Source organism: Panthera leo, chromosome B1 (assembly GCF_018350215.1).
Source record: "Panthera leo isolate Ple1 chromosome B1, P.leo_Ple1_pat1.1, whole genome shotgun sequence".
Classification (NCBI taxonomy): Eukaryota; Metazoa; Chordata; class Mammalia; order Carnivora; family Felidae; genus Panthera; species Panthera leo.
In genome coordinates, this window is record NC_056682.1 from 196,783,325 (window position 1) to 196,926,837 (window position 143,513).

Genomic DNA, 143,513 nt, shown 5'->3' on the forward strand with positions numbered 1-143,513 from the left:
TCCCTTTTCATACCCCCCCAAAGACCGACACTCATCATGTAATTAAATCTTCCTTTACTTTTGTGATGAGGGAGTAAAAGGCAGGCTGGGGGCCATGTACAAGCCTCCCAGGTGGGATGTGTGTGATATTCCTCAGGCTCTTCTGGATATCCGAGAACAAAGGAAAGGAAAGAAAAAAAAGAAAAAAAAAGATTGAGTGATAGAGATCACCTTAGTGCAGGATAAGAGTCTCCTTCCGTTTAAGGATATCTTAGTAAACTACAAGAAAAGGGCAATCTTATCAATAGCTTAAGCTTCAGAAACTTCTAGACTCCATTTCCTGGGGCCTGCATATCCTGCCCTCCTGTTCTGTAGGGAACAGAGGCAAGAAGGAAATGGCAGGTAAAATCAAACTTCCTTATAACCTGCAGCCCTTTGACAAAGACTTGAGGCAAATACAGAGTGTATCACTTCTCCAGGAACCCCTTGCCATCCTAATGTCATGCCTTACTAGAGGGAAAGCAACCTCAGTTTGACAATCGCAAGGTCCCTGGTGTCTTCCGAGCCCACTTTATCATATTGAAAGTCCTTCTGGAGGCCTCTCTTTTGCTTTCACCTCCCCCAACTCCATAGTATCTAACCAGTCGCTCTTGATAACCCCGGTGCAGCTCTTTCTGCCCAGGAGTCCCGTCCCCAGTGCTTCAATAAAATCACCTTTTTTTTGCACCAAAGATGTCTTTAAAAACCCTGTCTTGGCCATTAGCTCCGAACTCCCACCACTCACTCTAAAACCTCATCATTTGGAAGAAAAAGGAACATGAAATTAATAAACCCATGAAGATAATTACATCTCTAGACATACTGCTAGAACTTGAATAGGTAGGTCACAGACTTCCAAAATCATGATATCGTGTTGGATGATTTTGCTCTTAAATAATAGAGGGATTTTCTCACTGAAGTCACTCCAATAAAGAAATAGCGATATATATTCCTTATTAGGATCAATTATTTTTTTACCCCCCAAATACCTTGATGTCGTCACTGGTTAAAGTCAAAAGTTCCTGTATTTTTCTCCCCATGATGTGGAAGTGAGTGAGCTGTGTCCCACCTAAGACCTGATTTTATTGCCCAAGTCGGTATGAGGCCTGGAATTTGTCTCATTTTCTAATTTGGAAAGAATCGTAATCCTACTAGGCCAAAGAAGAAAATCATTGATAATTTGGGGAAATGCAAACACTTTTTGTGAGAGGGATTATCTATACTTTAGTGGAGAGCCAAGATGAGCCATTAAAATTCAGTAAGAAAATATTAAAACTTCTATTTCACTTATTTTTAAATTAAAAACATAGGAAGATCACATTTCACTAATGTCGAGGGTATCGATTGACACATGAGTCTTCATTCTGTCTCTCTGACATAATGTGAAAGATAAGGAATTCCATTTTGGAAACAGGTTTTAAATATCTGCGGGATATTTTAATGGAGATGTTAAGTAAAAGGAATGGCAGTCACAAAAGAAGGAGGGCTGGACCCATAAGCCAACAAGGTGCCATAACAGAGAGGGGGTGGATAGGATTGCTTCAGTAACAAAAGAAGGCATTCATGGGAGGGAATCTAATATTTAGACTTTCAGTAGAGGAGAAAGAACAATGGAGGGAAACTGAGGAAGAGGCAAAGGAGTCAAGAATGGCAAGGGAAAGCAATCACATTCCCTGGAGAAAATAGTATTTCAGAAAATAGTAGGCAGAGGGTCAAGAAAGACTGATTAACCACTTGAGTTATTGCTGGAGGGCTTAGTCAAATGAAGACAGAACATGCCTATTGGATTCGGTTATATGTTCTGATGCCATTGGTGACCTCAGCCAGACGGGATCTATCTCTAAAGATCCCACATGCAAAATGCAAGCACATTTATTACTGTTGTTAACAAAAGTTTGTTTTATTTGGGTGTAAGTTGATATACACATGCTCCAAGTATAATGTTTGGGAATTAAAGAAAGACAAAAGGTGACAAAAATGTGTTTTAAATTGATTACCAATAACCCTATCATCTAAAGGTAATTTCTATCATAATGTTGTGTGTCTAACTCCTATGTCTTCTTACTTGGCAGGGTTTTTTTTTTTTTTTTTTAATCTCTTCCGTATAATTGTGATTATATTTTATGCACTGATTTTTCACTTGCTTTTTTTTTTTTTTTTTTTTTTTTTTTTATTTTATTTTTGGGACAGAGAGAGACAGAGCATGAACGGGGGAGGGGCAGAGAGAGAGGGAGTCACAGAATCGGAAACAGGCTCCAGGCTCCGAGCCATCAGCCCAGAGCCCGACGCGGGGCTCGAACTCACAGACCGCGAGATCGTGACCTGGCTGAAGTCGGACGCTTAACCGACTGCGCCACCCAGGCGCCCCTTCACTTGCTTTTTAACACATTTTAAATGCTTTGTAAACATAGCGTACCAGAAAGCATACCATATAGATATTCATCCCATTTAGCTTGTTTCCAATTTGAAGGCTGTTATAAATAAAGCTGAATGAGCATTTTTCTGTAGAAACCTTCCCCCCAGTTATTTCGGATTGTTTTCTCACAGAGGAATAGCCATCAGGTAATTTCTAAATTATATGTTATGAGTACCTTCAAATTCTGAGGAAGGACCTATCTTATTTTTATTTTTTATTTTTATTTTTTTTAGAGAAAGAGCACAAGTGGGAAAGGGGCAGAGGGAGAAGGAGAGAGAATCTTAAATATGCTCCACACACGGGGCTCAATCTCGAGACCTTGCGATCATGACCTGAGCCGAAATCAAGAGTCAGATGCTTAACCAGCTGGGCCACCCAGGCTGCCCAGAATGTTCTACTTTAAATGAACACTGGTGTGCTGTGGGTGAAGAGGAGGATCCCAAGTTGACCCCAAGACAAGATAAACTTTTGGCAGTTTTAATTCAGCAACTTCCATGAACAAAACTTCTAATTTCCTTGTTTATGATTTGGAATATTACTTTTCCATCTCTTCCTCCAAAGGTCTAGAACTTCCCTAATAGCTGAGCAATAGAACATTGCTTCCAGTGTAAGGAAAAGGGTGAGAGAGAAAGAAAAATGGGAAGGGAAGGGAGGAGAGAAGAGGAGAAGAGAAGAGAAGAGAAGAGAAGAGAAGAGAAGAGAAGAGAAGGCAAGGCAAGACAAAAGGCAAGAGAAGAGGAGAGAAGAGAAGGCCATTTGCTGCCATTAATTTCAAGAAAGTCTTTGAGTGTTGTGTAACTTAACTTTTTCTCCATATATTTGCATTGTCAAAAGCTGGACCATTGGCATAGTGGACACATTATCAATCATAGCTTCTCTGATAACCGACCACCCCTGCCTGCTATCTGCAGGCTCCCATTTGGAAAACCTCTATGTGCTAGAGTCCTGGGGAGTAGCTCTGGCCCTTCACTAGAAAAGGAAAAGCAACCACAGCTTTTCTAGTCCTGGCTTGGGTCAACAGGAGGCCGGCAGGTGGATTGGACTTAACAAGTTGACATTTAATGCTAAGGTTTGGATCTTGAGAGAGCAATGCAATCGTATGGGAGCACAGATCATTGTCATTGCCGTGGTGGTCTGAGCAGGCCAGCCCATGCCTGTTTTTGATCTCTGCTGCAGTCCTCGAAGGTCAGCTCTTCCTGGTGATTACCCATCTCCCCGTCTTGTCCTCCCGCCTGTCGTTGTTCAGTGATCCCTTGAAAACCCTTCAATAATCCCTCACCGATGTTAGTACGAGTCAGTCTTCGTTGCTTGTAAGGAAGTCTCTGTTTGAGCCCAACATCGCCAGACCACATGTAGGATTTTGGACTCTGTCTTTAGGACAATAGGAAATCACAAAGTGCCTGGGTGGCTCAGTCAGGTAAGCGTCAACTTCCGCTCAGGTCATGATCTCACGCTTTGTGAGTTCGAGCCCTGTGTCAGGCTCTGTGCTGACAACTCAGAGCCACATGCATCTCGACGCAGTTACAAGGACAGATGAGGACACCAGGGGATCCATTCTCTGCAGCTCCTGTGTAGACTCACACAGCTGTGGCTTGTCCCCTTCACGGGGCCAAAGGTAACGAGTAATTTGATAATAATGTGTCCTTCTGCAGCTCTCAAGTCCTCAATGCCCGTGTCTGACGTGCTACATAGAAAGAAGCCACCCCAGCACAGAGCCACTCTCCCACCTTCCAGAAGACTTTCCGAAGCTTCGCTGATAAGACTCAGCTGCAGGGTGTCCGGATGGCTCCGTCAGTTAAGCATCCGACTTCAGATCGGGTCATGATCTCATGGTTCGTGAGTTCAAGCCCCGTGTCGGGCTCTGACAGCTCGGAGTCTCGAGGCTGCTTCAGATTCTGTGTCCCCCTCTCTCTTGGTTCCTCCTCCCCTCACACTCTGTCTCTCTCTCTCTCTCTCTCTCTCTCTCTAAAAAACAAATAAACATTTATATTTTTTTAATTTTAAAAGATTCAGCTGCAACTCTGGGTAAAAATTAGCCCCGCATCAGGCTCTGCAATGACAGTGTAGATCCTGCTTGGGATTCTCTCTCTCTCCCTCTCTCTCTGCCCCTAATCTGCTCACGCACACGCGCACTCTCTCTCTCCATAAAGAAACTTGAAAAGACAATTAACTTTCCAGGCTCATCCTTCAGAAGTTCTGATTGAGGGGGATGGGGCGGGGGCGGGAACCTGAGAATGATTTTTAACAAGTTCTGTCACGTGATCCTGTCATCACAGAAGTTTGAGAAACATCGCTGTGAATGAAGTCTTTTGCCTGATGTAGGTAGGGAATAGACACCTAGCAGGGATTTTCCCGGTCATCTGCAGTTTCATCCACCAAAGGGGTGGTTTGAAGGCCCAGAGTGGGTGTTATTGATTTTGCACCTGCCAGTGTCTCCCGGAGGTTTTGTGAAGATACACATTGCCGGTTCCACCCCCAGAGTTTCTTTTCCTTGTTTTTTTTTTTTAATGTTTGTTTATTTTTGAGAGAGAGAGAGAAACAGAGGCAAAGACAGAGAGAGTGAGCAGGGGAGGGGCAGAGAGAGGAGGTCAGGAGATCCGAAGCAGGCTCCAGGCTCTGTGTTGACAGCAGAGAGTCCGATGTGGGGCTCGAACTCACCAACCGTGAGATCGTGACCTGAGTCGAAGTTGGACGCTTAACCAACTGAGCCATCCAGGTACTCCCGGAGATTCTTATTCAAAAGGTCTTGGCTGGGATCTGAGAATTTGTACTTCTGAAGAATTCTCGGGGGCTTCTGAGGCTGCTGGTCCTGGACCGCATTTTGAGAACCACTGACATAGAAGGAACACAATGTCCCCAGGTACTCCACATGTCACCAATTCCCCCAAAGCAAACCCCCCTTCCAATCAACGACCCCTCAGAACAGCATAGGGGATCCTCTGTACGGAATTACAAACCCTGAAGCACGAGACCACCTCCCCCACAACATATCAGAAAATCAAATCTGGAATTCTCAGTGTGGTCCTCAAGGAGACCCAGAGATGCAGTCCCAATCCTAACCCTTTTTGGAGTAAAAGCAAAGTGGGAGATGGAAAGGGAGGTGGTTACCTGTATAGAAGTGATGCTTCTAGAGTTCTTCTAGATGCTTCTAGAATCCCAGCCTTGGGACACCCATGGCACAGTTGCAGCAAGGAAACAGAGCCAGGCTGGAGCTTCTAGTGCCACTCTGCCACGTGTCATTCGCTGGTGGGACACAGAGAGTCATGCACCGAGTTAGGACCACAGGACCCGAAGGATGGACCTTCAGGAGGGCTTTGGGTAAATGCCAGCCAATGCGATGTTCTGAGTATTTTTCATGAAATAATTCTCTTAATACACTAACCCAACAAGGAGATACAATGAACCTCACCTTCTACAGATTACGAAGCAGGGGCACAGAAAAGCCAAGTATCCTGGTGGAAGTCACAAGGTGGGCACTCAATGGGGTCGCATTTCAAATCTAGGTCGTTTGACTTCAGAGACCACAGGCTTAAACATATCTCTGTTTCTTCCGAACAGAATACTTATTTCTTCATCGTCAGCAAACTTCAAGTCATTATTTTAGCCACTGGGGTGTGTGTGGCGGGGGGGGGAAGTGAAGAGGAAGGTGACATAAAATAAATAGATACTGAGGCGCCTGGGTGGCTCATAGATTGGGCGTCTGACTTCGGCTCAGGTCATGATCTCGCGGTCCGTGAGTTTGAGCCCCGCGTCAGTCTCTGTGCTGACAGCTCGGAGCCTGGAGCCTGCTTCAGATTCTGTGTCTCCCTCTCTCTCGGCCCTTCCCCTGCTTATGTTCGGTCTCCCTCTCTCTCAAAAATAAATAAACAGAAAAAAAAACTAAGTAGATACTTCCCTCGCCTTGAGAAAGAGTCAAATCTGGTAGGATGGACAGACCCACGCACAGCTAAGTCTGAGACAAGACAGATTAAAAGTGTAGGCATCTACGTTCCATCGATGTTCCATTATGCGCCATGGGGCCGCACGGAGAGAGCTGTGAGGGTGGATGGTAAGTCTAGAGACCCGGTGATCCTTTCATCTAGGTCCTAAGTGGATTGTAAGCAAAAAATAATAATAATAACAACAACAATAATAATAATATTAATAATAAAGTAAAAACCAATCCCTCCCATGTTGACGCCTGCAAGAGGGTACCTTGGAGGAAGAAACAGCTGATTCTGAGGTGCTGACCTCATTTTGCAGATTCTCCTTTGCTTTGCATCCCTCTCTGGTTCCCGCTGTCACCATCCTGCTGGCTTCAGAGGGCAGTAATCTTTTTCAAACACTCTGGCCCAGACCAAAAAAGACCTTTCTATTAACTCCCCACGGTACGGCCGAGGCCAGGCTGGAATTAATAATAATGAAAATCAATAAGCCCTTCACTAAATGCTCAGGCACAGAAACAAGAAAATAAACTGTCCTATAATATCAAAACCCTGTCTAAGAGGGCTGCTCTGTCCACGCAGAAACCCTGGGGGAAGGACATCATGCCTGTGACGCCTGCCCTTCTTAGACCCTGGTTTCCTTGGCTTTGCAAATGCTATTTTCATCCCTGTCTGTTGTCTGGACTCCTCAAAGTCTAGACAAGGAGGTGGAGAATGATCTTCCCTGGATCTGGTGCCCGCCCTCTTAGGTCCAGCCTTCTATGTTCTAACTCATCTTTTCTCCAAGTAATTGGAAGTAATTGACTCTCTCCTTTGGGCTTTTCTTTACGGCCTTTCAAAGAACACCATGGCTACCTTGTCTGAAATCAAGCTCGGATGCTGCTGTTAATTAACTGCATAAATCTGGTCCGGGTACCTAATCTTCCTGGGTGCCTATTTTTCTGTTAGTAAACCTAGGGATGTGAATTAGTGGTTAGCTCAGTCCGATTTCTGATATCCGTGGGCTTGACACAGAGCCCGATGCAGGGCTCGTCTTATATGTTTTGCCTCAGCAGTAATACAGTAAGGAAAATGGCCTGAACCTGAAAAGTCAAGTCTATGAGGAGCGCCCATGTCCCTAAACTCAAAGATCCATTGCTTTCAAAGAACTCGACTGAGTTGAGTAGGACCCGGGCTCCTGGATTCTCTATACCTGCATAGATAGTATGAAAGGTACATTAGGACTAAGGGAATCCAGGGGCCCTTTCAGCCTCTGGCAAGATCAGCCCCAGGTAAAAATAGTGTGGCCAGTACAAAGAAAGGCTGAGTCATCAGCTTCTCCCTCAGGTCTCAGGGTCCCGTCTGTGAACCATCAGAAATGACAAGCACGATTGGACAAGCGCTTTCCCAGGATCTACAAAACAATGCCCTGGGTTATTCGCCAAAGGGCCATTAGCTCATGAAGGGAAGCGATAAAATTTGAGTATAATGATGATGTTGATGATGATGATAAGGCTCAGGCTCAAAGAGGAAAAAGCCCCAGTGGAAAAACAAAACGGCTTGATGTGACCTTATCGACATCACCTCTATTCTGTATTGAGGGCCACACTCTTGGCTAGAGGCTTGTCACCAATAAGGGGCCTGGACCATTGCATGCTTCTACTTTGGCAGAAGGTCTGGGAGATCCAGATCTGGAAGATACAATGGAACCAAGATGGAAATGGCGCCCAAGATTAAAGTCAGGATCAAGACTGGAACCGCTGCTCCAATAGTGAGTTAAAGTTAGGAGATCAGGAAGGCAGGGAGCAAATAGTCAAACCTGGGTATAGGACCAAAGGACGCGAAAGATAGAAGAGGGGAGCTGGGACCATTGAATGAGATGGATGAGCCGAAGGTCATTCTGGGCAAATACTATTAAAAAACTAATCTCTATTTCTGAGTTTGGATGTTAGGTGGCTCTTTACATCCCGGTGGAATAGGACACGGGAATCATGAAAGTCTCTATAAGTCTATCCGACTCACCAAAAAGAGACAATGGGCATGTGTTTTCTGATGCATGGGCTCCCAACTGATTTTGGTTTCTACTACCTAATTGCATGATATACTAGTTACATGTTACTGAGTTACAACTACAAAAAACTTAAACCACGCACATTTATTATAGCTCAGTTTCTGTGGATCGGGAATCCAGTCTCAGCTTTTCTTGGTTCTCTGCTTCAGAGTCTTATCTGAAAGCTGTAATCAGGGTGTTGGCCAGGGTTGCAGCCTCACCCCAAGGTTCAACTGGAGACAAATCCTCTTCTAGGCCCACGCGATCGTTGGAGGCATACTGTTTCTTGCAGGCTATAAGAGAGAGAGGCTCAGTTTCTCGCTATCAGTTAGAAGCTTCCTGGCCATGTCTTTCCCCGCAGGACAGTTCACAATCAGCATGGCTTCCTCATAGCCAGCAAGGGTCTCCTAGCAAGACAACGTTATCTCCTCATGTAATGGAATTGTGTGGATGCAATCACATATATTCCATCACCTTTGCCGTATTCTGCTGGCTTGAAGCAACTTAGAGGACACATCACCCTGAGGCAGAAGGAATTATGCAAAGGCATGCGTACAAGGAAGTGGAGATTATGGGAGCCATCTTGGCATCTGTCGCGCATAAATAGAGCTGCTGGTTTGTGCCGGGTCTCAATGCTACTCTACTGTTCTCCTTGAAAAACTAAACAAAGACACCATAGCGTATGCTGTGGTAGTTAAGGACAGGCTCCTGAACCAGACAGCAGGGCTCACTAGGCATGGCAGAGGTGATGCCCCAACGTGGTTTCTCCTTCCTGTCGGCCAGTAGCTGAATTTCTATCCCTAGGAATAAAGCCTTCCGTTCCCCAAACAGACAGGAACCATGGACCAAATGAAATGAGGCAGAGAACCGAACAAAGAAAGGTGTTAGGATCTATACTGGGGTCCCCAAAACCTACTGCACAAGTCGAGGCCAAGTTTGGCAATAAAGGCGTGTGAATAAAGCTCCAGGGATTTGGTCGACTCAGTGTGAGTCAGCAGTGTGATGCGGCTGCCAAGAACAGCAAAGGCTGTGTTAGACTCAGTGTAATTAGTCCAGATGAAGGATTAGTCCAGAGGAGATGACCCTTCCTCCCTTTGCGCTCCCGTAGCCACACACGGAGTCTGGTGCTAATTCCAGATCCCACATTCTAGGAGGGACCTGGGGAAACTAGTGTCCCTGCAAAGGAGAGTCCCCAGAACGTTAAGGAAGCTGAAACCACTGAAGATAACAACAGGGCTGAGGACTGGGGATATCATCTGCAAAGGCCACCCCTGAAGGGGATAGGAGCGTTGTTTCAAAAGACATGACAAGGTATTAGGGGGTTTTCTATGAGCCCAAGGGATAGAACCAACGTCCATGGTGGACATCCTGGAGGATCAGACGTCTGCTCGGAATTAGAAACATCACCCAATAGGGCACAGCTGCCATAGCATTGGACGGATGCTTATCATTGGAGGTCTCCATTGGGTCATCCGGTTACTCCACAATCACTTATTACTTCCTAGTGACTGCCAAGGACCAAACTATGCAGATGCCCCACAAAGAAAATGCATTCCCTGTCTTCAAGGACTATACCTTGAAGACCAGTAAACAAATAATAATTTCAGTGAAGTAATTTCAATGCAAGACTGAAAGTAACCAACAACTCCCGAGTCTCAGACATTTATTTCTTGGTCATGTCATACGTAGGAGACCACAGCTCACTTCCCGTGGCTCCGTGTGCCTTCTCATTCGGGGACCTGGGACAGAAGAACAAAAGTGCTAGTGGAAACTTGCGATGGCCTTGGAAGCTCCCCCTCAAGCGAGACTCATCGGCGCGCATTGCACCGGCGGCAGCATGTCATTGCTAAGTCTTGCCACAAGGGGCGCTGTGAGTCACAGCAACAGGCAGGTGTGTATTAGGTCCTAGAAGAAAAGGGGAGCGAATAATCAGCAAAAACAGCCTAGTCTCTGGCAGTGTCCCCTGCGTCACCCTGTGGGCGTTGCGAGGACAAGATGTTGTGGAAGACGCAACTCTTTAGAAGGGGGCTTCAAGGAAGAGGGGGATCACTGTTGGCCGCGTGGGACCAACCCCTCTGTCTTTCTAAAATCTCTCCTATGCTCACACTTTTCTATATGGCAAAATCCACCTTAGCGTGAATGTTCATAAATTACTCAGCTCTGGTCTGAGTGAGATGGCTTTCTTGCCCGGGGAGAGAAGTGAAAAAATAAACAAACTTTCCACTCGGGGAGCAACATCTACAGAAATTTAAATGAGGTAAATGAAATTTAACAGTTGAGAAATTACAACGATGGAGAACTAGGTTAATCCAGGGACGAAAGGGAGTGAATCGAGAAAAAAAAAATATTAAGAAGCTGAATTTAATTAAGGGACCTAGAAGGGAGATATTAGTAGCCATTCTCCGTGAGGAATAATAATAAATGAAAGATTGCATGTCTTTTGGGGTTGTAAAGGCCTAAATTATGGTCCTCCTCCCACTTGCCTCCTGAAAAAAAGAATTTATTTAATCTATCTGTGAAAATTTCACAGATGGAGGGAGCAAAGCGGGCCGGTTACCGTGTGTGTATCTGTTTGTGTGTAAGAAATCCCTGCCGCCTTGACCACTGGGAGCAAACAATTCCCAGCGGGGTGGAAGAGAAAAATTGTCCCTTTTTTCCGAAGTGTGTTTGGCGAACCGAGGAAAGGTGGATGAGGCGGGGCCCCGGGCACTTGGCCTAAAATACTTCAGTGCTCACATTGCGTCCTTTAATTTTTAATACATTGTATTTCTGTGTTCGGAGACGTTTTAGTTTTTTTTTTTTTAAACTTCTGGTGCAAAATCATTCCGTTAAAACTTTGGGAATTAACATGTCAAATACCAATTGCAACGTGCAGGGGCTGTGAGATGCTTCTTCGGCAATTTTCAGTTTGAGAACTACCTTGTTCTCCTCAGAGGAAACGCACAATTTTAATGTTTTGAGGTTTGTTTTTGTTTTTTTTTTTAAGTGTGGTGATGGTAATATAATGACAGCAGAATCTCCCTCTAAAGCTACTCTTGGGGCCCTGGGTGGGCACAGCGAAGGGTGAAGGTGGTGAGTTCCAGTCTTTCTGGACACACAAGACAAAGACGATAAATAAAAGTGTCCACCTTGGAAAGAGGCAGATCTGAAACAAAACAAAAGCATTTAGCTGGGGTCTCAGAATTGCAATTTGGGGAGCGGGGATTTCGGTAGCAAGCCAATTTGTGTCCTGCCAGGGAACAAAAGTCAAGGGTTTTTAAAGGCAAAGAGGAACGCCTGTATACATGGTTGACAAAGAATTTTGATTGATGTTGGTGGCAGAAAACTAATCTTGGCTCCATGTAATTGGCCGTTAAGGCTCTCACTCACTAAGTAAAAGGCTATTATTGTGGCAACTTGCAGGGTTTTGTGAAAAGTTCTTGGAATTGCATTTAGGCCCAGTTCAAAAGTTCATGGTTCTACCCAGTGAGAACATGTATAAGGCCCACACTCTGAATGACTTCCCGGCTCCATTTTAAACCCCTTGACATATGTAGCTCTATTTTATTTCAACTTTCACAGAAGGAGGAAGGCCTCTTTGGAGTTCTGTGTTCACAAGCTTCTAGTAGGGAGCTTGGCTAATAACAACAGTACACATTGATTCACTTGTCGTGTGCCACTTATGGCTCTAAAAACTTTCATATGTCTTAACTCATATAATCCTTATAACGCTATCATGGGAGGTAGGTATGATTATCCTTCCCATTTTATAGATAAGAAAATTGAGGTCCAATAACTTGCCCCAAATATATAAAGCTCTTTTGTAAGTCGATAACATAAAGACAAACAACCCAACAGAAAAATGGGCAAAACACATGAACAGGCGCTTCATGAAAGGGGATATCCAAACAGTCATTAAACACAGGAAAATGTGATCGACCTCATTTACCCTCAGAAAAATCCAGATTAAAACCAGAATGACACATTACTACATACTCGATTGAGTGCCTAAAATTAAATAGACTGATGGTACAAAGTCCTGGAGAAGAAGCAGAGCAATGGAAACTCACTTACTCCTTTCTGGTGGAGAAGGAGCCCACTCAGCCTCTTTGGAAAACAGTTTGACCTTCACCACTCAAGTCGGTCATTTGCAAGCCCTGTGATACAGCAATTCTTTGCCCAAGCAGAGCAAATGTAAATATTTGCACCTGTGTGCCAAAACACACGCACCAGAGTGTTCATAGAAGCATGATCTGGGAAAGTCCTAAATTCAAAACAATCCAAATACCATCAATAGTAGGATGACTACGAACATTCAGTATACACATACAACATAATACTATTCAGCGGTAACAATGAACTTCAGCTCCATGAAACGGCATGGGTGAATCTCATAAACAACACTGACCAAAGGACTGAAGCACAGAGGAACGTTGGGTGATTGCATTTAAATAAAGTTCCAAAGACTGCAAAATTAATCTCTAGTTTTAAAAGTCAAGAGAGTGGTGGCCTTGGGGAAGGACAGAGGGAGGGATGATAAGGGAGAGGCACGGGGGTCTTTTGGAGTGACCTCAGTGTTCCTTGCCTTGACCTGAGTGGCAAAGGAAGACCCATCCATATGTTTTAAAGAACCACATCTTTACTTCTGGTTCAAGAATTGGCTTAAAGTGTCACTTGCCCGTCTTCATAATTCATGCACAATCAGATGAGAAGGGTTTTTTTGTTGTTGTTTTTTTTTCCTTTAACAGGTAAATACTAACGTATTACACGCTAATTGATTTTTTTAAAATGAAAGACCTTGCCCCTGCTTGCACCTGTTTCGAAGGAACTGGAAATCCCAATGTACGAGAAATGCTATGCTTAATGTAGTTAAGCATAGAAACTCTAAGTAGGACAAACAGGCCATTTCAACTTCATGTTTTATTTCTCATTATTTACTCAGTGTTAATGCAGGAATTGCCTTTGGGTGGCTGGTGGAATTATTTCTTTGTTTTTGTTTTTTTTCCCTTCTTTTTAGTTTTCTGCAATTTTCCAAATTAGCTTTCATGAACAAGTATGACTTTTCATAAAATAAATACAAAAGTGTCCTTTAAAATATAGCTTACTTGGGGTACTTGGGTGGTTCAGTCGATTAAGCGTCTCACTCGTGACTTTGGCTCCTGTTGTGATATCACGATTGGTTCGTGGGTTTGAGCCCTGTGTTGGGCACCATGCTGACAGTGCAGAACCTGCTTGGAATTCCCTCTCTCTCCCTCTCTCTCTCTCTCTCTCTCGCTTTCCTAAAATAAATAAACAAACAAACACACAAACAAACTTAAAATCAATACGATGTAGCTGACTTAACTCCTGGGTCCTGAGAGGTGGAGGTTTAAAGTGACACAGTCTTCTGTCATGTATCACCCTGTCCCTGCAGCTGTTTCTCTCACCTCCCTTTTGCAGTAAATCCAGTAGAGAACGTTGCCATTTCAAACTCCTCTCTTGAAACCAACCTCATGATCCTGGAACTCCGGCCCAGATCCCACCTCTTTGTGGGGTTTTCCTTCCCTGATCAGCCAGTTGGAAGCAGACAGACCCTTAACGGTCAAGTTACAATGATTTTCTTCCTCTGAGTCCATCATACATTTTGATGGTTGGGATGCATCCCTAGGACCCAGCGGTGTCCGCCCCTTGACTGATGGATTGACTTACTAATCGATAAGTGCCTCGAAACTCAGTTCTGTATTTTGTACTTTCATGATTCTCTATTATAACATGTGATTCGAAAGGTCATGTGAAAGTTCTAGGGGGAAAAGAAATGTTATAAAAAACCACTTAAAGGTGATGTTCCCAAGACCTTAAGATGTAACACATTGCATTGCATTGACTTTAAGATTTTTTTTTTTCCTTTTACATTTTATATTTATGAAATTGGGATTATCTCGTGATTGATGGCATCTTCCTGTTATTGTTGGTTGTGCTGTGGTCATGACCTTGATGTCCCTGCCTGCTCGTTGATGGACCGGCCTCCATGCTTCCAAACTGGCCTCCATGACCTCTGCCTCCTGGAGTCCATGCTTTCCCACGACCTTGACCCCTGGAGTGTGGGCTGGACCTACTGACCTGCATCGGCAAACAGAATGTGACACACGTGGCAGGATGTCGCTTCTGAGGTTAGGTGCCAGAAAGATAATGCCCTCCGTTCCGAGGGCCTTCTTGTGCTCTCTCGCTTTTTCAGAATGAGGAGACCGACTGTCATGTTACAAGCATCCTGGTGGAGGGGTCACGTGGCCAGGAGCTGAGGGAGGTCTCTGGAATAGCCAGTGAGGGCTGGCCCTCAGTCCACCCCCGCCTACAAGGAACCGAGTCCTGCCGACAGCTGAGTAAGTGAGCAGTCCTCCCTCGGGGAGCCTCCACATGGACTCGAGCCCTGACATACACCTCGACTAGAGCCTGAGCTACTCTGAGTGAGGGACAAGACCCAGCTGAGCCACGCCTGGATCCCTGATCCACAGACACCAAGAGATAATACGCGTGTGTTGTTTTAAGGCATTAACGTTGGGGGTAATTTGTAACGTAGCGATATATAATTAATACACCCACTACTTGTGTGACCCTCAGGAAGTTACTCACCATCCCTATATTCATAGGAAAAACAGGGATAGAAAGACTGCATTCAAATCGCTTAGCCCAAAGCTAATGAACAAACGCCATGAGTTTTATTTACCTCTACGTATCTCTTCCTCCATTACCCTGTTTGATCGATTTTCCTCCTTTCGTGCCAGTTAGTCAATGCTACGTTACTTTACAACACACCCTGTTACAAATGTATTGAGATACACTCGCCACCAGACCTGGGCACACTTACCCAGGGCAGAAGAGACAACCCCAGACCAGAGCAGGCCTCTCCCCCACAGGGAGGACCCCAGAACAGCAGCGGAGCCTCAGAGGTCGGGTGCTCCCTCCAAACAGCTTGCTCCCAAGACGAGGAAGGGCGGAGCCCATGAAGCATCTACCCTTATCCTTCCCAAGTTTGCCAGTAAATGGGTCCATCTGTCTCCGGAGGCAGGCAGTGTTCCTGCCAAACAGAGCCGCTTCCAGAAAGAGGTGAATCCATAAAGGCAGGCCGAGTGAACCCGAGGCACCAGAGCTGGGAAGGGCATTCTTAACATCTACCAGGGGATAGCCCGACGCCTTTCTGATTTTCCGCTGCACGAAGACCGTGTCCTGCCCCCTTCTCATGTCCTGTGCTGGCAGAGAGTCAGAGCTATAGAACTTGGTGGTGCTGGAATGATCGCCCGCGGACAGGAGAGCCGAGGTCTGAAGCACCACCAGGAATCGAGGGCCCCAAGGTGAGGAGCTGCAACTCCACACCGGCTCTTATTTTTAAGGGCTGATCTTACGTGGGAGGAGAAAACCAATTACGCTGAGAACTGAGCTTAAAGCTTGGCATTTTATTTTGTCAATTAGTTTACTACATGCAATTATAACAATATCATGAATATTGGATTTAAATACCTTATGGCTGGTTAAATTCCTAGAATGTAAGTACATTCGGAAGGCATGAAGAAGAACCCTGGTCTCTGCTCCTTCACTGGGAGATAAAATATGAAATACACGGGAGTCCTGTTCCTAGTTCTATGAAGTGCACACATGCAGTGAAAAGAGGAAGGGGAGAATTAGACCATGAGACGGAGAGAGAGCATAGAAGGACTTGACTGTGAACCAGTTCTAAACCTACCATTGCTACTTGTGTGACCCTTGGGAAGTTATATAACATCCCTATATTCATACGAGAAACAGGGATAGAAAGAATGCGTTCAAATCGCTTAGCCCAAAGCTAATGAACAAATGCCATCAGTTTTCTTTACCGCTACGTAGCTCTTCCTCCATTATCCTGTTTGATGGATTTTCCTCATTTCGTACAAGTTAACCAAGTTTACATTAACGTGTTGTTACAAATATATGGAGATCTGCTGCCTTGATCATTGAAAATGTGAAGGGCTGTTTTGTTTTGTTTACTTAAGAGTTACGTTGTCTGAGCTTCAAAGCATGCAGTGAAATACTTACCACTACCATCAAGGAGACAAAAAAAATATATTATAAATTTTATTATTATATATAATATTAATATATATGATATATAATATAATATTTTTATTATATATATATATATACATACACATATATATGGCTAGGTCTTGTGTATTATATATTATACATATGTATATATATACATATATATGGCTAGGTCTTGTGAGTCCGTGGTCAACCTTTTCGTAAGAACAGTGTGCCAAAAATCTGGGGAAAGGAACTCTAGGATCTTTCAAGCGACGCTTATCTTTGCCTCTGTTTTAAATCTGGAATCGAAACAAGGCTTAGGGAAGAGAAGGCAACAGGGTCAGTTTTCAGGGACGATAGGGGCCACACTGGAGAGCGTCAGAGGGTGTTCCCAGAGGACAGAGCTGCTAGAAATACGGGCTGCTTCAAGCAGACTCCGTAAGGATGTGAGAGGAAGATAGTCACAGTCCAAATTCTCCTTGGAGCTTTCCGGTGTGCGGAGCACCAGGAGCTCATGAGAATGATCCGACCGAATTGTTATTTTTCTGCTCACGCGTGTCTGTGCGCACCTTCGGGTAAGGGATTCGATTTTATTCTTCTCCACAAACATCCCTACCCCAGGGCTGCGATATGGGATGTACCCAGTACTCAGTAGTTGTTTCAACTCAACCGATGGGGCGGGAGAGAAAGGGAAAGAGCTTTATTTATTTATTTTTTTCCAAGAGTTGAACTCTCCAGTATCCTGGAACAAGGCCTAAAAAGGGAAAACCAGCAAAGACCTGCTCATCAAAGCATCGGTCAGCTTTGGTCCCAGCAAACCTAAAATCCAAGGGAGCGCCACAATTTCCCGCTGCCCCGAAGGCATCCCGGCGCTCAGCAGGGTCTGACAATCTGAACAAGGGGACCCCTCCGGGCCTGCAATATTGTAATTTCTGCAGCACTGATGTGTGTGATTCGGGGCAAAGTTGGACACAGGATCAGAAATAAACGCAGTATGTTGTCTGGAGTTGTTTATCCAACAGGAGTCATAGGAGCCCCAGGTACTTCCAGGGCCTCTCAAAAATGTTGTGTTTTTAAATTTTATTTTTAATGTTTATTTATTTTTGAGCCAGAGGAGACACAGCGTGAGCCGGGGAGGGGCAGAGAGAGAGGGAGACAAAGAATCCGAAGCAGCCTCCAGGCTCCGAGCCGTCAGCTTCGGTGTCGTCAGCTGCAAAATGAGAGGGTCTTGATAGGTGATCTGTAAGCTGCCAATATCCTAAGATACAAGAGGCTTTGTTGAGCACCTAGTATGTGTTCAACACCATGCCAGGTGCTCAGCAAGAAGTAGAGAGTCAAGACCCCACCTCTGTCCTAAGGGAGCAGAAAATCTTATCTCCAGGAGACACAGGACTGACCCCCGACTTCACCGAAACTCACTGGCATCAGTTAAGTTGTAAACTATGTTCTGCAGAAGCGAAGGAAGATAAATCACGTTCTGCAGAAGACAAAGGGAGGAAAATGGAGACAGAAGCAAACGCGCCACGGGTTCAACCAACAATCAGTAATAACACCGGCTGGGATTTTTTTCAAGGCTTTGGGCCAGGTACCGTGCAACACGAATGACAGGACGTATACATTTTGTCCTTGTACCAACCGTCTTAAAAACTGTGATTTCCTCCTACGACAAAAGCAAAGGGACACGGATTTACAGCCATGACATGAGTGGGAGTAATTAGGGCCCCAGAGGTAGAGGTGATTTCTCTGAGGCAGCTACCCTTCCAGTAAGAACTAGACTCCTCGCCCAGTGCTCTCTGTAATTAAATGGTTTGGTTATGTTTGCTTTTGTTAATTCTGTTTGTTTTCATGTGTCATGGAAAAGGGCGGTTGGGAGAAGGGGAGAAGAGGAGAGAGAAAAAGAGAGAGCTTGCTTCTCCTGAAGACGTTCAGGATCCATAGTCCCTCCACCTGCCTGGGTTCAATGTGATTTTATCTATAACTCCAGCCTGTGGGGCTACGTACCCTGTATAGTCTTTCCTCCCATAATGACAGCTTGAATCTTTCAGGTTAATAGCATGAATATTAAGGAGTCCAATGGGATTCTTTATAAGCAGAGGAAATTGGGATCAGGTTAAAAATCCAATTTTAATAAACTTTCCAAGTCCTGATTTAGATGGTGCACTAATGGCTCTTACTGCTGAATCACCCGAAAAGTCAGATGTATTTTTAAAAGGTCCTTGTTGTATGGGAAGCTTGATGGATACTGTCTAATTGTACCTTGTGCGTTCTTGCCTTTATAGAAAAGATCGTGTGTAAAACTGATGAGAACAGATAGGCAAATGCACCATCCAGAAAGCTGGGCAGAGGGGAGGGCATTGGGTGTGAAAGATGATTTTCGCTCATTTGACCGAAACAAAGAGAACATGATTACACTGTGTGAAAATGGTATCCTCAAATAACTCCGCTAATTTGATTGTGCTCAGGTCTAGGATTGTTTCCATTTCTTTTGATTTGCTAATTAGCTGGCATGGTTGGCTCTAGAGAGAGAAAATGAGGGTCATATCCAGAAAACATGTAGGATGGCAATTCCTCCCAACTCACCCCACCCATCACGTACCTCCCCCAACCAGCGTCCAACTCCCAACTTGACGGGCGTCCCTACAAACAATCGACGCATCCATGATTAATGGATTATTTTATGCTTTTCTGAAAGCCAGACTTTTATCCCCTTATGACACCAAATTTATTCTTGGCATGTGTGGTTACAGGGTTGAATTATAACTTTGACCTTTGTGGGACCTAGCCTTCTAAATTAATTAACGAACAATTAAAAGTTAAATTTCATGGGGCGCCTGGGTGGCTCAGTCGGTTAAGCATCCCACTCTTGATTTCGGCTCAGGTCATGATCTCCGGGTTGGGGAGATCGTGCTCAGCCTCAGGCTCCAGGCTGACAGCACGGAACCTGCTTGGGATTCTCTCTCTCTCCCTCTCTCTCTGCCTGGCTCAGGCAAGGTTCTGGGGACAGAACACAGAGTTCTCTGTGGTTCCCATAATGGTCCCCACAACTCAAAGCATTTCTAGTCTAGTGGGGAAGACAAATCTCTACGCAGATATTTTCAATACAATATTTATGTTCTTAAAGCTGAGCTGAGTCCTGGTGATACATAAATGCCTGAATAGGAAACCTAACTCATGCCCAGAAGAGGTCAGACGAGGCTGTTTAAGAGAAATGACAAATGTCTTGGCAGAGACCTAAAGCTAACAAAGAACAAAAAGGCCAATAACACTTTCTTATTTATCTAAACATAAGAACGTGGATCATTTTTAATTCACATTGACTGATTTTTTGTTTAAATGAGAGAAGCTGAAAATTCAGTCTTCAAATTCTTTTTTTTTTTTTTACTGTTTTATTTATTTACGAGAGAGAGAGACAGAGTGCAAGTGGGGGAGGGGCAGAGAGAGAGGGAGACACAGAATCGGAAGCGGGCTCCAGGCTCCGAGCTGTCAGCCCAGAGCCGGGCGCGGGACTCGAGCCCACTTACCACGAGATCATGACCTGAGCCGAAGTCAGAGACACTTAATCCTCAGTCCTCAAATTCTTGTCACTTGCCAGATCTACTTGGAGTTGCTTCCTCCAAGAAGTGAAGCTTCTAGAAGAGACTCGGGGCTGGGGCCTAAAATTCTTGTTCCTTTTTAGGACTTGTAGTGGGGAACTAAGGGGATCAGTGAACCTGCCCTCTGGCTCCCAGGGTGCTAAATGGAATCAGTGGCAGCCTCCCTGGGCATCTTGCAAATGAGAGGTGAGATTCCCAACTATGCACGCAAGCAATTTGAACTCTCAAGGAAAAGAAGTAATCATACCAACACAGAACATCAAAGCTGCCCCCTGTTTTGAAAGAACCCCTGATCTGCGCTTGGCTTTAGCTGCTGGTAGGAGCTAAAGGATGTTGGCAAGAGTTTATCTCAGATGACCGTTTGACCTGTACCAACTCATATATTATTTCACACAGCTTCATAGAATGGCAGGCGGGGGGGGGGGGGGGGGGGGGGGGGGCGGAAGCAGTTCTTTTAAAGCTAATGTAAATTTAAATGCTGAGGCTTTTCAAAGTAGGGCTTTAAAATGACTTAAAAATTCATCTATACATGCGTATATTACCCAAAATACCTATATCAGCATTAGTCTGGCTCAGAGAAATAGCCAGGGTCACAAAAACCCCTAAAAGCTTGTTTTCCAAAACAAGTCTCGGGTCTTGGCTCCCAGATGTTACTGGCTTTATCAGATAGAAAATGCTGGTGGTCATCGCCTCGCTTTCTAAGGGGGCAAATAGGTAACCTTCCTCGAGTAAAGGGGTCCATTTCCCCCGGCAACCGTTCCTTCAATGGGCAAGTATTTCTAAACTAAGTAAAATTAAGGAAAGATTGTTTTTTCAAACTTAAATGACAAAGTCGAATTCTGCCACATCTTTATCTTCCAATATTTACGGGACGGAAGATGTGCTGAAATCTCACTGAGAATTAATTACCTGGAGGTGCATTTGGCGTGTTTCTTTGCGCCTCCCTTCCTGCTTCCCAGCACGTTTGTCTGCCGACCTGTCTCTGAGGGCAGCTTACTTTGGCTCAGGTAAGCGGGGCAGGGAGGCGATCCAGCCTCCGCAAGGGGACCCCAGCCCCACACCCCTCGAAACCGGAACTCCGAAGTTGAACTACTGAGATGCTGGTGGAATTCTCACCCCAAACCTCCAGCTACCGGATCTGGGGAGGGGACAGAGAATCCCTGCTTGATTTCCGAGCAGACGTGTGCAACCCTGGGGTGGCAGCAAAAGCAGAGGTGAATTCTCCGCGCTCTCCCGGGAAATCCGCATCCACTCCCGGACGCGCAACCGAGCCGGCTCCGGGCGCGGATTCCCGCTCCGGCTGGGGCTCCCGGGTCGCCGGCGTCCCGGCCGGGAGGCGGTGCGAGCTCCCGGGGAGGGCCCCCTCCGCCTCCAGGGCGGCGCAAGAAGCGCGGGCGCCTAAGGTGGGTCACCTGCCAGGGAGGAAACTGGGGGTGCAGACGCACCTGGGGGGGGGGCGCCTACCCCGGGGCCGTGCGGAGCTGGAGGGTGCAGAAAAAGGGGGGAGGGAGGCTGGAGTTCGGACCTAGCCTTTCGCAGCGGGGGAGAGGGCGTGGACGGGACGTCCCAGGTTTGCGGCGCAGGCAGCGTCACCCAATCCACAGCCGACCCCACCCTCCGGGCCGCGCGGGTCCCCTCCCTCTGGACTGAAACCCGAGGAGCCGCCGCGCCGCGGGGCCCGATGCACTTGTCCGCTACCGGTCGGCGGGAGGCGAGAACCCGGCGCGGCCGCTCGGAGCGAGCCCGACTCGGGGCAGCACCGGAGCGGGCCGGGCAGCAGTGGGCGCTCGCGATCCTCCTCTGCCCAACGCGCTCTCCCTCAGGGCCCGGCCTCCTCCGTCCCCTCCTCCTGCTCCTGCTCCTCCTCCCGCTCCTCCCCTCCGCGGGACTGATCGCCGAGCCTCCCGCCTGCAAAGTCCCCGGCGCGCCGGCAGCTACCAGCCGCCGTCTCTGCTGGATCTCCGTGGGTGCCTGCGCCCCAGCCGCGTCCGCCTGCCCCGAGGCGCCCCCCTCCCTCCCGGCTCGCTCCGCCGGCCGCCGGTGCTCCGCGGCGCTGCCCATGGCCCAGCCCGAGAGCCGACTTCGGGCGCCGGACCGGCTGGACCGCGGCGCAGCTCAGGTGAGTGCCGCGCGCCTGTGGCGGGGGCCTCCCAGGCTGGGGAGTGGCAAGACGTGGGGCCGTCGGGGTGCCCTCACCGGCGTCCCGGATTAAGGGCGAGAGCAGAGCCCAAGGTGAGTCGAGGCTGGAGCAAGTGGAGTGGATTTGGGGGAACAGGGAAGGAGAGATCCGGGGTTTTCTCATCCTTCTCACCTCCTGCCTTGCCCTCTCAGCTCTGCAAATCCCGAGGGACTTTTTTTTTTTTTTTTTTCCTCTTATGGACAGGTTTTCGGCTTTTTGACTTTGTGGATTGGATCCTCCCCCAGCAGAGCCAGGGGGCTAGTTCCTGCCCAGCGCATCTCCCCGGGACGGCTCGGGGCGGCCGGAGCGCAGCGCGCAGCAAAGCCCGGGTACCACTCTGGCCGGGAACTGGGGCAGGGATCCAGTCAGCAAAAGTCAGTCGGTGGAGAGAGCACCCCGGGTGGGGAAACCTAGGTCTGCCTTGCCTTTGCATTTGGATGGAGTGGAGGAGACACGGGACATCTCCCAAGGGGCGGGGATGTTCCGGCGGAGAGAGATTAAGGCGATGGACCATAGGTAATCTCTTTCCCGAATGCCAGTTCTACACCGTCCTGCTTTTTCATAGTACTTTTCACCGATTTTTTTCTGCTTCTGTTTCTATTTCGAGCACCACCTTGGGTGGTGGCGGCAGATGAGGGTGGGGGGAGGCGGGGCGCCCACCCGCGATGGGAGCGCACAAGACCCCCTCTCGGAACCGGGGGCACAACTAGGCGAGCCTGACATCTCCAGGTGCGCTCTCTGAGCCAGCCGGCGGACTGCGCGCTGCTCCCCCTTCTGGCCCCAGCCTGTCCCGGGAGCCGGAGGGCCGGCTTCCGGAGCCGGGCATAGGATGGAGAAGCGGGCTGGAGCGGGGTTGCAAGGCTCGGGGTGGGGGGTGCGCTTGGCTGCGCGGTTGTTTGCCGGCGCTGTGCGTCTTCCATTTCACCCCCTTCGCTGGCGGGCGTCCCCGCTTCTTCGTGCACCCTGGCCCCTCTCTCGGGAGCTGGGTTGCATCTCTCCTCCGCCCTCCACTGTGCAGGACAAGACGTAGCCTTGCCTCGCTTCGCCTTGCCTTGCGCGCGTCTCGCTCCTCCCCCAGCGTTATCCGCCGGCTATTTTTAGCCACTACTTGCAGGAAGGTGCTTTTGGGGGGATTCTGGGGAGGCGACTCCAAATCCATTCTCTTCGCACTGCGCTCCCAGAAGCGGTACCCTGCTGGCAGGGAGCAGCCGCGAGGAACAGCCAAGTGAGGATGGAGAGTATCCGCTCCTCCTCCCGCAGCCAGAGCTCTCGGAACCCGGGCACCACCGGCTCGGCTGCGCCGCCCGCCGCCCGCCGCCCGCCACCCGCCACGGGAGCCGGTCCCGGGAGGAGTCCCTTGCGTCCGGGCGCCGTCGTTTGGCTGGCTTTCGTGGCTGCAGCCCGGGCGCACGCAGGATCCTTTGGGTCCTAACTCTTGCGTTCTCGCTTTGCAGCCACATCTCACCTAATTTCATTGAAAGGCAATTACCAACTTCCACTCAAGGGTTAATTCCAGGAATTCCGTCTTAAAAAGGGGTGGGGGAGGAAGGGACATAACCTAACTTCTGTCTCCCTGTGTTTAGAAAGCCCATCCTTTGGCGTTTGGAAATACTCTTGTTTTCAGCAAGATTGGGTGCAGCTAGAAAAGCCTGACCTCGTGAAATTCCGGGAGATGGACGCTTCAACTGCAAATCCTCGCGTTATTCTTTGCATTTCCAGGGCTTACATCCTTTTACTTCCATAAGATTGCAGAAGTAACATGTTCAAATGGACCATTGTGTTACATAAGGTTTTCCCCAGAACTAGAAGAGAAGGATCAGCTTCTCAAGGAGCCTTTCTGGGCTCCAGTGGGTCCCTCTAACTCTCAGCCCGTGTTGATGGGGATCTGGGATTCACAACTTCGTGACTAAGCATTCCTAAGTCCTCGCAGTTAATTAGGACAGCAGCATTGAGTGAGGATTGGCCCAAGCTGCCTGGTGTATGGTGCACTGTAGCTTTAAAATGGGAGGTTTGGTTTTTTTTGTTTGGTTTTGTTTTTTTTTTGCTTGGGAAGCTGGTGAGAAAGTGGTACCTTGAACTTGCAAATGGGATTGGGAAAATCCCAGGGCTCGTAGCTCTGTTGTTGGTACCCCTAGTATAAAGCCACAAGTCCTCCAGTCCAAAGCAGTGCTTTGCTCTGTGTAGATGCTTAGGAACCCTTTGCTTGGACTCCCCAATACAGTTGAGGCTTGTGCTTTCGTTGTCAAAAGAAGAAAGTTCCTTACTGGAAAAGCCCCGAGAGAGCTCTTTGAAGGGAAAAGCAATGTGGAAGCTTTTCTTACCTTGAATTACCATCTGATAGTGACCGGAAGGGGCTGGAAGTACGGACGGGCTGATGTAGAATTGCTTGATCCGTGCACACTGCCTTTCCCCTGCCAGGGCATCTACCCAGGGTAACACACACCCACCTTGAGTACTGAGTCGTGAGTCGTGTTCTCTCTGTTGAGCCTAGAGACTGGAGAGAAGAACACTACAATGTATTGATATCCTGTAGGTGATATCCTGTAGGTGAGCCTGTCCCAGGGTCAGGGCTCAGACAGCAGGCTCCGGGGCATGTCTCTAAGCCAGGATCCCTGTTCTGAGAGACAGTCTTGGAGGGGTGAAGACAAAGCTGGAGAGTTGTAATGCTCTAGCTGCTATGTAGCAAATGCAGTAACTTTTCAGTGGGCGTTGGAATAGACCAAGTTGTCCTCCGTGATTTTGGTGTATCTTCTTTGGACTCCACCAATGAACCAGTGCTTCCTACCGAAGCTGCCCTTTTCTAAGTGGGGAGAGTGGTGAGTGTGCTAGTGGGATTTGCAGGCCGCCTCTTGCCCCAGGCCCTAAGCAAATTAGCTTTCCCTCGGAGCCTTGAATTCTTCCTCTGAAAAATAAGAGGCTGAAAGATTTTTTATGAGAAAGTGAGAAAACGTATGTGCAGAGCATTTGGCAATTGTGAAACAAGGGTGAAAAATGTTCAGGGCTACTTACCATGTATTTCCTGCAAATTTCATTTGGTCTGTTTTAATGTTAATTACAGATTGCTGATGTCTGTGTCAATTACATATGCTAAAGGTTAAATGGAGGAGAAATGGGCTGGTATCTCCTTGTGATCACCTAAAATTCGTCAGCACCAGGCCTCCCTGCTCCTCAGAACCGTTGGTCTCTTGTTTTCAGGATCAGAATTAAATTTTTGAGAGTATTTTTTAAGAGTTAACTTAATGGATTTTGTATCTTAACATATGTATGTATGTATGTATATTTCGAGGAAGGGAGCTGAAATTGATTAATCAGAAAAGGAGAAGAGTTGCAGATGAGTGCATCAGTTGGGGCAGAGTAATACATGATCAATTTCAGGACCGGGGCTGGGTCTCCCTTGTCTAAATCTGTCATCAGCATAAAAGCACTGGGTCTCTGTTGCATTGTGGGTGTTCCAGATTTGGCCCCAGGACCTAGCTAAGTGCCTGGTCACTTAATAAATGGCTCAACAAGTAGTTTTGAATGAACGATTGGACGGAATCTCCACAGCAACCCTGTGTTGTGCACAGACAGATGGCATGATTTCTATTTTAGAGATTTGGAATGTGTAGATCAGAAGAAAAGTTAACTGGTTTTCTTGAAGGTACAGAAGATTCCAGATTGGAGTTCGGGTCTGTCTGTTCTCATTCTGTGCCGCTGCACTGATCATATTGCCCCATCCCTCCCATCACCACCTAGGATCCTCCTACCCCACAGTGGACTTTTGCATTTTGGAAGGTGTCCCTGGAGGGACTTTTCAGTGGGAGGTGGGGCGCTCTTTCTCCTTGTCCATCTCTCTGAGCCCTGAACGGAGGCTCGATTGGAGGATCCCACCTGGGACCTGGCATCTTGAGGGACTTGCTAAGGGACGTCAGGACAGCTAAGTGTTCATTTACCACCGTGAGTCATGAATCAAGTGGCGTCAGCAGCAGCGGGAGATTTCAGGATTTCCCAGAGGTGCTGTTCCCATGGCATGACCCTGACATGTTCCCTGGCACCCAGGTTTCCTTCCTTCTCTTTTTCCAAGCCTGGCTTTTTAGCTTCTTAGCTTCTCATCAATTCCTGGAGGTAACCCTTAGTCTTCAAGGAAGCTCCTTTTTCTGAGTTAGCCGGAATTGTAACCAGCTCTTGTGCAGCCTCTCACGATCCGTCTTCAGGCCTGCCTCCGGCATGAAGCTTTCTCAGCTTCCTCTCCCCACAGGGAATTAAGCTCATAGCTTTTTCAGGCCGTTAGAATAATATTTACTGGGCCATAGTTTGTCAATGGTTATGTGGTACCACCAGAGTTCTGGAAAAATGAATACATTATTCTTCCGAAGAATAGCTTGAACATAATGGAAATAGATCCCAGTTGGCATCTTTTCTTTTTTTTTTTTTTTTTTTTTCCTCCATGTTGCCTGCTTTTTGGTAGCTTTCCAGCAGGGGTCGTACATTCAAATGCCTTCCGAGGCCAGGCCAGTACCAGCCTGAGTGAAACAGGCCTTAGCTGGTGCCTGGTTGAGAAGTGTGGGGTTTGGGCACTGGAGCTCAGCCCCACCATCAGGGTGGCCAGGACCTCTGGCCCTGTCCAGCCACATCTGATTTTTTTTTTCCAAGAGCTGTAAGCTCACCATTTTGCAAAGAATCTACTGAGTTTTAAGTACCAGCAGTTGAGTCGATTTTTTAAAAAATAATACCATGTGGGCCAAACAGAGCACTTCTGTAAGTAGACTTTATATCTGTCGCACAGGCCTCCAGTGTATGGCCTCTGGTTTCTGGGGAGAGAGAAGAAATCGGTTGGAATATGAGACTATGTAAAATCAGTTACCCAGAATGTTGAAGCAAAGGTGTTATCGGGCGTGCTGTGTAGACAGCATTCCAGTGAGTTACCCTTCATGTTCAAGGAGCGTTTGCTTGGCGGTTCCTGTTCCCTGTCCTAAGAGGCAGTTACAACGATCACATTTAGACCTTTAACACATGTGTACTGACTTCCAGCCATGGACCGAGGATTGCACTACTCACTGGTGGCACAGGAGGGAATAACACAGGTGGAAATTCTTGACCTTGTACTTACCTTCCAGGGGACAGGACAGATTAAAGCAAGATGGATGATAATCTGTCCTCCTTTGGATAGTGATATGCTAAGGAGAAATCAGGAGAAGGCCATATGAAAAGCCAGAGTGCTAGGCTAATACCTTAGGCCAGGAACCAGGGATCTCAAAGTTCAGTCTCTTGACTCAGTGTAATCAAAGTGAAATGTCATAATCTGACATAAAAGATTGTTGGTGTGGGAGTTTAGACCCTTGATCATATTCTAGGAGTTGCTGTTGCAGGTAAACCCCTGAAAACAGACTGTACTCTTTAAAAAATAATAATAATAATGTTTATTTTTGAGAGAGAGAGAGAGAGAGAGAGAGAGAGCAGGGGAGGGGCAGATAGAGATTGGGAGACACAGAATCCGAAGCAGGCTCCAGGGTCTGAGCTGTCAGCACAGAGCCTGACTTGGGGCCGGAATTTAAGATCGTGACCTGAGCAGAAGTCAGACGCTTAACCAACTGAGCCACCCAGGCGCCCCAGACTATACTGTTAATTTTAATGAAATTGACTATTGAGTCCATTTGTTGCGTGTCTATCGGGTGCCAGACACTGGAGTAAGTGCGGGAATCCATTAATGAACAAAACCCATCAAGGACTAGTCCTCAAGGAAATTGGAGACCAGCGTGGAAGACATTAATAAATGATCACAGAAGAGTAGGTAACTAAAGTGAGCAAGCATTGTGGGACGTCCGCCTTAACTATTGAGGTTTGGCACTTGGAACTCTGGCATTCAGTACCTTTGTAATCAAGCATCTGATCTGTGCTAGCAACCCTTTCTGTCTCTGCTTCTCTGCCTGGTTGAAGCCAGGACCCCACCATCAGTGAAGATTTTTTTGAACCTTTAATTTCTTTACCTAGCAATGACATTTTGTATCCTTCTGAAAGTTCATTTTGTATCACAAAAACGAAGTATGTTAATTTTGTTTAATGTTTATTTTTGAGCGAGAGAGCATGGGCAAGGGAGGGGCAGAGAGAGAAGGGAACAGAGGATGCAGAGAGAGAGCATGAGCCGGGAAGGGAGAGAGAGAAGGGAACAGAAGAAAAGAGGCAGGCTCTGCGCGCTGAACTGAGCCACTCAGGTGCCCCCCAAATGAGGTATTCTAAAAATTGTTTCTATGTGTGAAAGGTACTTGTGCCCTTTGAAACTCTGATACGCACTCTGCCAAATTTACCCTGGGCTTTGATGTTGACTGTAGTGTAGAAGATTAAAAAATAGATCTTACTCTTAAGGAACTTAGAGTGAGTATGGCAGTCAGATCAATTAGCATGTTTTTACACAGGAGGGGTAAATGCATAGTGCTTGGGGCTTTGCCTGGGTCCTTGACACACCTTTCCTGGAGAATACCTCCTTCCAATCAATGTGTTGATTTCTTTCATTGCAGTCCTTTTCTCTCATAGCATGATTTTGTAGCAATAATGTTTATCTGGAGTCATCGTGTTAACTTCTCAGGCTCTCTTGCTTTATTCTGTGACTCCCCATCAGAACATGTGCCCCAGGGGGGCAGACATCTGGCATGCAGGCATGTTTCTCCCACCAGCTCCTAGAACAGTGTTACTGGTTCCAAGTGGTTGCTCAGAAAAGAAACAAGAGGCAACATTTCTTTCCGGGGGAACTAGGGAAGGCTTCTTGGGGAAGAAATATTTAAGGAAAGAGAGAGAGGCATGGGGAGAAAAGCCAAAGAAGGATGATAAAACGGAGTCACCCTTTGTATAGACCCCCAAGCCCTCGTTGAGTCATTTGTCCAAGTTAGGGATTCCTAATGTGGTCAGCCCAGGTGAATAGCGGGTTAACAGGAACCCTTTGCTGAACAGATCTGGGCTGTTCCAAAGCATTCTGGCATGCAAAGAATGAAAAAAAGATTTAAAAAGAATTTAAAAATGGGGAAAAAAAAGAAAATCATGACACTGATAATTCCTTACTTCTATGTAGAGTGATAATACCCATATTCTCCTTTGTTTTTTGTTTTTTGGTTGTTGTTGTTTTTCCTGCACCCAGCCCTTCAAGGGAGCCGGAGAGCCGGAGAGCTCTTAGCATCTTCATTTTTTTTTTTTTTTTTTTTTTTTATTTAAGGAAACTGAGGTCTGGAATTGAGGCAACTTTTCTTAGATCCCCAGAACGAGGGAGGCAGATCCCAGATTTGCAGCCATGATTCCCCACCTGCAGTGAGCAGATGGCCCAAGGTGGAGACTCCTTAAATCCCTGGAGGACCGAGGAGCCCGCATTTTCTTTAAAGGAAGAAATATATTTAGATTTAAAACATTCGCATCTCCTTTTATTTGTCAAGAACTTCCATTTCAGCACTTTCCGAAATGCATTTTGTGTCTTGTTGAATTTCCCCTAGAATTCCTGCCGATTAGGTACACACGCAGTAAGCTGTTTCATGTAAATGTCTCCACTCCTTAGTTTAGGAGAGTCAATCAGAGTCCTGTATCAGCAGTTAAATACAGCGGGAGAAAGGTGATTGCGGATGCAGCTGAAATGAAAAGCATGCTTGCCTTGCTGTGCTCAGAAAAATAAATACTTGAGTGGCGAGGAGTGAGCACGGACTGGGCGTCTCCTTCGGAAAACTTGCTGGCACTTTATTTAAATTATGTCTTACACCAGGTATTTTTTCCCCAGCGTCCAGGATCGGAAGGAGGGAGAAGGTGACAGTGACAGATTTCTGGGGTTCGATTTTGGAGTTACTGTTGTGGTGGAGAGCACGTGGCTTTTGAAGTCACATCTGTTTGAATGGCTGATGTCCCCTCACCGACCGTCATCCTGAGAAATACAGTTTTCTGGGCCTCTGTTTTGTTAACGTTCTAATGAGAATTACAGGAGATTGCCATTAGAAAATGCCTAGCAAAATCTCCAGAAAACATATATTCTTCTTGTGTAGAGTTGCCAGATCTTACAAGTAAAAATATAGGACATCCAGTTAAATTTCAATTTGAGCAACCTGTCATGTTTTGGTACAGGTGTATCCCAGATACTAAGTATTAAAAAAGTATCCATTGTTTTATGAAATATAAATTTGACTGGGAGAACTGTATTTTATTAAGTGTTCCTATTCTCGTGGGGACTGTTCTGAGAGATTATTTTGGTGAAAGTCCTAGAATCCTAAGAAGTTAGAGAGGGGAGAACAGTAATATTGAAGGTGATGTAATCTTGACCTTGGACCGGGGTGTGGTCCAAGGAGAAAAGGAGGGGTTATTTTCTCTGGTGAGCTAAGCAGCGGCTCAATCCAAGGCAAGCTTGTTTGCTCACAGAAGCAAAAGAATTGTGGCTCTAACCAGATCTCTCAGTGCATTTAATAAGTGAGACAGATTCTCTCCCAAGTGGTGACAGCGTGTACCAGATTATTCCCAACAACTTCTGGAAGACGGGGTTTGAACCCCGTGAGGCCACCAGGATACAGTCAAATATTGCACCGAGCACATTCCCGTAGGGCTGGGGTTGCAAAGACAAGGTCCAAACAAGGGCTCCGCTGAGGCCACTGAAGGAAACTTCGGGCTTTGAAAACCCGCACCTGCCACTGCTCCCCCTTCTGCTGAACCCAAAGCTAATAAAACTGTTCCAGGGTCTTCCAGACTCGCTCCTCCCAGCAGATGACCTCAGGTGATAAATTGAGTCAGAAAGCTCCCTGAAGACTGCTGGAGTAGGTTGCTCTGAGGATGGCAGTGAAAATGCTGTGTTTCCATTTTAGGTAATAACCTGGTGGGGAGCGAAATTAACAAGGCTTCCGTTGCACATGGACGTTCCAAAGCAGTTTTATGATTTCCTCAGTAGTGAGATACTGCCCATGGCCAGGTCATTAGTTTCTGTTTCATAGAACATTACTAAGTCTTCATTTAACCTGAGCTGCTCACTAGCAGTGTTTATTTACCTGCAGCGTGCGCCAGAAAATAGGCGAAACAGCACAACAGTTAGCACCCAGGCTTACCCAGCCAGGGATCTAGTTAGAATCCACTTTTCTGCTTCTCAGCCACAAAGCAACAGGTGCTTCTTCGCCGCAGAACAGCAGGAGAGGCCAGTTCCTTCTCATCGCTAAGCCTCCGTCTCCGCATCTGCAAAATGGGCATAATTACAATTGCAGCACAGGATCGCTTAGTGCACATTAAACCAAACAAGCAAGGCAAGCATCCCACAGTGCCTGACTCACAGTTAACGTTACCAAAAAAGATACCATTATTAAGGCGACAGAAGGAAGCGATACAGGCTCTATCTAGAAATGTCAGGGACCAGGACTGATCTCATGCGTCGTTTTCTGGGGAGACTGTCTGAGTCTCTTGCTCTTTGTTTCTCGAGTGTTCATTTATAGAATTTAAACCAACCTTATTATTTCATTTTCCGGGCCAAGGGATTAGAAGCAGCAATGCAGAGAAGGTAAGGAAGGAGATGTGAGGGCAGGAACCGAGTAGAGGAAGGGAACCTGGGTAAGAGGGAGGGGGACAGAAAGGAACTAGAGAAGCAGCCTGGACGGAGAAACCATTAAAAGCAGACAGCAGAGTTTGAAGAACGTGGAAGGCCATGACCTGTTGTAACGGGGGCAGTCTTCGGAAGCCCCGGACTAAATCCCAGTGCTGTCATTTCAGTCAATGCCACCTCCACTCCCTTCCCCGAAGCTTCTCAGGACCCCAACTGAATGTCCATGGCCTTGAGGGAAAGACACACAGCTGTAATGGTGGTCCTGGAAAGAACGGAGAATGGGATATAAAAGGTGAAGCTGGGGCCTCTCTCCAGTTCAGTGACAGCACGAAATCACAGGTACAGACTGAAGACAGGGGGACCCAGTGCTGTCTGGTGGAGGGACCGGCCACGGTCCCCTCGTCGTCTTCCTCTGGCTGCAAGGGAGTTTGTTACTCTTGAGTTGGCTTTAAATCTCCTTTCATTAAATATCAGCCCTTAGTAAAGAGGGTTTCAGGGGGCATCTCTTCTGCCTGATTATTCCCTGTGAAATGGTTACACCTTCCTGGTCTCTAAGCCCCATCTACACACATCATAGGAACCCACCATTTCCATGGGGGATGGACCCATCCTCCTCAGTCTTTCTCAAGGGGAGAGCATCCTTGGGGCCAGGCCAGTCTAGAGTTCATAATGACTCTGGGCACAAAAGGGTACCCTTTGCCCCAGAAAGGAGTATATTATTTGACTTGGGGGAAATGATTTTGTTTTTCCAAACCTTATATATAGTTGCCTTACCTGTTCACTGGGTTTATGCTTCTCATGGACTTTTGAGGTGAGAGTCGCGTTATATGATGCATGTAAAACACCTATTTGAGAGCCTGGTACAGACCAAATGTCTATAATGCAGTACTGAGTGGCCCCGGTTAGCTTTTCTTGTATGGTAAGGCTGATTTTGTTTGAAAAGCAGATCAGGAATGTCCGTAAGGATAGTATTTCACCTTCCAGTCTGCCTCCTCCTTCCAGCTGAACCCCCCCCCCCCCCCAGCTGGTGAGAGGGCCATGATGTTGTCCCCGGGGTGGCCTCTCTCAGTGTTCTGCTCTTACAAAAAGAACAAGGTGGGGGGACTCTCTTCTTTTCATTGGAGAAGGAAATCTTTCTCAAAAGCCTGTGCAGGATTCCCCTATAGGTCCCATTCGCCAAAAACTTGGTCACATGCCACGGGCCAGAATCACAGAAGAGGAAACGGAGGCACACAGACATTTGAAACAGTGGGAGGGTGTCCCACTGGGGCCGGAGCCCATCAACTACGTAACCCTGAATTGGTCCCTGTTGCCTTTGAGCAACTCTTACGCTCATGTTTGTACATTGTAGCCGGGAATTGATCCTGTTCCGCGTCCTGTCTCTTTTATTGCTGTCTTCAGCTGAAACACACATCTTGTATTCTTCTGGTTTCACTTTTATTTGCCTCCCCAGCTCCGTCACTTTTACAGCTATTTGCAATCTGCAGTATTTCTCTATGTTAAGCTCTCCCCCGGACCCAAGCAGACTTCGCAAAAACATAATCGGGTCCCTGCCCTGTCCCCCGATGCAGAACATCCCAAGGAGCCCCATTATTTACAGTATCAGCGTTTCAGTGCAGGACTCTGAAACACAGGGGGAGGTCCGTGCCCGGCCGCCTCGCTTCACGGCGGCATCCCCCTGGGCAAGGTAGTCTCTCCAGAAGTCACATATTGTTCGTGATTTTCAATTATGCGTGTTTATACACTTATTTACTTAATGTTTCATCTGTTTCAGTAGGTGAAACTGTAGGAGGACGGAGGTGTTGTCTAGAGCCCCCAAACCTGGAACCAGCCTGAACCAGTGCCCGGCAGGCAGGTGGCACCTAAGAAATAATGCAGGACCCCAGTACCCTCTGTTTCAGGGTTGTCGGGATTAAATGTGGTGATTCGTACAGGAGGTTTCACGTGCATAGTGGGTGATCAGAGGCTAGCTTTCCCGTTTTGTTTTTTTTATATAGTAAAAGGAATGAAATTCAAGTCCCCGCAGCATGGCGTCCACGTTCCCGTCTTTCAAGCCTCACGCTCGCTGTTTGCTGTTCCTTCCGATGCCTCGTATTCAGACCATAGCACCACCACCCTGCGTTCCCCCAGATAAATCAGGAATGTGGACAAGAATTCTGCCTGTGCAGTCTTGTGCCCAGCTGCCCTCTCCCCATCCTCCCCAGTTATGGGCCATGTCACAGGCTTGTCCTGGATGCCCTCGCCGTCCGCTGCCCCCCCTGCGTGATGAATAAATGTGCGTGTGGTAGCCCCGTGGACACACACGAGGGTTGCACTTTTCCTATTGGGAGGTGGGCGTGGCCGTGTGACTTGCTGTGCACAAGGACAGTGAGGCCAAGTGACGCGTGTCACATCTGGCCCAGAGCTTTGAGAACCGCCCATGCATTGTGCATTTTCTCTTCCCCTCTCGCTTGTGATGTGCACCGTTTGAGACAGCAGGTGTTCTGTCGTTCTAGGTCTCTGGGAGACTTTCGTGAACTGAGGCCTGCCACCAGCCCACTTGGGACGAGCAGCCAAGGGAGGAGGGGCTGCCTGGGGAGGGGGTGTTCGTCTCCCTTACCCTCTCGTGGCCCTGCCTGTGCAGTTGTCCTGGAGTGTGCCTTCCCACACAGGTGACATTAGTGTCATCACTTGCTGTTTCGGCCGCATCCCTCAGGAAACAGCTTCCCTGGAGAGCGGGGCAAACCACCGCTTCTAGAGCTGTGCACCCCCCGCGCCTGGTCCAGGAGATCAATGCAGGATTGCTGAAGAACGTGGGGACCTGCATGGTGAGAAGGGGTGTGGGAGGGTTTCCAGTGGAGTTGAGAAGTGAAAGTGTCATTATTATAAACATATATTTTTTTTAAGCTCACTTATTTTTGAGAGAGAGCGTGAGCGGGAGAGGGGCAGAGAGAAAGGCGGCCAGAGGATCAGAAGCGGGCTCTGCGATGACAGCACAGAGCCCCACGCGGGGCTCCAGCTCACGAACCGTGAAATCATGACCTGAGCTGCAGTCGGACGCTTAAGCGACAGAGCCACCCAGGTGCCCCGAAAGTGCCATTATTATCAATAGAGATATTTCTGTTTCTTGGAGAGGAGGCTGATGTTTGCGTTCAGATTTCTCGAGCTTAGATGGGCAGCTCTCCTTTGTCCCAAGAAGATGTTCCCTGGGTAGAGTCACCTCCACCCAGTGGCCTGTCCTTTGTAGAGCTCCGGTAACAGCTGTGTGCCCACGAGCCTCCCCAGCCTCGCCCAGCCTTGGTCCGGGGACCTCTTTACACTTTCAGTCTTGAGGGGTGGGGCCTGCCTTGCTGGCTGCTGATCCCCGGCGACCCCTTCTCCGAGGCTGATCCCCAGCTACTCCTTCTCCGTTGCTGATCCCCAGCTACCCCTCCTTCACCGTCAATTTCAGCAAAAGTGGCAGAAGGGCTGTAGGTTGGCAGGGAGCCATTCGTGAGGATCCTGGTGACACAGGCCACCGGGCCCCTCTGATTTCCACGACCCCATGTGTTGAGAATTGGCTTCACCTGCTGCCTTTTCTTACTTGAATGGTGCTTTATGGTCCTTCCCTAAAGATGGCACAAAGGCTAATTATCTCATAATGGCTGTCCTTTAAAAACATTAGATTAAGAGCCACTTTAGGCTTTTAATTCTGCTTTTTTCTTGTCATCTGTATCTCTCTGCCTGGCTATCAACACAGCAGAATTTCCTGTTTGCACCCAAGAGTGCTTTTTTCTTATTGCCAACTTTGGGAAGGGTGTGGTTCTCTCATTACTAGTGACAGTTATGTAAGCAGACCTGTTGTTATAAAACCGAAATTGTTGTGATTATCGTTCCTTCGTGCTTCTCTTCAGGCCGATGTCATCAAGCACCGTTGACTGAGCAAATATGATTGTGTAGGAAGGATCCACCTGTCCTGTACAGGTGGGCCAGGGTTGCTGCTGTTGTTGTTGTTGTCCCCTGCAATACCTCATTTAATTCTTCCAAAAAAAATTTTTTTTTGTTGTTCATGTTTATTGGTTTTCGAGAGAGTGAGAGAGACAGAGTGCAAGCAGGGGAGGGGTAGAGAGAGAAGGAGACACAGAATCGGAAGTAGGCTCCAGGCTCCGAGCTGTCAGCACAGAGCCCGACGCGGGGCTGGAACCCATGAGCCACGAGATCATGACCTGATCCAGAGTCGGACCCTTAACCTCCTGAGCCATCCAGGCGCCCCTCTCATTTAATTCTTGTAGCCACTCAAGATGATAAGAAAAGATTTCTGTCTTTGGGTGGGGAAACTGAGGCCCAGAGAGGAAAGTGACTTTTCCACGGGCAAATACCTAAGGCAGGGTCTAAATCCTGGTAGATCTGAACTCCCTTGCTTTGATATTCCCTTTGATCTTCCCTCACCCCTGCATTCATTTCTCTATTTCCTTGTTATTGCTTTACACTGAACCTCAGTTAAAAGCATTGAACTTGAGGGTGTCTGGGTGGCTCAGTCGGTTAAGCATCTGACTCTTGAGTCTGGCTCGGGTCTTGGTCCCAGGGTGGTGAGATCAGGAGATCAAGACCTGTCTCACACTCCGTACTCAGCATGAAACCTGCTTGAGATTCTCTCTCCCTCTCCTCCCTCTGCCCCTCCCCTGTTTGCACTCTCTCTCCCTCTCAAGAAAAAAAAAAAATAAAAGCATTGAACTTGGTTTTTGTCCTCACCAGCCCTCGGAATATTTCTCAGGGGTTTTCCATGAAGCATGTCCCAAACTACCCTCTTCTTGGATGGTTTTTAAGTTGCTAAAATAGTGTCCCTCCCATAGCCTCCCACATCTCATCGGGCTGGAAGTGCTTGTCTCCCTGTCTTGCCCCCTACACAGTGAGCCCCCTTGGGGCTGAGAGGACACATCTTCCCGTGTCCCTGGGCAATGCCAGCGAGAGGACCAGCACGCAGGAGGCCTGGCATCTGTGTCCTGAGTGGATGACCTAGGCTCCTGGGTTGTGTCTGAGGGAAGAAGGAAGATAGTCATGGTAAGAGGCAATCCTCTTGGAATCCGGTTTAGTGACTCAACATTATTCAATGTCTTAGTCTTTATGACTCTCAGCATTTGAAGACAAATGATGGAAAGCCAAACCAGAAATCTCAGCACGATCTTCAAGCCTCATTTAATTTGAACTATTGTTCCTTGTCAAACCTATTCCTTCTCCGGGGTACACTGGATGCTAATGAGCCTGCTGGTTTAAGTTGGGTGCCAGTCTGGAGTCCACAGCCCGGTCTGCATGTTCAGACCAGTTGGTGGGGGAAGTGAAGGTGGTTGTCAAAGTCGAAAGGCAGCGTGGGGTCCGTCAGTTTTGTTGTTTCGATGCCTATCGAGACTCCTGTCGCGGAAGCATCCTATGGGCTAGCAGGTTGCAGGGCCTCAAGGTGTGGGTTGCCTTCATTAATGCGTTAATGGCCTTGAAGGCATGTGAGAGTAGCAGGAAGTCTTGAAAACTCAGTTCCTCATTGGAGCTGTCACACAGGTGCGCACACACACGAACACACAAGCTACACTTCATGTAGTAACGTGCCCTTTCGTCCTCATGGCAATCTGCAGAGTGGGCGCTCTCACCACCCCAACATTTCAGGGGAGGACATGAGGCACACACAGCCACATCACTCGCTGTTGGTCACCCAGTGGGAGTCAGGGATGAGCCAGGACTCAAACCCGCTCTCTGAACCACCAGCCTCCCCCGTCACGATGATCTCTGAATGTCCTCCCCTGATGCCCGGTTGTTTCAAATACTGTAAGACCTAACAAGTAAATACTATATTAAGAGTATAAAATAGAAATCATTTTGGCATCAACGTTCAGAGAGAATCATCCGGGTGGTGATAGATTTAACTTAACGTGTAGTAGGATGTTTCATCTGAAGGTACTGAAACGAGATAACAAGAGATCACAGAGACGGTTGGGTCAAGGGCAGGGTCTAGGTGTTCTGGCTACATTCAGGGGCACTCCGGGAGAGAGAAAATAAGACAGGAACTCCCAGTTTAAGTAAACTCCTTATACAGAACGTAATGCTTCCGTCAGAGGCAGATGAAATACTGGCTCGTTTCGTAGAACCCAAAGCTTCAGAGTAGAGGATTAGTCAACTTGAATAGTGTTTTTCAAGTTGTTTCAAGCGAGGGGTAGAAGGAAATCACGGTCACGTGTGGGAATGTGTGTGGTGGGGGAAAACACTACAAGCTGTTGCTTTAGTCGGTGCCATCACGTGAAGAGCAACACTTTAATTCAGGACAGGAGGAAATACGGCCGGTATAAAATCCAAACCAGCCATGGCCCCCCCCCGCTTTAATGGTCCACATGCCTGCTTCCCCTCAGCTCCTCTCAGGCAGGACCGGCTTCCTCATTGACCCGCTGGTGAGTTTCACGGTGCCTGTCAATGCCAAGTGCTCACTTCAATGTCTGTTTTTAAACGATCGTGTGAAACCAAGAACAGGCACGTTCAAAAGGAAAGATGGACTCTTGGGCCAAACGTGCACGGTAGTTTCCAAGATTTTCCGTTAACCCGCCCCCACCTGGAGCGTGTGAATGGTGCTGCTGGGATTCAGGCTCAGGACCTGATGCTGCCTTCCATTGCCGAGGCTCTTTTCCCCCTCCCCGTCTTTCTAAATCCCTGAGCCTGCCGCCTCTCCGGACCCCACGCCTGCCGGCTGGGGCAGCCTTACCACCGTGTCCCACAGGCTGCACCTCCGAAGCAGCCCCAGTGCAGAAACGGACCCCAGGTCTCCTCCCAGATGGTGCCTGGACATTGGCTGCCTTTTCCGAGGGCTCCTACCGGGCCGTCCCTGCCCTCGTTCCAGGTCAGCGTTGCCTCTGGGCTGTCGTGTAACTGTGGCTGCATCTACGCTCACACTGAATGTGGTGATCACTTCCCTTCCATGCTTGTCTTCTCCTCTGCAGGGTGCTTTGAGGACAGCGGCTAGATTCTTTCTATATCCCCAGTAACTCAGGACAATTTTAGAAACACTGTGGGTGCCTTGCCCAAGTGATCACCTCTGGGCAGAGTCTGGACCTCAGGCATCAGTCTCCGTAGCCTCGCCCATCAGCCTCCCCACCTCCCGACCTTCACCACACTTGACAACTAATATCTGTTTGTGACGTTCATGAAAATCAGGAGACTTCACGGAAATATTCACAGTTGAATCTTGGAAACCTCAAAGATCAGGTCACACGGGTCCTTCCTCTCCAGCATCCAGGGATTTGGCAGCTGCTGCCTCTTTAAGACAGATCACATCCACGGGTGCTGGCTGCAGTCCCCACTGTCCAGCCAGCTTTGCCCCTTGATGTCACCTGTTACCCCAGGAAATACACAGCGGTCCCAGGAAGCCCACTTGTCTTTGCTTTTACCGGTAAGGGCTGTGTGTCAGTGGGCTCGGGCAGCTGTAACTAAGTGCCATACGCGACCCGCTAAAACACCAACAAACGTTTCCACAGTTCTGGCATCTGCCAAGTTCAAGACCATGATGTCCCCAGGCTCAGCCCCTGCGGAGAGCTCTCTTCCTGGCTTGAAGGCTGCGTCCTCACTTGGCAGAGAGACCCCTCCGGTCTCCCTTCTTATCCCGTCACTATCCCCATCTTGGGTCCTTTTCCTTATGACCTCATCGAAACCGCATTCTCTCCCAGAATCCCCACCTCCAAATGCCATCCCATCGTGGCTGAAGGCTTCAACGTGGGGATTTTGAGGGGAGACAGAGACGCCGTCTGTCTACAGGCTGGCTCAAGAAATGAGATAAATCCTCCCTCCGCCTTGCTCGTCTAGGGGAAGGATGTCCTTTGCTGTGCTCATGTGTATTTCAGCAGCAAATTATTCTAACGTTCGCTGCCCCAGCACGAGACAAGCCTCGATTTCCATGTCTCTGGGATCCAGTGGGGTAGGAGTCCGGAGACCTGGATTTCCAATTCAGTTTAGCCCCCTGCGTGCTTGACCTTGGGGTCTGCATGCTCCCCCTACCCTACCAACCCCTTCTGCCGGGATAAGGGTGGGACAGGATGATGGCAGATGGCCCTTTGGCCGCGGACGCCCTGTGTGTCTTTTCTGGGGACATGTTAGGGATTCATGGCTGTCCCCACCTATGGGGCCCAGCCATGCTCGCACCCCCCCCCCCCAATCAGATGGCCCCTGTCGGGAGGTTGGGTCCCCCCTGGCCTGACGCTGCGCACACCCAGGTACACCGAGGAGGCCCGTCTCCCGTCTTCTGTCTGCTAGCACGGCCCCTTTTCCACTCAGCTGCACCGAGTAATAAGAGAGGCCCCGTCCGCCCTCCTGTCACAGAGCTCTGCCGAGCACTGCCTGTGCCAGTGTGTTTCTGCCTCTAATGAAGGATTTATTTAGGTCACTGCTGCCTTCTGTGCACAGCCACGCAGATTAAACATGTTGAGTGTCTCTTCCTCCCTCTTCCCTCCCCGGGGCCTCACCGCTGCACTCACCTGGCTGTTCGGGATCTACCAAGGGGGGCATTTACACCGCACACCCCTTCAGTCACAGAGAGCTGGAGCCTTTCTACCTGCCATTGTCCTTTCTTCCTTGAGCCCCTGCCTGGTTGAGTCACCGCAGTACTTTGGATCATGAACAAATGTGTTTGACTAATTATCATCTCCAGATCCCATTTATACCACACAGCCGCCTTTTTTTTTTTTTTTTTTTTTTTTTTTTTTTTTTTATTTTTAGGGACCAGAATAGCTACCATGATTTGAGGGCTTGCCATGGGCCAGGCAATATGGGAACATTCTCAGCATCCACATAGGGTGTTTGATTTAATCCTTGCAATTACTATATGGAGCCAGTGCCTTCTATCTGAGGCTCCCAAGTTTCAGGGCTGTCTTGGGGGTTTGGAATCACAGAGCAGAGATGTGAGCCGGGGTTTTTGGCTCTGAATCCTCTGTTCATTCCAGCGTGGCCCCTCCACCCTGCTCTACAGATAATTCTACCTCTGTGGCCGGACCGATCCCTCTCTAGTTCGTCTGCCACAGTTGTTAAAATCCCGGTATTAAAAACAAACTGCCCCAACAATAGTAAGAAACAAACACCAGAGGAAAATTGCCCCCCCCCCCCCCAAAGCCAGAGCAATCAGGATCCGAACCTGAATGGGCATGAGCATTTGGAGCTCACAGAGTCCTTGCCATTCTAAGGGCTGAGGGTGGGCAGGCCGGTTTCCCTGGGAGCTGGTTAGAAACACAGACTCTTGGGCCTCTCTTCAGACCCCTTCCATTCGAGTCTGCATTTTGAACTAGATCTCCGGGGGACCGGTGGGCACGTCTGCCTTTGGAAAGCCCTGTGCTAGGCAATTGCAGTGGGGCACCCAGGGCTCCTGGGAAGGATGCTCTACTCACCCCACACCGGCCGCTCCTCACGAAGGTCCTTCCACCCTGATATCTCATCTCGTTTGGAGAAGAACGTTGTGTGGGTTGGCTTCAGACTTCCTACGGGACAGGTTGCATTTGTCAGCCTCATGATACCGTGGAGTTCTCAGAGGCCTAGAAACAACACTATCGTTGAAATCCTCTGGCCCCAAACCCCTTGCCCTCCCTGGCTTGCCCAGATAGCTTCTTCCTTGACTCCTGCAGAATTTTGTGCATTATCCTGGTAGCCTTTTGTAAATATGGAAACTCCCAGCGCTGCTGTGGATGCTAGGAGGCATAGAAAGGCCGGAGGAGGCAGTGTCCGAAAAGTCCTCTTGTGTTTTGGGGGGAGAATGGGGCCAGTGACCCTTCCTTTCCCCAGGTAAATGTGACCCACGGAAACTTATTTACATTATGTGGACTGACCTTGGGTCCTTTCTGCCTTGAACCCTTTCCACCCCACGTGAGGTAGGCCTCTCAGCAATTACCATAAGTAAATCTGAACAAAAGTGAGTGTCAACATTTGTTGAAGAGTGTCATGCTCAGGCAATTTCAAGAAAATAAATATTTATGGAAGTCTTGAGATATCACTGTCCTTTCATAGACTGACAGGCGCAAGCCGAATCTCCTTCCTCTTTCTTGCTTTCCAAGATGATCTGCCAAGGATGGAAATTCGACACCATCGCGACGTGCCCTTAAGGAGTTGGCTTAAAGGTGAAAGTGAAGACGTTGTTGACTCCTAAAGATGAACGAAAAACCTTCGCTGTTGATTGCCCGGAACTTTGGTTGAATGCGGAAATGACAGTTCTGTTGTTCAAACTGTCTTACTGAGGCTTCAGTACATTCCAGAAGATTTTTTTAAAATTTTTAATGTTTTTATTTATTTTTGAGACAGAGAGAGACACAGAGCATGAGCAGGGGAGGGGCAGAGAGAGAGGGAGACACAGAATGGGAAGGAGTCTCCAGGCTCTGAGCTGTCAGCACAGAGCCCAACGCGGGGCTCGAACTCACATACCGTGAGATCATGACCCGAGCTGAAGTCGGACGCTTAACCGACTGAGCCACCCAGGCACCCCAACATTCCAGAAGATTAAATCACTCAGCACTCTCGGATGCTTGTTCTTGTCTGGTAGTAGCATAGATCCCATCCTGTCTACTCTTCTTATGCTCTCCTGTAAGCTCTCCCCTCTGCCCCGAATGCACTCCCCGCTGCCCACGGGGAGACCTCCCAAGTCAAAGGAAAAGAAGCACAACCGGCTTTAGAGACGGCCCACGGAGTGTTAGTTCTCACACCCCCGGCGTCTGTGACCTTGAGAAGGTCTTCTAACCTGAATAGCGTGTTTCCATACGTGTCCTAGGGAGAAAGGCAGGCCACTTGCATTTGTTGAACGCCTCCCCTGTGCTGTATATTTGGCCCGGGTGATTTGATTTCATCATATGGAAGTAGATTGCACCCATTTTGCAGAATGGCATTTTGAGTCCCAGACAGGTAAAGACACTTGAGTTCAGAGAGCTGTAGGCAAACCAGCCCGGATCTGCCCCATTGCAACAGCTCCTTTGCTTTCCCAGTACTGCACGTTACCTTTTCGTTGCTTCAGAGAAGTCAGATAAAATTAGCATAACCACTGCTCAGTTTTGCTGCGAGTATCGGAAGAGATGATTTATACACTGGTGCTCACCACCTGGCACCCAGTGGGCACCAAGTAAGAAATGTCTTCCTTTCCAACCCTTTTGCTAAATCCCGGAAAACACTCGTGGTTGACTGTTCTGAGAATCCCTGTTATCCTAGAGAAGCTTCTGGTCTGTGCCAGATGCACGACTAGTTTCTGTTGAGGGGCTGGGAAGATACAGGGCAGACAGAGGGCTTGCGGGCAGCACTATTTCCGACGCGTTAAACTTACCTCTCGTGGAATATTCTCGTTATTCCACTTTATCCACAGATACGTGGCAGTGGTGGGAGTCGGGGAATATACTGTAGTTAATTACATTTGAAATCTAGGTCATGATGTGAATTATGTAATGAGAAGACTTAAGGAGAAAAATTAAAATATTTCCAAGGGTTATTTCGCTGCATCCTCCCCCCCCCCTTTTTTAATTAAAATATTTTCTAGATTCTCAGGTGATCTCGTCCAGTCGCCATGAGAAATCTTGAGTCCCCCTTTCAATACCTGGCTCCTGCCTGACTCTCTCAGGTTGAAAACCTCACTACCGTTTGACACAGTCTTTTTCACGGACAAACTGTTCAGTCTGTCTTTCTAGCGAATTAAAAGCCTTTCTCAGTACCTTGGGCCATTCGCTTAACCTTGCACTGCCGTCGATATGTTCATTTAGCAAATAAGGTCTGTGCACAGAAATCGTGCCAGGCCCTGGGGGGATGGCAGCAGAGAGAAAGCATCAGGACACCGATGGGGGGGCTCTGAAATTGGTATTCTCGGGTGGAGGGGCAGACCAGACCATAAACAAGCATATCCAGGTTGGGCTAGTACATGAGGAATACGAAACCGGGTGATAGGAGAGAATATGGTTACAAGAGAGCAGGCGGGCCCGTGTTGCAGGGAAAGCCAGTGTTTGAAATAAAAGCTAATCGGCAGGAAAGAACCAGCCCCAGAAAGCCTTGGGACCCAGCATCCTGGAAAGAGGGAGCGGCAAATGCCAGCGCCCAGAGCTGGCGGGAGCTCAGAGTGTTCACAGGAACCGAAAGGTCAGCAAGGTGGGAGTGTGGCCTGAAAGAGCAGATTGAGGCCAGAGGGACAGACCGGCAGCTCCCATCCTGGGGGAATCCCCAGGCCTGGAGAGGAATTTGGATTTAATTTCAGGTACCAGGAGGCCTCCATCTGAGAAATCCCGTGGGCTCTCCGCGTGCCTCCCGTCCCTGGCAGGTGGTCAGCACCTTCACGGGGGGCCCAAGGAAGCTTCGTGTTGCTGATGGGAAGGACTCGTCTTTTGAATTTCCGTAGCTCAGGGCTTGACTGATCACTGTGTCCTTGATAAAGGGGAGTGAACAGAGAGGGGGCTGGATCTCTCTTTGGGAACTTCTAACCCATCTACGAAAGGAAAGAGAGGGTTTGTTTTGTTCATCCTTCCATGAAATCCTGTCCCTCATCAAAGGGTCGTTACCTGGCACGAATGTTCAACAGGACCAGGGAAGCATTCCGTCAGGGCCAGGAACTACGCGTACCCTCACTCCAGGCATCGCCGGGGAGTGACAGGGACAGTGACATCCCTGGCTTTGCCTGCTCAGACTGAGTTTGGATCCGCATTCAGCCTCGACCGTTCTGGACAAACCACTGAACTTCTCTGATCTCTTTCTTGTAGTGAGATCAGTTCTGGTGAAGATTTGCAGTGAACATCGCGGGGGGCCCAGTGTGGGACGATGCCAGCCCAGGGTCTGTTCAGTAGCAGGTACTGCAAATGGGAGCTGCCGTCATTGCTTTTGGCAAGGCAGGTGGCCTGGGTTCCAGGTGCCGTGGAGCATTCTTGTCCCTGCCCATGCCAGCTCAGGGCTCCGAATTTCTAGAAGGTTCCATTTGCTCAATATTCGTTAGTTCACTTCTGGAGGGAGGATGATCAGTTCATCTCTGTGCTGCCTAAAAGTTCCAACTTGCCCTCCTCCTACTTCGTGAGTGGGGCATTGCGGGGGTGGGGGAGGGAATCTGACTTTCAGAGAGCACTTTCTTCGCTTAAATTGCAGTCCTACTCAGCGCTGTGAACTTCTGAGCGGCCACCTCGGCTGCTACCAGTCACGTGTCGCCTTGCGACGTGCTGTAGGAGTAAATAAATGGACACACACTAGATTCTGAAGACTTCATACAAAAGAGGTGGAAAGTATCCCCTTAATATTATGTAGGAATTAGTGTTGAAGTGATAGCGTTTTAGAGAACATAAAAATATTTCTGTTTTTGAATGTGGCTCCTGAAAGTTTAAAATTTTAGTGTGGCTCCTGGGTCATTTGAACACTTACAATAAAAGCTCTAATAATAGATGCTTTGTCCTAGGGCAAGATGTGACTGTCAGGGATGTCTAAATAAATGGTCCCTGTCACCTTTAGGAGGGGTGACTGTTACCTTCATGAGCGCCGCTTGATTGCCTATAAATAATGGAATTTTTCTGGAAATGTAATAAACCTGTGTGTTCTACGTTTATTTCTATCATCTATATCCTGCACAGCTACTAGGGGGAGGTGCTGTTTGGCATTACGGAGGGGAGAAGGTATTGGTAAAAACGGAAAGTTACTCTCGTAACTTCACTAAAATATCAGATAGGTAGCATACGTTCAATAAATTTAGATATTTGTTTGATAAATGAACGAGGGCATACGTGGCTCACGTTCATATTTCTAATGGACGGGGCTTGTTGATACAGATCACCTCATTTCAGTCTCAAGGAAATCATTTCAGGTGGGTACAGTTATTACCATTTTACATATGGGGAAACTGAGGCTAAGACAGGTTAAGTCACTTTGAATAAATCCAACCTAGAGACAAGGTTCCTGACCCTACAGTCTGGCTGATTCCTTTCGACTCCTCTACTGAAGGGAACACATGAGTTTGACCTCATGCTGTTCTGTTCCTACCCTGTGTGTCAGCTGATTCTGGAGGAGGTGGCCTGGGACTTTGTCACTGTTGACTAGATTTTTGAGGGCCTTTCCTCTTTAGGATGCCCAAGACTTTACCATTATTACCTGTTAAGGCCACATGCTAGGGAGACAGCAACAATAGCGGAAAGAGAACAGGACTGGAATGCTGGAACCATGAGGTCTAGGCCTGATTTTCTCTGTGACCTTAGACAAGCCATCTTGGGCCTCCTCGCTGTGGCCCTCATGTGCTCTGATGTGCACAATCCCGTTGGCAGGATCAGTGTGGCTCCAATGTCCTCGCTTACAGGTTCACCTGACCTGGAAGGTCTTCTCTTTTCCAAGAGTGTTACTTAAAGGCCCAGAAATTCTGGCTGTGCCTCTGAGTTCAAATTACCAAACTACTACACGAGAAAGTTGTCTCACAATGACCACTGTGTGTAATATATTATATATGTATTTAGATGTCCATATATATGTGTGTGTGTGTGTGTGTGTATCTACACACTTAGCTAAAGTTCCATACATATACATGCTATACATATGTATATAGCTCATACATATACATGCTTTTCTCCCTCTCTATATATATAGCATACGTGTATGAGACTTTAGCTAATTTTTTTTCCTATCTATCTCAAATATTTTTGGAATGTACAAGACTTTAGACATAAGTAAATACATTTTTAGAAAGTATTAAAGTAGAAGTGAGGAGTTTTTAGACTACTAACTGCCCAGGTTATATATATATATATATATATATATATATATATATATATACACACACACACACACACACACACACACACACAGACATATATTTAGCTTCTCCTCTGCTGTTGGTAATTCCCCCTTTAGGAAAAAAAAAAAAACTCAGATGTACACTGTACTAAGCAGGATGCCTCATAATAGCGAAAGAAAAGCGTGAATACTTAGAAAATCTGAATTTCAGATCTGGCCCCTGATTCTGTCCCTTAGGTGTGGAAGGACTGGGGTGTGTGGTTGCTTCCTGAGTCCGAATCCAGAGGTATGGGATGGGGTCAGCAGCACTCATCACTAAGAGCGGAATGATCTAGTGTGGAGTAGTTACTCTCTCCTGCGTTTCACCTACCTCACCCCGTGCACATGGGCTCCCACGGGCTCCCACGCATGTGAGCGCATGCATATATGTACAGACATATACAAGTATGCATATGCGTGGGCATACACGTATACCCCAGACACGTGAAAGGCAAGCACAGCGGGATCCATCCATATATGGGTCAGTCCCACATTGAGAAGGAAATGAAATTTGACTGAAATGTACTAAAGCATTTGCTCGGTAAGCAAAATTTCCACTCACTTGACCTCATTCAATCAGTAGAACATTCTGCACCAACATCTTGCCTGGTCATCTCTCCTTAAACGTTTTTTTGTCTCTCTCTTTTTCCCCCCCTAAATAATTAGGTCAACTGATCTTGAAGGTCCCCTCAAGTGCTCTGTGATTCTCTAGACATTTCCAGTTTTTAATGTTGGTTTATTTTTGAGAGAGGGAGAGGCAGACAGAGCATGAGAGGGGAAGAGAGAGAGGGAGACACAGAATCTGAAACAGGCTTCTGGCTCTGAGCTGTTACACAGAGCCTGATGCGGGGCTCGAGACCCGCAGAGATCTTGACTTGAGCCGAAGTCAGACGCTTAACCGACTGAGCCACCAGGCGCCCCTACACGTTTCCAGTTTTTAATTGCTTTTTTAAGTTAATACATTTTAATACACATTTTTCAAAGCAGTTAATAGAGTTGATCTCTGAGGCAGGGAATTCGATAGGTTTGATTATAAAAATAGAAGACCATAGAAATTCTTCATTTATCCATTCTGGACACAGTGTTAAACTATTAAAGTGGATTTTAAACCTGGCATAAAGAAGATGACGGACCCTTCCGGTGGAGAACACGTTTACTGGCTCTATAATCCCCATAGTCCCCAAGGCAGGCCTGTCACTAACCCTTCCTTAACTGTGTTCAGACAAGAGCTTCCAATGCCCTTTTTCTGGAAGATGGTCAAACGCCTCTTGATGATTGTTGTTTGTCAGCTCCCTGAAACATGGACATGAGTCCTCTTGTTTTGGGGAACCCCTTGCCATTTCGCCCAGCAGTGGCTGTGTCCTTGTGGGACTTCAGTGCCTAAGTGTCATAAATCTCAGGTGAAGAGAAGGCAGGCAGTTTGTGCAAAGAGAGCCCTGCGTTCAGAGTTTTGAACGGGGGCTATGAATTTTGCAGCGGACTAAATTCTTGTGTCCTTGGGTAAGACTCCTCTCGGTACCTGCCGTTCCTTCCCACCTTGTAACTGTCGGGTCAAGGTGCCAATCAACTGAGCAGAGCGTAAAACCACTTGATGAGCAGAACGGCCTTGCACACAGGAAGGAGTTTTGCTCTTTCCAGCCGGCCTACCTGTCTGTCCCTCTGGGCTCGCTTCAAACACTTCCTCTCCCGGGAAGCCGTCCCCAGTCGTTTCAGGCAAAATGAGCGGACCTGTGTCCACACGCTGCCCTGCGCAAACTATAATCGGAGCACATCCAGCACTGACGCCTGCAGCCAGGTCATGCCAATTAGCCTTTGCCAAATTTATGCTGCGGTGCCAACCACCCCACAAGTCAGTGGCTTACGGCCACAGTGATGCATTGTCACTCGAGCCAGGATGGCTGTGCCGTGCACGGTGGACTGGTGTGGGGGCTCTGCTACACGTGTCTCCCATCATCCTCTGGGGCCCAGCGGCTGGCCGGCGGGCATTCTTCTCGTGGTCATGGCCGAAGTAGCAAGAGGGCAAGTGCCAACACGAAAAGCTTCTCAAGGCCTAGGCTGGCCACCGGCACGTTGTCATTTCCGCTCACGGGCCGCTGGCCAGACCCAAATCAAATCGTCGGGGAGCACACCCCACCACACGGTGAGGCCGTAGCAAGAGCTGGATGCAGAGAGAGGAGGCGTAAAAGAATCGGGACTAGTCGGGGCACCCGGGTGGCTCAGTCGGTTGAGCGTCCGGCTCAGGTCGTGATATTGGAGTTTGGGAGTTCGAGCTCTGTACCAGGCCTACGGCTGTCCGCACAGAGCCTGGTTGGGATTCTCTCCCTCTCTCGTTCTGCCCTTGCCCTGCCCTCTCTCTCTCTCTTTCTCAAAAATAAACCTTAAAAAAAAAAAATAGATCTGATCATTCAGTCTACCATACAGGTTCACCTGCCCTATTAGATCAGGAGCCCCTGGGGGGTGGCAAGGGTCAGGAACAGCGTCTGCTTTTTATGTCACCAGCTCCACTGCCTGGGGCTGGCAGGTAGGAGGTATTTCACTGATGTTTGCTGAGGTCCAAAAGACCTTTCCGGCCCTTTCCTTTACAGCAGAGGCTGGGCAAGCTCTGACCGCAGGGCCAGATCTGTCCCCGTGTCTGTGCAGAGAGCTGAGCATACAGATTGTGGAAAACAGTTGTTGAGAAACTCAAAAGTGATGCATGAAAATGATAACGACATTCAGATTCCAGCATCCTGAATAAAGTTTCATTGGAGCACAGCCACGCCCATTCCTCTGCAAATTGTCTGTGGCCTCTGGAGCCAAACGGGCATACCTGGGGCCGTCGTCCAGCCTGTGTCCCGCAAAGCCCAAAACCTTTCCCATCCGGCCCCTCAGACAGGAAGTGTTTGCCACCGGCCCTGCCTTACGGGGTAAAGAAACGGGGGGAGCCCCAGGGAGGTAGGGAGGTGACCGCCTTGCCCGGGATCACACGCCATTGGCAGCTCCACGAAGGCCTGCGTGCGTTTGGGGTTAACATCTCCCCCCTTTGTTTCCTAGTAACTGGCGGCCCGCGACACCCATGTGCCACTGATCGGGAGGCTCTCCCCGCGGCAGCGCTTCATGACCCAGCGGCGCCCGGCCCAGTGAAGCCACCATGGTGTCCAGCACAGCGGCGCTGCTCCTGGGCGCCGTGCTCCTGGTGGCCCAGCTGCAGCCCGTGCCTTCCCGCCCCGCCGCCGCCGCCGCGCCCGGGGCCGAGCCGGGCCAGCCGGAGCTGTCGCGCAGAGCGGCCACCGTCCAGGGCGACGGCCGGGACGGCGCGCCCCCCAACGGCTCGGCGCAGCAGCTGCCGCAGACCATCATCATCGGCGTGCGCAAGGGCGGCACGCGCGCGCTGCTGGAGATGCTCAGCCTGCACCCCGACGTGGCGGCCGCCGAGAACGAGGTCCACTTCTTCGACTGGGAGGAGCACTACAGCCAAGGCCTGGGCTGGTACCGGGGCCAGATGCCCTTCTCGTCCCCGCAGCAGCTCACGGTGGAGAAGACCCCCGCGTACTTCACGTCGCCCAAAGTGCCTGAGCGCGTCCACAGCATGAACCCGGGCATCCGGCTGCTGCTCATCCTGCGCGACCCGTCCGAGCGCGTGCTGTCCGACTACACCCAAGTGTTCTACAACCACGTGCAGAAGCGCAAGCCCTACCCGTCCATCGAGGAGTTCCTGGTGCGTGACGGCCGGCTCAACGTGGGCTACAAGGCGCTCAACCGCAGCCTCTACCACGTGCACCTGCACAACTGGCTGCGCTTCTTCCCGCTGCGCCGCATCCACATCGTCGACGGCGACCGCCTCATCAGGGACCCCTTCCCCGAGATCCAGAAGGTCGAGCGGTTCCTGAAGCTGTCGCCGCAGATCAACGCCTCGAACTTCTACTTTAACAAAACCAAGGGCTTTTACTGCCTGCGGGACAGCGGCCGGGACCGCTGCTTGCACGAGTCCAAAGGCCGGGCGCACCCCCGAGTGGACCCCAGACTCCTCAGTAAACTGCACGAATACTTTCACGAGCCAAATAAGAAATTCTTCGAGCTTGTCGGCCGGACATTTGACTGGCACTGATTAGCAATAAAGTGAGGCTCGGAACCTTTCCCGTTGTAAGTTCCGGTGTACATCTGGGGGAGAGAGAGAAAAAGGAGAATTTTAAAAGGGCATTTAAGCTATAATTTATTTGTAAAGTCCATAAATTACTTCTGTACAGTATTAGATTCACAATTGCCATATATACTAGTTATATTTTTCTACTTGGTAAATTGAGGGCATTTTGTATTGTTTTTCATGGTTGTTAACATTGTGTAATATGTCTCTATATGAAGGAACTAAACTATTTCACTGCAAAAAAAAAAAAAAAAAAAAAACAACAAAAAAAAAACCACACAGAAATCTGGAGACCCTGTCTTTTTTGAACATGATTAACTTGCCCCGACTCAAAATAGCTGTCTGTGTTATATTCGTTGCAAGATCTATATATTCCTTTGTTACTTTAAAAAGAAATGTTTTTCATGGCAATTATGCTTCTCTCTTGCCCTCTCTTTTCTTCATTGTTCTTTTTAATTTTTAATGTCTCGCTGTGGCCATCAGATTTATTTTTTACTTGCACTGTGAGATCTGTCTTCACTGAGATATCCCCTGTTATTTTCTGGAGGTTTCAGGTTCGCCCATTCTTGACAGCAGGTTCCGGAGTGTGGATCTTTTTTTTTTTAACCCCCGTAGACTCCGCGTGGACAAAGCAATATTAAGACTGGAGGAGTCGTTAATACCCGCAAGAGGCTCCCCGTTACACATCTCTGCCTCAAAGAGTGCTTGCATCCGTTTCTGAGCTCAGCAATGGGCAAAACGACACAATAAAGGGGATTAAACCGTTGGCCTTCAGCATGGTCTTGGGGCTGTGTGCTTGGCCCCACGTGCCAAGGGGTCTCCGGAAACTCAGAAAAGAGAAGTTGCAAAGTGTGCGTGTTCCCATCTTGTAGGTGCTGTGAAAAAGCCACCGAATGGTGTAGACGTTTGCTTAGGTTGAAAGCTTCATCTATTTCCTGAATGATCAATATCCATTTATAGATGTTTATTCCGTACGCACAGAGACAGAAATACGTGTGTGTTTTAAAACTCAACTCTGAGTGTGTAATCCTTAAACGGAAGGGAGATTTAAACCCCGAGTGTCCCGACTGCAAAAAGAAACGCCCGATGCGGTGGCGATGTGTAAGGAAGAAGTCCTTGTACCTGTCCCTACAGGAGAGAGGCCTGATTTCACTTTCACTTCTGCTTCTGAACAGCTGGCCTGTTGGATGTGATCACACAAGCTCCACCCCCCCCTCCCGGTTTTCTCATGCGCTCTTTATTCGGTCAGCCTTTTACAGGATTAAAATACGTGGGTTGTTTTTTCTTACTAGGAAAAGAAAACATAATCATTATGTAAAACAAAAACTACAAAGAAGCAAAATACACCCGTTTCCTGACAAAGTTTATATTTAAGGCAGCAGAGTGAAATGGACGTTCTATATCAGCGCTCCTTGAAAGTTCTCCCCCAAACAGCCCCAGGAAGTAGGAATTATTATGGCGAGGAGTTCAAGGCGGAAGAAATAGGCCCAGGGAAGATAAGGAACTTGCCAAGGTCACTTTGACTCCAAGCCAAGGCTTGGAGTCCACTGAGAGCCAAAGCACAGATTTCGGGCGTTTTGGTTTTTTCCTACTCTAGTCTTTCTGAACTGCAAAGGAAAGGCCCAGACTCAGAGACCGCTCTTCCTGACTTGACCTGACACATTCCTTCCCTGGTGCCAAACGTCTTCCGCCTCAAGAGGTGTGCCTGAGCCAAAGGAAAGGGACAAGAGGTAGCCTGCACTTTTCTCAGCCGCGTTATCAGGGAAGTGAGTCACCTTATTAGCTGTGGCAGCTGCAGCCTGGCCCGACCTTAGTGTGGCCCTTGCCCCACCCCTGGCCCTGCAGGGACAGTGGAGAGACCGCCTTCCTCTTCAGAACCCATTCAGATTGCCATTAAACAACCAACTCCCAGAGGGGGTAGCCAAAATATTCATAGCCGACTTCACTTTGACAGGGTACTTTGCAAGGAGAGAGGGCTTCCTTCTGTAACACATTGCTGGATCTTGCTGTTTTCACACCTATTAAAAACAAGAGTACACAGGCGCCTGGGTGGCTCAGTCGGTTGAGCATCCGACTTCAGCTTAGGCCATGATCTTGCGGTTCGTGAGTTCGAGCCCCACATCAGGCTCTGTGCGGGTGGCCTGGAGTCTGCTTCAGATTCTGTGTCTCCCTCTTTGCCCCTCCCCGACTTACACTCTCTCTGTCTCTCTCTCTCTCTCAGACATAAAGACTTTTTTTTTTAATTTTATTTTAAATAAAGAACTAAAGAGTAGAGACATCCAGAGACGTCGTGAGTTTTCAAGATTGCCCAGGAATTTGATGTGGAGACTCCAGTGTGAGTTTTGTTTTGTTTTGTTTTGTTTTTTTCTTGCAAAATAGCTATGGAAGCCTGTACCCTAATGGGGATGGTATGCTTGAAGCCATGCAGTGTTGGGGCCAGAGGTGATGGGTAGAAGGGAGGGACTGAGTGTTGGTGACATGATCTAGGGGCTCAGGCCAGCACAGTTCCTGGTAGGGGGTGGATATGTGGGTACAAATTCAGTAGTTGTTGATTTGGGTGCGGGGTCTTGACTGAGCATGGAGGTCTACCATGGGCAAGGGGCCAGGGGTCCTGGTGGTTTTCTGCCATTTATGGCAGAACCCCAGCCAGTTGTTTGGAAAGTACAAGGAGGAAGGAACCATCACTCCAGTAGCCTGGGCTCTTCCATCTCACCTGAGCATTCCCAGAGTCAGAGGAGGCCCCACCCTGGACCTGGGCCCGCCTTCCTAGGGGCGCAAATGCAATGGTCCAGGAGCCAGATGAGCCCCTGATCCCGGGAAGCCTCTAGGTGGGGCCGTCCAGAGGCAGCTGGGAACAGCTGAGCAGGGCCCCAGCTATTGTATTTGGAAAATTCGCTGCACTTGAGTCAGGACAGCCCCTGCCCCCTCCCTTCCTCCAGGAATCAGATAGCGCCAGAATCCCGTGGACAGTATTTAGCTACCAGCTCACAGCCTAAAAATGCGCTAATCTAGCAAAAATGATCATGTGCCTCTGAATACAGGGTGGCTTGCCCTTTGAATCCTGGGAGACTAGTACTCACCTAAAGGGAGATGTCGCAGAGTCCATAGCTGCGGGTGACTGCCCTATAGAGGCGTGGGATCCAAGATCACCACCAAGAATTCAGGTGTTCGCTAAAATTCGATTTTTCTTTTGAGACCTACTGTGTGCCTCGCATGGGGTTAAGCCTCAGGAGCGTAACAGACAGTGCAACAGGAACTAATTGTCATTAACTGTTGTGGGTTTAAATAAAAAGCACGGAGGGGCTAGGAAGGAAGGAGAAGGACACCTAGCTGTGTGGGGACTGGCCAGTGCAGTATGTTCCGCCCTTTTTGCTATCATTCGGGAACATCCCTGGGAGAAGTCAGCAGGCCCTGTTATGGAGAGAAGGAAACAGGTGTAAGAAACGGACCTGCCCTCGTTCGCTCTCCCTGGGGGTATCGTGGTCACGGAGATGGGAAACGTGGCGTTGACGGTCCTCAACAGAAGGCGAGAGACAGATGGCAGAGGCGTGTCTCCAAATGCCACTACTGGGGAGGAGGAAGAGAAAAAGGAGCATCCCCAAAGGGCATAATCACTTAACTCCTGGGCCACAGGACCCTGGTCTTTGCGAGGAAAAGCTTCTGTGAAGGATTGTTACAGAGCCGGAGCATGGAAGGCAACGGATGTAACCAAAGCAAGGCATTTTGGACAAGGGCAGCTTGAGGAATCCAGGCAGCAGTGATGGGGAGGGGAAAAGAGGAAGGGGAGGTGAGCAACAGACTTTAAACACATTGACAGCTCACTATGCATCACGCACTTATGGCCTCGACATCTGCTTTCCGAGCGGCAGAAGCTTTCTCTGCAGCCACCCGTGTAGCTCAGTCTCCTGCACGGGTGTATCTGTCCCAGAAAAATAACTCTCATTTATTGCACACCCACTCTGTGCTTGGTATTTTCTTTATTTTTAAAATTTTTTAAAAATGTTTCTTTTTGAGACAATGCAAGAGACAGAGTGCAAGCAGCAGAGGGGCAGAGAGGGAGACACAGAATCCGAAGCAGGCTCCAGGCTCCAAGCTGTCAGCCCAGAGCCCGACGCTCTGGTTTGGGGCTCAAACTCACGAACCGTGAGATCGTGACCTGAGCCGAAGTCGGACGCTCAACCGACTGAGCCACTCAGGCGTCCCCGTGCTTGGTATTTTAAATGTGTTGCTTCTAATCCACAGAACAGTTCCAAGAAGTAGGAAATACCATTGTGCTATTTTTACAGAGGAGGAAAACTCAAATTCAGACCTTGAAGGGCTTGCCCAGGATGTCAGAGCCTGAAACTGATTGTTACATCTGGAACTTAGTCTCCGATGACCTCGCTGTACTACTTTGTGGCCCGTGAAATCTTGGGCGAAGGGAGGAAGAAGTAAGGCACAAACATCCGTCTATTACGCAGAGCAGAGCATGTAAGAGAAATCACGGGCCCTCAGGATGTGACGATGCACAGATAGGGTGATACCGGGAGGTCCTCAAACAAAAGAGTGGCTGGCTGGGGCCCCTGGGTGGCTCTGTCGGTTAAGCGTCTGACTCTCGATTTCGGCTCAGGTCAGGATCCCATGGTTCGTCAGTTTGCGCATCAGGCTCCCCGTCTCTCTCTGCCGCACCCCAGGTCCCTTGCTCTGGTGCTCTCTCTCTCAAAATAAATAAAATTTAAAAAAATAAAAAAGAGTGGCTGGGGAGTTGATACAAGGGGCCCATGCTAAAGCAGGCTCCTTCCCGCTAACACAGAGCAACCCCAGCAGAGCTCTCCAAATGGCAAACAAGGAGTGAGAACCACAGGTACAAACGCTCACCGGAACTTTGAGTTGCTTGGCTGAAATATTTAGATGTAGGAAATGGCCTCGGTCCTTCCGTTCGTGCTCATATCGAGATCTTCACTCCTTTTTCTCCAAGTCCCCGTTAGGTCACCCGAGAGAAAAAGCATTTAGAGCCAGGAGCGCTGTGCCCGTGGGTGTCCCGACCTCGCCGAGTATTGGACATGTGATGTGGCCTTGGGTTCAAATTCTCAGAACCTCAACTTCCTTCTCGATATAAGTGGGCTGATATTTCCTTGATTCTGTTTTTGGGGTGGGGGGGGGTATTCAATGGGCTAAAGTAGGTAAAAACTATAAACTCTGTAGGGATGTGGCTCAGTGGTAGAAAGCATTTAGGATTTTAGGAGAGACACCAAAACAGGTTTTGAGCCGGTCCGCAGACACCCACTGCCGCTGTCTCCCTGTCCACTTCTGGCTGTGGGACTGTTTCCACTGCTGCTCGTACCCCATTCAGATCCCACTAGGGGGGGAAGTATCCCCACCTCCACCTACCAAAAGGATTGGCTGCTCAGGACTCACCCTGTACCACTTTCTGGAGGCTTCCCCTGCGTTGAAGGGGCTGCCTTACCTGGAGGTGCCTGGGGAGTTGAGCTCAGCCAGCTTCCCTGCTTTCTTGGTGGTTGCTTATGACTAACGACTGATGGATGTGGGGAGGGGGTGGGGTTGGGGGATGGCAGCCCAGCCTCCTACCTTCGGGGCAGGACAACCCGTGTGGTACGACGCAAGTTCCAGAACTCCTTGTGGTATCAGGCCCAGGCCAGGCTTCTCCTGACTCTACACTTTGTTTTTGTAAATATTTATTTATTGGGAGAGCGCAAGCAGAGGAGGGCAGAGAGAGGGGGGACAGAGGATCCGAAGCAGGCTCTGTGCCGACAGCAGTGAGCCAGATGCGGGGCTCGAACTCATGAACCGTGAGATCATGACCTGAGCCGAAGTCGGACACTCAACCAACTGAGCCACCCGGGTGCCCCTGAAACCACACTTTTGCGGAAGCTTCTTTCCCTCCCTTGTCCTGTGCCCTTCATTGCCTTACCCATTTCTTCCATAATCCTCTTCTCAACAGGTGACTCGCCCAAGGATACAGGAATCCCCATCCTAAGGCTTTGCTTCTACGGCGCCCGACCTAAGACAGTCAATTTGCAGAAATGTTTTATTCTCTCCGTACTTCGTGCGCATAATATGACCAACCCACAGGCTTATTATAGTTCTTCCAATTAAACAACAGACAAGAGGGAATGAGTCCATTTTCTTGGCTGATACATAAAAATGCTGAATTTAATAGTAGATATAACTGTTACCAAGTGATAGTCTCTTTTTTTTTTTTTTTTTTGGCTTCTCCGACTATGAAAATCGTGTTAATGCATCAATATCAAACTTAAGCAGCACCTTCCTGAAAACCTCCTTGTTCTCACAAATATGAAGGCATCACTCCATCTTCTAGGGCATCGTATTTCTCTCGTTTGTCAAATATTTCATTGGGAGCTGGTGCATGAATGTCTCTTCCTCTTGACTGTGACACCCTCGTGCCAAGCACAGTGCCTGGCGCAGGGTAGATAGGAAGGACTTGTTTGGGGATTTGAATTGCAACTCGAGTCCAGGAGTCAGTTGGATGGGAAAACCCCCTCCACCACGTCCCAGATTTGGGGTCTGACTTGCCTCCCCGGAACACCATTTCACAAGATACCATCTCATTTAATCCTTACAAACCTCTGGGCAAATAATCCAAGCTCCGTGCTTTTTGCTGACCATCATATCCCCAGCAAATAAGACCCATGCTCGACACAGGAGTTACAGATAGGTACTCACTGAATGGCTCACTGTAGTGCCCAGGCTCTTTCCACTATGCCGTACTTGTGTTGCACTAACGGAGAATCTAGTGTGTTCCGAGGCACCCCAGGACATCTCCAACCCGGCTCTTAAAATGCACGCTTCCTCTACCTAAACCTCTACTCCCTAGATTCTTCCCGTGGATGTGAACTCTGCTACCGGGTGTCAGGAAGAACAAGTCTCATCCCACTTTCTCATGTCGGTAACACTGGAAAGAACGCCAGCCTTGGATGCTGAAGACCTGAACTTACGGGTTTGGCTCAGCCTTTTCCATAGCTGTGTGTGTGTGTGTGATGCTGGGCGATTTCCTTAACTTCTCTTCATGTGTGGTGCCTGTCTGTAAAACAGGATAAGCGATGCCTGCTTTACAGAGATTCTTGGAGTATTACCTGGTTAGCGGGCGAGGTGCAAATAAAAGAGATCATAATTCTGTAAGCACTCTTCTGATATTAAAAAAGCAACTCAACTCTCATGATCGGTGTCATCCGCTGTAGAGGTTAACGCGAGAATAGCTGAGTGTTTACTCAAAAGCTAGGTAGGTATTATCTCATTTAATCTTCACATCAGCCTATGAGATGGGTACTACTATTAACCTTTTATTGATGGGGAACCCAAGGCACAGAAATGTTGAATGTCGCATGGCCGGTAAATGGTAGAGCCAGATTTGTCCCCTGGATGGTCCGTCTTCAGGGCTACAATCCTAACCCTCCAGGCTGCATTCTCTTTCAATGCAAAATAGACTTTCTTCTCCAACTTATCTGCCTATGGAAACAGCTAGAACCCAGAAGGCAAAAACAGAGATCAGGAACTTAAGACGAATCTCAGCAATAAGACTATATTCACGAAGGGCAGAATTCATGAATGGCTCCCCAATGCTCCCAGCCCTTGCTGGACACATCCTGTATAGTCCTCTCCCTTTGAAAGTTTGTAGGACTTGAGATAAGATGAGATATTTACTCTCTTAATTGGGTTACTTTATTTAAAAAAAAATTTTTTTTTAACGTTTATTTTACTTTTGGGACAGAGAGAGACAGAGCATGAACAGGGGAAGGTCAGACAGAGGGAGACACAGAATCCGAAACAGGCTCCAGGCCCTGAGCTGTCAGCACAGAGCCCGACGTGGGGCTCGAACTCACGGACCGCGAGATCGTGACCTGAGCCGAAGTCGGCCGCTTAACCGACTGAGCCACCCAGGCGCCCCTTAATTGGGTTACTTTAGATGGCAAAGATGATGACATTGGACTATATATGGTATACGAGACTAACTCAGTGGACTGGCGAGAGAGTCTCCCACTGGCTTTGGAAATGTCACCTACCATGTTGTGAGAGGCCTAGGAGGGGGCAGCGTAGCAAGGGACGGTGGTGGCCAGTAATCCCGAGAGGGGTCCACCCCACCGCCCATGCCCTCCACCCCTGCCAGCCAACATCCAGCAAGAAAACAAAGCCCTCAGCTCCACCTCTGTAAAGAACTGGGTTTTCCAACAGACTGTGAGCTTGGAGGAGGGCCCCAAGCTCCACATGACAAAGCAGCCTGGCTGAAGCATTGAGCGTTGCCTGTGAGACCGAAGCGACGTCAGGGCTTGTTCAAACTCTGCCCCATGGAAACCGAGGCGCTACATGTAGGTTGGTTTAAGCTGCTGAGTTTGTAGTCATCTGTTACGTGTGGATAACTAAGGCAAAGACAAGTCTATGTTCTTGCCATTCATCTTGGCTCACGCTCACTTTTTTATAATCTCTCTCGAAAACAAACACAATGCAGGGCTTTTTTTTTGTCACCCGAGGGATACGTGTCTGTTGTATGACAACCAGATCCTTCAAGTGAGGCTATTCCGGGATGACCATTGCCAACATTTTTGGTTCGCATGGTTCCAGATTTTTCCAGCTCACGAATGTGTTTGCATCTGTGCATATATATTAAAATTAAATTACATCTTTTTGATAACTTACCCCAAACTGGAGTTAAAAAAAGAAAAAAACAACGGTTGATATCTGTCGATACAGTTCGAAGGGATCTTAGAGGTCATTTGAGCCAATCTTCCTGTTTTATGGACGAAGAAGGTGAGGGTGTGGAGAGGTAGTCGCTGGTCACGCTCACGTAGTTAATAGCAGAAACCAGACGAGAACTCGGAACGACTTCCTGGTGCCTTCCACACTGTATACGTGGTGTCCAATCACCCATCGAACTCCCCACCTACACAGTTTGCTCCCCAGGCGGACCATAGTGCCTCCCACAGTCATTTGCGTAACACAGATATCTAGTTGATAGTGGTCCATGGAAGTTACCCACCTCACATAGTCATGTTTCTGGTGCAGTGGGACAAGCAATCAAAGCTAAACAGACCAAGTGTTCCAGTTCCCCGTGGCCATGTAAGAAACCACCCCAAAATGTGGTGGTTTAATGCCACCATCTGTTCTCTCCCCTAGCTCTGTGGGTGGTCTGGGAACAGCTGTGCAGGTCCCGCTTGGACGCTCACCTGTGGTCAGGTGGTGGCTAGGACTGACATCGTCTGAAGGCTGGACTGGGTTGGATGTCCAAGGGATTTCTTTCGCTGCACGTTCGATGTCTCAGTTGGGATAACCACATCCCCTGGGGCTGCCGAGGCACCATTCTCGCTCCGTGTGGCCAGCTTGGGCTCCCTTGCAGGGTGGCAGACTTAGGGTCGTGGGTGGGACTTCTTACACGGCAGCTGGCTGTCCCGAAGAGTGCGTGCTCCAGAAGACCAAAGCCCAAGTTGCAAGGGTTAGGTTCCAAACTACTACCACATCCCATTGTTTCGATAGGGCCAGCCCAGATTTGGTGTGGGCAAGGACTACAAAAGGAGCTAAATAATAAAGGGTGTGGTCCTCGGGGGTGGGTCCTCTTTGGAGGCCCATTACCATACTTGGTTGCTCCTTGACAATAAAATGGACAGAACACCCACCTAATGGATCTTTGGTCATACTTAAAAGGGAGATTAATATAGGTGTAAGCTTTCATGAACCTTAGAGTCCATTATACTAATGTAAGCTATCATTACTGTAAGTCCTTGGGCCTGCTATATAATTTCAGCTATTTTGACCTAAGGCATTTGACTATTTTCAGTTCAATCTTTTGATCGTGGGTGATGGTGATGAAGTGATTGTGCATGAATCATTTGTTCCAGAAGTAGGGTGCCGGCATGCACACTGAGCTTCTTTCTCTCTATTTTGATAAAGCCCAGCCAAACCATCCGAGAAAAAAAAAAATATGCTTAGAGCAAACTGTGGACTGGGATCAACGTGGAAAACTTTGTCTTATGTAGGTCAGAACCCTGGCACACCTACAAGACCTCTTAGATCATCTGTCCAGCGCAAGAGGATGCTGCTGGGACCTTGAACTCGGCATGTAAAAAGCTTTATACAGAATTTAAAAAAGAATGCATGGCAAACTCCATTTCCACTTGCCTTAATTTGGAAGTTCTATCTTTAGTAGCAATTTACATTTTCCACACAATTAAAGACTGTACCTAGTTCTGATTTGCACTTCAAGTATCCAATTCAGCTGTGATTTACATTTTTTCCCCCTCTATTTATCTGCTTATCTGCCTCCCAGTAAGAACACTGGGTTTCTAAATCTTGACATAATCACTTAAAATGTGGCTAACTCTGGGCAAATTTGATTAACCGTCTCGGAGGGTCAGTTTGCTCACGTATTAAATGGGAATAAGATTTTGTTTCCTGAATTATTGTGCATCTTAGAAGCTGTGATCCCATCCAGGGACCGAGTAAGCATTCAGTACATGTACATTCATTGCTCCTTTTTTCCCCTCGAGTTTATTTATTTTGAGAGAGAGAGAGAGAGAGAAGAAACACGCGTGCGCGCCCACAAGTGGGGGCCGGGCAGAGAGAGAGGGGAAGACAGAATCCCAAGCAGGGCCCACATGTCAGCACAGAGCCTGACACAGGGCTAGAACTCAAAAACTGCGAGATTATGACCTGAGTGGAAAAGAGTCAGAGGCTTAACCAACAGAGTCACCCAGGCGCCCCCAATGTTGTTTTCATACACCCTTAGTGGACTCATCCAAAGGGTCTGTGAATAAGAACCCACTGTTGGTAATAGAATAGAGCTTCAGCATTACCTTTCATCATGAACCTCAAAACCGACACATCCAAAGTCAGCGAGTTTGTCTGTGCCTCTCAACATAAACGTGCAGATAAATCCAAGCCATAGACAAACAAACACAATCTTTGAGACAGTTACCCCGATCATAAAGCTCTTTTTATTTTCCTGAAATATTCAAATAATGAAGAAGAAAATGGTCTCTTTGTTTCTTTGTTCTCTATACGTGACAGATGCAGATTCAAGGGAATTTAAAAAATAAAATAGTTTGGAAATGTACCTGTTTTGGTAGAGAAGGCTCCTGTTTTCCAAGGATCCAAAATAACTAGTTTTCAATGAGCTTCCATTTCTCTCATTTTTACCAAAATTTCTCCTTTAAAATTTGGTTTTTCCCACTTCCCAATGTACAATGTCCTATTTATTTTTAGTATTAGTATTTTTTTACCTTGCTGGGGAGGAGGTTATGGTAACTTTGGAAAAGAAACGTGAAGAGTTTTAAGGTTCAGGGGATAGTTTAGCCATGCCAATCTATGTATTAAACTCCAATCTTACAATCACCAAAAGGCAGAAGCAACTCAAGTGTTCATCAGAAGATGACTGGATAAAGAAACGTGGTCTCACCACACAGTGAAACACTATTCAGCCAGGAAAAGGAGGGAAGTTCTGACCCGTGCTACCACGTGGACAAACTTGGAAAACGTTATGCTAATTGGAATAAACCAGACCCAAAACGCCACATACTGTATGGTTCCACTTACATGGAATATCTTGAATGGGCAAATTCATAGAAACAAGAAGTAAAGTAGAGGTTCTCAGGAGCTGGAGAGAGAAGAAGGAGTGAAGAGCCATTGCTTAATAAGTGCCAAGTCCCTGCCAAGGTAATGACAAAGTTTTGGAAATAGACAGGGGCGACGGGTATATATTTTGAATGTGATTAATGATCTCCAATTGTACACTTAAAAAAAGTTAACATGTCAAATTTTATGCTGTATTTTTATCATACACACACACACACACGTAAATACATACACCCAAATAAGAAGACAAAAATGCACTCTTAGGCTCTATACTACCTGTATTTAATTGCAACCAGCCCAACCACATTCTTGGTTTATTTGCAATATATACAGAAGGACTTCCAGGAAAGTGCGAACTCTGTGCCTAATCATTGACTGACAGTTGCACTTTCCAATCGCTACATTATTTATCAGTTTATAGATGGGAAATACACATGATACTTGACGTGAAGCAGACCTAATTACACCCACTTTCTGTGTCCCTAACTGACGGCTGGCTTAGCTTCAAACCAAATAAATCATTCATCCTTATCATTTCGGCGACCGTACAGAGTTTTCACCTTCTCTCCATCCTGCAAAGGACGTTATTGCCTCTCCAGATGAGGCTGTTCCCAATCTATGTGGGAAGTGGTCAGCGTCACAACGGCAGGGTATGCGCATCATCAGTCTGATCTTTCCAGGGTGAAAATGAACCCCTGGCCTTGTCAGTTCTGTTTGACAAAAATTTACCATCGCGGGTTGAGCTTAGCTCACCACACTATTTGAAATAGACGCTAAAAAGATGAGGTCAGTAGCAAGCAAAAACAAATGATGTGCTTAATTAATGTCTGTTAAAAGGAACTGAAAAAAATAAAGTAACTGAAAGAACAAATTAATAGTGGGGGGGACACATTAACATGCCAGGTTTTTGTTTGTTTGTTTTTGCTTTTTATCCATCATTCATATAGGTGCAGTGATTGAGTACGTATCATTATGTCTCATAAACCAACTTCTTAGATATTGAGTGGGAAAAAGCTGTAGAACTAGAAATGAGACTGCTCTGTGTTTAACTTCATAGAGAGTTAATTGTGCAAATACACACAGTCTTGTAAGGAGAGAATTTGACACCTTAGAGTTTATACTTTGATTTCTATAACAGTTCAGTAGTTTGGGGGGGGGGTGGGCAGGCAGGGGACAGGGGGCATTTCTCCTAAGAGAGGCTTCTAGGTATAAAGGGTGAGAGGGGTTTGGGGCTGATCAAGGGAAAATAGTATTTACTGAGTGGAACTTGGACAGGGTAGCACCGGAGGGGAGTCCACACAGCGTAGGCAAGGGGGTCACCATCCAGAGGGGGAGGAGGGCAGGGGAGTCTTGAGGGAGAGGGGTATCTCAATGGGGCTTACAAATCTAGGGGATGTCACTCAGCCAATGGGGCTTACAAATCTGGAGGATGTTGCTCAGCAGCAAGGCCAGCAGTCTCTGAGTCAGAGAACTCTGGAGGGCGGGAGCTGCCTGGGGACTTGTAACTACAGGGCGGTCTCTTATCAAGGGCTAACAGTTGCTGGGTGAGGTTTTCCCCGAGAACACAAAGCAGCCAGTGTCCCCAGGGCTGAAAATCTGCTTGTTTGGCTGTGAGAAAGAACTGGAAATGTAAAAATTTGTGTCAGGGGCCAGTGGGCTTTTGAACTCAGGGGTCTCAGCCTGCCATGAGGAAGTAAACAAACTAGGTGCCAATGCACACAGGCCAGCTTTGGGTCATTTTTTCTTCTTTTTTTTATAACAATGAAGTCCCAGAATGCCTGCCTTGTATAGGAATGGGATCTTCTCCTACCAGTGGGATTCTGTTCACCCGAAAGATCTAGCAGGGCACTTGTATTCATTTTCTATGGACACAAACATATGACCATAAACTTAACTGATGGCGTGAGACAATGCACGTTTATGATCTTACATTTCGTGATCTTGGAAGTCCAAAGTCACAATCAGTGAGCTAAAGTCAAAGTGTGGGGAGGTTCTGGGGGAACTGTCTTTATTTTGCTTCTAGACGCTGTTTTCATTCCTTGGCCAGTGGTCCCACATCACCTCAGTCTTCTTCAGACCTCTGGGTTCCTTTTAAAAGCGTCCTTGTGATTACATTGGGTGACCCTGGTAACCCAGGTAACCTCCCTGTCTCAAAATTCTTACCTTCAGCACATCAGCAAAGTCCCTTTGCCAGGTAAGGTGACATATTCACAGGGATTGGGGGGATCAAGGTGTGGACATCTTGAGACCGTTATGGGGCCTCCCACAGGGTTTGGGCAGATCTCTGATGTGCCCCAAGGTGCAGACTCTTGATCTTTGAAGGGCCTCAGGTTTAGAACACAAGATAAAAGGAGGGTCACACCCAGCCACACCCGGGGACCTCTGGAAGGGGGTGCAGTTGTTTTGCAAATGGAGGTGGCTGGGAGAGAATTCTTGGTTTTAAGGAGTTCTTCTGCTTGGGGCTTCTTTCTGAGTCTCAGCCCTGGGGCACTTTGAGAGATGGGAGCAGGTAAAGGTAAAGTCAGGCCAGTCTTTGCTCATCTTCTTCCTTTCCCAGGCCATCCTGTCCCATCTCCCCTTTTCAGTTTGTGTCTTTAAGTCTGCACCCTGAAACCCTACTGTATGTCCTTCTGGGCATTCTTCTGACACATCGCGTGAGGCTTCTGATATACATCAAAATGGGGACCAATGGCTCAGACAGTTCCTGTTCTGGAGGAGGCCATGGCCCAGAGGAGGAGACAGAAAGGAGAGGAAGACTGCAGTTGGATCTTCAAGCCCTGACAGAGTGGTGGACAGAGACAGAGGGTCCATAGGGGGCATGGTGGTCACCTGGATTGGGGAAGGTATCACAGGACCGGGGACATTTGACCCAAGACTTGATGGATGGTCTTACGTTTGCCTCCCTCCTACCACTGGCCACAGCCCCCATTCTTCAGTAGATTCCTGAAGGTTTTCTTAAATCCCCTCTCCTCTCCTCCTTCTGTGTTCTAATGATGCCTTATACGTACAAGGTACCAAGGAGCACATGTACTCCGATGTTTACAGCGGCTCTAACAACAATAGCCAAAATACAGCAAGAGCCCAAATGTCTATTGACTGACGAATGGATGAAGATGTGCTACACACACACACACACACACACACACACACACAATGGAATACTATTCGACGACCAAAAAGAATGAAATCTTGCCATCTGCAACAACATGGATGGAACTAGAGTGCATTATGCAAAGCGAAATCAGTCGGTCAGAGAAAGACAAATACCGTATGATCTCACGCATATGCAGAATTTGAGAAACACAAGAGAGGAACACAGGGGAAAGGAAGGAAAAAATAAGATAAAAACAGAGAGGGTGGCAAACCGTAAAAGACTCATTTAAATACAGAGAACAAACTGAGGGTTGCTGGAGGGGAGGTGGGTGGGTGGGGGTAGGTTAAATGGGTGACGGGCATTAAGAAGGGCACTTGTTGGGTTGAGCGCTGGGTGTTATATGTAAGTGGTGAATCGGTGGTTCTGCCTCTGAACCCAAGACTACGCTGTAGGTTAACTAACTTGAATTAAAAAGAAGTGCTTAACTAAGTAGACTCCACTTCCGACAGATGCTGAGTTACAGGAATGGGGCTGGGCTTAGGGAATCTGATTTTTTCTTTTTTTTCTTTAAGAGCCACGGGTTCTTCTGAAACACACAGAGTAATCAAACACTTGCTCTCTAGTTGGGATCTCAGGAGGGGAACTGGAGAGTGTACCCCTACCTGATGGAATTGAGGGGGCGCCTCCTAGTGGCTGAATCACAGCCCGAGTTCGAGTGTCTGTGTTGGGCATTTTGTGTTTTGTGTTCATTCCTGAAGCCTCGGGACCTACAACAGTGCCTGGTTTATGCTGCCGATACTTGATGAACGGACAAATGGCTCTTCTTTTTTTATCAGGCGCATAGATACTGACACCAGAGAGGACAGGAAGGCCAACTTTGAAGATCACTAAGAGACAAAGAACTTGAGTGACTGGATGCATCTCCTACATCACCCTCAGGATTCCCTGCGGTCTGTGCTTTGTCCCTGCGGTCAGCTCTGGAAAGGGAGGCGCAGAGACGGCAAGTAGCTTCCTCGAGGACACACAGCCAGATGCGGACAGGGTCGGAACTCAGAATGGCGCAAACTTACTGCTGAGTGACCGGAGGGCATCGCGAAGGATTGGCAAAGACCTCAGTCACACACCGCTTGTCTGTGTGTGACACTCCAGGGAAAGCAGATAGATGCTGGCATCTCTAGACAGCTAGGGCTTGAACACCTGAAGAGATAAATCACTTTGGGGGGTGGGAAAGAAAGAGGAAGAGGAGGAAGAAGAAGAAAGCTGGGCGGGGCGGGGGGAGGGGGCAAGGGGAGGAGGAAGGGGAGGAAGGACGGGCGAAGAAGAGGAGGGAAGGAGGAAGAAAAAAGAAAGTAACAAAGTAAGACATTGAACCCACTTTGTGTTCACGTCAGTATTTCATCCTCGGCCGGCACCTATACACTTGGACTTGTTTACTCTCTTGGAGGGGTTTCTTAATAGTTTCCTGTGCAGGATTCCTCTGCACTCCTCGGTGGGGAGCCAAGACTCCTCCCAGCCAGGAGGCTCCCTCCCGTTCCTGCGGTCCCCTTGAACCCTTTCCAGGGCCCTGCCTCTCTGGCTGGTGGCCAGGGGCTCAGACAAGCACTTCTCTCTCAGCACAGAAACCAAGTACCTCTGTACAGACGGGAGGCTGGAATTTTTGGTGCCAGCCTGGAAGCGATACTCACCCCAGCTGGTGTTTCTCTAGACAACAGCAGGGCACCGAGTCTTGGTCCAGCTCTTCACCAGCTCTGTGATTTGAGACCAATACCTTCGCCTCTGCAAGGCTCAGATTTCCTTCTCCGGTAAAGGTCACAGAACTAGACCTCCTTAAGGTCCTGGCAAGTTCCAGAATGTTGTGACTTCTAGGTGAGAAAAAGAGGGGAGCTTTGTCTGTTCTTCTTCCTATCTGCCCTTCTCTCCCTCCCTTCCTTCCTCTGTGCTCCTCTCTTTTTCCCTTTTGTCTTTCTTTCTTCTTTTTCTTTTTGTCACGTGCCAAGATTTTAACTCGCAGGCTGCTCTGGCTGAAATTAGTACCTTAGTTTTATTTTTTTTTGTTTTTGTTTTTGTTTTTGTTTTTGTTTTTTTTTTTTACATCTTCCTGGATAGGAGCCAGAAAAATGATCTCTGAAGAGCTGTGACCATTTTGGGATGCTCTTCGATGAGGAAACTGGAGGATCTCTTCGCAGCCGTGGCTCCCTCTGTCCTGAGACACATCTACTTGCAAATCTTGTTCTAGAAAAGTCACCCCTGCCGTGCAGAGGGTTTCAGTGGAGGCGGTTAGCAATGGTTTGGGAGGGCAAGCCATTTTGATTTCATATGGGACATCAGTCAGTCATTGCAGTGGGAGAGGCTAAGTCAGCGCTGCCCTGGTCCCCAGTGGGGCCTGGCAGGGACCGGCAGAGGGCAATGGATGTAGGATGTGCTCTAAACTGTACCTTACCGCTGGGGAAACGGAGATGGTCCTTGAAAGTCCTTTTTCAGACCTGCGTGCAGGAGAGGAGGCATGGAGAGTAGCAGAAGGATCTGGTGTCATGAGATCTTTTGGTGGGGCTGTGGGCGGAACAGGGCTTCTTTGCGGTCCAAAGAAATGGTAGCTCCGTGTACACATCCCAGCCCCTTTCCTCCCCAGCCGCACGGGCAGCAGGGACAAGTTGCAAGGGGAAACTGTGCCGAAGTCCCTGGATGCTCTGCAGATTTGTGGGAGCTAGAAACAAAGGTTGGATACCAAGCCTTTGAGATTCAGCGACGTTGCCATTGTAGATGCCTTGGGTTGTATGATACAACCTGAGCTTAAGCAGACAAATCACTGGGCAGTGATGACAGCGGTTCACTGTGAGCATGTGACATGCTCCTGTTGGGGATGGAGGAAAGAACTGGAAGACATGGATGAGAGGAACCGGGACCCTGCCATCAAGCCAGGGGCGTCAATGGCACTATCGTTTTGAACTAAATGTATATGTGGCCTTGCTTGGACGCAGAGCGGACGTCTTCGGTGTATTCTGTCTCCCTGAACCTTGACATTGATTGCCTCCTTGGAGGAGAGGAAATTGAAGCTGGGGTTTGAGCCCAGGAAGGTCTCTCTCTCTCCGGCAAATTCTCCCCATCACAGGACACTGAATCTGTCCTCCGTTTCTCTCTGCTCTGCTCCCTTTGCTTGCACGTGCGTCATTTTAACACAGTAAAACCTTGGATCGTAACTGGTTTGTAACTTGGATTGTAACTCGCCGTAACTGGTTTCTGCGAGTGTTCTGCAGGACGAGCAAACATTCCTAGTCAATTTTAATTCGATAAATGAGCGATGTCTTGCAGTATGAGTAGTACGTGACACCGAACGTCACATGGTCACAACTGAGCCAATGGTTCTTGGAAGTCGCTTCGATATATGAGTGCTTTGCATTACAAGCGTGTTTCCAGGACGAATTATGCTCTCAAAGCAAGGTTTTACATTTGCATTTGATGTGTGCGTAATCATAGCACGTTACAATGGACCTTTCCTGCCCAAGACCCTGTCATATTCATGGCATACGAGGCAACAATCAATGTTGGGAACACCTCAAGCTTGGGTCCTCAACCTGTAAGAAGCACTTGGAGTTTAAAAACCCTTACGCTCTTGCTGCGAAGCCATGGGAGCTGGTAGAACTGAGAGGGGTTTGAATGTGGAGGAATTTGTTTTTCTTTGGAAATCTCATCCTTTAATTTTTTTTTTTTAACGTTTATTTATTTTTGAGACAGAGAGAGACAGAGCATGAATGGGGGAGGGTCAGAGAGAGAGAGGGAGACACAGAATCTGAAACAGGCTCCAGGCTCTGAGCTGTCAGCACAGAGCCCGACGCGGGGCTCGAACTCATGGACCGCGAGATCGTGACCCGAGCCGAAGTCGGACGCTTAACCGACTGAGCCACCCAGGCGCCTGGAAATCTCATCCTTTAAACAACCTCCAGTTTTTAAACGCCACACTCCTGTGATGTACTCTAGACTCTTATTAATAAACACGAACGGGTATTTGAGGTGTAGATACACGGCAGTCAATAAGGGATAGGAACACAGATGCAGAAGGCAGGTGGATGGCGTTGGGGCTCCACTTCCGCGGCTGGCCACCATTTACACGGGGTTCTGCTTCACAGGAGATCCCTCCCCACTTACGTACCTTGCTGGCTGACCATTGAGGGAAGGCAAATTTGCTTTTTGTTTTTTGCTTTTTGAATGCAGCATTCAAGGCCTTTTGCAAGCTTGGCCTGACGGTACCCTCCTGTCCCGTTTCTCTGCTCCTGCATGTACTTAGCGGCATGTCAAGCCACGAGAGTGGCAGATACACCAGCCGGGATTCCCAGACAGACCATAATTTTTCACACCTCTAGGCCTTTTTGGCTCGAAACATTTTCCTCTTCTTGGTGCAGTGGCCTGTGTGACTTTCAGAGCCCAGCTGATACGCACCTTTTGGATTTAACCCCGTAGGTAGAAAACACCTTCACAACGTCTCTGAAGCACTTTTTAAGCGTGTCCAGACCTTATCATTCAGTGTCCCGGTCATTCTTGGCTGGAGTCCCCAACCAGGCACAAGGCCTGTGTCTCCTTGTCTCTCTCTTTTACCTCACGCAGCCCTGGCCTCATAGCGGGTGACCAACAAATGTTTGCTGCGAGAATATTTCAAGAGCCAATAGAGAGTAGACAAATACTCGTGTCCTCCAAGGGGGAGGATATTTCTTTCTCTCCATCTAGAAGAAGACATGCTTCTGAATCCTGTGGCACCAAGGGCAGGGCAGGGGGAACAGTCTGCCCTGGATGTGGGCACTGATGGGCACATTGTCCATCCAGAGTTTAAAACCAATAGCGAAAGGAAGTAAAAGTAGGTCTACTTTTTATTACTCCCATGCACTGGTGATGCTAACCCACATGAGTGATAAAATATTCTTCCATACAGACCACTCTTGCCCCTCTCCTCCACTTTATAGGTCACCGTCTGGATCGCTCATGATCTCCTCCCTTCTGCAGACTACTTCCGTCCTGCACCTTGTTTCTGTCGGGCTTTCTCCTGAAGCCCATCCGTTTATTCACTTGACACGTATCCATGCAGCTATAGTACATGGCAGGTATCGGTACACGATGATGAACAGGAAAGAGGCATTCCAGATCTCGTGGAGCTTGAATTCTAGTTGGGGGCCCAGGAAACAAGATGAGCGTACACGCGCTCGCAATTTTAGGGGTGATCACTGCTCCTCGGACAGCATCCCGGGATGATGTGGTCATGGTGGAGGAGGGGTATAGGGTCGTCAGTGCCAGCGACGGCATCTGGGGTGGAGTGAGATGCGGGCTGAGCTCCGAGGGGTGAGAAGGAGCCAGACACGTGAAGTGCAAAGCCTTGAGACGGGAAAAAGTGCTGCAGGACAACCCAGTGAAGCACCTGCTATGGGTTTGATGCGTCTGCTGTCTTTGAAACCCCCCTACTCCGGCTCGGCTCTTCGACTCAGCTGTGCCCCGCACACACTCCTGACTTGTTATCTGGGCGCCGAGCAGAGCCCGGCGGAGAAATAACGTATGTTCTGTCTCCGCGCCATTTCTCCGTGGTAAGTTGCGGTGGGTGCTAGAGCGGGCACAGGAGCCCAGATGGAGGGCTCAGCCTGTCCCCGCTCAAGCATCATTCTCTTCCTCTCCATGATAAGGCCTAAATGAACGAAGGGTGCGGGTCCGACAGCTCCCCATCACATCTAGGACTGTGGTTCATAGATTTTGACACCACTCAATCACGGAGCTCTCTGAAATGAGCTCACGTAGCATCTTAATTCAGTAGATAAAACAGGTAAAGCCCAGAGAGGTTGAGTTGCCTACTTGAAGTCACACAGCTCTACAGGGGCAGTGCTCGAGTCAGCGTAGTATACATGATCCTTCCTTAAGCAGCGATCAGACGCTGGACCGTGTGAACAGCGCTTCACATGGACTGTCGTTCCTCAAGCGTCCTAGACGTCCGAGAAAAGAAAACGAGGTGAGGGAACTTACTTAGGTGGCTTTTGAGAGAGATGTTAAGAGGAGAATCTCTCTTCTTTCTGTATCTCACATTCTCAAGATGCATACGCTTTTCAAAAGCCACAGGCCAACGTTTCATAGGCACTTTGAGAGGACCTTACTGACGTAAGTTAGATTTTTTTTTAAGGTTATTTATTTATTTTGAGAGAGAGAGAGAGAGAGAGAGAGAGAGAGCAAGTCAGGAGAGGGGCAGAGGGAGGGGGAGAGAGAATCTCAAGCATGCCCTGAACTGACAACGCAGAGCCCGACGCAGGACTCCATTTCGTGAACCGCGTGAGATCGTGAGCTGAGTGGAAGTCGGACGCTCAACCGACAAGAGCCACTCAGGCGCCCTGATGTAGGTTAGATTTTGATTTAATATTTTGCAAGTATCAGATCCATTTCTGTCCTTTTTTTCCTTTTCTCTGCTTTCTCCTTTTCCCCACATCCCCCTCCCTACCATTTTTTACTGGTTGTTTAAGATGAAAAATCGAATAACATTGAAGATGTATAATTCATCTTCAGAGGAAGCTTGAGCACAGTCAGTTGAGGACAAATTAAAGCCTATCGTGCTTCATACGACACACTCAGAGAGCATGTAGCCTCACAAAGCTACGCACACAGGAGTGTGTTTTCTTAAGGAGTGGCAAGGACTGAAAATACAAGTACGTTGTTAAAAGCCTCAGATAAGTTTTTGAATGGAAGGTATACAAGAGATGTTGAGCTCAGCGCAGCATACATAGGGAAAACGCTCCATTCAAATTTGATTTTTCACAAAATGCCTCTCAAAATATTTGTCACAAAAGCTTCAACTTGAAAGTGGCCGTGTCCAGATTTTTAGGACTCTGTTGGGGTCTTAGTCCTTGCGGGCTTGAAGGGATACGGTTTGGGCAGATGCGTGAGACCCCTTCTGTCTGACTGCAAGGCATGGGACAAGGGGGGGTTCCATCACCTGGATAACGGAGAACTTTCTATAAGTTAGGGACCATCTATGGCAGAGTACCAGTAGGAAATAGATTACAAAGGTTCAGGGGTTTGTGGGCAAAGTATGAAGAACAGTGTGATCATTTGGATTAATAAAAAGGACAGGATAAGACGGTTACAAGCACCCACTGTTTTGAGAGGAGCAGTGACTTCAGTCAGGGACCTACCTGTCCTATACTACCCTTAGGGCAGGAACCAAGGAAGCCGGTAGCCTGACTTCTCTCCTCCCACCCACCAGTATCCTGCTGGATGTTGCCTAAATCTATTGGCTCAATCCAACTAGAAGCAAGAATACATTCCACAGAGACCAGCCTCATGGAGAGAAGCATGGGGTGGAGAAGAGTGAAGAGACCATCTAGAGCCAGACAGAGGGTAGGCTGACTACAGTCCAAGAAAGAAGGAGCCGACCTTGCGAAACACTCTGTTTTTCATCACTGCTGTTTGTAAAGAGAGGCCGAAGGACCATTTCTTTGGGAAACCTCAGCAGAGGTGGTGTTTGGACCAGATGGCTTAGAATGTTCCATTTAATTCAGAGACTTTGTAACGCTAGGGTACCTCAACCAAACTAGAAGCCCACAAATAACCATTACAAGTGCAATTGCATATTACAGTCACTAGCCTCAAGTCCAGGAAAATTGAGTTCTTCTTCCCTTTTATAGAGCAATAACCTTTTCTGGCATCCGTGTTGATGTTCCTCTGAAGATTTTTTACAAAGCAATAAAATCAATGGTATATTTAATTGAGGTGCGAAGGGACGTTGATGGTCAACAAGCCCAACCTGGGATGAATATGTAATGGGAGCTCTTTAAGTTTCACCCAAAGACCAGGGTGCATGATAAGTACATTTTAATAGGAGCTAATATATATTAAGTGCTCACCGCGTGCCAGGCACCAAGCCATGAGCTTTGTATTAACTCATTTAATCCTGCGAAGAGTTTTTTGAGCTAGGCACTATTATCGGTTTCTCCTTCTCATCTATGCCTTGAGCACCCATGGAAAGGTACTGTTCGGATCTCTCACGGTAGAAAGCACAATTTGCTGAGAGTCCCAGCTGCTGTCCCCACGAATGCACTACCATGTCTGAAAGAGCACACTTTCCCTGGGCGCCTTCCAACCCAATGGCCAAGTAGGGCAGAACACTCCACATCTGTTCCAGTGAGTTGCAAGACTCCTTCAGTAGGAGACTGGCCCAAGTATACCTATTAGCTCAGCCAAATCTTCCCTGAAGCTGTGCTGCAGAGATCCTTCCTCCTCATCAAGTCTTCTTCTCTTCTCATCTTTCACAGACATCAGACCCCATAGAATTCTGTATGTTCTCCCAACTTCCTCCTGCTCCCTCCTCACTATGGATTGAATCGGGACCCCCTCCACCATTGAGATGTTGAAGCTCTACCTGCCCTGCCCCCCCACCTCCAATGTGACTGTGTCTAGAAATAAGGCTCGTTAGGAGGTAATAAAGATTTAATGATGTCACAAGGGTGGGTCCCGAATCCAATAGAACTGTGTCCTTGTAAGAAGAGGAGGAGAGAGATCACACTCTGTCTCTCTCTGTCATGTAAACACACAACAGGAAGGTGGCCAACTGAGAGCCAGGAAGTGGGTTCTCACCAGAAACCTGATTGCCTAGCACATCCAATCTTGGACTTGACCGTCTCTGGAAACTATGAGAAAATAGATTTCTGTTGCCTAAGCCATCCAGTCTGTGGTATTTTATTTCAGCATCACGGGCTGACGCTAATACATTCCTTCATCAAATGTCTTAACGTGTCTAACGCCATATTGGCATTGGGGGCTCAGGGGACCCGAAGAAACACATGTACCGCCAGGAATTTCAGGTCTTTGCCTAAGTTCATACACCAGGGCTAGGCAAAGCTGGGGCTCAAGGCAGTGGGACTCAGGCTGTACCTGCCTACTCACTGAACTACCCTGCCTTGAGTCAGTAAGTGACTTGACTTGCCTCGGGGCACTTCAGAGGGAACAACTTCTATCCCCACTTAACCAAAGCGTTTCTGTTGTTATCTATCTTGTAGAAGATAGATGGCTTGAAGTCAGACCCCCGTCGTATCCTACTGAGACTTCTTCACTCCAGCAAACTCCTCTGGTACTTTCTTTCATTGTTTGTGATGACGCAGGGCTCAGATGCCCCCTCCGTCTGCCTCCTGCTCTCCAGAGGAAAGTAAGACAGACGTGAGCGTAAATGGGCTCCAACATTTCCCAGCTGTGAAAGCTCAGACACACTGACTGCCATGAAGCTTTGTTTAATTATATGGGGAAGAAAATGAGAATATCCGTTCCTAACTCGTGGGTCACTTGGAGTGCTAAGTGAGTTAACATTTAAGGACCTAGGAGTCAGCTAATACATACAGCCATTTATAAATAATATATCCTACCCCGATCTGGATGTATCTTTTGATTTATTCAAACCAGTGACTCATAAATCTCTTGCCCCAAAATGCATAAAATATTTTCACTTGTGATGGTGGCCTTTTCTACTCCTCCCTTGTGGTGAGATTTCCAATAGAGAGACTCAGGACAGTCCATTCAGAAGCTCTGCCTAGAATTGACATTTTCCCATATGTTCCTGTGAACCAAAAAGAAGCATTCTTGTTTCCTAGCTGGTCATCTCATTCCCAGAATGTCTCACGGACTCGGTCCTGACTAGCACCTGAGTTGCTGTCACCGGCCTGTGTCAGAAGTTGCTGTTTCCGGGGCGGGGTGGGGAAGAGTTACGGAAGCCATTCTTCGTCACCACGATCCGATCTTCAATGAAGCATAGTCTGCTTTCAGCTACCTCTAATTGTTCTTTATCTGAACCCATGTTGAAAAGTTAAAGACAAACAGACAATTGTTGGGGCGCCTGGCTGGCTAGGTCGGTTAAGTGTCCAACTCTTGATTTCGGCTCAGGTCATGATCTCACTCTTCATGGGTTCAAGCCCCACATCGGGCTCTGCATTCGCTGTGAGGGGCCTGCTTGGGATTCTCTGTCTCCCTCTCTCTCTGCTCCTCCCCCACTCGATCTCTATTTCTCTCTCTCTCAAACTAAATAAACATAAAAAAAATTGTTTAAGCGATCCTTAAAATTGAAAATGAGATGTAGTGTCCCGTCCTGGGAATAGAATGACCTTCAGAGCCCTAGGTGAGAACTTGGTCTGACGCTAATGAGCTGAGTTACCTTCGGCGATTTCCTTAACTTCTCTGTGTTTATTTTCTGCAACTCTTCCCCCTCCTGAGACCTTCGGTGGGGATGGAATGGGATTGGGCACCCGAAGGCCTCTGTGTCAACATGCAGAAGCCCCCACAATGGTCATTGGAACTGTGCGTGCACGAGCCTGCTATTTGCGTGACACCCACACCATCTCTTCTCATTCCAAACTGTAACGTGTTCAAAACTCTTCCGGGTTTCTGAGAACTTCTAGGGGAGGATTTCCACTGTTTTATTCCCAAGAAAGTCGAGGATGGCCTGTTAGAACTTGGAAGTTCCACTTGTGATTACTATCATTAGAAGACACCATGAACAGGCTTTTTGTTCTTTTGTTTGTTTTCAGTAAAACGAATTGTTAATTCTTGCCATTCAATGTGGGTTTTGTTGAGAAATCAAAGTTTAGGTGTCGGGTAATACTCCTTTGGCTGTGTTTATTTCCTTGCTTAACTGATCTTTATGCTGATCCTTTGGAATATACGAGAATACCTGGAAAGTCCCACTGGGTTGTCCCTTGGTTATTACCTGCATTGCCAAATACCTGCGGCAGGTACTGTTTCCTGTTACTGTAAGTTCTGAAAGAAGGCCACTATTCTCTGAAGAACAATACACCTTATCCAATCATTTCTTAAAAGCAATCTTGTTGAATACGTCCATATGTCTAAAAAGTTCATTTTAATGTTTGTTCTCTAGCTCATTTCTTCACGTGTGTCTCCAAGCGACAAGCTCTTATGTTGACAAGCGTTATGTCTGTGCTCGTGAGACACAGTGACTCCTTCCTAACACCAAGCTTCTGAAGCATTTTGGCCCCTGAGAAGGTGACCACAGCATGGTCAGATGCACCCATGGCCGGGGTGCGAGGACTCTGTGACATGTTATAATGGGTGGCTTTCATGAACCATAAGTTGGCACCAATGGCTTTTCTCCGTATTGTGCTATGACAATTAAGACTTCTTTTCCACAAGTTTCATCCACTGAAAAATAAACTATTGGGTAAATAAAATATTGATTTTAGGCCCTTGAGAAGAATTTGTAAGCGTCAACCCCTGCCGTTGCCCTTCTGTCACCCCAGCTCCTGAGTGGACTGGAGACATCTTTCTAGAACACGACACATCCCTGTGTCTGCAGTATTTCTGCTCAAGGCAGGACAGGTGTCAGCAGCCTCAGCCCCTTCTCCAGTGGGAGTCTAGTAGAGGGGTAGTAATCCTAGAATTGTGCCTCTGTCACTCGTTAGCTCTTTGAACTTGGGCAAGTTCACTCATCATCTGTAAAATAAGAATATTCCCTCTTTCGATGGTTTACTCTGAGGACTAACTGGGGCATTACATGTAAAGTGTCTGACCCATGGTAAGCCCTTAATGAATGTAACTTATCATCATCATTATTTTTCCTCTCCCTCCAGGAGGCCATGTTACTGAGTCAAGACCCATCTACTCTGTTCCAAGCCTGCCCCCATTCTTGTATAAAGCATTATGACTGACACACAGGGTCACGGGGCCAGGCTGAACCTCCTCACTTCTTGGTGACTTTGGAAATTTATCTCATCGGCAACTTCCTTTCTCATGCGTGTAAGAGGTGTCATATCTCCATTAGTGGTGCGGTAAAGAGTGCATGAGCTAATTTATGTGAAGTGTTCAATAAGAATTCCAGGCAGCATTGGTACTCAATACTATTTTTTTTTTTTAATGAAAATAAGTGTAGGGGCGCCTGGGTGGCTCAGTCGGTTCAGCGTCTGACTTCAGCTCAGGTCATGATCTCACAGTTAGTGAGTTCAAGCCCTGCGTCGGGCTCTGCGCTGGCAGCTGAGATCCTGGGGCCTGCTTTGGATTCTGTGTCTGGCCCTCCACCTCTTGCGCTCTATCTCTCTCTTTCTCAAAAACAAATAAACACTAAAAAGAATTAAAAAGAAAAATAAATTGAAAAAAAGAAAATAAACGCAAAACTGAGTATGTATTGGTAAGTTTCGAACCAACAGTATATTGGGTCTGGTCTTTTAAGAATCCCCGCCTTGTGTCCACATGCTAGGGATCACTCTTGCTTTCCGGACAGCATGATCAGGTAACTAATTCAGCCTCTAGCACTGTGTTTGTTTTCAGTTTTGTTTTTGCTTTTTCCTGGCCACTGTTCTGAGAAACAGAGCGCTCACTTGTCTTTCGGAGGCTGGAGGCACAGGGCAGGCACCATCACCTCTGCCCTTACTGCTTTCCATAGAACATCACAATTCACACAGGGGCACTAAATACATTAAAATGAGGAAAAGTGAAACTCTGCTAAGTAAATATTCATAAAGCACAATTTGCCAAATGAAATTCTGTACTAAGTGAACATGCTTAAAATAAGACCTCATTGCACAGGTACAGAATTTAACCAAGTTATAAAATTCATTAACCAATGAGTACACTCATCCATTAACAAATTAATTGGCTTTCCCTACTTTAAAAATGAATTCATAACGGAATGGCTTATTATACTGATCTTTCCTCATTGAAGGCTATTCATACAGGAACATCAAATGTGGAGGGAAGAAGGTACAGCTCGCATTTTTTTCCCCTCTCCTTTTCCATTGGTCTACTGATAAACTCGGTCTTAAGTCAAGACCCTTATGTCTTCACAGTCAGGAAAAGACACAGCATGTTTTGGGTTTGCTTTTTTTTGTTTGTTTTTGACATTTACTAAATATCAATGAACATAGTTCATTTTCAGAGTAATCCTGGTGGGGGTAGAAATCATTAACCATCTTGATTGGCCTAAACAAGGTCATATGCCATGAGTCCCTCTCAGAGCAGGGACTTGGCCAAGGGCTGTCTGACTCGAAGCCTGGTCTCCCTCTACCTCAGACCCCGCCAAGCCCCAGTCTTAACCAGGAACAGCCCTAACTGATGGATGTTAGATAGACTCTTAGGACAAATCCGTCCTGCAGGTGTTTGCCAAAGTTCAAGGACTTGCTGCCCAAACCTGCAGTTTTGGGATGGTGTTCTTGGCGATGTTGCTACCCCCATCTCAGGGCGCTGATTTGAACATGGCTTCCTTACACTGGAACCTCTCTAGGTTCAAGTTAAGGGGAGCCCTGGGGTCCTCTTCCTTAACACAAGCTAGAATCAATCGGATTCACCTTCTTGAAGAGAAACAGTGCAAGCATGTGAGGAATGTCAAGGTGATTGTGGGTCATAGGAATTCAGAGCTTGGTATCTACCCCACGTTCACCCCCCTCATCCGCTCATAAATGAGGAAACTGAAGCTGTCTCTTTTATCGGCCAATTTGAGCAGCTTGGGAGAAGGAGTGCTTCAACAGTGTTTCAAGCTAAAACCAAAGCTGTTATGGGATGAAGCGTGACTCCTAAAATTCATGTGTTGAAGTCTTAACGCCCAAGACCTCAGGATGTGACCTTATTTGGAGACAGGGTCCTTACAGAGGTAATCAGGTTAAGGTGAGGTCATTAGGCGGCCCTAATCCAATGGGACTGGTGTCCTTATAAAAGGGGATTTTTTTAAATGTTTATTTATTATTTATTTTGAAAGAGAGAGAGAGAGAGCATGCACAAGCCAGGGGAGGGGCAGAGAAAGAGGAGCGAGAGACAGAACCCTACGCAGGTTTGGCACCTTCAGCGCAGAGCCCCAAGCAGGACTCAAACTCACCCAAAGGGGGGGGGCTGGAGCTCACCCAACGTGGGGCTTGAACTCATGAACCATGAGATACGACCTGAGCCAAAGTCGGACACTCCACCAACTGAGCCACCCGGGTGTCCCTGGAGACGGGATCTTTAAAGAGGAAATGAAATTAGGAAAACATCACTGGGGGAGCCTCATCCAGTAAGACTGGGGTCCTTATGAAGCGGGAACATTTGGACTCGGAAAAGCCTAGAGGCAAGAGCACGTGAGGAGACGTAGGTAAGAGATGGCCATCCAGGAGCCATGGAGAAAAGCCTGAGACGCATCCATTCCTACAGCCTCAGATGGAGCCAACCTTGCCGGACCTTCAGTGTGGAGTCTAGACTCCAAAAACCGGGAGAGAAACTATTTCTGTTGTTTAAGCCACTCAGGTCGCGGTGCTTTGTTACAACGGCCCTACAAACTGATACAGCGGGTCTCGAGGATCTCGTCCTGCTCTGCCCCTCCCCCCAGGCCCTGTGCCAGTCTCCTTTTCCTCTATCCGCAAAGCTCCAGGTGTATCCCCTGTCAACACCGTCCTCTACCTCTGACTGCCAGCCACTCCCGGCACAGGGCTCGCCCTGGAGCAGGTGCTTCATAAATATCGATGGACTGGATTTCACTTGCAAAGAGTGCAGATCAGAGCAAGGAGTCTTAAGGAACTCAAGGAAAGTTCCACTGGTCCTGCCTGGGTCACACCCCAGAAGGATGTGTTGCTACATAAGGGCACCGAGTAAGGTCGTTCTGCATCCCAAACACAGTATCCAGAAAGAGCTCTAGGGGCGCCTGGGTGGCTCAGTCGGTTAAGCGGTCGACTCTCGATTTCGGCTCAGGTCATGATCTCGAGGTTCGGGGGTTCGAGCTCTGCATCAGGCTCCTTCCTGACAGTGCAGAGCCTGCTGGGGATTCTCTCTGTCCCTCCCTCTCTCTGCCCCTCCTCCACGCATGGGCACGTGCGTGCGCGCTCTCTCTTTCTTAAAATAAATAAATAAACTTAAAAAGAAGTAAATTGTTTAAAAAAGAAAAAAGAAACAGCTCTAGGAAAAGTGATTAACCTGGAGTTTGCTGGTTTGTTCTGCGTTTGCTGTCGGTTCCTGATCACCCTTCCGATGGGAAACGTTTGTAAGAGATGATCACAGGGATTATGTTCTATTTCCGGATACCACAGTGGACTGGCGTAGATGTCCTTTCTGGCATCTTGGAGGACGTGGGGCCTGAAACTTTCCTGGGGAATCTTCTTTCAGTCAGCATAACGTGTGCTGTCTTACCCTGTTCCCCAGGTGGCTATGCCCAAGTAATAGCGTAGGTAGAGTACGTTTGTGCAATGCTTACTTCCCTGCATCTCAGGAAATTGCATTGCCTAGAATGACCACATTTTTTTTTTCTGGAATTGGTAAAACTTGGCTCATTTAAGCTTTTCCATTTAGAATGATAATATTCTTGATGGAGCCTTCCACCGCAGTAGAGCACATTGTCCCACGTGTGAAGGTAGGATCATTCTTTTCTGAAAAATTGTTTTCATATTCGTACCTTGGGGGATCATCAAATGTACCACAAGTAAGACCTTACCTTTGGTGGCCTTGGGCTACTATCCTTCTGGAACTCTGGTTTCCTCTCGGAGGCAGCTCATGTTAGTGGAGAGATGGTACCTGTCGGAATAAACAATTGAAGTCAGAGGAGTTTGGTGAGACAGGAAGGGTCGATCGTCGCCGTAAGGCACACACACAGTGCCGGAACACGTCCTTGACTCTCAGGCTAGGTGGGTGCTGAGCACAGTGCTTCAAGAGGAACCTGGGACTGAATCCTGCTGTTTTAGGGGGCTAGGGCCGCCATGCCAAAGGACTAGAAATTGAGGGGCTTAAGCCACAGAAATTTATTGTCTTGCTCTTCTGGGAGCCAGAAGTCCAAGATCAAGCTGTCAGCAGCCCCTGGCGACTGGGAGGAAGGATCCGTTCCACATCCGGCTCCCGAGGTCTGGTGCTTTATTGACAATCTCTGGAGTTTCTTGGCCAATGGAAGCCTCGCCCTGATCTCTGCCTTCACCTTCACGTGGTGCTCTCCCTATGTGCGTACCTGTCTCTGGACTTCCTCTCCTGATGAGGACACCGGTTATAGCCAGAACCCACGCTAATGGCCTCTTTTTCATCTAATGACCTCAGTAAAGACCCTGTCTCCAAATACAGTCACATGTGAGGTACTGGGCATTAGGATGTCAACTTTTTTTTTTTTATGTTTGTTTATTTTGAGGCGGGGGCGGGGGGCATGCAGAGAGACAGAGAGGCAGAGAGAGAATCCCAAGCAGGGCTCCATGCTGCTTAACCCACTGAGCCATCCAGGGGCCCACACACTTCAACTTTTAACGTCTGGCAAAACAGTGACCAGGTCTGTTGGGGAGACAGTCACTTGACCTCTCCTGTCGCCTCACATGTGATAGGAAGCAAGGACCACACGCCTCCCAGGGGGGTACGTGAGAATTCCTAATGAAGTATGGAAAAGTGTCTTCGAACCGTCTAAGTGCTACCTGTGGTTCTAGGGCCAGGACAGTGCCACTGTGTCACAGAAGAGCGTGCATGTTAGAACGTGAGGGAGTTGTCACGGGAGCCATATGTCAAATCCTAATCAGGGAAGTGAACCTCTTTTGATAAGCACCTACTATGTGCCAGTACGGTGCTGGTTGATACTTCTGGGGAACTCCAGGTTTATCTGGCTCTGTCTGAAGAGGGCTTGGTTGATTGGACTATAAGCACCTACCTGCTCACCCCGGACATATTCCCGTTCTTGGCTGAAATAGGAGGGGTAAGGAAGCACATTGGGGGATTCATAGCGACAGCCATCGTTCCTACCTATGGGCCAAACTTAGAAATGAAAGGAGCCCTTGTCTGGAAGCATACTAGGTCCTGAAGTCTGCACCTACCCCCCACCGGCGTACCTGAGGGTTTACAGGTTGGAGGTTCCCTGGAAGGTGTCTCTCTAGCAGGGCAGTGTTAACTTGTAAGGACAGCAAGGGTGGGTGCCGGGGAGCACCCACCGGGAGACGCGTGCATGACGTCAGTCATCAGCTCACGTATGAGCACCTTATAAGGGAGGCGGATCAGAAACTTCCCAGAAGGGGCTCCTGGGTGGCTCAGTCGGTGACCCAGGTCATGATCTCACGGTTCGTGAGTTCGAACTCCATGTCGGGCTCTGGGTTGACAGCTCGGAGCCCGGAGCCCGCTTCGGATTCTGTGTCTCCCTCTCTCTCTGCCCCTCCCCTGCTCATGCTCTGTCTTTCTCTCTCGCGCGCTCTCAAAAATAAACATTGAAAAACAAATGCAAACATAAAAAATAAAAATGCACCTCAAAATAAATACGTAATTATTAAAACTTAAACCCGTTGCCCGGCAATCCCACTCCTAGGTATATACCTAAGAGAAGGAGAATACACATCCACACGGAACCTTGTATATGAGTGTTCAGGGCGACATTATTCACAATGGCCCCGAAATGGAAACAACTCAAATGGCCATCAGTGCATAAGTGAGTCAATAAAAGGCAGCGTATGTATAAAAGCAAATCTTTATTCATCCGCAAAAAGATTACTGATTCTACAGTGGGGGTGGGCCTCCAGACCTCCGGCTCCGTCAAAGGTCGCATAGTGTTATGGGTCCTTTTCTATGAATTATCCAGAATAGGCAACTCAATGGAGACAGAACGCAGATTAGAATCCACCAGGGGTCAGGAGGAACAAAGAATGATTTGATGGGTACGGGGGATTTTTGTGGGATGAGGAAAAAGTTTTGAACCTAGACAGAGATCGTAGCTGCACCAGATTAGGAAGGTACCAACGACGCTGAATTGTTTGCCGTAGCATGGTTAGCTCTGTGTTACGTGAATTTGGGCGCAGTTAAAGAGTCACCGTTCGGGTGTCATGAAATTGCCACGTGAATCCACAGAGGCATGAAGCAGGCACTTGGGGCAACACAGGCCTCGGGGCCCTCGCCCTCAAAGCGGGGCGACCGCGATTCAGCCTTGTTATTTTTGGCTCAAAGCCCTGCCCCGCTTTGCCTGCGGTGACCACAGTGTCTGCAACGGAACGCCCGGCTTTTGCTGTGGCAAAAACGTTCCTGGGCCGCAAGCTCTGCGATGGCACAGGCAGGGAGATGTCAGGTCCGAGAAGGAAACAAGGAAAGCCTTGGAGCCAAATGGGGAAACCTCGCCCGCAGCCAGAGCCACACCCGCACCCCCTCAGTGATTGTCACCTCGGCCCAACACCCTCAGTTTCAGATGCAGATCGATCGTTGTCGGCAGATTGGAGGCACGAAGGACAGGCCGTGGACCCGTCCTACCTAGCCAGTCACACAGCCAGACTGAAATCACTCCAGGCACACCGACAATCCTTGTCGTTCCGAGGGCTGCTGGGGGTTTAACAAAAGACCCCATAACCTTGTGCCCCTACCTACCACGCTTCTTCGCTTTTCAGTACAACTCTTCCAAAGGGTTTCCGAGCCCATCTTCCTCTACCTCTCCCTGTCTCCCCCATTCCTCCATCCAAAGGTACCTGGGTGCTATCCCAGCCCTGCAAATGCTGTCTGCATTTTGGCATCGACCTTGCAGGAGGTCCCCTGGCGGAGGACCCCCTACAGAAGACCTTCCCCCCACACCCTCCTGTTTGGGATGCTCCCTTTCTTAGCGCCCTCGATACCTGTCTCCTGGGGCTCGTCTCTTCTGCCCCCTCCATTGGACTCTAAGCAAAGCGAGGCAGGGGAGACACTGGCTTCATTCTGTATCCAAGCACCGGGCAGTGCCTGTGTCTTTTCCTTGTGGGAGGGAACGAATGAATACTTCCATTCTTCCCGGTGAAAGACTGGGATTCCATTCTCTAAGATGAAAAAAACAAAACACAAAACACGCAACAAACGAGCAAACAAACAAACAAAACCCAGGAGCCGTGGCCTGTGTCGTGCTGTAAATTTCCCTGGATGACATCCAAGCTCTGAACGTTCTTGTTGGAAATCTTCAAATGCTCTGTGGAAAGCCGGCCCTGACTCCGTGACTCTCCTGCGTCCTAAGGGAGTAGGTGTCTTCCGTTCTGGAAGCACCACAATGGAGAGTCACATGAGCATCAAGCTGAGCAGGGTTTCATTTCAGCTCTGTCACAGAGTAGATAGGTGACCTGGAGTGACCGAGCCCTGCCTCCCACATCTGTAAACTGGGGAAAATAACATCCACAAAGTAAATACTGACATAATACCCACCTGCCGTTATTAAGCTAAATTAAATGAGATGGTATACAGCCAATTTTGCTGCAATGTTCATTACACTATGTACCATCATGCAATAAAAAACCCAGGGCTCAAGGGAAAAGACGCAATTGTTGGCACGGCACTCCAAAATCTCATCACTGACACATTTTCACCAAACGGATAGGAACTTAATAGAAATGGTAGCACAGCTTTACAAGTAGTAAGTGGATAAAAAATAAAATGCCTCAATAAATATGGCCCTTGCCCTTGAAAAAGACTCAGCGTTTGGAGCTCGTGAGTGATTGGAAAGTGGATAAAACTGGGTGGACCGCTGGACAGTTTTTATTATTATTGTTTTAAGTTTATTTATTTATTTTGAGATAGAGAGGCCAGGAGGAACAGAGAGAGAGGGCGAGAGAGAGAGGGAATCCCAAGCAGACTCCGCATTCTCAGCGCAGAGCCCGACTTGGGGCTCGAACTCATGAACCGTGAGATCGTGACCTGAGCCAAAACGGAGAATCGGGTGCTGAGTCCAGTGACTCACCTGGGCTCCCCAAATTGGGTGGCAGGTTGTAGCACAGGATGTGGACAGGAGGATACGACTCGTGTCCCACGCGAGGGACCTGGGGGCTAGTAGGTGTCACGGATGTTTGACGTGTGCGTTTCACGTATTCCCACGTGGCTCTGTTCCTGCGGATGCAGTTTTCTTTATTTATCTAATGTTTCTTGTGGACAAAATTCCACGAAGCCAACGCAAAATGTGTGTTGTCCTCAAATTGCTCCCTGATACATCAGTTGGGCTGGAAAACATTTGTGTTATAAAAATAAGCCTTGAATCAGAGCCGGCTGTAAGTAAAGTACGCTTAGCGTCCCTGGCCTGCGATAAACATTCAATAAATGTTTTCTGCTTTTCCTTTCTATTTCCACCCCTCTTCCCCATAAACTCTGATCTTCTTGAGGGCAGGCACTATGTTTTGCCCACATTTGTGCCCCCAGGGACTGGCATCCATTAGTCCATCGATAAGTACTGTTAGATGGTAAGGGCAGGATGGGCTGCAGCCTTTGGGGAAAAGGCTGCTGTGTTTGACAGAGGCTCGATCGCAAGGCGTGACTCAGTGGCCCTAATGCCTGAGGGCCTGCGGGTTAGTGCAGCCCCAGACCCGGCTGGCCCAGTGCCGGATCCTGCGCACTGACCTCCCCGGGAGCCTCCCCGGCAGGTGGACAGGCAGGTGTCTGTCACAGCGGGAAGTGGAGTGCTCCAGAAGTAAGAACGAGCCATTCTACAGCTCCTGAAGGAGTCTCAGGGAGGTGACAGTGTCGCGAGTTTGGTAAGTGACAGAGTCGGGAGCACGAGGGTGTGGAGAGCTGGCCGTGTTCTCCTGCGGAGCAAGGCGGGGATGGAACGGGCCGCCTGTCCTGCAGGGCAGGGGTGGGTGGATGAGGGACGGATGATGGATACCAAGTGCTGTCTGCTCTTGGCGGAGGGCACTCACTGCATCGGCACCGGACATCATTCTGCTCTGGCCCTAATAGAAGCATAACTATGGCCTTTCTCTGCCATGAGCAATTTCCTCGGCTCTGCTGACACAATGGGAAATATCCTCGGCGAGAGAATTAACTATTGGTGTCACAGGACTATTAGAGAAACAAACGGCTCGGCGCACTTCCTCTTCCTGCTGCAACCCCATCTCTCAGGCTGGCACGGAGCCCTTGCACAGGGGCCCGCTGTCCCGGCTTCCGAAGCGGAGATTGTTTTGAGGTGTCTGGAACTTGGTTTCGTAAGGTGATTCATTCATTCACTGTTTTGACACGTTCATTCACGGTCTGCATCCGCGTAAGGTTTTACCTGCGATTCACATGCGTGAGCTCCAGTCCGGGCTCTGCCTCTGAGCAGCTGTAAACTTGGGCAAACTCTCTCCGAGCGCCAGGTTCCTCTGGACCCATGTCCTCACCTGTAACATGGGGATCGTCATCATCAGTATAAGCATCATCACGGAAATACCTCCTCCTGCACTGGGTTGTTTGGAGAATTAGCTATGTTCACATCTCAAGTCTAGAAAACACTGTGCATACAGTAGGCAGGCCCTCAGGAATGTGACTTTCTTTTTTTATGTTGACTTACGTATTTTGAGAGGGAGCGAGAGCAGGGCAGGGGCAGGGGGAGACAGAAAGAGAATCCCAAGCAGGCTCCGCTGTCACCAAGGTGCCCGATGCGAGGCTCCATCCCAGGAATCTCAAGATCATGACCTGAGTTAAGATCAAGAGTCAGACGCTCAACCACCTGAGCCACCCGGCCGCCCCAGGAATGTGATTTTCTTTTCTTTCCAAGGGGGCCCCAGGGCCTGTGCTCAGCAGTGTGGGGAACACGGACAAGTGCCAAGGAGAGCCCTGTCTTCACGGAGTTCACGGTCTGGCCCACAGGGACCCATGGGCCTGTCTCCCAGCCTGCAGAATTATGCCCCAAATCCAATCCTGGAGAGACACCGGCCTCCCTTTCTCTTGAAAAACAACAACAGCAACAACCACAACAACAACCCACAGTGACCGACAAGTTTTGTGGTGAGGAGATGAGACCCCAAGTGCGAGGAAGTGTCCAAAGCTGTGCAACGGCCCTCAGTGAGCAGGCAACAAACCCAGCGTCTCAATAACACGTGCAGAGTGCTTTCAGGACATTTCGGAACAGGAGTCCGAGCTGCTCCCCAAGTAGATCCCTGTGCATCGGTCCCGCACACGGGAAGGAAAGAACCATAGAAACTGATGCACTTCGGGAAGATCACCCAAAATTAGCCAGCCATCTCTAAACGAAGTGTGACGTACGCTTCCTTGTTGGGGGGCGGCGTGCAGGGGGGTCATGGCAGCGACACATTCAACACTACGTGCATTAACTGTTGCTCCTGCTTTGGCTCCAAATGCCCATATTTGGCCACGTCTAACATCTAAAGGCCCGTTGAAGCAGAAATCAGAGAGCTTCTGAGGGTAGGAGTAAAAAACTCACCTGGAAATAATTGTTGAGTTGTTACTCTTGCCTGACCCTCAAATGCTTGTAGGGGCACAAAAAGAAGTCTCCGATGTGGTTTCTGGGAAAGATGGTGGTAAGGATTCGATGTTCCAGGTGTGGGCTCATGCCATGCATCAAAAGATCCCTTGCAAACGTTAAATCTTACATGTCGAAGGCATCGCTGTCACTCTAAGTCGTAGCGTGAGCTAAAATCGTTTTCCATTTGGGTACAAGAATGGCTTCCTAACCGGTCCTAATTGGTCTCATTACCTTCATCTCACGTCCCCCCTGCCCCCAACCCCATTGCCATCATCCACCATCTATGCAGCTGAAGTATCTCATCAGATCACTGATGAGATCACTCATCAGATCAAGAGTGATACTCCTCTGCTGGCCTGGCCACAAAGCCCTCCCTAATCGGGGTCCCCCTTCCTCTCTGACTTCAGCTTGGACCTCCGCCTTCCTTGCTCACTGGCTGTCCTCCTGTGCCTCAAACATCCCAACCTTAGGCATTCTTCTCATCATTTAGATTTTAGCTTCAAAGTCCCTTCCGCTCAAAGGCCTATTTTCTGAAAACAAATGCCCACATGGGTCATCTTTTGGTCACGTGCCTTGTTTTGTTTTTTGTTTTTTTTTTTATTGTCGTCCTGGCAACTGTTTCTATCTGAACTTACTCTGTTTATTTGTTTGCTAATTTATATATTGCCTGTGAATACCCTACCACAAAGCAGACTCTGTGAGAACCAGGGCCTCATCTGTCTTGTTTATACCATGTCCCCAGTGCCTGGAACGTGGAGGGCGTGCAATTAACTTTTATTGAATGAATGAGGGAATGAGTGAATGGGTAAAATAACTTGGTAGAGCCACAAGGCTTTGGAATGGTCTGGGGAAATCTGCGAAGCCTTTACAAAGAACAGAAGCCAGAGCGTCAGTGGAGACATGAATGGTTAACTAAGATGTGTCCCCGCAACTGAGTCATTTACCATTTGCTTCCCCACGTGGTTTGCCACAGCTGCTGCCGGAGGTACGTAAGTCATGCACAACATCGGTATGTCCACTCCAGATCAGATCCTTAAAATCCCAAGATGATCAGCCTAAGTCAACAACATGAGGCTGAGAGAAAAGTGCTGGGAGGGGGAAATGCAGCCATTCTTCATAATGAGTTGGCTCCCAGGGGTTCACCGTAGGCTTCCATACCCAGGTCGGTCTCTGCAGCAGCTTCAAGGGGTGGTAACTCCCCCTGGCAGTCAGGGGGACATCGCACAGAGGCAAACACAGAGGGTCTGGAGCTGGAGCAGGGTGCTTAGGTCACATTCCAGCTACTTGGGCTATGACTTTGGGAATGTCATTAAACGACTTTGTCCCTGGGCCGCCTCTTATGTAAATGAAAAGGTACATAATCTCCTCAAATGAAGGCGGAGATTAAGTGAATCAACTCACGTAAGGTGATTAGCGAGGTGGCTTGCACACAGGAAGTGCACAGTTCAAATTTACTACATTATTATTATGATTTTTGTACTAAACCAAGACTCAGAGAATGACGAGACTTCCTGAAGGTCGTGTAGTGAGCAAATGGCAGAACCAGGAGTCAAACTCAGATCTGGAACACCGTAAACCTGAGACACCTTCCTGCCCTCCTCCTAGGGACTCAGTCACTAACAGTCAATTCCATATAATTTATATACTTGGACCATTCTTTGACATTCATTTTCCTCAGAGGAGCAGTAGGCATCTAGAAAGCAGATTACCTGTGTGTAAAGCAGGATGTTTGGTGCTCAGACACATCTTGTCGATTCATGAACTTTGACGTAAAGCATCCATTTACAGAAACCATCCATTCTTCTTATCGCCTGATGATTCCAAAGGTGAATTTCCCTCTAAGCCAACATCGTTGGTGTCCCTGTGGCGTATGTTGCCTGATTTTAGTCTTTCTGGTTTTTTGTTTCAATACGAAAGAGCTCAGTCAATCGGTAAAGTCCCCAATGTGGTCTCTGCCATGAGCTAAAAGCATAACTACCATTTGATTGTCTAAAAAAGTAGCTTGGAGAGAAACACAGATCAGCCCCTGCCTTGAGAGTGCTTATCCTAATGAACTTCATCTGAACATGTGATTGTGCACCCAACAGTAAAAGGCACTTAGGTTACAGGGATGACTCCACCCTCCAAACCTAGAATCCCATGAGGGAATCAGTTATCTGTGAAATAATCACAAGATGGCGGGATAAATCCCGCAATAAAGGGAAGAGTAGGAAGGACCCACAGTTAGTGATGCTAAGAGCAGGCCCCTGGCCAGGCTAGGGGAAGAGGGAATTGGCCAGGTAGGGTCTCGGGGGTGGGCTGTCTGAAGAAGCTAATACCCGAATTGAATTTTGTACCATTTGTAGAATGACACCATCTAATGAGGGTGGACAGACTCTTCTGTAGCTAGAGGTGGGCAGTATTTTGAACAAAAACAGGGAGGCCTGATACATGAGAAATGAGGCAGCATGGGACATAACCAGCTTTGAATGGCTGGGCTGTGAAGGGTCAGGATGAATCTCTGAGCACTCTTCAGGTCCTGTTAGGGGTCTCGGACACTTCCCTGCAGGTAGAGCAGGAGTCCCTGAACAACAGTAAGGCAAGGCAGAACCACAGCAACAGTGGCATTTATTCATACTTTCTTATGAGCCAACACACAAATTTATGACCTTAGAGTTCTGGAGGTCAGAAGTCTCAAATGGATTGACAGAGCTGGTTCTTTCTGGAGACTCTAGGTGAGAGGCCATTTCCCGGTCTTTCCCGCTTGTAGGGACTGCTTGCCCTCCTTGTCTCAAGACCATACATCACCCCAGCCTCTGCTTGCAAGGTCACTTCTATTTATTTTTAACTTTTTATTCATTTTGAGAGAGAGTGAGAGAGTGATGGGAGGGCAGAGAGAGAGAGAGAGAGAGAATTCTAAGCAGACTCCGTGCTGTCACTGCAGATCCCGCCATGGGGCTTGAACTCACCAACCTTGAGATCATGACCTGAGCTGACATCCAGTCTTGGATCCTTAACCGGTTCAGCCACCCAGGTGTACCCACTCCTCGTTTTCTAACTCAGACCCTTCTGCCCTTGTCTTACAAGAACACTAGTGATGTCTTGGGCCCACCTGGATAATCCAAAAAATATTCCCATCTCAAGATCTTTAAAGATCTGTGTTGTTTTAAGCCACTAAGTTTGTGATAATTTGTTACAGCGGCAATAGGAAGCTAATACATGGAACCAGATCTTAAAAAATTATCTTTATTTTACTGACGAAGAAACTAACTCTCAGAGGGGGTAATTTGTCCAAGGGCACCCTGCTCACAAAAGGTAGAACTGGTGTAACAATTAAACAGGGCAAATCCATTCTCCAAGGACAGCTTATTCTGTGCGAACCCACAGTTCTCTCGACTGAATTGAATGGAGATCCTTTCTTGTCAGTTTCTTCCTCTCGCTGTTCTTTATGAAGCACCCTTTATGCAGTCCTTATGCCCACCAACGTGCCATTCTTCACAGAATAAATGAGAACGGAGAGATCTTTTACTCCTGCCAAAAAACCTAAAAGCGAGGAGGAAAAACACGGGTTATTAACATCTCAATGAGATTAGAGAATCTGAGTTTAAAAATTAGATTGGGTGATAAAAAGCACATTCTTCATAAATATTTAACCTCCGTCAGCATGACGGTAATTAGAGAGCTGAGGGGAGCTCACTGCTGGTGACGGGCTGCCCCTATCTCTGAAAGGGAAGGTCTCTGTGGCAGCTTTATCATTCCTCTTTAAGAAATAAATTATTGGAGTCCACGAAAATGAAATACTGCACCGGCACCAACATTTTATTTGAAATGTCCCCCAAATGAGGCTTCTTCAATTGTTGAACTCCAGCAAATCTGCCTCCTATTTTAAGGCTATAACGGACCTGAAAGCTATATGTGGTCATCTCAAACAGTTCTCCCATTTCATTCTTCTTTATTCTTTTGGTATGCCTCTTGCAGTGGATTGATTTCAGTAATAGCCCCAACTTGTTCAAGCCTCCCTCAATGCACACCCCACGGTAGTGCCCTGTGACACTGACTCTGACTCCGGGCTTGGCCATCGGCTTGCTTTGGTCAAGAAGTGGTAGCGAACAGGAGGCAAGACTTGAAAAGTCCTTGCCCAATAACGCTTACCCTCTTATCCTGCTCTTCCAATCCTGAATGGGACAAGCTTCGACATGCCTATTAGACGATACAAGCCATGTGGTCCAGTTGCCTTGTCACCCCACATGGGAACCAGCCAACTGGCACACATGAAATTTGGACACCTTACACTATCCAGCCCCAGAAAACCACCAGCTGTCTGCTGACCACTGACAGATAAGCGAAACCAGCTCGGCCTTGGACAGTCGTGTGGCTGAGCCCAGCCTAAAGTGCCAATCTGCAGAACCAGAAGTTAAAACAAAACATTGTTTTAAGTCACTAACTTTTAGATTGGCTTGTTATGCAGAAAGCTGAAACTAATATACTCATCTGCATTCAAGTATACTCTTGGCGTCTTCGCTGCTAAAATATGCACAATACAATAATACCAGGAAAAAGAAATATATCATAACCCATTCATTCTTGCAAGGCAGCTACTTTGCAAAAACTAATGTGCATCATTGAAGGGAACAACACCTTCAGCGGTCACTAGCTTTCTCTATCATCCTCCCTACCTACTCTCAGCCCAGATCCACTTTTTTTTCATGTTTATTTATTTTTGAGAGGGAGGGGCAGGGTGAGGCGCAGACAGAGAGGGAGACACAGAATCCGAAGCAGGCTCCAGGCTCCGAGTGGTCAGCGCAGAGCCTGATGGAGGGCTTGAACTCCCGAACCACGAGATCATGGCCTGAGTTTAAGTCCGATGCTTAACTGACGGAGCGACCCAGGCACCCCAAGCCCAGCTCCACTTTTCTAGCGATTTCTCACAAAGGTTGCCAACTGATGCTGTTCTACTTTTCTAATTCCCACTCTCGATTCACTTCAGTATGAATTCCACCCGAGCTGCTTCACTGAAACTGTTTTTACGAGGTATTTGTCAGGACTCTACCATTTAATGACAAGCAACAGAAACCCAAATTGAACAAATGCACAAGGCCAAAAGGAAAGTTGTAACAAGGATCCGCGGTACCTCACAGAACCCAACGATGGAATCCAACAAACACCTCGGCCACCAATGGAGCCACCCCTTGTTATCTGTGTACCTCACCTTTGGGTCTCTTCGCATGTTTGGTTCTCTCTTCTCTGTTGCTGCAAACAGGCGGTCTCTATTTCTGAGTCTGTAAGACAGAAGAAATGGTGGCAGCTAATAGTGTTTGGGTTGCATCACTTCAGGTCAAGACAACAGCCAGGCCCATCATCCCTCGGATGGATTCCACATTCCCTGAGGACCTTTTCAATTGATCCAACTTGAGTGAGGCACCAATTTCTTCACTAACCAATAGTGGCCAAGGTTTGGTGCCATACTGTGTAATCACACAGACTCTCTCATGGTGACCTTGTAGATGGGATGCGTGGAGGGAAGGACAGATCTCAGAAAAGATCCAGAAATGTGGTGGATATGAGACAAACAAAGCTAGGAGCATCCACTATGATTCACCTCTTGGTTTCCGATCACATAGTCTTTCATATGCACAATTTCAAAACTTTCCCACTCTAAATGAATAAAAACCTTCCCACCATGAGTTTTGATAACAACTCTCGGAGTTGCAGCTTTATTATTTTTTATAGACTTGTATAATTAATGTTTGTCTGCCCCGCTCATTTATATATGCATGAAGGCAGGGACCAACTTGTTGCTTAGCTCAGAGTCTGGCCCATGTTAGGAGCCCAAAACAATGTTTGCAAATGACTGAAGGAACACCAAGTAATTTTTAGGTTTGGCATCTAGAAATAATGATGTGGATAACTGAATTCTGGGTCCACAGTATATCTCTGTGTGTGTATGTGTGTGTGTATGTGTGTGTGTGTGTGTGTGTGTGATGAACAAAATGAGACAACACCTAAATTCATACAGCTAATATATGGTAAAACCTGAGCTTTGATACTTATATTTTTTATTTCAGAATACTTTTTAACTATTTTGTTCTATAGATTTTTCCAAACATACTGATATACAATGGTGAAGGAGACGCAGGAAAAACAAGGAGGAAAGTTGATGTAGCTTATGCTGAACATTGATCCAGAGCATAAACCACATTCTGTTGGACAATTACAGTGAGATCAATGACAGGATGAATGGAGCCCATGGAGATGAACTTCATGAATCACTTCTTTTGATCAAGGAATGAGACTCAAGGTCAACTATATGGCTGCACCCAATTCTGTTCACTGGGAGATTTCTTTTGTACATAAACTTTCAGGGTTTGATGCTGGAAGTCTGTATTATCTACTGTAGAATATTGGCCCTGCTTTGACCCACATTCTGCCTGATTAGGAAAGAAGATTTCAAAACTTTGGTCCCCAAAATGAGGGACACTGTGGAAGTTTTTCTGGAGAGAAATGCTGGTTCTGATAGCCTTAAGTTATCTGACTCCTCCCAGATATCACTAATCTACATCTCTATTATCATACACAATTGCCTGGGGTCTCTAATTAGGAGTAGAAAGTCCTTTCCTTAGTAAAGATATTTTCCTGTCCTAATATTCTTTTTTTTTTTTGCTTTAATTTACAATATCTTAAATTGGATAATACTCCTCTTATTGTATCTTCCAGAAGGCCATACATAACTGCACACACATATTCATGATGACCTGACGAAATACTTCTAAGCTTTAGTTTCAATACATACATCCAAGACCCCAGATGAACAGACAATAGTTTTTAATATTAGTTCCGTACAACACAACAGACATGGCAAGTTTCCTGGTCCGGGAGAAATACTTTGTCATTCCTCCCACTATCCATGACCCTACCAGTTCTGAGCACCTGCTGCTTCTAAGACTACTTGTGGTAAATGCATAGTATAGTGGCTTAGAGCATGAAATGTGGATCCAGAGTACCTCTGTTAAGACGTAGCTCTGCTCCTCACTGGCTTCATGACAGTAGGCAAGTTATTTGACCTTTATGTGCCTCAGTTTCTCTGCCTACGATATGGGTTTAATAATAGGGCCAGTGTACACGTTCAAGATGAAATAGTTTGTAACTTTTTCATAATATATGTTAGCTACCGTAGCATAAATTCGTTTATTTGTCAAAATATTCATCTTATAAACAAAATAAATCAACCTTGAATTAGCTGAGGCATAAAGAAGGATTTATTGTAATGATACAGGTTTATGAAAACTAAGATTAGAATGAATCTAGAACAATGGAGAAGTTGGACACACAAACTCATATACCAGTATGCATTTTTCTTGCTGTAGACAAGCTTTCTCTTTTTCATGGTTTGAATGAAGCAAAATGGCCACAGTCAACTTTCTTGATGTATTTCCACTCAACGCAAGATAGCAGACGAACTTGGCTTGAATATTGATTTCATTCCCAATTGCTAGCTACATATTCTTATGGGTATGGTTTGGGCCAGGTGCTTACCCTTGACTCAAGCAACTGTGGCTGGGAGTCAAGATGAAGTTATACCAGTGGACATTTCCCAGAGTAACAGTATAGACTGAAGAGGGAGGGAAGGTGCTTTTTCACAAAGGAGCAGAGGTGTAGAGCACAGTGCCCAATAAAGAAGAAAAGAACAATAGTTTTCTACCCCAGACTCAGATAATCACTTTGTGGTGGAATCTAAAAAATAGTTTTCAGTCTTCTTTTTACTTGATTTCTCAAAGGCGAGGCAATTAATCAAATTCTCTTGAAATACTGTGTTTATTTGAAGGCTGTATTTCTTTCTTTCTTATTTTTTTAACTCTTTCAATGTCATTTCTATGCCTATATTCTATGCATCTTCCTCCACCATTCCATATTTGAATGTTGATATTTTTCAAGATTTTCTCTTTATAAGTACCTTTGTCTTTGTGTATTTTCTTCCAGGCGATCTCATTCACCACCAGTTTCAAAGGGCTTCTGTATGCTGATAACTCCAGATTTCTATCAAGAGTTCCAGACTGTCCACTCAATTTCTGCACTGCAAGTTTCTCAGCATGTCAGATCAAACAAATCCAAGCAGAACTCCAGGCTTCCCTTTTGAACTTGCTCCTGATCCATTACTCTACCACGTGACATTCTATGTACATTCTCTCCAGAAACAGACATAACAGAGCATAACCGACCGCACTGGGGCATCTATTTTATTGAAAGCCCCATTTATAGCAATTCTAGAAAGATCAAGGAAATTCCTGAATTCAGAGATAGAGTTTAATGGAAAAGATTCCATCAAATGTCAAAGAGGTAGTTCTTTTAAGGTCATTAACGTGCCTTTGTTTCTCCAAAGCTGAGATGTTGCCTGATAGCATAAGTAAATATAGGAGATGTGAAGTCTAGTCATTTATATATTGTCTGTAACTTTTCATGGGAATCCTTTGAGAAATGAGTTCTCATGGGAATCCTTACGTAAATGAAGATTGATCTATGACATTCAGGGATGCTAGGAGACATAAATGACACAGTTAAGAAAGTGGTAGAACTGGGATTTGAAGCCATCTAGCTCCAAGGGAGATGTGCAAAAATAAATGAATAAATAAATAAATAATAAAAATGAGGAAGTTGGGAGTTTCAGAGTCAGGATATTCACAGGAATGTCTAAGTCATAATCAGAAAATTTCTCCAGCCCCTGCACCGAGGAAAGGGTGTGGTCCTTAGTAGTAACGATGTACTTGTGTATTGACTGCATAGGGAGCCACTACATCGTTAAAGTCCCTGAAATTCATCATGGCAGCCCAAGGGTGCCAATGAGGCTGGAAAAGGAGGGTCCTGCAGACAGCTTTCAGACAGGCACTTGAGGTGGAAAAGAGGCAAATTACCACTCTTCTAGGGAACATCTCTTTCTGTGACTGAATTTTTAATTTATGGAGAGCATAAAGGAAAATATTTTTGTATAGGAAACCCCAGCACGTTTTCTAAAGATGTGTACTTTTCTTATAGAAAAAGGGATATGCGACTTAGTGGGGCAAAAATGAATTTTTATTAGGGAAAATGTATTTTAGCATTTAAATGACACCATTTGAATCCTGGGATGACACATTTGGAAGGTAGCCTAGAAATAATCCAACTCAATCCCCTCATCTTACATTTGTGGATACAGTCAAGGGACGTGAGGCATGGGACAAGTTTGTGTGCAGGGAGAATTGTCGTACCACCACAGACCCCAGGAATTAACATGCAGACTTCCCCTTCTATCAGCTTGTTAGAGCAAGTGATATCATTAATCTCCTCTAACAAAGGAATCCATCTTAAAAGTAATCACATGTCCCTTAATTTTGATTATTTTCCCATGATACTAAATAATGAATAATTAATTCACATTCACAAATACACATTAGAAAATGTAAAAATATAAGGTGATATTGAAGACGATGATGGTGGGATGGTGATAATAATGGTAAATAATAATAATACCTCTGCAGTTCCTTTTTTGTTTGGTAGGTAGTTCATGATTCCGAAATTCCCGCGTTACGTGTGTTAAGTTATGAAAATGATATTTTTGAGAAAACCCTTAAAAAATAAAGACTCACTCCCAGTGCTATCACACATAGATAGTCATTATTATTATTTGCGTGCAGATTGTTTCTGTTTGTTTCGTCTAGAGATGTAAGGTCAAAAGCAGAGGTTAAGAACGCTGGCTTTCCCTTGGGAGAGACAAATTTCAAATCTCAGCCTCATGCCTGGAAGCTGTTGACTTGGATGCGTATTCCGACGCCTCAGTCGTGGTTTCCTCCGCTGTGAGGCCAAGGTACTAACTAGCAGGTTCTGAGGATTTAATTGTGAAGCATCCGTCCATTCCAGGGACAAAGCACGTAGAGCTCTTAGCTATTGTTATTTTAATATATGTTTACAATCTACTCTTGAAAAATATAGCATATATTGATATCCATAATGTATCTTAATATATACATGTCTAACCTCTCGAGGAAATTGCACATTCTACTTTATTTAAGGTGCCATTTATGTTAAGAAGTTTTCATGATATAACATTCACATTTAAATGTCATTTTTACAGCTAAAAATAAAAAGATACGAGTAATCAACCCTCTTTGTTGACATTTAAGGTCTTTCAAAAGTTTGCAACTATGAATAATGCTGTGATGAATGTGTTTATATATACTGACTTTGTAAGGATACATTTCAGAAGTGGAACTACCATGTCAAATATGATGGATATTTATAAAGCTTAGGAGGCACATTGTTGGATCGCTGTCCCAAGGGGTTACAACAATTTACACAAAAATTAGCAATGCCTGACAATTTTCTCGTCTTTTAGTACACTTGAAAGAATTCCATACCAATATTAAAAAAAAACAACAACAACAAAAACGACTTGGAGAATTTGATATTGAAGCAAAGAGATTTCATTGTGATGATTTCAATTTCGTATGACTTTGACGACTGGTGTGTTTGAACATCTTTGCATTGCTTTTTAAACCAACGCATTTCTGCCATGGAGGAGATACTATTTTTTTTATTTATCTATAGACATCCAAGCATGTTTCTTATTGATTTGTTTGAGCTATCTGTTCAATGTTGATAACAACCTCCTCCATGTTCGCTACACATATGATTTCCCAGTAATAGATTTACATCACCTCTTTCCATACCCTGAGTTTCTTTGTTTATTACTTTGTTTTAATTTATATTTGCTCTGATCTGAACATTCCGATGAGTTTATGTGCTAAATGCAAAAATGTTAAAATTTAGGAATTATATTTCTGGTATGCACGTTTTGTTCCTTTCATCTGTTTGTTTAGGCCTAGGTCAAAATCACACCCTTTTTCTCGTTGTACCTTTATCGCATTTTAATATCTGATAAGATTAGTTCTCCCACGATGGACTTCTGTTTGGAAACAATTCTCTGCTATTTTTACATTGTTTTTCTTTTTAACAAGATAAATTTGGATTAATCTCTCCTAGTTCAGGGGACAATCTGTTGTGATTTTCATAGAAATTACCTTCTACTTTAAAACAATTTGAAAATAAATAAGAGTTTAGAGTCTTTAGTCTTCTCATCCAGAAATATGCTCTATAGGCCGATGACTCAAGTATTATTTTATACTTTCCAATAGTATTTTGTACTTTGACACAAATAGCCTTACATATTTCTTACTGAAATTACCTCTGAGGATTTCATTCCTCTGGCTATGGTTAATGGGATGTTTTCTGATTATGTATTTTTAAATCTAGTTTCTGCTGCCTATATGTCTGCGGTACTGTCCTTGACCTCCACAGTTCTTTGGGTGACTCCTTCAGGTAAAAAGTGCCCGCATTAGTTATCTTTGGCTGCACAGCAAATTTCCCCTAAACCGAACGGCTTTAGATGACACCATGTATTATCTCACGTTCTCTGTGGGCCAGGCATCTGCACGTAGCGTAGCTGGGTCTTCTGGCTCAGGATCCCTCAGAGGCTGTAATCAAGACAGGATGACCTGTGTCCTCTTAAGGCGTGGCAGCAAGATTAAACTCTTGGAAGCTCAATCACTTGGCTTTTGGCAAGATTGAGTTCTTTGTGGGTAGTCGGGCTGCAGGCCTCAGTTACCTGTCAGCTGTTGACTACTGGCCCTCCTCAGTTTTGCGGCAATCTGGATGTCCATGGACAACTTGCTTCCTAAGAGTGAGAAGAGCCAGGGAGACAGAGGAGGAGGGGCTTGGGGAGGGAAGGGAAGGCAGCAAAATGAAAGTCACAATTTTCCTAACCTCTTCTAGACAGTGACATCCCATCACTCTTGCCGCGTATTCTGTTGGTTAGAAGTCAGTCACTGGGTCAGTTCCCGTCCATGCTAAAGGGGAGGGAGGTACACCTGCAGTGAAAACCAGGAGGGTGGGGACCCCTGAGGGTCAATGAAGAAGCTGCCTCCTGCATTGCCTTTTGAATGATTTAACAAAGGCGGAAGCCCAACTATAATTTTCAGTCCAAGGAATCTACTGCATTTACTGCTAGGTAATCCAAACAGCAGTTCACTCTCTTAGCAAAACTCATAAAGATTGGGCCTCTCCAGATAGGAGGTCCACAGCTGGCTGTCAAAACCTCTGGGGGTTGTTGCAGAACTTTTAGCCGAGCTGACCACGATGCCCACCCCCCCCCCCGGGATCACGCCCAACCCAGAGGATGGCTAGCTCTCAAGTGATCACAGTGGGCCAGGCGCTACTCCACGTTCCTGTTTTCTCAGACATTCTCAAACAGGGAGGAGGGAGTTTAGGGGACACAGCTGAAGAATCCTGTATCAACTTGCAGTGTATATGAAATGGAGATGGTGTCCCCCAACTCCTCCCCCCGCCTCCAAACCAGAGCTGGATTGTACTTTGTTAGTGAAGAATTAAGTTGCTGTCTCTTTCATTTCTTTTGAAATAGAGAATCGAAAGTTCAAGGGGTCTCTCCGGTGTTCGGAAGTTTGCCATCCAGGACTCTATAAGCACTACACGGAATGATACTAATCGCTTAAGGGAGTTCTTTGAAACTGAGAGCTTTCTTCCATCTTCAAGGAGACAGAAATGGAGTCAATGATTCTTTCTTGCAACAATAGATACTTTCTCCTGCACCCAGTTGAGAGGAGAAAATGAAAGAAGCGTGAAGTGAGAATTAACCGGGCCCACGCTGGACTGCCCAAGTAGGGTGATAACGAGCTACAGAGCTTTAAACATGTCTCTCCTTATTATCATACTCATGCCGTCATGATACCTATTTCCTGAACCAAATGCAGAATGAGTATTGCTCAGAATACTGAGCAAGTATTGCTATGAATGAATTCATAGCAATTCTTTGCTATGTTATGTTATCAGCCCTAGCAAATGAATATAGAAAGTTTCAGCCAAAGAACCAGAAGTGGGGTAAGCGATGACCAGGCCTTCCGCTAAGAAGGAACAGGCTCAGTTATGGCAGCTCTAAGAGACTAAGACAGGGCCAAACACGTGCCCCTACTTCAGATCAGAGAAGTCCAACATGGTTTTTGCTAGAGGTTTGCTCAGAATTCATTCATCCAACCATCCATCCCACACACATTTGCTGAGAACCTGTTACGTGCTAGGTATTGTTCTTTAGCCTAGAGATTTGGCAACAAACAACCCAATGTCTTCGTTAAGAGATACAAGCAAACAGACGCATACATGGGTTCAGTAGTGATATGTGATAGGTTAATGTATGCGATGATACAGGTGATTAGGCAAAGCTTCTCTGAAGAACATAATGCGCGTAAAACAATAAACATGGCGCTTAGCACGTACTAGGTGCTCAAAATGGCAAATTCCAGTGTGGCCCTAGAACCATCATGCTAAGCGGCTAAAGTTCGACATACGAGAAGCACTAGATATCCTGTCCATGTTATTTTATATTTTGTGAAACCCCGAAAATCTTAAAAGCAGCCTTAGGGTATCCGCGTCGCTTATACTTTATCAATGGGGAAACTGAGGCCAGGAGAGGGGAAGTGACTGAGCTGAGGTAACAGAATTTGGTTTTAGTCCAAAATACTCCAACCCCCGAGTGAAGTGGGTTCTGTATTGATGCATCAGCGTCTGCCTGGGCGGCTGGAGATATTAAAGCTCTGGCATCTGTGAGATCAGCTTTTCCTAGTTTTGGAACCAAAGAAACCCTGGCCCGGAGTCTACTGACTCCTGGCTGACAACTCTCACATCTTGCCTAGCCCCTGCCCCATGCATGGGGAGGGGCAGCCATAGGGGTGATTACGGTGGAGAAATAAGCCGGGGACGGGGGAGAGAGGCATGAGGAATCCTTCCAACACAGTCTCGTTCCCTCTCTCCCACGCTGTCCATCCAAGTCAAAGCTCAGACCTGGCCCCGTTGCTCCCCTGCCTGCCTGGTGGCTCCTCTTTGCCATCAGGACAAAGCCACATTCCTTCTGTGAAGAGGTGACTCATGATCTGGCTCCTGCTCCCTCTCCACTTCTCCTGGCACAGTTTGGGAAACCAAGCTGGCAGTCATTCCAGAAGTCTACTGTGCTCCTTCATGCCTTTTGTACTTCTTCTACTCTATGACTGCAATATCCCCTTTTGCTTCTGATTCCCCTAAAAAATGACTGTTCATCCTTTGCCCCTTGGCTGTGACATTGCCACCTTTGGCCAGGGCCTGCCAGGAGCTTAGCCCTGTGCTGAGTCCTTCTCTTTCCCTCACAGTCCTATCACAGTGCCTGACACCTTGCACCCCAACACCACCTTTGGTCTCTTTCCTGGTTTGTCTCTCCCACTAGACCATTATGAGGTCACATAGGCAGAGACTGTGTTTGGTTCACTATGGACCTCAAGGGCCTATAGCTTGTGCTTGGCATAGAGTGAGGCATCGAAGAAATATTTGTTGAATCAACCACGGGATGGATGATTGGATGGTAACCACGGCCACGAGGTCTGATCACTAAGTTAAGATTTGGAGGAGTCAGGGCACAGCATGATTATGAAACAGTTTTGGGGGTGTGTATGAGTTTTCTCCAGGCCTGGATCTTGATCCGTGGACCTCTAGCAAAAACCATGTTGGACTTTTCTGATCTGAAGTAGGGGCACGTGTTTGGCCCTGTCTTAGTCTCTTAGAGCTGCCATAACTGAGCCTGTTCCTTCTTAGCGGAAGGCCTGGTCATCACTTACCCCATTTCTGGTTCTTTGGCTGAAACTTTCTATATTCATTTGCTAGGACTGATAACATAACATAGCAAAGTACCACAAACTGGGTGACTTAATGAAAGGTGCTTTATTGTCTTACAGTTCTGGAGGCCAAGAGTCCAAAATCAAGGTGTTGGAAAGTTCGATTCCTTCTGAGGGTTATGAGGGAAAGATCTGTTCTAGGATTGTCTGCCCTCTGTACTTGTCTGTGTCCACGTTTGCCCTTTGTAAAAAGACACCATATTGGATTAGGGGCCCACCCTATCCCAATATTACATCTGCAATGATTCCATTCCCAAAACACATCACAATCTGTGGTTGTGGGGGTTAGGATCCGAACATCTGAATTCTGGAGGGGATAAACTATATAACAGGGTCTATAGGGGGCTAAATAATGTTCCTCCAAAGTTCACGTCTACCCCAAATCTCAGAATCTGGACTTCGGTGGAAATGGTGTTTTTACAGATATCATTCATTAAGTGCTTAATTGATGACAGTAACTTTCTGTTCTTTAGGTCCTCATTGTGCGATGCTTTGTTCCAGCAGCTAACAAGGGCCTGCATTTGAGATGAGAGAAGTCCAACACAGTTTTTGTCAGAGGTCCAGGGAGCAAGATCTAGTCCTAGAGAAAGGGGACATGGGAACCAGATTCCACAGTCAGGGTTCACGGATTGAGTATCAGACCCAAGAGGAGAACAGAGTGACTAATGGTTAACCGTGTGGCTTTGGCCATTAGAGTTCTGGGTTCATATCCCAACTCTATTACAAAGCAGGTGAACCTGAGAAAATGATTGAAGCCTTCAGGGAGTTTGATTCCATGTCAGGTGAGGATAACAGCCTCTGCCTCCTACGACCAAAGTGAGGAATCAGAGATAATGTGTTAAAAGTGCTTCGCAAGCACGTGATCAAAGTAACTGGGAGAGACATGGAAATAGGAAGCTTCCTAAGGTAGACTGGCCATGGTGGAGGTGTTTATGTAGGGCTTGCAGAGTGATGCCCACATGGGCCTACTAGGCTGGGTCACTCCTGCACCACAGGCAGAAGGACCCTGGGCTCCCTCCAGGTCTCAGTAGGGTGGGGAAGGAGCTCTTTACACCAACAAGGGCATTAGGCTCTTCTAGCTGTGTGGGGTGTCTGGCTGTGGGCCAAATCTTCAGGAGGCTGCCATATTTTCTGCTTCTGGGGAGGGCAGGAGAGGTGCCAATGTTCTCCCTCCTGAGCGCTCCACCCTCGCCCAAGCAACAAAAGGGTAAACAATCCTAACCCTCGCAAAACCTAAAACGATCCTTTTGCCAAGTTAATAGTCCCTATTCTCTTTGTTTGTCTGCATTCTAAACTCCCGGGACACTGTTTCCAGGCACATTGTTTAACAGACAGACGCAGCCTCCATAGCAATGACTGGCCAGGGGTTGAGGCCCTTTGTCAGAGAGCACTCTGTCTTGGGCGGGAAGGGGTCTGATTTCATCATCTCTCCTGAGCCCTGGGATAGTCCTCTGATTTCCTAGGAAGTTTCTTTTAATAGGAAAGGTGCTAATGCCTCTATTTTACTTCATTACGCCTTACCGCCTGCCCTTTTTGGCTTCTCATTTCCCTGAAATTTTCTGGAACACTACTGCCCTCCCACCCCACTAAGACTTCAGGAAATATAGGAAATTAGTGGAGAAGGTAAGAAGGTTGGCACCAAATTTTACCATGGGAGAAATTCAGCTAACCACGAATTCCCCCACCCAGTGCGTGACAAACAACTTTAAATTCCTCCCACGCCCAACAGCCTTGGCCGCCACCACGGACAAGCTCTTCAAGGCAAGATGGCAAGAGGTGTCATGAGGCTACTCACTCACTCCTGGAAAAAATGATTCCGAACGAGACACTCCTCCCAGGGAAGTCAAGCGGCTCTCTCAAGGGCCCTGAAGTCAGAGTCAAAACGGCTTCACCCCGATGCGCTGTGTGCCTGTAGGCCTGCCATTCTAAACCAGGGGCACTGACAGAAAATGAAAAGAATTAGCATTCCAGGTTGGCAGCTTAGGCAGAAGTGAGTCTCTGCCTTTCCAGCAGAACAATAAAGCCCAGGTGCTGGATGCACCTGAGACCCACCGGTTTCAATCTAGGGCGACGGGGGTCGGTAACTTGTCCGTGATAGTCATAATAATCGTGACAACAATGCTAAACTTTGCGCGTCTGCTTATCGAAGACCTACGGCAGGTCGGAGACCGTGCAAACCATCCTGCATATGCGTTCTGCAGGCTGGTTTGGAGATAGGGGACTGAACCTTTCCGAGGTCACACAGCTGTGTTGACCAGGAGCCCGTCCCGGGCCCCTCTGATTTGTAAACCTATGATCCGCCAGCTCCTGCCGCATCAGAAGGCAGTGGGGGAGCGTGGTTATGCTTTCATCGGGGCCCGGTGGCGGCGGCCTTTGGATGCCCACCCCTCCGGTCACTTGCCTGTGACGCTGGCCAGCCATCAATCACGTTTCTCAGTGTCCTCGGCTATGAAATGGGAGTCCATTTGTCCCTCCCTCTTACACACATTTGGTGAGTGCCTATTCTCTGCCAGGTGCTGGAGATCTAGGAAAAAGCCGGAGAGACTCCAGCTCCTGAATCCTGCCTTCTGAGAGCTAGCTGGAGGAAGGGGGAAATGAACAAACCCTTAAGTGAACCCTGCCGCACAGTACTTGGCTGTTAGTGGGGAAAGGAAGGCAGGGAAGGGGGATCAGAGGTGCAGGGCGGGAAGAAGGCGGTGGGGCAGTCCTGTAGCAGGTGTCCAGGGAAGTCCTCCCTGAGAGGGGGGCATCCGAGCAAGGACTGAGGAGGTATGGAAGTAAAAGCCCAGATCCATGTGGGAACAGCATTCCATGCAGAGGAAACGCCCAGGAGCGTACCTGGCAGAGTTGAGGAGAGCCGGGGGAGGCCGGCGTGGCCGCGGAGAGAGGCTGGACTGAATCCAGAGGGGAGTGAGGTGGCCGGGGCCCCCACAGGGCTGAGTTGCTGCGGCTGGATTTCACTCTACGTTGAGGAACCACCGGAGGCTTTGAAAAGGTACCTGATGGGATGTGACCTGTATTTTCAAAGTGTCGTTCTGGCTCCTAGGTGGAGAAAGGACTATGGGGTAACAAGTTCAGGGACAGGGAGGCTGCAGCCACGAGCCGGGCCAGAGGGGATGGTAGCTCGCATGCAGATGGGGTGATGGCTTGGGAGGGGTGTGTGGTGGTCAAATTCTGGATATGGTACGATATTAATCGAACGCACCTCCCAGGACTGTGGTTGCCAAGAGTAATTGAGTTGACATAGACAAAGCGTTTCCAGTAACGTCCTAAATAAGGGTTAATTGTGTTTCTCCCCTTGTTGGTAGAACCAGCTGGAGACACCTAGGAAATTGTCGTATTATAAAGTCTGTGCTTCTTCCATCCCTCTCCTCCTCCTCTTCCTCATGTTTTCATTCACGTGTCCCTTCACGGCCCGATATGTATAATGGTTAACTACGTGGAGTTGCATTTCAGGCCTGGTTATGCCATCTGACAGCTGTGTCACCTTGAGTACGACCAAGAGTCTCAAGTCCTCTGAGCCTTAGTCCTTCTCCCTAAAGTGGGCAGAGCAATGGTACCTACTGCGGGGGATCGATTTGAAGACTGAACTGATTTGTGTGACACCCTTAGTCTAGTGCCTAAAGTTGGAATCCTCAGTAAGAGCCGGTTATTATTATGTGTTGTATTACTGAATTTGTGTTAGCAGTTCGTAAGGGTCGTGCTGTATCTAGAAGATGCAACAACGTCGGGGCGCCTGGGCGGCTAAGTCGGTTGGACTCTTGATATCGGCGCAGGTCGTGGGATTGAGCCCCGCGTCGGGCTCTACGCTGAGTGTGGGGCTTGCTTGGGAATTCTCTCTTTCTCCTTCCCACTCTCTGTCCCTCCCCCTTCAAAATAAATAAATGAAAACTTAAAGAATGTCCTTTAAGAAGATGCGATACCCCTAGTCCTCTGACAGCTCATATCCAGGGGAAGCAGCCCACAGAAGAAGACCAGAGTACGCACAGAGAAGTCATACAGAACAGCATAACGGAAGAAAATATGGTGTGTGGCCAGGGTGTTGCCCTGTGGTACAAAATCTAGCCTATGAGTTCAAGGAAGGCTTCCTGGAGGAAGTGATGTTTAAACGCAACCCTGAGGCATCCGTCGAAGGCAGTCAGGAAAGCTGGGAGTTGGGTGAGGTTTCCCAACAACGTTTGGGCCAAGGAAACAACATGAGCACAGACCCTGAGGAGGCAGACGGCATGATCCAGTCAGACACGGAAAGCTGTCTGGGGGACTGGCAGAGAATCCCCGTCAATCAGGTGTTTATCAGAGCCGCGCAATGAATGAGATGTGCGTAAGCTGTGACGCTGTGGCCCCTCCTTCGCAATTCCTCTGTTTAGTAGAACGGGGTTTCAGAAGGACTTCCTGACTGTAGCACCTGTCTTAGTGATGTCAATTGGGGGGAAAGAGAGAAGGTTCACCACCCTCCTCCCAAGATGGCTTCTCCTCCCGTGTCCCACGACCACCCCCTAACTGCCATTTTGCTAATGGCTTCGGTAGCGCCCTGCAAGGCCAGCAGGTCTATTTGCCAGCTTTTTCTTCTGTAGCCCTCTGCCCATCGCATGCACACACACACACACACACACACACACACACACAGAGGCCCTCATTCAACCAGACACAGAACTGTGTCCCTCCACCTCCAAAAAGCCTCCTACCTTCTCCCTGTCTTTCTAATCCCACTACCATGACCCATGACTGTGACGTCACTCATCCAGAGGCTTACAAATGCCCAACTCCTCCTTTGGGCCCGTCTGTGCCTCGGACAGGCCAGTGGCTACCACACCTTTGCTGTCAGATTCATCTTCAAAGCAGGGGTCAGCAAATTTTCTCTGTAGAGGGTCAGATGGTAAATATCTTACGTTGTATGGGCTACAGGATCAGTGTCTCCACGAGTCCGCTCTGCCATCCCAGTGCAAAGCAGCCAGAGAAAGGAATGGGCGTGGCTGTGTCAGTTGCACTTTATTCACCGAGTCAGGCAGAGGCCAGAATTGACCCTGTTCGAAAGCGAAACTTAGCATCACCCAGCAACCGCTTCCCGTGCCTTCCAGAGTCGTGGCGTCAGCCTGAAGTTAAACACACTTACTACCTCTTCTCATCTGCTTCAACCTCTTTTTTCTCTGGAAAGGCCCTGCCTCCACCACCACTATTCCCCACCTGCCATCTCCTCTCCCCATAGGCCTCTACCTTCCTCACCAGCAAATATGCTCTATCTACTGAACATACTCACTGTCCTGTCTAATTGGCTTGTTAAAATCTTGCTGATCTTTCAGGGCCATCTCTAACCTTGGTTCCATTTCCCAGGGGTCTGGATCACAGCGAGAGTTTATCCCAGAGGGTCAGGAATAAACTGTTGGGTGTTGATGTTCCTCCTGGTCGGCCTCTGTGGGGAAGGAGGATGTGTCACCTTACACGAGATGCTAAGACCCCCTACTCTTGCCTGAAAATTCTTTGACACTCCTCCCATTGAGAATTGGGGTCCTTGCCCCTGCCTCTACTGGAGATGCCAGATATTGGCACTCAGGGTCAACAGTATTAGCTGAACTCAGTCATATCTACCACGGCACCAGATATGTGAGTAAAGTCATCTTGGACCCCCTCCGCTAGCCCATCCACCAGCCAAATAGGACCTTCATCAATATCGCATGAATTATCTAACCAAACCCTGCCCAAATTCCTTACCCACAAAACCATGAGATGAAAGAAAATGGCTCTTTGTTTTAAGCCATTAGGTTTTGGGTTCGTTGGTAACATAGCAATCAATAAGCAGAACATAAGCTTCTAGATTAGCCACACTACTCAACTCTTTTCCAAGCCAGGGGACTTTTCACATTCCCATTTGTTTTGAAGTGGTTCTTCCACCTGTCTGGAATTCCCTTCTATTGTTATAATTTCCTTATATTCTTTCCTTTTTTTCCTACTAGAATTTTTATTTTATTTTTTTGTGCATCCATGTAGAACATTACTTTCCCTGTGATTGTTTTATGATTCTTCTAGCAGTTATTCACCAATTCTTTGACACTCTTCCAATAAATGGTTTTAAATTCATCACGGTGGTGATCACCATGTTGTCTGAATTTTCTTTCAACGTGGTTGCCTTTGCCAGTGGGCTGTGATCTCCTCAGAGGTAGAAACCGTGCCTTATTCGTGTACGTGGTGTGGTTTTTTGGTGTGGTTGTTGATAATTAGTAGCCGTTTAATAAACATTTAGTGAATGAATGAATGACTGTAAGAGCTGGGATTTGCATGCATGCCGGTAGTTGACATGTGGGACGAAAAGATTAAAGAAATCTTCTCATTTACTGAAAAATCCAATTGGAACTCTTCCATTCCTCATCCCAGAGGAAAAGATAAATAAGTTTAGCTTATTTTTAACATAGGACATATGTCAGGAATGAAGATTGAGCCTAGGGTTTGCTGTGATAACAAGTAAACCCTAAATCTCAATGGTTTAAGATGGCAAAGGTTCATTCATCGCTCACATCACTGTCCAGTGTAGATTAGGCAGCCTTCCTGACTTAGATATTTAGGCTCCTATTTTATATTCTGCCAACATTGGAGTTCTTTCCTTCTAGGCAAGCAGGTAGGAGAAACAGACTCTTGAGAGCATGTTCCACTTTTAATTGCTTGAGACAGATTGACACAAAACTTTTGCTCACGTGCCAGTTGGCAGGCACTTGGCTAAATGGACCTCACCCTAACCCAAAGAGGAGTGGAAACTAGTCTTTCTCTGCAATCCAGGAAGAGGAACTATTGTCTCTTTTACAGAGACCATATTAGTTGGCTTTTGGCAGTCAACAAACAAGCACAAAACCTAACAACTCAAAGCAATCAGAAACAATCATTTATTTTGTGTGAGTCAGCTGAGTGCTCCTTCAGGTCTCGGATATATCAGCTGGGACTTGAGGGTCTAGAATAGTAGTTCTTACCCGGGGATGACTTACACCCATCACCGCCACCACCACCAGAGAATACTTGGAAATGTCCGGATACATTTTTAGTTGTCATAACTGAGGGCTTTTGTTGGCATTTAGTGGGTAAAGGCCAGAGATGCTGCTAAATATCCTTTAATATATAAGACATTCTGCCATAAAGAATCGTCTGGCCCAAAATGTGCATAGCGGGGAGGTTGAGAAACCTTCATCTAGGGTAAACTAACTCAGGGGTCATGGGCTGTTCAAAGTAAGTACTCAGCTGGGATGGCTTAACTCTTCTCCACGTGACCTTCCAGCTCCCAGTAAGGTGGCAAAACACGACAGTGTCAGGATTCTACACAGCAGAAGAAAGCAAGTTCCGATACGCGAGCACTTTTCAGCTTCCGCCTGGTCTGTTTGTTAATGTCTCATTGGCCAAAGTGCTGTGTCTCTCTAGGGTAAGAGCTAAAAATGTGGCCATTTTGGCAGCTCAAAACAAAGCTCTTGCATGAAATTTGCATTGCGTGTCCAGTGCCTGCCCTCAAACTCTCTTTAACACATATCTGTGATAATTCAATGCATTACAACAGTGTGTATTTATGAGTTCCTCTTTCCTGCGTTCCTCAGAATATTTGTAGTGACTTGTGAGGGTTCAGAGTATGGGCCCTGGTGTCAGACTCCCTGGACCCCAATCCCAGCTCCATGACTTCCTACTGAATACAGTGCAAGGAGCATAATCTCTCCGTACTTCTGTTTCCTCATCTATAAACCAGGAATAATAACAATAATAACTCCTGATAGTGTTTTTGAAAAGATACAATGAAATGATACATGTAACATGACTGTGAACGCTCCAGAATATGGTAAGAGCTCAATAAATAGCACTTCATTATCGGTAGCGTTATTTTTCTCGCTTGGGGAAGAGATACACATGGCTTCTTGTTAAGGTAACAAGACTTTGTGTTTTCTTTTCTCCTGCTCTTTTTCAGATCACAGATGAAGAGGGGTCAATGACAACTCATCACGGCTAGCTTCTGGTAATCCAAGTGCCGGACCAGTGCAATGATTCTTATTTAAGTCCTTGGTGATTTGGAGAAGCAAAGACTAAAAGGCACCTCTAGGCACCTGAAAGCCAGCCAAGGGGAGGGGGGCGGTTCGATGTGTGCATGGTCACTTTGGAGGACAGAAGAGGTCTTTGCGTTGGATGGAAGGCACAGGGAGTCGGAGTTGTGCCAAATGCAAGGAAAAACAATGTACTGAGTGTAAGAGGAAGCAAACAGGGTGTCAAACAACGGGTGTGTTGCTCCTGTTGTCTCAAGTCGGTTACCCAGAGGCCGATCCTGGTATGATATTGGGTGTGACAGTAAAACAGAGATGTGGGAAATAGGATCGGAAGGAAAGAAGGCCAAGGAAGCACATGGTATCAGGTTTGGGATATCAACCCTTAGAGGGTGACTTTGGCTCAATTTCACAGGGGAGTCAGACACGGTGAAGGTTACCTCTAAGGGTTCCTGAATCGGGGCCAGGAAGCTGGAGTGTTTGGTTATGCCCTGGGATATAGCATCCATTCCTAGACACTTCTGGGTCTTTGCACTTTGGTGCCTATAGGCAATGAGGGAGCTGGTGTCCGAGGGCAGCCTCCAATAGTTGCTGTTGGGGGCAAAGGCACACTGGAAACCATTGAACACAACCATGGTAAAAGGGATCTGAGGGAACATAGGCAGAGCACTGACATCATCTGCTAAGTTTTGTCTTTTGGGATCTCCCATTTCTGAGAAGGTCCAAGAAGAGCGGAAAACTAAAGACATGGCCTCTTCACACCTATTTTGAGTCTGGGATCTATGTAGCAAAGGCTCTCTTTAGAATAAACCATTACTATTGCTTGGATTTATTTGGCTACCTCTAAAAACAAAGTGCCCAGGGGTGCCTAGGTGGCTCAGTCGGTTGAGCATCTGGCTCTTGATTTTAGCTCAGGTCACGGTCTCACGGTTCATGGGTTCAAGCCCTACATTGGGTTCTGTGCTGACAGCACGGAGCCTGCTTGGGATTCTCTCTCTCCCTCTCACTCTGCCCCTCCCCTGTGGTCACACATTCTCTCTCTCAAAACAAATAAATTAAAAAAAAATTTAAAAGGAAAAAAATAAAAACAAAGTGCCTGGAGGAAACTTTCCCCCCAATACCTGAGCCTGGTCTCCAGTTGTCCTATGTAAACTGGACCTTCTCTGTGGTTATTCAGTGGACTCTGACTTCAGACAGATGTGGTTTCTTATCCCTGTTCTACCCTCTTTTGGCTGAAGAACCTTGGGCGAATCACCCAACATCCTTGCTCTTTGGTTACTTCTCCCGTAAAATGGAGACAATAATACTTACCTCTTAGGTCTAAGACAAGATTTCTATACCGGGTTCACAGTAAGTATTCGCATAAATACTGCATGTTTTTATACCCAGTTTGTCACAGCAGAAATTAAGGCAGGGGCTCCTGGGTGACTCAGTCGGTTGAGCATCCGACTTCACCTCAGGTCATGATTTCACAGTATGAGCCCCGTATCGGGCTCTGTGCTGACTCCTCAGAGCCCGGAGCCAGCTTTGGATTCAATGTCTCCCTCTCCCTCTCCCTCTTTCCCTCCCCCCGCTCTCAAAAATAAAGAAACATTACAAAAAAGGACTTAAGGCAGAAAGATGAAGTTCTATCTCAAATCACTTGGGGAGAGCGTAGGTTTTTCTCGTTCTCCTGAGTCTTTCTCTAGCCTGATCGTTAAGATATCCCTTTATATGGGAAACGAGATAATGCCAGATAGAGTGGTAGGGCCACAGGTCAAAACCTCTTGTATTCGATCACAACCTGTCGCATTCACTGTCGCTATCATCCGTGGCTTCTATTTCTTAACTCCAGTACCTTGAAAAATCATTTATGCTCTCATTGCTTCAGTCAGCTCTCTCTGCTACATAACATAAGCTTAGGTGACATAGACATAAGGTCCCTCTGGTTCTAGCTGTCTATGATTCAAGGAGGCAGAGATGGGAAGACAGCACGTGGGGACTGAAAGTCTGAGCGTAGTGATATCCACGGAGTTGTGCTTACTCCAGAGGTAGAGAGCCTTTGTTACTCACAGGTGGAAGCGATAAATCGTAGCCCGCCTATCGCAGAACTGACCTTATCGGACGGATGGCTGGATTTAGAATGTATTCGCTTGCTTCCCTTTAAGAGTCTGGCCCATCTTGAGGAGTGGAAATTTGGAAACGATGAACAATATCATAATGCTAATGAGGGTTACCTGAGAGGTACCGAGTATGTGAGGGAGGAAAATCAACCATAAGTCAAGTAGAACACTGTGCAGCGAGCCGATCTTCTCACCGGCGCTGGGACATCACGGTGCCACAACTGAGTAGCTCCTTGAAACACTTTGCTAAATTACTCTGCTGGGTACCCCTTATTACGCAATCCGCCTCAGAAAGTCCTGTAATTCCCCCCCCCCCCCCCGCCCCCCGTGGCTGGCAAAGGCTCATGATTTCATTATGCTGGGGGGCTTGGTACTGTCTCTTTTGAGAGATTTGCCTGCCTGGCGAGTGGCCCGAATTACCTTCCTTGTTGGGCCTTGATAAGTGTCTCCGAACGAAGGGAAAACAATTTGTACAACTCTTCCCGTCAATTGGAAGCTGAACTGTGGGACTGAATAAAGCTTTGCTCCATCCCACAGTGCCAATTTACCCTTATCAAGTGCAACAGAGAAAATGTGGCCGTGCGTTACTGTGGGAATAGGAAAGAACTCCCAACAAAATGAGAAAACAGTTATTGGACCAGTTTTATCAAGCCAGAGCTAGCTCTGCAGCAATTTTCATACAATTACGCCATGTTAGAATCGCCTCACCATATGGCTGGGCATTGATCATTTTGCTGTGATGTTAATTTAATATGGAGTGCGGATGTTCGCTTGTTTTGTTAATGAAATTTTTACTTTGGTATTCTGATTCTATCATAGAATATGTGAGCATTGACAGGGTCTCTAAACAAAATGTTGATATTTGTAAAATAAAAATCTCTGTCACAAACCCCACACTATTTGAACTTTCTGGAGAGGTTCGGGCAGGCAATGGTTGAGTCTCATAGACAGAAAGACTGACTGAGTCAAGAAGTTCTTAATTTGCGTTACGGTCAAGCTAGTGGTAACTCTCACGTCAGGATTCAGTCCAAATTTTTGCAGTGAGATATCCTTTCCATGCTGGGGCGCTGACCTGCCTTTAATACAATTACTTACAGGGATCTCATTGTGACATATCCAATAGCTCTCACAGTCTACTGGGGAAAGTAGGTGTAATCGATGAGTAGGCATCCCCTGCCCGTGATGTGAGATCTGAGTGCAAATCATGTACCCTGGAGGCCAGAGGCCAGCTCAGACAGACAAGAGAAAGTTACCAGTGAATCATAAAAGGGTCATAGAAAAGGTTGGAGAGGACCTTTGAGGTGCTCCAGTTTTACAGCTGTGTTTCCCAGAACTACTAAGATACTGTGCAGGCGTCTCAGAGCCCAGTGAGGAGCTTGTGGGGGTTCTACCCTCTGATTCAGTCACAGCTGTCCCATTGTCCCTTGGTTTTAAATATAGGATTTCACAAACATTCCCCTTTGATAGGAATGTCCACCATGGGACACAATGTTTGAAACAATTGATCTAAGCCAATGCCCTCTCTTTCTGCAGGTGGGAAAACCCAGCCCTAGAGGGGTTTAGGGGTCTGGGAGGAATCTGTGTCCTATAGGAGTCATAGCAACAGCCCATCTCCCGACTCTCTGTTCTTGGCCATTGTTGGCAAGGCCAGTTAAAACAAAGACCCAGTATCTTACTAACGTTAATGCTTAGGCTTACACTAACCCCATGCTGTAGACCACATTGGTAGACTGAGGACGTAGGATTGTTGAGAAATATGTAATTTATAGACAAGCGAGACATTTGAGTGGTAGGGAGAAATGTTTAAGGGCCTATGAACTCTCAAAAGACTTTTTCTTTACTAAGATTTCATTATTTATTTATTTGTTTACTTATTGATTTTTAGAGGCAGAGAGCGGGGGAGAGGGGCAGAGAGAGAGAGAGAGGGAGAGAGAGAATCTCATGCGTTCCATGCGTTCCATGAGGTTCCATGCTCAGCACAGAGCCTGATGCAGGACTTGATCCTTCAATCCTGGGATCATGACCTGAGCTGAAATCAAGAGTCAGATCCTTGACTGACTGAGCCACTCAGGCGCCCATATTATTAAGTCATTTAAAATTATTATTCATACTTCATTTCTATGCCTTCTGTCCATTCCTGCCATCCAGCATCACCTCGTAAGCAGTCTCTTTGTCTGCTCTTTTGCCTACATCAAATTCATCTTATACACGATCACAAAAAAATACCTTTCTAGCATGCAAATCTGACCATGTTACTTTCCTGTTTGGAACCTGTGTTTTCTTTGACACGATGATGTCTTGACATCTTAGTGGTACTACAGAATGGCTTTCCCTCCCCCTGTACCCATTATTACTTCTCTGGCTTCATCTCCCATCGCTACTACCCTTGTTCTCCATGTTCCAACCGGAGCCATTTATTTTCTCCTCCCCCCACTCATCACTGCTTCCCACCTGGACCCCCAGACGCGTGCAATTGCTGCTGTCTGAAATAGCCTAATGGCACTTCTTTACCTGGAAACCTTAAGCTTTAATATTTATCCTGAGAATTGCTTATATCGGGGAAGCTGTATTGTTTTGTTCTGCCTGTAACTATCATATGTGAGATAGATGTTCTCTAGCATGCCTTTATTTAGCAACTGTCAAATTCCAGTAAAACCTATACCTGCGACCATCTCCCATTTGTGGACATTTCAGGACAATACGTCCTCAAATCTTGTAACACGTAACATAGGGCTTGGCACAGAAAAGGTGCTCAGTAAACATCTGAATGATCTTAAATGTCTCTCTTTCTTTTATTTTTTTCAATAATATTTTTAAATGTTTATTTTTGAGAGGGAGAAAATGAGCAGAGGAGGGGCAGAGAGAGAAGGAGACAGAAGATCTGAAGCAGGCTCTTCATGGGCAGAGCCTGATTCAGGGCTCGAACTCATGAACCATGAGATCATGACCTCAGCCAACGTCAGATGTTTAACAGACTGAGTCACCCAGGCACTCCCAGTATCTCTATTTCTGATCCCACATATTTGTCAGTCTCTTTGTTTGAAAGAGATAAAACACAGCTCAAACAAACTCAGGCCAGAAGAGGGATCCAGGGGAAGTTTACAAGGGTATTTAGTTATATCCTCAGGGCTTCATGGAGATTGGAATGCTAGGGGATTTAAGTCCCATTCTGCATCTCTCTGGGGCCCCAGTCTCTCTCATTTCTTTAAAAAAATTTTTAATGTTTATTTATTTTTGAGAGAGAAAGAGACAGAGCATGAGTCGGGGTGGGGGCAGAGAAAGAGGGAGATACAGAATCCAAAGCCCCAGGGTCTGAGGGGTCAGCACAGAGCCCGATGCAGGGCTCAAACTCACGAACCATAAGATCATGACCTGAGCTGAAGTCAAACGCTTAACCGACTGAGTCACCCAGGTGTCCTCCTCTCATTTCTGTTTTCTTCTGAGGGTCTGATGAATTCCTTCTTCCTTTCTTTCTTGGGATCACTTTTTTATGCTTCTGACTACATACGGAGGGAAATGATCACTGTGACCCTGGTTCAGTGTCCCATCTGAGCTGAGCCTAAAGCTCCTGAATGCTGATCTGGAAGAGGAAGAATCTGATTCCTTCTACTTCTCTAACCAGGCATCATCTGAGGGACAGGCATGGCTGTGAAACCAACATGGAGGCCACACTCACCCATTTGGTTGGGTCTGATCCAAGCAAAGAGGCTACGGACTGTACAGATATTTCTAGTGGATCTGTTCTAAACATACAATGTGTATCAAGACTAGGTACTCTAGAGTGAGACTGGCATTTCCCATAGTGTTTTCCAACAAATACCAGTTCCACAGGCTGATGACAATTATACGAGAAAAACAGAGTGTTGTGACCCAATAAGTTCTAGGAAGATTCTCAGTTAAACAAACTTAAACAGGTCTCTTTATTGCAAGACTGCTCAAAGACGTAACATCCATACGTGATTTGCGAAATGGGGAAAAAAAGGATATCATTTGCTGTATTCCCTAAACTTACTCGCCGAGGGACACGTTTCTTTCTTCCCCCCAAGAAGTGTCTTTTAGCATTAAGGGTCTGTAGAATATACTTGGAAGATACTAGAGTAGCCCAGGGCTAATTATCTCACCCTGTTGGTAGAAATACATACTAATCAATATGTGATATTCTACCAATTTATAGTAATGACATTTCCTGGACTGTATTTAGGAGTCTTTGAGGGGCAATAAATTCCTCTTCTTCTCTTCCCTCCTCCCAGTGAGTGTGAACCATGATTTCCCCAGTGACCATCCCTCAGGTGGAATTTCTCTCTCTCTGCTCAGCTTTGGGCCTAATTAGATGTCTGCCAGGGTTTTAACAGATTCCACCTAGGACATGAGCCCTAGTTCTTTTTGAGAAGAGTTGTTTCAGCAAATAGAAATGAGCTGGGAGAACAGAAGCAATAGTTGTATACAGGGGCACAACACAGTGCCTTTCCATGATGTTTTCATGTGCATGATGGGTTCGGATCCATTCATCATGTGCTTATCGAGTGCTCGCTCGATTTTAGATTCCAGGCTAGGCTTTGCTGAAACCGAGATAAACAAGAGCAGACCTTAACATAGGGCAGCTCAAGTTTTGGTGAAAGAGACAGATGTGTCAGCAGATAATTTCTGAATGTGAAAAACACCTTGGTAGAAAAAAAGCAAATGACAAAGAGCTAGCCCAGAGACAGGGATGATTTACTCTGGGGGAGGTTGTAGAAAACACTGTTCAGAGCAAGTGACCCCTGTTCTCTGTTTTGATGAAAAGGTATGTGTTCTCAACAAAGGAAACGAAAACTTTTTTTTATGTATGAGGTAGAAGAAAAAGGGTCAAGGACAAAATCGTGGGTTAGACTAACAATTAAATGGCTGGTAAAGGAAGTGAATCCAAGCCAGGGGACGGAGAAGGAATATCTAGAAAGTTGGGAGAAAAATTAGGGAGAGAGATATCTTGGTAGACAAGGTAGAAGAAAGTTCCAAGAAAAAAAGAGGGTCAAAAGCATCAATTGCTGCTGGAGAAAATCCAATAAGATGCTAAAATAATTGGTTTAGCGTTAATATTCTTAATCTTGAGCTTGAGTACATTGGAGCTTCCAAAGACAACACGACAACGATTTGGACGTCCGTCAACTTTTTCCATTATAAGCACCACTCCGTGAAAACCTGAAATGCACCTATGATAACACAGCATAGACTATTGTTACTGAGTAAAAGCAAATTTTAGTTAACAAACGTATTTTAAAACCTGAAAACAAAGGTGAGGGAGGGATGAAAGTTTAAAAAAATCCTTGGTGGGTACTGAGAATATGGAGACCTGACATTTACACTGGATTCTACCATTAAGCAACAATATGGACTTAAGGAAATCATTTCATTTCTCTGGATCCGAGTTACCTGTACAGGGAGCAGGTTTAACTAGAAGATCCCTAGCGTTCTTCCAGAGAATCCTAAGTCCTTGCCATATTTATGCGGGCTGACAGAGACCCATACCTCCATGCCATACCACAACGGTCATCACATATTAAAGAGGAAGTAGAATTTCAGACAGGTTGGAGATCCTTGGACAAAGCTGAACCTATTTGGACCTAGCTAGTCAGTAACCGGAGAAGGCAGAGGAAGCAGGAGATTTTTTTTTTCTCCCTCAGTGACACAGAGGGAGAATCCTAGCTCTGGCATAATTCGCTGTGTAATCTATGACGAGTTTTTTCAATTCTGTGTGTCAGTTGTCTATTGTTGCATAACAGATTTTCGCCCTAAAACACCGCGACTTAAAACACAGATGAGCGTTTCTGCAGGATAGGAATTCAGGATCAGCTTGGTGGGTAGTTCTGCCTCAGGTTTCTCCTAAGGTTGTCAGATGTCGGCCAGGGCTGCAGATGGCTTGACTGGGGTAGGGATTCGCTTCCAAGGTGACTTCCCCACGTGGCTGTGGCTGTTGAAGGGAGGCTTTAGACTTTTCCCACATGGGCCTTCCGACAGAGCTGATTCAATACGTCCTTCGTACAGAGTACCGGGCTTTCCCCAGAATGAGCAATTCAAAAGACTCTGGAAGAGTGGGATTCACGTTTAGAAACTGGCCCCAGAAGTCAAGTCATGTGCCGTTATTTCCACTATATCCCACCGGTCATTCAGGTCAGTGCCGATTCAGTGTGGGAGGGGGCCACACGGGGCAGGAGCATAAGAAGGAAGCATCAGAGGTCACCCTGGAGACTGGCTACGGCAGTCTGTCAATATCACCTTCTCATGGCACTGTGGAGGTGCCACTCAGTTCTTCTCATACACATGACGCAGGCTATGCCAACTGAGGAGATGTTAGCGCTTTCTTCTTGCTGTTCTCTCTTTCAAAGCGGAATCGAATAAATGAGATTGTGAGGAACCAAAGAAACTGTCCTGAGAACACGGAGAAGGAATTCCTTTCTGGCTGGGGAATACCTTCAAGGAGAAGGTGGCATTTGAACTGAGCCTTTGGGGGCGTGGAGAGTTTTAACAGTCAGGAAAGGTGAGGATGGGATGGGGTAGGGTGGTGGGGAAAGTCATTCTACCCAGAGGGCCTGGCACGACCAGAGACTCGACTGGTTGCAGAAGTAGAACTGTCCTGGAACGGAGGGGGTGTGAGTGTCTTTACAGGATATGCCACACCAGGCCGAAGGAGAGACCAGAGGGTGAGGCTAGAGATACAAGTTGAAGAACCTACTATGCAGTCAGGTTCCCAGACACCAGAGGTGGGATTGATGGCAAAACTTGTCTTCTGAGTTGACATTCCTCTTTGGACGTGGTATGTTTAGTAACTGGTTTCCCGTTGGTCACTTGCAAGAAGCTTCTATAACTTCTCTCATACGTGCAGGTGTGGCAGACAGCCTGCAAGGTGTCCCCTGCTCACCCTCATCTCACGGGGACCCTCTCCTTCATGCACAGGGGCTGGACCTAATGAGTAGCCTCGAGAGAAGAGGATGTGCCATGAGTGGCCCTGTGGAGAAGTCCATGTGGAGAGGAACCGAAGCCTTCAGCCAACCAACGGCGAAAACCTGAGCTGCGCAAACAGACGTTGTGGGGACTGGATGGGACTGGGAGCTAAGCCTGGCCCAGAGGAGCCTCGAGGAGATAGCAGTCCCTTCCCGTGGACACCCTGATCCCGGGCCTGTGAGTCACTCTGAACGAAGGCATCTGTTATGCCACACCTGGACTCCTGACCCACAGAAACTGTGGGATAATGGATGCTTATTGTCGGAAGCTGCTACATTTGGGGATCAGTTGTGACCCAGTCACAGATAGCTAATACACACGTGTTGCCTGTACAATGACCTGTTACAAATATGTCTTCAAATCAACTTACCTTTCTGAATAGATAGACTTATTTAGGAGGCAAAAATGCGCGTTAGAAGTACAAGAGTTCGTATCAGCTTCCGCAAATAGAAGGTTGACAAAATCATCCCGTTTTCTATATACTTTGAGGAAGACTAGCTGATCGAAAGACGGGGGTTTTCCAGGCCCTGATTTGAATTCCCTGTTCACTTCCTGTTAGCTGTGTGTTGTTAGGAATATTGCCTTTTGCTCTAAGACTTAGTTTCTTCATCTGTCCAAGGGGAAATTTATCTCTGTCTTAAAAATTTTTTTTTGAGGATGAAAGAGACCATTCTCACGAGAGCACCCAATGACGACGATGTTGATGACGATATGATCACAACTACCACATTTTAAAAATCCCTAAACACACACCAAACACTGTGCTAAAAGGATTTCGTATTGCCCCCAAACCTTCGGATGTCACCATAGACATTTTGCCACCCAGTAAACTCATCTGGAGAGGTTGAATAATTCCATTGAGAGCATATAGCTAGTGCAATGGCAGAATCAGACTTAAACACAAATCATGTTCATTGCTAAGTCCCTACTCTTCACCATGATGGATTACAGACTACACAAAGCAAACAATCAAGCAGACCAACAACAACAACAAATGTTGCAACCAATGTTGGTTCCTTCATCGTGCTTAAGAATGAAGCTTCACGACCGACTTCGGCTCAGGTCATGATCTCGCAATTTGTGAGCGTTCAAGGCCCACATGGGGTTCCGTGGTGACAGCTAGGAGCCTGGAGCCTGATTCAGATTCTCTCTCTCTCTCTCTGTCCCTCCACTACTACAACTCTGTCTCTCTCTCTCAAAAATAAATAAACATTAAAAAATTTAAAAGAAAAAAGAATAAAGCTTCAGTTTTCCGCGTCCTACTTACAGCCACATTGGGTGCTTGTTTTTCTCAGCCAGGTTCAGCTCTCTCTCTCTCAGATCACCCACTGTTTTCTCACAGAGCTGTGGTCAGGACCCCATTTGTCGAGGTTCACAGGAGCTCGTCAAACATCACCCAGGGTCATTTGGAGCTGCCTGTAGTAATGACAAAATCCATGCCTTCAATTTCTTAATTAACCAAATACAATGAAGTCTGCAAATTGATCAGAGTTGGATCTCATATGGAATTAATTGGAAAATTGTGGAGAGGACTTGGTGATTCATTCCCACTTTATAAATCTTACTGGGGATTTTACGACTGACCCAAATGAAACCCAGTTGCGTTAAAAAAAAAAAAAAATTGGTTTAGAATGTGATCACCACTTCAGCCTTTTGGTTTTGGTTTTGGTTTTGGTTTTGCTTGGGAGCATGTGGCATTCCAGCCTCAGTGTCCTGTGTAAAGAGGGCTCTCTGGCATTCTGGGGTAACAGAGTTGTGAGAAATGCCCGGTGGCAGTATTGTGAGTGGGCTTCTAGGGAGCTTTTTTATAAATTCTATTAGCACCCATTCTGGCCAGATGCCTCCAAACATTACTATTGATACTATCATTTCATGTAAGCAGCGCTATTTCCCCCCTATCTTATAGGAAATGTAAATAAAAGCATTCTTGGAAGCCTTTGACATGTTTTTGACCTACTTTAAACCAATATGCAGAATCAGAATGCTTAATACGGCGCTAAGAAAAGTTCCACAGCTTTTCCGCCCCTCAGCCCATCTATACGGAAATTCTGAGACAGCCACTCCACTTGAGCCACGCGTGCATTGGTTCCACTGGCTCAGAAGTGATCTGATAATCTGAGACCGTCAATGCTCTGTCTGATCCAGAGCCCTGAAACCTGGTCCTGGTGAAAGAACAGTGGGTAGGGCACCTGCCTTTGCCTTCAAGGAGCACACAGGTGAGCGGAGAATGTGGACGTACAGGGGCAGGTTCCGAAAACGAGTTTGACGTTCGTGTGCGGAACGGCAGCAGCATATCCACAAGGGTGATTGTTTCTACCCAGGTGGCTTTCTGCCCAGACTCTTCTTGAGGTGCTAACTCTGGAGCTGAGCAATGAAAGAGAAGACACGGTCATCAGGCAAACTTGAGGGAGCAGCAAAAACCTGGAGGACACATCCAGGGCATGAAGGGGGCTGTCAGTGGCCCGGGATGGCTGGGACACTTTAGTTTTCCGGGTCCTGACATGTTGGAGGTGATAATCGTCCCATAATAGCACTTCTGTTGCACTGGCTCAGCCGGAATCTTAGTGATAGTGGCTTAAGAGTGCGATTAATACCAAAAGAAATGCGATTCGCTATTTTACATTGTGTTCATACATGCAAATTAGAGAGGAGACTTGATATAATTATGTAGAAACCTGAGGTTAATAAATACCAGTTTGTAATTATCTGTACCTTCCTGGAGAAGGGTGGGTTGGAGTCTACATTAATGGAGTAAGTGGGCGAAAGCCCTGTGCGTCGGCTCCTGAGCTGTGTGCTTTCCACCCAGTTTATACCTGACTCCTCTGACCATCATGCCGAGAAAGCCCTCTTATCCCTAGTTTACAGTCGAGAAGTCAAAACCCGGAAGGGGAAGTCATGTGTTGAAACTGGCATGGCCAGCGCCTGACCAGCCTGGATGGCACCTGACTTGGTCTGACTGAAGTTCACGCTCCTTCCCTTCCCCCTGCCTTTATTCTATTATTACTTGAGGTTTTCATGATTTCGGGGGCTATCAAGCTGGATTCAAATACTAAAAGCTGAAAATTTATTGATTTTTGTTGTTGTTTCAATATACTTCAATAAAGTAACTGTCAAGTCATGAAGTCAGAGTATGTACAACTTATGAGAATATTTGATTTTAACAACCCTAGATTTTTTTTTTTTAGAAAGAAGCAATTAATTTCAGGCGTGAAACTAAGCCCACTCATATTTACCCTTCAAAATCAGAAACCACCAAAATTTACAATAGGGAAAGTTGATAAATTATGCTATGTTACTATCATGGAGTATTAAGCAGCAAATGAAAATATTGTGTTCAAGGACTATAAAATATACACAGAAAATAATGAAACAATTTTCTCGGAATGCATTCTAAAATCTTTTATAACGGACAAGTATTGTAATAGAAAATTCTACTTTAACATTACTTTTAATCGAGCAGACAGAATATAAAGATTCTGTGTAGATTTTACATTCCCCCATCATCAAAATCGGGTCGTTTTGCTTTAAGAACAAAGTACAATAAATATCTCTAAATAATAATATCAGTGCATGATTAATTGGCCATCTGATTTATACAGGCAAGGCGAATCAGTTCCAGGATATTTGTAGTAAGAACAATCAAGCAGACGTCGGAATGGGTCCCAAAGCCAGCAATTACTCCAAGACACCTCTTATTTTCAGCCACAGTTCCCGCATTTACTTTTGTCTCTTTTTCTTTGCCCTTTTTGGTTCGTCTTTTTTTTGCACAGACTTGTGCTGTGCCCCATCTGCTATGATTCACCCTGTTCTAATTATGCAGCAGGCATCCTGTCTCTGTGAACCAGAATCTTATCAGTTTTTTTTTTTTTTTAATATATATAATTAATCAGGGACTCCCAGGTGAAAGAGGCAAATGCAACATTTTTAAAAGAGATGTTGTTGCTGGAAGTAACTTGCACAGGCCTGGACGCACCTGGAACTCTTGTTGATTTGGGGCAGACTTGCATGTGTTAAATATCTTCGTTTCCTGGAAGGCTGTTGGGTTCAGGGCCAGAACGGGAGCAGAACTCCTGACATCGTGCCGCGGTGGGCCTTTTGCTAACCGTGACTCTTGGGCATGTCCCTTAACCCCTTGGCTCACCTTTCACGTCTCCTACGGTGACAGATAATTTCTGATCTTCCTTCCAGGTCTGATCCTTCTTCCAGACCCGACTCCTCCTTCTTAAGCGAATCACTTTTCCCTTAGATTCAATGGAGCCATGTATCTATTCAACGGATATTATTGGAGCACCTATTTATAGGTGACCCAAGTTTTGGAGACGGGGAATCGAACTATAGTTCTGCTACTGAACAACTAGGTCAGGCCTGACAATTCCTTTCTATGTTCCTACTTTCTTACTTAGCGAACGTTTACGTCACTCGACTAGGTGCCAGGCACCGTGTGTAACACTTTAGAAACATTAACTTACATTTTCCATTTTACAGATAAGGAGACTGTGACACAGGAAGTTTCAGTAACTGGATGCTATGGACTGAATTGTGCCCCCCCCCCCCGGCAAATCCTTATACTGACGCCCTAACCCTCAGAGCCTCAGAATGTGACTATACTCCGAAGACAGAACCTTTACCATAGGGATGAAGTTTAAAAGATCTTAGTGTGAGCTCTAATCCAGTCTGACTGCTACCTTTATAAGAAAAGGAGGTCCGGATGCCCAAGGAGATGCCACCAATGTGTGCAAGCAGGGAAAAGACCACACGGGGACAAAGTAGCCATGTGCAAGCCCAGGAGAGAAGTCTCAGAAGAAACCAAGCTTGCCCACACCTTGATCTTGGACTTCCAGTCTCAAGAACTGTGAGACAACACTCTTCTGTTGTTTAAGCTGCCGGGCAGCGGTGTTTTGTCACAACGGCCCTAACAGACTCATGCCACCCCCCCGCCCCCAAGCCCGCAAAGTCACAGAGCTGGAAGTAAGTGCTGGAGATTGGATCTAGCGTCTGTGCATTTAACCACAACACTCTGCTGTCTCTTGGAGATAACAAATACACCTTCCCTTATAGCCAAATATGAGACGGTAGAAAGAGCCTACTGTTCAGAATGGAGTATATCCTGCCCGGACCATCATTCACCGTGTGACCCTAGGCAAAGAATGGAAACTCTCTGATCTTCAGTTTTCTCATCTATAACATCGAGGCGAAAATACTCACCTCACTGGGTTGTTAGTTGGGTTGGAGTACGCAGCACCTGTGTAAAGTGACTCCTAAGGTACATGGTACACAGAGAGGATTTAAATGTCACCCTCCCTCTTCCCACGAGTTAATGGATACGGAGTAGTCGAGAGGTCAGAACCTCGCGGCAAGGGAAGGGCCGCAAAAGGCCCTGATGATAACACCTGCCTTGTGTGGCATGTCTTCCACCTGCCAGGCGGCTTTCGTATCCCATCTCCGCGTCCTGTGAGGTGGCCCAAGGAGATTTGTGCAATTCCTCATTTTAAAGATCAAGTAAGAGAAGCTCAGAACGTTTCAATAACTCACCAAGGTCATAGAAGGTGCCCGGCCGAGGAAGGATTTGCCCATGGTGGTTCTTAGGCCAAAGCCTGAATTCTGCTGCCTTTCTATTTCCTGTCAGACTCCTTGTTAATTAGTTCCTAGCAAAGCCGTGAGCCTCTAGAGGCCAGGAATTACATTTTGTGTGGCTCCCACAATCCATAGACTCTGGCCTATGCACAGAGTACATTCATATTTAAATGAGTGAATAAGCACATAAAGATGATGGGTGTACTCACCTCTGATCCCGCCAAGCTCCTCAGGTGGGTGAGCACAGGGCTCTAGGCTGACCTTGGGCCTCTGGGGCGCCCTTCCGGAATGGGCGTGGCTCGCAGGCCAAGTGTAAGAATACACACGGGCTCTGATGCAGCAGGCTGCTCCCGCAGCCAACAGGCGCCCCTTCTGAGGCTCCAAACAACCCCATCACATTCTCATTCACACTGTTCCTGAGCTCCTCTGCCTGCTAGGTCCTCTAGTGGACGATAAAATAAGGAACTTCCTGACTCTTCTTGCCCTAACACCTTAACACTTCCTTTTTAGCATTCAGGGCCTCTGGCCTGGGACCAGATCAATATAGCCTGATCTCTCACAGAAAATCACTTCAAAATGATGCGCCCTGGGCAAGGCAAGCAGCTGGTCAGATTTTCTGCAGATCAATGGCCGCGCCCTCAGGAGACTAGGGTGTGCTGTTTCCTTAGTGCAATTTGAGGCTTGCACTTAACCTTACAACAAGGGTGCCCTTGAATGCTTAAGTAGGTGGCTTTTGATCCGGGTCTTGAAAAGTAAGTAAGAACTTTGCAAGAAGGGACAGGAAGGCTGGGAATTGAAGAAAGAGAGGCCACTGCGTGCAAAAACGAACAGGCGGATTGCCCAACCAACAAAAACAAAACTGGTGATTTACTGAGCACCTATTTTATGCTTGGCACTCTATAGGGCGTCTAACTCCTCACAGAAAACACTATGAAGTAGCTACTTTTATCTTCCATTTTATAGAAAGAAAACGTGAGCTTCAGGGAGTTCACGGGACCTTCGCGAAATGACATAGCTGTTCACTGATGGGGAGTTTAAGTGTCGAATTGGCCGAGCCTAAGCCCGCTCTTCCTAGAAAGACAAACAAAATATAGAGGATGTCCTATTTAGCCCCCAGACTCCAGTCTCAGGTACTTGTTTAAGGGAAAGGAGGCTTATCGGTTTGTTTTCCAAGTGATGGTTTTAGAACTTGATGAGTGGCATGGCCAGGGCCACAAGGTGGGACTTTATCTCATGGGGAGCTGTGGCAACTCTGTCCCCTGTTTGTGGTACTTGGAGAAGCTGACCACTTTTACGAGGATCAGAGGGCAGAATTCCAGACATTGAGATGGAATCTTGGGAAGAGACGTCACATGATATATCTGTACCCGAGGGTCATCTGGATCCCCACCCAGCTGGCATGTTTTCTTTCACTTATTTATTCTTTACTCGCCAAATATGTAATGTGCCACTTCCCGGGCACCAAGCACGTGCTAGTCGCCGGGGCACGGAGTTCACACATTGTCTTCCCGCTCTGCCAGAGTCAGGCGACTCACTCTTACGTGTGGGGTGGGCAGGGCAGGCAGCAAATGAGTCCCCAAGGCGACAAGCCTGAGACGGCCAGAAGAAAGTGACGATGTCTTAAGAGGGGCTGTTGTGGGGAGAAGTCCCACAACATGATGTTCCCGAAGGCTCCTGGAAGGAGAGACGGGCTGCTTGCCATCTGGCTTCGGAGCCGGGACAAGATCCAGACAGCAGCCCGAGGACCTGGGAATAGGGGAGAGGCGAGCAAAGGTGGGGCCAGCCCGAGTACTTGCAAAACCAAAGGCCACCCAGGCTGTCTGTTCCTGTCTCATGTTCCACCTGGGGCTTTCTGTCTCTGAAGACGTTGGCTTCTCACGTCCTCCCTTCTTTCAACCTTGCCAGACTCGTAATCCATCTGGTAAGGTGTGGGTTCAGGGTGGATTTCAAGGACTCAAATAGATTCCATGCCACGTGGCCGCTCAGCATTACCTCCCGCTCAGTTCAAAGCAATTTTTTTTGAACTTTCACTAGAGCAGCCAGGCATGGGCAAAGGTCCTCATACACAGGAGGCCCTTTGGAAACGTATATTCCATAGATGTGCGTTTGCACACTCCTCCAAGTTACCGCCTCGGCTTCTCCGACCCCCTTTTCTTCTGGTGATCTCCTCCCTCACTGTCTTTGTTTCTCCCTGTGCTGATCTCTCCCTGTGTCTCTCCCCCTGTCTCTCCCTGCCCCCATACACTGTCACACACACGTCCACCCGGTTCCCATTCCTCCTTTGTTCCTACCTCTCTCCTCTCTCCTCCTTGCTAACCTTCTTTTTCATTATGCGTAAGTGCGGAGTGGCACTACCCTGGAACCAATTTCCTGTGTCCGTAAAGCTCCCTGTGCCAGGCAGGGATCAGTCTGTCCCAGATCATGACAAGTTAGGAAGCATCTTTTACATGTACACAGGGCTTTACAGTTTTATGAGGGGGATTCTGAGTTTTGCCTCAATTTTCTCCATTAATTCTTGCCACAGCCCTGGAAGGGAGGGATTCAATGACCCGCCTGTGTTTACTGAGGACCCACCAGGCATGATATAAGAAGTGAGTTAGAATAGCTTAAAAGCCAGTTGGGAACCTGTTAAAATTCCAATTCCCAGGGTTCCCCCACAGAGATTCCGATTTAGGAGAGACTGAGACTCTGCATTCAACAAACTCTTCAGGTGATTCTGATGACACTGGCCTGTATTTAGAGAGAAGTGGTCTGGGTGCTTCTCCAACCTTGAGGTACACAGAGGTCACCTGGGAAACTTGATAGAATGCACTTTCCGATTCAGTAGGTTGGAGGCAGGGCCTGAGATTCTGCATTTCTTTTTTCTTTTTTCTAAATTTATTTTTGAGACAGAGAGAGAGAGAGCGTGGGGGAGAGGCAGAGGGAGAGGAAGACACAGATCTGAAACAGGCTTCAGGCCCTGAGCTGTCAGCACAGAGCCCGACGTGGGGCTCGAACTCCCGGACCACGAGATCATGACCTGAGCCATAGTCGGCCACTCAACCAACTGAGCCACGCAGGCACCCCAAGATCCTGCATTTCTCACAAACCCCCAAGTGATGCTGATGCCCAGGATGACCCTTGGGTGAACACTGGGTGCTACACTGGGCATAGCAAGAGTCTAATAGTTTTCATTCTTCTTCCTTCACAGATCTGGAAGTAACAGAGGTCAAGGCCGCCTCCCCAGATTGGTAGAACTCAGTAGGTAGTAGATCTGGCCTCCCAGCCATGATCCTGTGGCTTTAATATTTTGCATAGGGATTCCACGTGGGAGGACAAGCAAATGGTGAGATCACGTGAGAGACACAGTTTGGAGGCCCGATATCAGGTTTGCAGTCTTTGGACAGTCCTGCTCATGCTTCCGACTGGACCAGCCAGCCTTGCTGCTGCCTGGGCTCCCACCACTGCCCTGCATTGCCCGGGGCTGGTCGCTCCCTGGGGAGCCCAGGGCCCTAGAAAGATCATTGCTGGTGGAATCCCATAGGCCTGAGTTAAAATGTTGGCCCTGCCAGTTCGAAGCATATGGATATGGTATCGAGGTTACTCACTAATGAGGACGTTTCAGTTCATCTCCCTGAGCCTCATTAAGTTTCTTCTTCGTAAAGCCAAGGTCATCTTCTGCCTCCCAGAAGACCATCAACATAATACAGGATCCTGACAGCGTGGGGTGAGTGTCAGGGAACTCTGAGCTCTTACTGATGTGGGCAAGGTGATCGCAGGGGTTGATGCCCAAGGTGGTGGCAGAGCCAGGACACTGGCTCAAGACCCTCTCGCTCAAATCTTCGGCTCTTCACTGTTGTGTCCAGTCCCTGTTACTGGTGAGCCCTGAAAGGACAGCGACTGTGGGGGGGTTAAACATCATAAAAGCGCTTCAAAAGGTGGCTGGTCCGTGGAAGTGATCAGTAAGGGTAGCATCAGCAGCAGCACCATTGCTGTGGCACCTGCATTTGGCACACGGTGCCTGGTACATAACAGAAGCTTGACGCTGGGGGATACGTGGCAGCCATAGAACCAGATGGAGAACCACCGAGTGGCTTCAGGGTTTACTTCCACTTAATTTCCGGGCACCGGGTGAATCGTCCTTGGGGACACATATTACTGTTTGGACACCTGACTGTTACAATCTTGAGTGTCCTCTTACCTGGAACACATCTCTTTAGACATGGGGTATAAAGGAAGCCAGACAGGGACTTCCTGTTCATTCTCCTGTGATCTGATTCCTTCCGGTTGTGCAGTATCATTCTAGTCCCCTGGATCCCGGCAGGGGTCTCCACTGCAAAATACAAACGATCACACCCGTCCCGTAGAATACTAATGATGGTCAAACTGTAAGGAACATAACAGTTGTCATCTCTAGATAATCAGGCACTGTGTTCTGCTGTATGGAGAGTCTCTTCTTGAAGCCCAGGAGCCAGGTCCTATGAATATGCTCATTACAGATGGGAAACTAAGGCATTAGAAGTTAAAACGTCTCCAAGATCACAGAAGTGCCTCATGACTTTTACTTGTAAAAAAAAAAAAAAAAAAAAGTAGTCCAGTCCAGCAGTTACCTTTACTTGTATTTCTCAGGCAATCATTTTCATTGCTCTTGGAACAGACCCAAAATCCCAGGGGTGCCTGGGTGGCTCAGTCGGTTGAGAGCCCGACTTTGGCTCAGGTCACGATCTCACGGTCCGTCAGTTCAAGCCCCACATCGGGCTCTGTGCTGACAGCTCGGAGCCTGGAGCCTGCTTCCGATTCTGTGTCTCCCTCTCTCTGCCCCTTCCCTGCTCATGCTCTGTCTTTCTCTGTGTCTCAAAGATGGATAAACATTAAATTTTTTTTAAAAAAAAACAAAAACAAAATCCCAGCTCCTTGGTGCAGCTGGGTGCATACAAGGTCCTACATGACGCAGCCTATGCTCATCTGTCCACCTTTCACTCTTCATATATCTCCTCGGTGCTTGGGCCATCATGTCCCCCATGGAACACCAGTTGACTGTTCCCCTTCCTGGCCTAGTGACATCCTTTCTGAGGGACTGTAGCAGCCTCATTGAACCTTTCCTGGGAAGTCTTCTGTACGGTGCCATCCAGGGAATCCCCCCTCCACAGATGGAGTGCTCCTGACCATGGCTTGTCGCTCATTTTCTTGTCTGCCTCCCACACTGGATAGTGAACTTCCTGAAGCCTACTTTGTTTCTCATTTTACCCCTAGTGCCCAGCAAGGCACTTGACCTTAATAGTCATTTCCTAAATAGTTGAGTGAATAAGTCCACTATTGCTTCCAACTTTGACCTTGGCACTAGAGTCTGAGCTTAGACCTCCCTGGAGCCACGTGATACGCTGATGCCATTCACGTTACGTTTACATGTGTTACTTTTCTGGACCCCAGAAACCCCATTCATCGTATTCGTTTCTTCCCACGATGTCACAAAACTGGTGTTCAGTGAATAGACGCTTTTAATCGAGTCAGAGGATATTAGACTTGAAAGAATCATTCATGATCGTCGAGTATAAATACCTCTGTTCGCAGATACGGGACATGAGTATATGGAGTTGATTAATTTGCTTATAAAGGCTGAGGGGGGAGAGAGCACGAGCTAACAGTGTCACAGGCTATGGTGTTACACTTACCTGGGTTGGAATTCTGAGGCTGGCACTCATTGAGTTTTATAGTCTTGTCTCATTTCTTCAACTTCACTGAATCTCAGCGTTCTCATCCTGATCACGTATCGAAAACGTCAGTTGAGAGGCTGTTTCTGAAAGTCCCTAAAACTGGCAGTGCGGTGAAACAGGCCTGTTCTTATCAGCCCAGACAGGTTCCGATCCCTGTTCTGCCTCTGATAGGGTGACCCTGAACAACTTACTTAACCTCTCTATGCCTCAGCTTTCTCATCTGTAAAATGGGGATTATGCCAATTATACCTCCTTCATTTGATTATTATGAAAGAAAAGTTCTAGTTATTAAAAGCACCCTCCCCACCCAGACAAAATAACCTGGATCTGCTGTATTGGAACACTCAGCAGGGGCTGGCTGCAAGGACAGGGGCTACCGGACAGTTTTAGACAGAAAGCTGACCATGTGGGCTCTTTGATCGCTGAGCATGGAACTTACCAGGAATGGCGTGGCCGCCTCAGCGACTAGCCTATCCCAGGAGAAGTCACATCATTTTTCTACCTGACACTCTGTGTACGGGGCTAGGCGACAAGATGGGACAGATGTGTTCTCTCTGAGAGACCAGCCCTGAAGGAGTCACAGTGCACGGCCAGCAGTGAGAAGATGGTTTGCTATTTTGTTTGCGATCGTTATTGCCATTTCTGTTTCTAACTCAGTGTGAGGGGAGATGTGCACAGAGGAACCTTGCAGATCTTGAGAGATTGGCCATGTGGAGTCAGTGATGTGGGCCAGGGCGTAATAGAACCTTTGAAACTGCTTCCTCCAAGTCGCTCAGTCAGATGCCTCCATCAGGACCAGATGCACAGGGACCCCAGGGGGTCCTAAGTGCCCATCAACTTTCCCAGCCATTCTTCGTCTTCTCGAGAGCCTTCTTTGTGTATCCACATAGTCACGTTTTGATTCATTCAGGAGACACTTATTGGTAAGTGCGACAAAGCCACGCACTGGGCCACCATAGCAGCAAACAGCAAGAACCATCACCCTCTGGGAACTCACACCCTACAGGAGAGAAAACTACAGAACAGTATGGGAAGGGCCATTGTCATTGCAGAGGGAGCCAGGGGAACGTGGGTGAACATGGAATCCGCCTGGGCAATCATCTGGGAAAAGCTTCCCAGAGAAAGTGGAATAAGATGGGATTTGTTACCACTACCCACTCAAGAAAAGCGTCATGGCAGAAGGCTTGGACGTTACCTGCCTCAGCTCCCCCACTGAATGGATGGAGACGCAAAAGGTGACAGGGGAGGGACCCGCTGCATGGCTGTGGTGTAGAGGGCTCTGAGTACTTGGGTTATCCAAAAGTCACCATCTGAACTACGAGCAGATGACCGCAAATGTCAGCGACACCTACATATATGTCACTTTGCTCTGATGTAAATATGGTTCATGCATGAAGAGTGGTTATTAAGCAGAAGTAAGGCACTTTTGAGGGTAATTATGAGGAGACAACAGGCAACAAACAGGCCTATCTTTAAAGGAAGGCATGTGACCTTGTGTTTAGCGGCTAACAGTGTGGAGACAGGATTCGGGCAAACTTGAGTCAAGACCACATTTCCACCTACTGTATGTGACCTTGGAGGCTTAGATTGTGTGGCTCTCAGGGGAATGTAATACTTAAAAGCATGTGCCCTCTTGTCATCAGATGTCCTGGGTTTAAGGTTCCCAGATTTAGTGAAGAAAAATACAGGGCATTCCAAAATATGCGAAGATCTCTTACAGCTCAGCCATCAGAAAACAACCCCGGTAAAAAATGGATCAAAGGGTTGACCAGACACCTTGCTGAAGAAGATATACAGCTGACAAATAGCATATGAAAAGGTGGTCCACATCATACATTGTCAGGGAAGTCCAAGTTGAAACAACAAAGAGATGTCACTGTGCACTTCGTAAAATGGCTAAAATCTGGAATATTGACCACATCAAATGTTGGCAAGTGTATTGAACAGCAAGAGTTTTCATTCATTGCTGATAAGAACGCCAAGTAGTAGCCACCTTGGAAGACAGTTTGGCAGCTTGTTATAAAACTGAGCATTCCCTGGGGCACCTGGGTGGCTCAGTCGGTTAAGCCACCGACTTCGGCTCAGGCCATGATCTCAGGGTTCATGGGTTCGAGCCTCGTGTAGGGCTCTGTGCTGACAGCTCAGGGCCCGGCGCCTGCTTCAGATTCTGTGTCTCCCTCTCTCTTTCTGCCCCTCCCCTGCTGTGCGCGCGCTCTCTCTCAAAAATAAATAAAACACTTTAAAAAAAAATAAAACTAAGCATTCCCTTACGAATGTGACCCAACAGTCATGCTCTCTGGTATTTACCCAAAGGAGTTGAAAACTTATGTCCGCATAAAACTCTACATGTCGATGTTTATAGCAGCTTTAGTCACAATTGCCCAAACTTGAAAACAGCCAAGATGGCCTTCAGTACGTGAATGGACAAACGGTGGTCCATCCAGACCATAGGATGTTATTCAGCGCTAAAAAGAGGTAGGCTATCAAGTCATGAAAGATGTGGAGGAAACTTGAATGCATATCACTAAGTGAAGTAAGTCAATCTGAGAAGACTACTTCCTGTAGGATTCCAATTGTATTATATTCTGGAAAAGGAAAAACTGTGGGGACGGTAAAAAGATTGCTGGTTGCCAGGGGTTAAGGGAGAAGGGATAGGTAGGTAGAACATGGAAGATTTTTAGAGCCGTGGAAATACTCTGTTTGATACCGTGATGATGGATAAATGTCATTATATATTTGTGCAAACCCATAGAATGTACAACTAAGTGAATCATGATGTAAACACTTTGGGGGATGATGTGCCAGCGTAGGCTCGTCAGTTATAACCAAGGTATCCCTCTGCTGGGGGAGCTGATGGTGGGGGAATCTGTGCCTCCGGGAGGGCAGGAGTATATGCACAGTCTATGTACCTTCCCTACGTTTTGCTGTGAATCTAAAATTCTCTAAAAATAGTCTGAATGTTGAAAAGTTCAAAAAGGAAAAAAAAAAAAAACCCTGGGTATTCAGTTAACTTTGAATTTCAGATGAATAATAAATAATCATTATGTGACATTCACATTTAACTGGACAGTCTATGTTTTATCTGAAAACCCTCCCTGGATTCAGATCCTCCTTTCTCTGTTTCTCCATTGTATGACCTTAAACGGGTATCAGTCCCTCATCTGCGATCTTGAACTTGCCATGAGCTGATAGATACAAAACTTTTCGTAGAGTCCCTGGCACATTCAAGAGAAGTTAGGCACGGGGAGCCTGGGTGGCTCGGTCGGTTCAGAGTCCGACTCTTGGTTTCGGCTCAAGTCATGATCTCACGGTTCATGAGTGGGAGCCCCGTGTCAGCTTCTGCACTCACAGAGTGGAGCCTGCTTGGGATTCCCTGTGTCTCTCTCTCTCTCTTTGCTCCTCTCACCTGGGCTCTCTCTTTCGTTCTCTCTCTCAAAATAAATAAATAAACTTAAAAAATCAAGGCACTATTATAATTATTCATTTGACACGTATTTTTGAGTGCCTACTGTGAGCCTCACCTCTCAAATGGAGATGTATGGTTTCCTTGGGGAATTATCATAGGGATTAAATGCATCGTGTGTAATGTGCCTGGTGCCATGGCTGTTAGATTTATCGGGGTGTGAGCCCAGCCGCCACTCTCTGCTTTCCTTAGTTCTACTGGACCCAGCTTTGCTCTCTCTCAACTCACATGCATATATCCCAGGACAATAGTGAGGCACGCAAGGCGAGCAAAACTTAAAGGGTAGCAAAAACTCAGTTTTAAGACAAGGAGTGTCTTTCTGTTATTTTAATATACTTACTGAAAATTTTAAAAATCAAAACTAAGGCAAACAATTCCTGCTGAAGAAACCACCTCAGACTCTACATTGGCAGGAGCAAGCCTCATTTCACCAACCTCGTTCCTGGACCTGTTAACCCGTCACTTCAATGATGTGACTGAAACTTTTCTTCCTGAAAAATGATCAAGAAAAGAAGGATCTCCTTCTTCTATTGCTGGTGGTAGAGATAGAGTAAGAGAGAAGAAGTCTGAAAGAGCGATGGCTCTTTGGTAGAACAGAGGATTCCACCAAATGTAGAATTTTTTAATACTGCTGAGACAAACACATATTTCAGTTACTTTTACAGAAGTTTATGAGATAATGTATATATTTGCCGTAGTGAGATTATCAACCTGGGGACATTTCTGGAAGTCTCGGAGCTCATTGTTGAGAACTGCAAGCAGTACCAGTAGCTTTATTTTTGTGCTTCTCTCTCTATATTTAATTTGAGGGAGTAGAAAGCATGTGTATAGGTGCCCCCCCCCCCATGGTTATGAGCTTCTAAAGGGTCACCCGGAGACCAGCACCCACCCTGGCATGGTTAAACAGTCAAGAAATGTGAGGTGACTCCAAGTGTCACAGAAAGTGAACGACCCAAAGTTAATGGCAGATTGTAAACTTGGAAATGTAGTTCTTTATTCTCTCACTCTGATCTTTTTTCTTCAATAGTTTATGATGGCCTATTAGAACTTGAAACATGGAGTTACCTATGCTACTACTCTCTTTTTGTTCGTTACTATTTCGGGAGGGCCTAATTTAGGAATGAGTCACTGTTCCACACGCTCAGAGGCGTTGGGCAAGGTAGCCTCATCCCCAAGCCTATGTAATTGGTACCATTCATCCCATTTTGCAGATGAGGACATAGGTTCAAGGAGATCAAAGTCACAAAGCTGCCATGTGGCAGAGCTAGGTACCAAATGCAATCTAGCCTGACTCGATACTTCACCATGACATCACATCCCAGCACCTTGAGTCCAGAGGTAAATGGGAATTGTCTTAAAATAAATCAACAGTGTGAGGGATGTTGCTCCTGTCTGCGTCATGCTTCATGGCCCAGCCCAAATACCAACTCTTCTTGGAAGTACCCTGCCTTCATGAGGCGTTCTAGACCACCATCTGCCTAGAATGACACTGGCCTTCAGAATTCACTGACAGCCTGCAATTATGGATTTGATTGGAGTTACTATCTATATTGGAACTCATTTTTTCCTAGTTAGTTTTATATTACCAACAAGATCTTTAGTATCTCAAGGACCAACCCCCTGTCACAACCCTCAACCATAGCTTCCTCTATCCCAATCCCAAATCATAAATTTGGGCCATAGGGTAGAGATTTCATATATCAGGGGAACTCCTTGTCTAATGTCTTCAATTTATAAATGTGGATGCTGAGACCCAGAGAGATTAAGGAATTCAAGCAGGCACACAACTAGCTCATCCATTCAGAGACGTTATTTATTCAGGATGTATTATATGCCAAGTACAATGGGAGGGAAATAGACAAAATGAGAATGAATGAGTGAATAAACACGGTAATTTCCAAGAGTGACAAACACTATTGGAGAACAAAGCACAACAGAGAGTTGTGACAGAGAGTGGGAGGTACTGAATTATGCAGGGTGGTCAGAGATGCCATAATAAAAGGAGAAACAGTAGCACACAATGAGCAGAAAGAAATGACGATGTGGAATTCTGGGGGGAAAACATTTCACGCAGCAGATGCAAAGATCTGCAGGGGGAATAAAGCCACCGTGTTCAAGGAGTAGAAGGAAGGCATTGAGTCTGGAGCGTAAAGAACTTAGAATCCGATGACATCATAAGGAGAAAGCAGAGGGTTTTAAGCAGAGGAGCCAAAAGGTTCTAATTTCCATTTACAACATTTACAACAGACCTCTGGCTGCCATGTGAAAAATGGGTTGGAGAAAAGCAAGAATGAAACAGATCAATTGGGAAAGCATTTCATTACTCTTTTTTAACAGCTTTATTGAGGTATAATCAATATACAAAAAATGCACATATTTAACGGACACAATTTGATCACGTTGGACGTATGCATACATCAGCAAAATCATCATGGCAATATCAAGGTAATAGACATATCCATCACCTCCCAAAGCTTTCTTGTGTTCTTTGTGTGTGTGTGTGTGTGTGTGTGTGTGTGTGTGCGCGCGCGCGTGTGTGCATGTGTCTGTGGGTGGGGGGAAGAAAACTTAACATGAGATCTACCCACTTAACAAAGTTTTAAGTGCACTACTGGTAACAGCAGACGCTATGCTGGGCAGTAGATCCGTAGAACGTATGCATCTTGCATAATTGAAATTTTACACCAATTGAACAGCTTCCCATTATCTCAGCCCCTCACCCCTGGTAATCACCATTCTATTCTCTGCTTCTGTGAACTTCACTCTCAGATACCTTATGTAAGTGGATTCAGGCAGTATTTGTTCTTCGGTGACTGGCTGATTTTACTTAGTATATGGTCCTCCAAGTTCATCCATGTTACCACAAATAACAGCACCTCCTTCCTTGTTAAGAAGAAAGTTTTATGTTATTGAGGTCAATGTCTTCTATCTTCTATATCTACTTAGTTAGGAGGGTTTTTTTTTTTTTTTTTTTTTTTTTTTGGTCACAAACGTTTCTTGAATTGGGTCAAATGCTTTTTCTGCATGTATTGAGATTATCATGTGGTTTTTATCTTTTATGTTGTTAATGTGGTGCTTGACGTGAATTGGTTTTCACATGAAACCGTCCTTTTATCCCAGGGATATTTCCACTTGGTCACGGCATATGATCCTTTCAATGTGCTTTCCTAGTATTTTGTTGAAGATTTTTGCATCTATGTTCATCAGGGATGTTGGCCTGTAGTTCCCTTTTCTTGTAATGTCTTTGTCCGTCTTTAGTATTGGGGTAGTGGTGACCTCATCAAATATGTTTGAAGGGTTCCCTTCAATTTTTTTTTTTTTTTTTTTTTTTTGCAAGAGTTTAGGAAGGATTGGTCTCCTTATTCATTACGGATCTGTTCAAGTCTTTGGCGTCCTCATGGTTCACTCCTGTAGGTTGTATGTTTCTAGGAACGTATCCATTTCTTCTAGGTTGTCCAATTTATTGGCATATAATTATTCTTAGCAGTCTCTGGTGACCCTTTGGATTTCTATAGCATCAGTAGTAATGTCTCCTCTTTCGTGTCGGATTTTCTTTATTTGAGTTAAAAGAACCAGGGTTAAAACGTCATCCTTTGGATGCCTCGACACTCCCTGTCGACTTTCCCGTGTTTCTTTCTGCAACTTTCCCATGTTTCTTTCTGCGACTTTCCCGTGTTTCTTTCTGCTATCTGCCCTAGTTTGCCTTTTATCCTAAAATACCGATCTATGGAGTTTCTTCACCAGGGATATTACATTTTACTGCAGAGTTGACCCGGGGGGAGTAAGACCATGAGATGACCCTCTGAAAGCCTCTTCCCTGAATTGAATTGAGGATGCATTTCTGAACGAAAGTTACCCCGCGAGGTGTTATGGTGCAGGATGTGCATTCCTGGCAAACCACTGTACCTGAGGCACATGGGCCACATCCTCGTATGTCACCTTTCCAAAACAAACCAAAACAAAGCAAAATAAAGAAACAGGGGAGATCCAGGAGGTTCCTGCAGGGCACATTTCTCCAGGCTCCTACCCCTCAGTGTCCTTCTGGCTCAGTGTTTAGATATCATCCAGAAAACGAAGTAGGTTGAAGAATAACCACAGTGTTCCTATGCATATTAGCCATTGATATAGCTCGTCTGCTTTCCAAACACAGGTGAATTAATTATTCCCATATTTTTCTGGGCATCTTCCAGGAATAAGCGTGTCTGCATCGGGAGAGGCCCCACCTGCCAACAGACACCCATGCTCCAGGCAGAGACTTTAGCGACTCCAAGGAGGGAATATCAGCTAAGATTACCACGTTACCAGGAAACGTGTTTTTATAGCCTCCTGATCTGCATACTTTTGCTTTACCTCAATGTTCATTTTGATTTTACTGAACTCACAGCTGAGCACAGGGGGGGCAGGGATTCTGATATTTGGGGCCAAGGAAATGATGATCGTGGAGAGGGATGGGGTCTCTGCTTTCTTGGCACTGGAGATCCTGGAATCAGGAAGAGGCGTCCAAAAAACACAAAGGAAGTTTCCAGACAGAATGGTTTATCAGATAGAAGAAACAAGCTGGGGGGGGGGAGGGGAGGAAGAAAGTGAAAAACCCAGATAATGAAATGAGAAGAACACGGGAAGGCGGGTGTCCAAAGCATCCTACTTAATCCACACACTGGCTTGGTGAGGATACATGCCCTGTCCTGGCCCACAGAAGAGTCAGGGGGAAGTTCTGAGATATGAAATTGTCTGGTCAATTAATGCAAACAGCAAGACACAAGGGCACACTCTGAACTCAGGTGTTCCCCTGACGTGACGTAGGAAGGGATTACGATGAAAAAAGGAATGTGAAGGAATATAAAGTATTGGGCCTCCTATCTGGGATCCACGGGTAGGGGAGCCTCTCCCTGGAACCCCGCCTTTGAGAATAGACAGGCAGATTGCTCAGTGGATGAAGGACGCTGAAGCCTTTGGTTTCTCCTGCCTGTGCAAGTAGCTGAGGTTTAGCGAGGTTTTCCGGGATACCTGGGGATCTTGAACTTCTAGGTGTCTAGATACTTCCGGGTGGCTGATTGATCAATTTCTATTTCTCCAAACTCTTGGACTTCTGATAGGCATACTTTCCCAATCCTTCCTGATAGGAGCTGGATTAAGCAAGGCTCCACTGGTTGCAAGTTCAGGAAGCTCTTCTGAAACAAAAACTGGGGATTTTATTTGCTCGTAAAATAGAAAAGTCCAGGAGGCTGACCTGGCTTCATGCACAGCTGGACCCAGGTGCGCAGCGTCATCGTTTGGATGCACATTTTTTGTGTGTTTTTTTTGTTTTTTTTTGTTTTTTTACTCCCTAGGTGCTCCTAGGACACAAGATTCCTTCTCAGGCGAACCATTTTAAAGAATGCATGGCTTCGCTTCTCCAGGTTTCCCTTCTCGGTGAGCCTAGCAAAAAGAGAATGCCGTTCCTCAGTAAACGCTGGCAAGTCTCCACTTGGCATGGCCTCTGTGGTATGCTCCTTGTAGACATCGCCATCCCGAGCAGAGGGATAGGGGGCTAGGACATAGCGATTGGCCAGGAGCCTACGAGGCAGGGGGAGGGACCGGACATGCCTCACGCCCTTGGACTGACAGTTGTGGAGGTGGAGGAGAGAACGGCCTGATGGAAATCAGGTGCCAGTGTCAGAATGTGGAGGAGGGGATTCTGGAAAGAAATACAAAAGAAAAAAAAAAAAAAAAAAGGAAAAAGAATAGGTGTAATTGATGCCCTTGCAAGGACCATGTAATTCCAACCTGCACTGAGCCTTCTCTGAGGCTCTGCTATTCAAAGAGGGGTGTCTGAATCAGCAGCGTCCACATCACCTGGGAATTTGGTAGAAACGCAGAATCTCACGCCTCAGCCCCGGAAGATCCCTCTGAGAGCTGCCTACGCGTTCAAGTTTGAGGAGCACTAATCTAAACTTTGTTCCTCATTATGTTCTCAATAAGCGAGTAAGTATTCCTCAGGTGGAAGAAAAAAAGCACAGCGTGGCGATCAGGAGAAGGTGATAGTGAATTCCAGCCTCTGCAGCTAAGTCCAGGAATTCTGGGCTGGTTAGTTATGCTTTTTTTTTTTTTTTCTTCTTCTTTTTTTTTTCATCTGGAAAGTTAGGGACTCTTGGACTAGCAAACCTCCAAGATTTCTGCCAGTTTCTGACCTTTCAAAATTCTAGGTTTGCTAAATCTCAAAAGGGCAGGGAATCTGGAGGTTGTAAAAACCGTAATGAAGGGCTTTCCGCAGCTGGCAGAGAAAAAAAGATACTTCGGAGGTCATCTTTGGAACACACGGTGTAGATTTCCCGGTTTAGAAGCCAAGCAAGCTCTACATTGGTGGCTTTTAACTAGGAGTCCAGAGAACCATAGAATTCCAAGAAGGAGGCCGTGCCAAACATTGAAAATTCTGGATTAGACCACTGCGGTTCCAGGAGAGAAGGTTCACAGAAACTCACAGAAGAAAGAGCAGTCGGCATGTAGTACAAGAATCCAGGCATCCATCCTGGAGGAGGGAAGGTACAAATTACGCCTTGAAAAGGAGGTAGGATCAGGTTCTGGGAAGCCCGGAGAAAGCGTTTAAAACTTCAAGCCTACCTCTCCTCACTGCATTAATTGCTTTTCAGAATATAAAAGAAATTAAATAACAACAGCCCCAATTAAATAATGGCAGCCTCCACTTCCTGTGGCAATTAGGGAGAGAAATCGCATGTAATTAATCTAAAGCCCACCCCCCAAGCTACTTTCACCCTTTGGAAATCAGCTCTCAGCTGTTGGCTTTTCAAGGCAACACCGAGGATTTCCAGTAGTTGCCTTTTATGTTCAGTGCGCTGTGAATACCCCAAATTCCTCTATGCAAACATTCATCGCCTGCCTGGCAGCTCACACCTGAATCTGAATATTTGGTCTGTTGAAACCAAATCCATCATCACGCTTTGCCGGGTCACTTTGCTGGGTAAGTGACTTCGCCTCGCCGTTGGAGCTTTTAACGGAATCCTTGAGGCGCTCTGCTCTTGGGAGACGGAGTATTTGTCCATGCAACACGGCCCTCCAGAAGAAAAATACAGCCGAGGCCAGAAAGCAGACGGGAACGGGGGCTCCATCCTCCTTGTGGGTGCTGCTTGTTGGCGAGTGAGCATCCTGGGGAGCAAATTAAAGAGATAATGACTTTGGAAGAGCTCGACTTGACATGGCAATGTGGAAGAGGAACGCCACTAATAGCCTTGCGCTGCGTTTGTTAGAGGAGATGAGGGCAAGACGGGAAGAGGGAATCTGCCAGCGTGCTCCTTTCGTGGCTGGATAAAGAGCCCTGAGCTCTGAAAAGTGGCTCTTCAGCATTAGGGGCAACTTCCCCGGCGTGAGCTAACCTTGAACTCCAGCTTTCCCCCTCACCCTAACACTCTGCCTCTCTAGCTGAGTGCTGGCTTCCCAGTTCACTCTCCTATCACTCAAGGGACTGGCGGCCAAGATATAGCACGTGCCGATCAAAGAAATTAAAATCTAGGTAATTTAAGCATGTTTTTAATAAAAGGACCCCGTGCAGGTGTAGGCAGGGTTAAGGAAAGCCAAGAAAGGACAAAATGCAGAAAAGGCAGGGTCCTGGAGCTGGAGATAAGGGGAACGCTCACATGTGTTCTAGATATATCTAGATCTAGATCTAGATATATCGATATATCTAGATCTAGATCTAGATATATCGATATATCTACATGTAGATATAGATATATAGATATATCGATATATCTACATGTAGATCTAGATATATCGATATCTCTATATATAGATAGATATAGATATAGATATAGATATAGATATAGATGATATAGAGAGAATCCCAAGCAGGCTCTGCACTGTCAGCACAGAGCCAGACTTGGTGCTCGTTCTCCCCAGCCGTGAGATTATGATCTGAGCAGAAATCAAGAATCAGACGCTTAACAGACTGGAGTCACCCAGGCGCCCCTCAAATGGAATATATTTAATGCAGCAAGCTAGTGAGTATTCAAACTTACCAAGCCCCAAACTGAACTCTCGAGGGCCCTATCCTGCCCCAAGCTTTCACCTACTGTCTTCCCCACCCTAGGAAGGACGTAGGATGTCACCCGGTGAGCCCAGACCTCAAATCCAGGAGCTGCTCTCGACTCCTCCCATTTCCCTCAGCCCCGACTGGCATTCTCCCTGCAAGGACTGTAGATGGACTTGCAAAACAGACCCGTCCTCTTGTCCCCATGTCCACTGCTTCCATTCTGGACCAGTCACTTACATCTCTCGTGAGTTACTGCAGCCGGTCTCCTGGTTGGTTTTCCTGCTTCTGCGTCCCCTCTAGAATCTACTAGCGGTGCCTAGAATAGAGTCCACGCTCCCTGTCTGTATTTCCGTTACTTCCACTCACTGCCTTCGCCCCCCTCTTCCAGCTGTACCGGCCTTGCCCTGCCGTTCACGTAGGTGCAATTTATTCCTGCATTAGGATTTTTGTGCAGCTATTCCTTTGCTTGCCAAGTTCTTTCTGGAAACACACGCGACTCTCCTTTTGGTTTTTGAATATCGAGTTAAATGTCACTTTCTCAGACGTACTGTTCAGACCATCTAATCTAGAGTCATCACTGGGTCACTCTCTGCCATGTCACCCTGTTTCCGTTTCTTTCTCGTTCCTTTGTTTACTTACATGTTGTTGTTGTTAATTTTGTCTGACTCTCGTGATAATGCATGGTCCAGGAAGTCAGTGATCTTTTCTCTTTTGTTTGTCTAGGAGAATCATAGGGGCTCAGAAAGATATTTCTGATTGACTGTTTGGGAGCAGTTAACATCAACATATTTTCCAAAGATAACTGGAATACGAGCGAAAGAGAGAAAAAAAGAAGCATTTTGACTTCTGGATACCGATGATCTGATTATAACTCTGGGCTTTAGCCCTCAGAAGCTCTGAGAAACTGTGGGGGAAATAGCTATGTTTTTCTCACTCAGCCTTTTCAATTGTTAAATGGGGATCAGCCCTCAAACCTAAGGGCTAAACTATTACATATTTCATAGGGTTTTGAGAGGATTAAATTGGAGAATTCATGTAAAGTGCCCAGCAAATTGCATAACAAAGAGGTTATACCCTATCAATATTAGCTGTAATTTTATTTGAAACAAAAATTATTAGTGTTATTGGGGTAGAGAACCAACAAATTGACAAAAAGAAACGGTATATTTCAATTGACTTGACAAGTAAACATTATTCAGGATATGTCTGTTTTATTTATCATTATAGAACCAGAGTATCACATAAAAGATACTCACTTGTTGCAAATGGATGAATGAATGAATGAATGAGTGAATGGAAAGGTGAATAGCATAATAATATGATAATGTAACAGAATGAAAAATTTATAATCCAAACTAAATTAATGTGTTGATTCAAAAAATGTTTTCTGGCGGGGGGGTGCCTGGGTGGCTCAGTGGGTTAAGTGTCTGACTCTTGATTTCAGCTCAGGTCACAATCTCACGGTTTGTGAGTTCAAGCCCCGACTGGGCTCTACACTGACCTTGCGAACCCTGCTTGGGATTCTCAGTCTCCCTCTCCCTCTCTTTCCCACCCCTGCTTTCTCTCTCTGTCTCCATCAAAATAAATAAATAAGCATTTTAAAAAATTTAAGAAAAATGTTTATCCAGCCTTATGTGCTAATCACTGTTCTA

At 47.0% G+C, this 143,513-nt stretch overlaps 2 protein-coding genes and 2 long non-coding RNA genes across 9 annotated transcripts; all 4 read left to right on the forward strand.

Annotated features, from left to right (window-relative positions):
- The first annotated feature begins 20,138 nt into the window (after positions 1-20,138).
- On the forward strand, positions 20,139-49,522 carry LOC122218540. The gene is made up of 4 exons (XM_042936737.1): positions 20,139-20,181; positions 21,371-21,398; positions 21,535-22,114; positions 49,455-49,522. The coding sequence occupies exons 1-4, from the start codon at positions 20,139-20,141 to the stop codon at positions 49,455-49,457; spliced, it is 654 nt and encodes a 217-aa protein (XP_042792671.1). The 3' UTR covers positions 49,458-49,522.
- A 22-nt stretch (positions 49,523-49,544) lies between these two features.
- On the forward strand, positions 49,545-66,407 carry HS3ST1 (heparan sulfate-glucosamine 3-sulfotransferase 1). 5 transcript variants are annotated; one of them, XR_006202031.1, is made up of 3 exons: positions 49,545-50,543; positions 54,831-55,014; positions 56,486-57,139. XR_006202031.1 is itself a non-coding variant. In XM_042936885.1 (2 exons), the coding sequence occupies exon 1, from the start codon at positions 49,552-49,554 to the stop codon at positions 50,506-50,508; it is 957 nt and encodes a 318-aa protein (XP_042792819.1). In that variant the 5' UTR covers positions 49,545-49,551; the 3' UTR covers positions 50,509-50,543; positions 66,055-66,407. The 5 variants fall into 5 exon arrangements, 4 of the variants coding, with proteins under 4 accessions (XP_042792819.1, XP_042792818.1, XP_042792816.1 ...); XM_042936885.1 differs by lacking the exons at positions 54,831-55,014; positions 56,486-57,139 and adding an exon at positions 66,055-66,407; XM_042936884.1 differs by lacking the exon at positions 56,486-57,139 and having other exon boundaries at positions 54,831-55,062.
- Positions 66,408-103,396: 36,989 nt separating this feature from the next.
- On the forward strand, positions 103,397-104,086 carry LOC122218616. Its single transcript, XR_006202032.1, has 2 exons — positions 103,397-103,648; positions 103,755-104,086. It is a non-coding gene; the product is annotated as an uncharacterized LOC122218616 (long non-coding RNA).
- Positions 104,087-136,076: 31,990 nt separating this feature from the next.
- LOC122217248 lies at positions 136,077-143,138 on the forward strand. Of its 2 annotated transcripts, none has more exons than XR_006201364.1 (4): positions 136,077-136,280; positions 138,026-138,191; positions 138,932-139,091; positions 142,585-143,138. It is a non-coding gene; the product is annotated as an uncharacterized LOC122217248 (long non-coding RNA). The 2 variants fall into 2 exon arrangements; XR_006201365.1 differs by lacking the exon at positions 138,932-139,091 and adding an exon at positions 141,919-142,105.
- The last annotated feature ends 375 nt before the right edge of the window (positions 143,139-143,513 follow it).

What these genes read in the sequence shown, in the direction of transcription:
- LOC122218540 (XM_042936737.1), top strand. Translation starts at nt 20,139, where the DNA reads ATGGAATCAGTGGCAGCCTCCCTGGGCATCTTGCAAATGAGAG. An exon ending in GGGCATCTTGCAAATGAGAG is followed by an intron (nt 20,182 to 21,370) that starts GTGAGATTCCCA and finishes CTCCGCCTCCAG; the next exon opens with GGCGGCGCAAGAAGCGCGGG. An exon ending in AAGAAGCGCGGGCGCCTAAG is followed by an intron (nt 21,399 to 21,534) that starts GTGGGTCACCTG and finishes AGCCTTTCGCAG; the next exon opens with CGGGGGAGAGGGCGTGGACG.
- HS3ST1 (XM_042936885.1), top strand. Translation starts at nt 49,552, where the DNA reads ATGGTGTCCAGCACAGCGGCGCTGCTCCTGGGCGCCGTGCTCCTGGTG.